General features: G+C 46.2%; 2 protein-coding genes across 6 annotated transcripts in view; one reads left to right on the top strand and one right to left on the bottom strand.

Annotated features, from left to right (window-relative positions):
- The window catches only part of SLC35E2B (solute carrier family 35 member E2B), a 52,871-nt gene extending 6,787 nt beyond the window's left edge, over window positions 1-46,084 (bottom strand). Inside the window, exons 1-8 of one of the 4 annotated variants that reach the window (XM_073656818.1) lie at window positions 45,957-46,084; window positions 23,039-23,487; window positions 14,556-14,691; window positions 13,664-13,791; window positions 12,737-12,857; window positions 9,051-9,104; window positions 1,319-1,391; window positions 1-95 (exon numbers count right to left, since the gene is read on the bottom strand). The exon at window positions 1-95 is cut by the window's left edge and continues 51 nt beyond it. In XM_073656818.1, the coding sequence (XP_073512919.1) occupies window positions 1-95; window positions 1,319-1,391; window positions 9,051-9,104; window positions 12,737-12,857; window positions 13,664-13,791; window positions 14,556-14,691; window positions 23,039-23,360 (929 nt within the window). In that variant the 5' untranslated portion in view covers window positions 23,361-23,487; window positions 45,957-46,084. Of the gene's footprint in view, window positions 96-1,318; window positions 1,392-9,050; window positions 9,105-12,736; window positions 12,858-13,663; window positions 13,792-14,555; window positions 14,692-23,038; window positions 23,488-25,215; window positions 25,349-25,552; window positions 25,708-40,718; window positions 40,868-45,956 lie in introns of those variants that run through there. The other 3 variants (XM_073656820.1, XM_073656819.1, XM_073656821.1) reach the window with 3 other exon arrangements.
- A 35,114-nt stretch (window positions 46,085-81,198) lies between these two features.
- Window positions 81,199-137,680, top strand: SDF4 (stromal cell derived factor 4). 2 transcript variants are annotated; one of them, XM_073656816.1, is made up of 7 exons: window positions 81,199-81,352; window positions 97,539-97,896; window positions 108,123-108,259; window positions 114,260-114,373; window positions 125,735-125,893; window positions 131,062-131,237; window positions 133,706-137,680. In XM_073656816.1, the coding sequence occupies exons 2-7, from the start codon at window positions 97,589-97,591 to the stop codon at window positions 133,880-133,882; spliced, it is 1,071 nt and encodes a 356-aa protein (XP_073512917.1). In that variant the 5' UTR covers window positions 81,199-81,352; window positions 97,539-97,588; the 3' UTR covers window positions 133,883-137,680. The 2 variants fall into 2 exon arrangements, with proteins under 2 accessions (XP_073512917.1, XP_073512918.1); XM_073656817.1 differs by lacking the exon at window positions 81,199-81,352 and adding an exon at window positions 97,253-97,368.
- Window positions 137,681-144,179: the final 6,499 nt, after the last annotated feature.

The raw sequence follows: 144,179 nt of genomic DNA, 5'->3' as shown, positions 1-144,179 counted from the left end.
TGTAAGTGGAATAAGACCCCGTCGATGAGAAGTAACACAATGATGTCCCAGGTGTAGCTGAATCTTCTCCCGTTTCTCCCAATCAGTGGCATGTCCTACGGCAAGCAGATACAAAGCCAATAAGACCTGAATGTCTGGACTGTCTACACCTATCTACATAAATTGTAGAGAAAACAACAATGAATTACCCTTATAGATTCCATCACTTTTAAGGGAGTATGTCAGTACAAAATGACTGTTCAAACCAAGCACAGGCTGCTCGTGTGGTCGAACAGTTCAGCACCCCTTTCATCTACTTATTTCCCATCATTCTTCGCCCTCCTCTTTCTCCTATAAAGCCAAAGCTGACAGTCCAACTAGAGCGGGGTGTAGACAGAAAAAAATAAAATCTTGCAATTTTAACACTAATCACTAGGCTAACTTCCTGCAGTAATCGACTGACCCTACTGAAGTATTTAATGAGCGTGTATGAGTTAGGGCAAAGGTGATTATGAAAGGAGGGGGAGGAGGTGAGCTGTGATATCACCTTTTATGAATGGTGGATCCTGTGTTATCTAATGTCTATAAAAATGTTATATGTCTTATATAAAAAAAAAAAATGTCTTCAACATAAAAACCTGATTTAAACAATAGGGCAGTGTTACCTTTTCTTCTTAGTTTATAAACAATAGGCTATCTCGTCTTTACGACACTACCTAGTTTTTTATAAAGGATGCCAACAATATCCATCTCCATATTCTTGTGTGACAACACCCAGTCTTGCAAAATAATGATGGGTATCATCCTTCCTAATCATGTGATCCATCCCTTCCTATTGGTAATTACTGCATCAGGCACAACGAAAATCTCGCTCTTTTCATGGTCATTGAGTGTGAGGGTTTATATCGCATTATTTTGTATATGTTGATCTTCTGCTTGGAACGCTCCTCTGATGAAGGGCTTTGACTTGTGCCCCTTTATAGACAGTCTTTTGGATGACTACCCGGTGTATAGGTAAATGGGGTCTGTATTTTGCTCCTATACCTTCACACTTTACCCCAACAGAGGCCATAAGACGCTCTTTTAGCCTTTGTCAAGTTATTGGGGGGCCCAAGGATCAGTCAGTAAACGTGTTGAGCTAAAAGACTGCAGCAACAACCTCTGATAGCAATGAACAGGCTGAACCCTGATACTCATAATTCTGCTATGTGCATTACACCTAATGGTGCACGGCTTTACGACACTATGGCGTGACACTGCAGCAAATGTTGTAAAAGCGGAATTCGGGTGAGATTTTACTGCTGTGACAGTTCATTTGTTTCCACAGTCCATTACTTACCATCAGGAAAATCCACGTTGGGACTAATAAGATCACAGCTGCTGCACTGGTGTAAAACTGCAGTTCAGGCGGTCTGCAAAAAAAAAATAATAAAACTTCTTAATTTTCAAAACACGGAAAAAAGGAGATTTTTGTGTACTCACCGTAAAATCTCTTTCTCTTAGCCTCTAATTGGGGGACACAGGACCATGGGTGTTATGCTGCTGTCCACTAGGAGGCGACACTATGCATAATCTGAAAAAGATTAAGCGTGGCTCCTCCTCTGCAGTGTACACCCCTGGACGGATCAGCCTTCTCCAGTTTTGTGCAAAAGCATTAGGAGGAACGTAACATGGATAACATAACCATTAACCATGCCTATAAGAAGGCAACTATGTACGAGCTCAAACAAAGACAATATGAGAACTTAACATAACAACGGCCTGGAACAGGCGACAGGGTGGGAGCTGTGTCCCCCAATTAGAGGCTAAGAGAAAGATTTTACGGCGAGTACACAAAAATCTCCTTTACTCTGTCGCCTCATTGAAGGACACAGGACCATGGGACGTCCCAAAGCAGTCCCTGGGTGGGAAGCAATGGACGAATATTGTGTAGACGGGTCCCTACAATTGGGGTACCGCCGCCTGCAGAACACGTCTGCCCAGGCTCGCGTCTGCTCAGGATTGGGTATGAACCCTGTAGTGATTGGTAAATGTGTGTAGACTAGTCCAGGTGGCGGCCTTACACACTTGTTGTGCCGAGGCCTGATGGCGAATGGCCCAGGAGGCCCCTACCGCATGTGTAGAGTGTGCCGTAATACCTGCTGGAAGAGGAGAATTTTTGAGGTGGTAAGCCTCTTGTATGGTGGATTTGATCACCTGGCAAGGGTAGCTTTGGAAGCTGGCAGACCCTGGCGCCGCCTTCCAGAAGAAGGAAAAGAGAAACAGACTTCCGGAAGGGCGCAGTCCTAGACACATAGATACGCAGTGCCCTGACAAGGTCAAGCGTATGCAGAGCCTTCTGTACTCTATGAACCGGGACCGGACAGAGGGATGGCAGTGAAATTTCCTCATTGAGGTGGAAGTTGGACACAACCTTAGGAAGGAAGGATGGGACCGTACGGAGAACAACCTTGTCCTGGTAAAAAAAATAAAAAAAACAGGAAGGGCCGTCTGCAGGAGAGTGCTGTGAGTTCAGACACCCTGCGTAGCGAGGTGATTGCCACTAGGAAAAACCACTTTCTGGGATAGAAGGTGGAGTGGGACTTCACTAATGTTTCCTGCAATGTTGTCAGCACCAGGTTGAGGTCCCACGTTTCTAGTGGCCGTCTGTAGGGGGGAACCAATCGGGAAACCCCCTGAAGAAATGTCCTTACTTGCGGCTTGTTAGCAATGCACTTCTGAAAAAGCACTGAGAGAGCTGACACCTGGCTCTTAAGGGAGGCCAGGGACAGTCTGGCCTCCAGACCCGGTTGGAGAAACCCAAGTACCCTGGGGAGGGAATAAGGGAATGGGTCTGTCCACGAGATTCGCATCAGGTAAAGAAGGCTTTCCAGGTACGGTAATAAATATTAGCAGAGGTTGGCTTCCGTGCCCTGACTATGGTTGCAATGACGTGCGGCGAGAACCCTGACTGGGTTAGAACCCAAGTCTCAATGGCCACGCCGTCAAATTGAGGGCCCCTGAGTTCTGGTGGTAGAACGGGCCTTGTGACCGAAGATTCGGGCGGTCGGGGAGAGGCCAGGGGACGTCTGCTGTGAGCTGTACGATGTCAGCGTACCATGTACGTCTGGGCCAGTCCGGTGTGATTAGGATGGTTGGAACTCCCTCTTGCTTGATCTTCCTCACCACTCTGGATATCAGGGGGAGAGGTGGAAAAAAATGTACAGGAGCTGGAAATGGGTCCAGTCCTGAACCAGGGGGTCCGATCCTAGCGCCCGCGGGTCATGTGTTCTGGCCATGAAGTTGTAGACCTTTGTATTGAAGTGGGATGCCATTAGGTCCACGTCCGGAGTCCCCCAGCGATGGCAGATCTGGCGAAAAATTTCGGGATGGAGAGACCGCTCTCCCGAACCCATTGCTTGCCGACTGAGGAAGTCTGCTTCCCAGTTGTCCACACCCGGAATGTGGACCACAGAGAGAACCAAACCTGTGTCTTCCGCCCAGTGGAGAATGTGTGTCACTTCTCGCATCGCCTGGGCACTGCGGGTCCCCCCATAGTGATTCACATCACATTGTCCGACTGTACTCTGATGTGAGAGGCTGCCAGTAAGTGATGGAAGGCTCTCAACGCCAGGAGGATGGCATGAATTTCCAAGATGTTGATGGGCATGGTCGCTTCCGCTGGGGACCACTTGCCCTGTGCTCTGTGGTGTAAGTGCAATGCACCCCAACCCGTCAGGCTCACGTCGGTGGTCAGAACCTTCCATTGACCCGTGAGAAAGGATTTCCCCTTTGTTAGTGAGGTTGGCTTGAGCCACCAGTGCAGGGACTTCCTGGTTGACGACGTCAGCTGTAACTCCCTGTCGAGAGAAAAAGGGGTTCCTGTCCCACGACTTGAGGATGGGTAGTTAGAGAGGCCTGAGGTGAAGCTGGGCAAATGGGACCGCTTCTATTGCCATCATCCTGTCGAGGACTCTCATGGGAAACCGGAGAGATCGAGGGGGTTTGCTGAGGAGGGTGTAAACTCCTAGACGGAAAGGCAGTGCCTTGTCCTTGGGAAGGAGCACTACACCTCTGAAGGTGTTGAATAGCATTCCCAGGAAGGTCAGAGATCGACTCGGGGTTGGTGATGACCTTTGTAGGTTGACTAACCAGCCCAGGCGACTCAGAGAGTGTCGATTGTGATTGAGACGCTGAGTTCGTAGTCCTTGAAAGTAGGAGCCTTGATAAGGAGATCGTCCAGGTATGGAACGACTACTATGCCTCTGGAGTGCAGGACGTCCATGGTGGCTGCCATGACTTTGGTAAACCCTCTGGGAGCCGCGGCAAGTCCGAACGGGAGAGCCACTAACAGGTAGTGGTCCTGGTCGATTGCGAACCTGAGAAATCTCAGATGGGTGGGTGCAATTGATATATGCTGGTATGCGTCTTGTAGGTCTATGGAGGCGAGAAATTCTCCCTTCTCCATGGACGCAATGATGGACCGAAGGGACTCCATGCGGAAGTGAGGTACCCGTACATATTTGTTGAGCTGTTTTAGGTCCAGTATGAGCCGTACGCCGCCTCCTTTCTTGGGGACTGCGAATAGATTGGAGTAGAACCCTCGGAAGCGCTCGGCCGCGGGGACCGGTACTATGACTCCTGCTTGAAGAAGCGAGGAGACCGCTTGGCGGAAGGCACGAGCCTTGGCTTGCGGCTTTGGGGGAACAGAAAGAAAGAGTCTGTTTGGTGGGTTGGAAGTGAACTCTATCTTGTATCCCGAAGACACTAGTTCCCTGACCCACCTGTCTTCTGTAATAGGGAGCCAGACTTAATGAAAGAGCAAAAGACGTCCGCCTACGGGTGGGGTGTCTTCCGGAGTCCGTGAGTCATGATGAGGAAGAAATCTGAGATTTTCCTCCTTTGGACTTTGACTGGCCTGCTTTTGACTGCCAGGTCTTGTCCGACTTTTGCGTCGACCGCGAGTTGTCCCTGCGTGGGGAGCGGTTGCTATTTTGTGCTGGACGCGAGACGGACCAGTCCGAAGAGTTCCGAAAGGATCGTAATCGAGTTTGGTTACGCTTCCTGTAAGTGCATTTGGGTTTCAGTTGGGGGAGAGAGTACTCATACCCCCCGGTGGCGTTGGATATCATCATGTCCAACTGTTCGCCAAAAAGTCGACCACGGAGGTACGGGAGGTGCGCGAGGGACTTCCTTGAGGCTGCGTCTGTTTCCATTCCCGCAGCCAGAGGATACGCCGAATCGTGATGGCGTTTGATGCTATCCCCGCTGCACCCCTTGCTGAATGCAGAGCTGCATGAAGCATGTAATCTGCTACAACTGCTATTTGAACCGCTTGGTCCGACAGCTAAGGAGCAGATGCTTGGAGTCCAGCTTGTAAATTTTTGGAGCTAAGCCAGGATGGTCTTGGCAGCCCAAACTGAAGCCAACGCGGGAGCCAGGGAGCCCCTGCGGCCTCGAAGATTGAACGAGCCTTGCGTTCCACCTGCCGGTCTGCTGCATCCCTGAGGGTTGAGCTACCTGGCAGTGAAAGGAGTGACTGTGGTGCTAGCCTAGAGACTGGGGGATCCCCTTTGGGTGGATCTGTCCATTTCTTGGTGACCTCCTGTGGGAAGGGGTACCGCGCCTCCAGATATTTGCGATTTAAGGATCGATTTAAACTCTGGGTGGTCAAAGAGATCTTAGGCTGCTTCAGAGCTCCTTCAAAGGAAATGTTCTGGTGCCTCCGGGGGCGGATCAGAAAAGTCCAGACCCGATGGATGGGCGAGATTACGTCCTCAACTAGTGCTGTATTGCTAGGGGGGATTGGGATCAGGGACCCTTCAGTTTCCTTGTCAGAGTCGGAATCACAGATGTCTTCCGAATCCTGTGTATCGCTAAGGCGTCTCCTGCTGGATGAACCGGGGCGGAGGCCTTCTCTGGTCGGGGATCGCTGCGGACATCTGCATTGTCTGTCCCTGGCAGGGGACGGTCTAAATGACCTGTAATTACGGTGTCTCTCCCTAGAAGGGGATGACCGTGTGCTATGGGATGACGCAGTTGAGCGTGACCTGTGGGTCCGCTTGCGTCCTGACCTAGACGTGGATGTGCCCGGGTCGTCATGTCCCTGAGTCGAGCTCTCCCTTTGCTGGTTAGCGTTCATAGCCGAGGCATGACGCTGCAGAGCTTGAAGCAATGTGAAGGTTAGGTTATTGATAGACTGCGTCATAGATTGCGACATCTGAGTGTCCATTCCTGCGTGGCATTAGACCCGAAGCATTGGGGCTCTGGCACACTAGTCTGGATGCAGTACAGGTAGTGCAGGTACGTGCTGCCACTGGGGAGAGTATTACTGCAGTCTGTACAGAGTGCATAATAGCAGTCCTGTCTGGTTCTCTTGGACCTTGAGTTCTGCATAGTGCACAGGGGTGGCTATGCAGAGTGCAGAGGAGCTTATGAGAAATAATGGATTCAAAGCTGAGGAGGAACTCCAGCTGTGATCTTACCCCACCAGTGTGCCTCTAGGTCCTGCGCCGAAGATCCACAGTCGTGTGCCTCCCCGGAGACTGGCAGGCCTGGTCTGTATCTGCCGACCGGTAGCTGCAGGGTTAATCTTTTTCCTGCAGCAGATAATGGCCACCGGAGTAAATGTTTGAGGAAGAAGGGGGACGAAGAGCTGAAAAAGGGCGGCAGTTTGCTGTGAAATCGCGCCCTTTCAGTCTGGATCCGCCCCTTCTATGACACTGTAGAGTGTCATATTTGTCATCCGGGGGGGGCGGCGGCTTTGGCTAGGCCGGAGCCACGGTCTACATAAGAAGTCTTAAGAAGTCTGATGCCTAAAGGGGCTCCAGGCCGGCGCGGAAGTCTGGGAGGGGTCTGGATCTGAACTGGACCCCCCCGGATTTGAAGGCAGGATAGCGGTGGGGGTATAAGCGGAAGAGGGGCCCTGTGAGGAGTCCCCCTGAGACACCATAGAGCTGGTGCTGCCGCAGAGACAGGGCGCAGGGAGGCCAGTGCCTGTGTTGTGCCATGCCTGCCTGCACTCCCCCCGGCCCCAACAGGAGCCCGCAGCAGGGCTGGGGTCCCTGGATTCGGCTGCAGCGTGCTGGTTACTGGGAGCTGCAGAGTGCTGCTGGAACAGGCCCTACCTGAGGCGTCTCAACCTAATGCCCCCAGAGGGGGATTAGGGAGGGTGCTGCTGTCACCATCAGGGGGCTTTATCCTCGCCTCGACCTCAACCCAGAAACCAAAAGGAATTGGGGAAGGAGGGGGTGTCTCGACTTCGAACCAGCACCCGAGGGGCTGGGGAAGGAGCGACATGGGGAAAAGCCATCTCAACTTCAACTGTGCACCCCATAATAGGGGGCAGAGGAAGGAGCAATGCCGGGAGTCTCGCAGGAGACCTACTTTTCTTCATCTGTAATCCCGTCGGAGAAAACGGAGTAAAAGTTTTAGGTGAGCCTCCTATGCGACACTAAGCAAAAACTGGAGAAGGCCGACGCCGTCCAGGGGTGTATACTGCAGAGGAGGAGCTGTTAAAGATAAGATTCTAAAATCTACTAAAAAAACATTATATGAAACTCTGATGTATACTAAATATCTATACTTATACTTCGTTATAGGTTATGAATCTTGTTTTGCATATATCTGTTATATTGGATATCATTTAGTCATATACACCCTCACTTTAATATATTATGAAAACCTTGATATATATGTATTAGATATCTGCACTCGTGTGTCACTAATATATATATATATCCTGGAAGAACTAGTTGGAACTGGTTATAGAAGTGGACTTTCAAATTGTTTACAAGAAGAAGACAAAGGATTCAACATGACACCTCCCAAGAGAATATCCTGGCGAATGAGGAGAATATCTGGGGGAGGGGGGGGACTTAACCCCATAGGGCAACATAATGAGACTTATCTATACCATGGGCCAGAGACTACTGTGATTGCTCAATTGCCTCAGGGTGACACCCTATTGGGACCTTCCTTTACACTGAATAGATATATATGTTTTGCTGGAATAATAAACACACAAGGGTTGGGGTCCTTTGAACCTCACTTCCGCAGAGCCACGGTTAATCTTTTTCAGATTATGCATAGTGTCGCCTCCTAGTGGACAGCAGCATAACACCCATGGTCCTGTGTCCCCCAATGAGGCGACAGCGTAAATGTGATATTTTAAAAAACCATAAGGCTTTGTTGCATTACCCAGAATAGAACGGTATTCCGTATTCATATACTCAGGCGAGAGAAATAGAAAAACATAACTGTATATTCCATCGCTTTTAGGAGCCCCTGCATGTTCTTACTTTACCTCCATTATGCTGTAAGCCTTCACATGACACTAGAAGGGATGAGCGGACCTGTGCAAGTTCGGGTTCATCCGGTACGAACACCAAACTTCACATTTAGGGATTGCTCATCTCTAGACATTAGCCATCCTGACACATGTCCAAAAATTGCTGCATGTCTGACTTAGATACAATATTCGGATCGCACTTGGCCATGCAAGTCAGTGAGTTTCTGGAAAATATTAGACTGCACTCGGATGACATCTGATTGCAGTCTGATTTCCGCGTGCACTCACAGAACGAAGAAGATGGGTGAAATTTTTTTCACTATCTAGTACTCATCCAAGGAAATATGACCACACTCCGACCAGCATAACGGTTCCAATTCTGTTAGATCTATGGCAGTCTGCACCGAGCGTAGTAATCAGATCTGCCCTGACTAAAGAAACTGTATTACTAACCCTGCCTCCCTTCCTTGCCTCAATTCTCTAATCTATTGTATCTCATTCATGTGAAAGGAAAGCAGGAACTTTCTGCTAGAGAAACCAGAGAAAAAAAATGGAGTACTGGAGGGGAGTACTGGAGATTTACATAGAAGGAATGACAACGCCTGAAGCCTTTTCTGCATAGCTGCTTTTTAGAAGAGGCCTCCGGAGTGTTTAGCTAGTCCCAGCACTGAACTAGTAGGGGATACTGAGAGAACTGCAAAGTTTGGCCGTCCTGTATATAATTTAACTCAAAAAATGGTGGACATACCCTATTCCTTTGGCTCTTGGGCAGCTAAAATAACTAAGGGTACAAAATACTTACGAAAATTTGTATTTATCTCCACTGAGGAGTTTCTTGGAGAAGACATTCTGCAAGCTGAAATGAGAGGTAGAGTATAATCATTATATTAAAGAAAATACCAGGAACATAATACTTTTATAGGCTGAAGAAGACGCAGGCACATCACAATCAACCTTTCCTGGTTAATTATACAATCTTCTTCAAGAGGATCTTCCAAAATTGGATTCAGACAGGTTTCCTCAATTCAGGTACGAGATTTGAATCGCATCTAATAAATTCAAGGCAAAGTAAATCTGCCAGGAAGAGGGTAAAAAAATATACTCTTATGCTCACCTTGGCCCACCCCAAACCTGTCCTGCTGCTCCTCCTATCAGCTCCACTTCCTTCTCCTATCAGCTCCACTTCCTTCTCCTATCAGCTCCACTTCCTTCTCCCTTTGGTCTTCCGGAAGGAGCTGCCACCCATTAAACCCCTGGCTGTTATGTAGGGCACAACACATATCATTTATGTAAATGACATGCGTTGTACTCCACAGTCATTGTGCCTCACGTGACAGCGTGGGGAATAGTCAGTGGCGGCGCCCAATAGAAGTCCGGTGACAGAAGAGGGAGGAGGAGCGACGGCTGCAAGAAAAGTGTGGAGGGCCAAGGTGAGGCAAGTACAAGAGTTTGTTCCACACCATCAGAATCCAACAAAATGGCAGTCCCGATAGCTGTGCAAATCGTATCTTCAAAAATTGGAATTAGTTACGAGTCTGAATTTTTGGGGAAATTCATAGTGAATTTAATTAGTATACAACTGATTTGCTCATCTCTACTGGATATCATTTATTATGAGTTACGCATCCAGGCATTGATCCTGTATCTGCCGTTACTTCTTGTGCCGTTTTATTCCCCAGTCTGATGCCCCTTTCCTATATTAATGTGTGAATCGCTTCCCTTCAGACATACTGAGCATTCACTAGTCCTTTGGATTGGGAACACGAACATAGAGATCACCTTAGAAGAGTGTACGTGTGCGGTCCGTGATTACCAGATAACACACAGACTGCATACTGACCAATGTTACTGGATTGGGCCGTTTAGATGAGAGTTTTTTTACACTGACCCATAAAAAAATATGGGTCATAAAAAAAAAAATAACAATAATAAAAAAAAATTGCGGCATGCACCAGCCTCTTCCGCTTTTCGGATGAGACTCACCCATTCAAGATCCCATACATATCATCTGTTTTTAATAAAATACATTGCAAAATTATTAATGGGAAACTGTATTTGGTCTTGTATAAAACCGCATGCGATACAAATGTCATACAGATGAGAAAAAATGGACACACGGATGGAATATAAATATCAAAACGGATGAAAATTGGACGATTACTCAAACGCTCATCTAAACTTTGCCTCTGGCGTCTTTTTTCAAAGCTGAACAAGCCTGGTTTTTTTTTGTTCTAGCCTTTCATTGTAAGGCTAGGTTCACACGACCGCTTTCTCTTCCCCAGAGAAAATCGGACCAATTAAAGTAATCAAAGTTTGATCGGAGTGTTATCTGATTTTCTCAAAGCTGGAGAAAAAAAAAAAAACAAGTTTCTCCACCTTAGCCATTACGTCAGTCCGTGAAAAATCGGACTTCACGCAGATGTCATCAGAGTGCGGTCTGATTTTTTTCACGGACCCACAGAAATGAATGGTCGACTCGTCCGATTTAATAGGTCGGCATGAGCCCCAAGAGAGACCTCAATCCCATTTTATGATCTAGTCACTTGCGTTTGAGCCGCCCTACTACTCCGCCAAACCATTACAATGTGGAATCCAAAACTGAATCCAATCTCCAAAAATGTTGCCCCAAAAGGGAATAATAGAGGGGTTATATTACACGGAGATCCCTCTTTTTTTCTAGATCCTCAAATCATTTTTTTGCAGCTGCCCGGTCGATATGAATATTGCAGATACGTCTTTTTCTTGACTGATCTTCCTGTAAAACCAGTCTGTTTCCATGAAACTCAGGAATACCATAAAAAACTAATCATTTTAGAAATTATCAGATGTAATATAAACTGATTATGGACATTACTGACATTGTAACCTTTTGACTATTTTTTATTTATTTTTTTTACATAAATTGCCTTTTATTATCAGCATTTGTACCATTAAACCGCAGGATAAAATGTCTTGGTGCACACATGCGATTACGTGATTACAAGCTGCAGAGACTAGAGCAAAGGGGGACCGGGGTAGAGGTATTTTATTTTTTAACATGGGGCCCATTATTCTGTATGGAGGACTATGTGGGGCCCATTATTCTGTATGGAGGACTATGTGGGGCCCATTATTCCGTATGGAGCACTATGTGGGGCCCATTATTCCGTATGGAGCACTATGTGGGGCCCATTATTCCGTATGGAGGACTATGTGGGGCCCATTATTCCGTATGGAGCACTATGTGGGGCCCATTATTCCGTATGGAGGACTATGTGGGGCCCATTATTCCGTATGGAGGACAATGTGGGGCCCATTATTCCGTATGGAGCACTATGTGGGGCCCATTATTCCGTATGGAGCACTATGTGGGGCCCATTATTCCGTATGGAGCACTATGTGGGGCCCATTATTCCGTATGGAGCACTATGTGGGGCCCATTATTCCGTATGGAGCACTATGTGGGGCCCATTATTCCGTATGGAGCACTATGTGGGGCCCATTATTCCGTATGGAGGACTATGTGGGGCCCATTATTCTGTATGGAGGACAATGTGGGGCCCATTATTCCGTATGGAGCACTATGTGGGGCCCATTATTCCGTATGGAGGACTATGTGGGGCCCATTATTCCGTATGGAGGACTATGTGGGGCCCATTATTCCGTATGGAGGACTATGTGGGGGCCATTATTCCATATGGAGGACTATGTGGGGCCCATTATTCTGTATGGAGCACTATGTGGGGCCTATTATTCTGTATGGAGCATTATGTGGGACCCATTACTCTGTATGGAGGACTATGTGGGGCCCATTATTCCGTATGGAGGACTATGTGGGGCCCATTATTCCGTATGGAGGACTATGTGGGGGCCATTATTCCGTATGGAGCACTATGTGGGGGCCATTATTCTGTATAGAGGACTATGTGGGGCCCCATTATTCTGTAGAGAGGACTACGTGGGGCCCATTATTCTGTATAGAGGACTACGTGGGGCCCATTATTCAGTATAGAGGACTACATGGGGCCCATTATTCTGCATGAAGGACTATGTGGGGCCCATTATACTGTATGGAGGACTATGTTGGTCCAATTTTTCTGTAATTAATGAGAAGGACAAACTTTCTCAATTGTAGACATTTTTTTAATCATTATCAAGGTTGGCCCGCAACTTTGTCCAAGTTTTTAATTTTAGCCCTCTGTGTATTTGAGTTTGACATCACTGCCCTAAATGATTGTAGTTAAAAAAAAAAAAATAATAATAATAATAATAATAATAATAATAATAATAATACAAATGCATCTTATTCACCCTCCCAGGTCCAGCGCCGAGTCTCCGCCACTGCTCCTGATGCCTGCTGTTGTGCAGTGCTAATGTCACGTCGACAGTACTGCAGCCAATCATTGAGCTCAGCCCATGTAGATGGATAAATATACAACTTTCCTGAAAACGTAAAACCCATTTAATGGCGTCTCTCACAATCTAGGACGAGGCACAACGTTATCTTACCAGTCCATGATATTTGTGGATAATGCTGCAGTGAATCCAAGCACATTGAAACTGATTTCCGTTGCAGTACAAAGGGCGAGCCCCGCCATGACCGGCAGGAGGGACAGATTCACCATCATTCCTGAAAGAGACCAAAGGCATCAGGAACTACCAGAAGTCACAACTAACACACAACCCCTACAATAAGGAACATATAACTACACTGCAGCCCAAGCTGCGGTCTATAGGGATTTGGGGAGACTTCCATGGCTACCTAAAAAGTATAAAGGGGCCTAATTTATCTACTGAATGGGAGAAGAGCACTGCGGCAACCAAAGGCTCTAATGTGACTACTAGGGGGAAGACACAACCTCAAATGAACCAGCAAGCAAGGCGCAAAATATTGATTTGAACCATACAGCTAAGCGCATACGGAGTTTTTTCAGATTTTGGAGCAAGTACGCACTAAAAAAAAGTGCTTGAAGGACTCTTCACATTTATTTCTATTGTAAAACAACTTCCTGTTCATACATTCAGTTTTTTAATTGATTTTAATTCTTCAGGTTTTCAAAAATGCTAAGAGCTTATAGAAATAAAAAATGACTGATCAATTTTTATTGGCGGTTTTCGCTAAGAAGCCGCTCCTTACTTTATAACAGAAGCTAATGTTGAGGCTACAAAAAGCCCACAAGGAAGCTTGGGGGTCGTTTTGAGCGTTTTTGAAGCTTATTTGTTACTTAAAGAATTTTAAAAAGAGGGAGGAAATTGTCTAAAAAAAAAAAAGAACTTAAAAAAAAAACATTTACAAAAAGCACTTAAAAAGAAAACCAAAAACCTACAAAATACCAAATAGATGGAGCTTTTTCTGAACGTTTCCACTTGAAATGTCTCACTAAAATGCAATGTGCACAAAGCCTAAGAGGCTGATTGTGAGCAGTGGACACTCACCAGTGTACTCTCCTAAAATCAGCCTGGACATTATGACGGTGAAGATGGGGGCAGAGCTTTTAACCGTTTCTGCAAACGAGACGGCTACATTCTTCAGGCTGACCAGCCCCAGGACCACAGTGGAGAACCTGGAACATGAGGAGTGATTATAGTTCAGAAAGCAGATGCATATTATAAGGCTTTACTATCCCAGCATAATGTTTTTTTGGTGATGTACATGGAGGCACACACCACTTGTAAGATGCACCCAACTCATTAAGTGACATGCGCCTCTTAATAAATCAGGTGCTTCTTACTCCACCACCATGCCAGTTTTAATGAATCAGGTCTTAAGTTTTCTCTGAAACACCGGAGCTTTTCATTGAAAAACCTACCTGGCTGCAATCACTTACTCCTCTAATTCGTGCTGCCTATGGTTTGGCCAGCATGAATTGATTGACAAGTGCCCTTTAAAATGCTTAAAAAAAAAAAAATTCCTTGTGGAAACTTGACATGCATTGAGTGCATCCTTCAAGTCTGCAGCATGGCAATACTTCCTGCAACATTTTGCTGCAAATTTCACCCTTTGCAATGGCTAAGGGGAAATCAAAGACAAGATTTCCAAGTAACACATGCAGTATTTTTCTAGATGAATAGAATCACAATTTTCAAAGGATTTGTTTTCTTCCCCTGTGTGGACAAAGTCTGAAGACAATAAATCAAAAAACTAAAGTGAACCCCTGAAATGGCCATCCTTGTGACAGATTCCCATCAAAGCATATTCTGATATCAGAAGATAACTTTGGTGGCCTCGGTCTTGTAGAGGTGGACGCTCCCTGTGGCTGCGGTAATGCTGATCCTGAATAGTCACAAATACTCGGGTGTTTCACAATATCTTCACGTGGATATTTACCTCATAATCCCCACAAACAGCATTATCATCAGGAAGTTTGAGGGGTAACTGAGCCGAGTCTTGTGTTGATACAAGCAGCAGGGAATGAACATCTTGATGCAGCCGATGAAGGTAGTGGTCAACATTTGGATGGCACCTGCAGAATAGAAGAACAAGAACAGACGTGAATATCGTAGAAGGGGATGTCAATAATGAACAATTCTTTTTTTATTGTCTATGAAGGTAAAAAGTGAGTCTACAATACATCAGCAAAATATCGATGTACGGCAATGAGCAGATGTCTAGTGTTAGCCCAGAGTAGAGCACAAAATAAAGAAAATGTATACTTTCATCCCAGTTTGGCGCTGCTCCTCCACTCCGAGTCCTGTGTCTCAAGACAAACAATGTTCTGTGACCGCTGCAGCCAATCACCTTTCCATCAGCCTTCACAATCCCACCCAGAGTAAAGGGGTTGTGCAAGTCCGCTAGGTACATATACATTTTTTTTTTTATCTTGTGAAGCCCTTTGGAGCCATTCATAAGGGGCTGTTCAGTACTGGATAATCCCCTTAAATACCTTAAGTAAAGGCCCCCTGAATTCTTCAGACACTACGTACACATGGCTGTCGGCCTAAAGATTGTGCGGTTGACAGCCATCTTTGCTGACTCTCCCACAAACAGGAACGATCGTTTGGCCAAACGCTCCTCTGCTCTCTATGAGAAAGCTGCCAACTGACATGTCGGCCGGCGACTTATATCAGGGAGAACAATGCAACCGGAAGCCTGCGATCAGACATGTCTGATCGACATCACTCCCGATCATCATTTGGTGGGTGCTTCCATGTACATTAGACAGTCAGCGGAAGCTGTATATATCAGCTGAGTCAGTCTACATAAGTCTAATGCATACGTGCCAAATCTGGCCCACACGGGGGTTTTATTTGACCCGCAACACCAGAATCACCACCCCTATGTGAGGCCTATTATTCTGCATGGAGGACTATGTGGGGCCCATTATACTGTATGGAGGACTATGTGGGGCCCATTATTCTGTATGGAGGACTATGTGGGGCCCATTATTCTGTATGGAGGACTATGTGGGGCCCATTATTCTGTATGGAGGACTATGTGGGGCCCATTATTCTGTATGGAGGACTATGTGGGGCCCATTATTCTGTATGGAGGACTATGTGGGGCCCATTATTCTGTATGGAGGACTATGTGGGGCCCATTATTCTGTATGGAGGACTATGTGGGGCCCATTATTCTGTATGGAGGACTATGTGGGGCCCATTATTCTGTATGGAGGACTATGTGGGGCCCATTATTCTGTATGGAGGACTATGTGGGGCCCATTATACTGTTTGGAGGACTATGTGGGGCCCATTATTCTGTATGGAGGACTATGTGGGGCCCATTATTCTGTATGGAGGACTATGTGGGGCCCATTATTCTGTATGGAGGACTATGTGGGGCCCATTATTCTGTATGGAGGACTATGTGGGGCCATTATTCTGTTTGGAGGACTATGTGGGGCCCATTATACTGTATGGAGGATTTTGTGGGGCCCATTATACTGTATGGAGGATTTTGTGGGGCCCATTATACTGTATGGAGGACTATGTGGGCCCATTATACTGTATGGAGGACTATGTGGGGCCCATTATACTGTATAGAGGACTATGTGGGGCCCATTATACTGTATGGAGGACTATGTGGGGCCCATTATACTGTATGGAGGACTATGTGGGGCCCATTATTCTGTATGGAGGACTATGTGGGCCCATTATACTGTATGGAGGACTATGTGGGGCCCATTATACTGTATGGAGGACTATGTGGGGCCCATTATACTGTATGGAGGGTGTAGCGTCGGCGTCCCTGCCTAGCAGGGACGCCGTTCCCCTCACCTCTCCGCTCTGTGCCCAGCGGCTTCCCCCCGCTCTGCTGGCAGCGCGCGCTGCTTCCCGGCCTCTGTGCTTAGGGTGCGCGCGCTCCCTCTCTTTTAAAGGGGCCGCGCGCGCAGTCCGAAGGAGTCCCCGGCCAATGGCCGGAGGACCTCACCATATATAAGGCACCTCCTCCAAAATGGAGGTGCCCGAGCAATGTTGTTGCAAAGCCTTTCAACTCTGCTTCAGCCCTCAGGTCCCGTTACCAGTTACCTGCCAGTCACCTGCCAGATTCCTGCCTGTTACTTATCTATCTGCGGTCCGACAGTCTGCCTACCAGCCCTGCCAGTCTGTCTATGGATCAGTCTGCCCGCTCACCTGGGTGCGCTCACCTACTACCTGCCTGTTAGCCTACCTGGAGGCTCCGCCGTCACGTGCTGTGACCACCTGCCTGTCCAGAGACTCTTGCCCGCTCACCTGCTACCTGCCTGTTAGCCTACCTGGAGGCTTTGCAGTCACGTACAGTGACCTCCTGCCTGTCCAGAGACTCTTGCTCGCTCACCTGGGAGCGCTTCTCTGCTACCTGCCTGCTAGCCTACCTGGAGTCGTCACTTGCTGTGACCACCGGCCAATCCAGAGACTCTTGCCCGCTCACCTGGGAGCGTCCACCTGTTACCTGCCTGCTAGCCTACCTGGAGGCTCTGCCGTCACTTGCCGTGACCACCCGCCTGTCAAGAGACTGTCCCCGTCACTTGCCGTGACCTCCAGCCCTTCTACCCAGAGACTGTCCCCGTCACTTGCCGTGACCTCCTGCCCTTCTACCCAAAAACTGTCCCCTTCATCTGCCGTGTCCTCCTGCCCTTCTACCCAGAGACTGTCCCCGTCACTAGCCGTGACTACCTGCCCGCCTTCCCTGGGAGCCACCCGCTTCCTTACAAGGACTGCCCCCTTGTATAGTTGCTCAGAGGTTCCACCTCCCAGACCCGTTACAGAGGGCTATGTGGGGCCATTATTCTGCATGGAGGACTATGTGGGGCACATTATACTGTATGGAGGACTATGTGGGGTCCATTATTTTGCATGGAGGACTATGTGGGGCCATTATTCTGTATGGAGGACTATGTGGGGCCATTATACTGTATGGAGGACTATGTGGGGCCATTATACTGTATGGAGGACTATGTGGGGCCATTATACTGTATGGAGGACTATGTGGGGCCATTATACTGTATGGAGGACTATGTGGGGCCATTATACTGTATGGAGGACTATGTGGGGCCATTATACTGTATGGAGGACTATGTGGGGCCATTATACTGTATGGAGGACTATGTGGGGCCATTATTCTGTATGGAGGACTATGTGGGGCCATTATTCTGTATGGAGGACTATGTAGGGCCATTATTCTGTATGGAGGACTATGTGGGACCCATTATTCTGTATGGAGGACTATGTGGGGCCCATTATTCTGTATGGAGGACTATGTTGGGCCCATTATACTATACGGCAGAGTATGTGGGGCCTATTATACTGTATATTGGTTGGCCCGCAACTTTGTTTAAGTTTTTCATTTTGGCTATCTGTGTGTTTGAGTTTGACATCCCTGGTCTAATATGTATGGCCAGCTTACTTAATATTCTGTTGTCTGGTGGTGACAGCTATAAACTAGCTACCAGCAGAACTGTTCAACAAGAAGGGTTGTTACGGTGAGCAAACCCTATAAGAAAAATGGATAAAATGTTATATAGTGGTTATCCACATGGCTTGGGACCCTCCTCCATTGGCAGCAGGCGAAGTTAGGTCATCCATGTATTAGTAGCCACCAGCAATTTATCAAAGGGGAAAAAAACTATTTGCAGGAATCGGATGAGCCAGAACCGAGCGATCAGTCATCGGGTCTCCCCATTTCCCAGCTATATTACTGCTCACCCAGAAAGGCATTGGGATTATTGGAATCAATGAACGACCAAAGCTGCAGTCATCACCAAAGAAAAAAAACACACACACTACCACCTAGTACAGTTAAAAAAGAGATCTACAAGCCCATATTTTCTTTGGCAAGAAATAATGTTTTCGTGGTACTCAGTCTTCAAGATACAGGTAAACAACCCGAGGGGCCATCTTTCCGGTTAGTCTGGTTGGGAGTGAAGGCGAGGCAATCATTCTGTTTGGTTATTGTACTCACTTCCTGAGTATACAGGGACGGTGACATAATCTCACAAGGCAGAAGTCACCGCTCAAAGGTATCTCACACCTAAACCTCATGCAAAAACTCCAGGATATCTCTAGTATAGATATGACCTCTTGTCGCTGCCGTCCAATAATGCACAATAGTGACATAGTGCTCCTTGGTTCCTTGTGCATGATTTATACCAATGTCACAAAAAAACAAGTTGCAGAGAGCCCCATCATAGGTCCGCATCCAGAGGCTGCACTACTGGGAGTGTCTGATGGGCAAATGCATCAATGCCCCCTATACACAGACACCTGAACTATGTATATACTGATGCATCTGATGGTTCGCCTCTATCCAGCTCCCCAGGATACTGCAGCTGACAGGAGTCAGGAACAGGATTTTGCTTAAGGAGGGTTTTTCATTTCTTGTCTCAGAAATCAAATTTCTTTTTTTTTCTCTTCTTTTAAAATCAGCATTTTAACTTATCTTCCATAGGCCTGACAACCATAGAAATTGGGGACTGAACCATCGAGGCCAGCCTTTTGCATGCAAGTCCTAATGAACGGGCTGGCTGGAGTACAATGCGTGTACAAGGCGTGCAACACTAAATGACAACTGGCATGAACCTCTGCCAGAAATGTCCTTCTGTGAGGGACCGGAGTACATTAATGGTGTAAACTGTATTGAATTAGACCGACAAGCTCTGCCAATTTTGGAAAAGCTGGCCAAGATTGGGATGAAAACGCAGAATGTGGCAAACTTTTTGTGCAATTTCCAAACAAATGAAGGTGTTTTACCCCATCAAACTGGCATGGATGTTCATGTGTCGGGGACTCGGTTTACAAGACTAGGCAGTGTGGCCAATGGTGAAGGCACTTTTTGTCCAGTCCTTCTCTTCTTGACAGTAGGATACATCAGTCCTCTAACGGTGTCCCAACTGTACTTAGCTCTCTGGTCAGGACTACAACAAGCAGGGTGTCCAGAACTTGATTGTCTCTGCTCCCATCTGTCATCCTTGCACATAACTGCCTTCTCCTGTCTCCTTTTTCTATTAAAACTCTTTAGACGAGTTTGTAAATGGAGTCAGTGACGATACAGCGTAAAATCTTAACTATGCCAGACAAACTTTCTGATGGCAAGAGCAGTATATCTTTATTTTTATGTTCACTTTTTAACCTGTGATCTTCTTTGGTTGATTAACACAGGCTATTGTTTGTATAACCCTGAATGCTGACCTCTATTCCTTTGGAAACAATGATATTTACTATGCTAATGACATATTGTACTAAAAAGCCAACTAGATGTGTATTTACAAGAGACCCCTGTGATACCAACTATGTAAATTGAATAGCTCAAACAATGAGACTTGTGAGAGCCCTTTCCCTCAACCTGTGACTGATGATTTTACACAGATGTAAATATAAACAGGGATGTCCATAGTGCTGCAAGCAGAATCAAGGAGCATCAGAAAGACTTTACAAAGAGAAAGAGTGACATCCTTCAGGACAGTAGACGGATTGCATGGCATTACCCAAAGAGACACAGATTTGGATTTTATATGATTCTAGCCTAAGGGTATCAGCCCTGACTGGAAAGATTCGGATCTGCTCCTCTGACCATCATAGAGACATGGATACATTTTGGGGAGAACAGGGTGGGACGAGGAAGTCACCGGACCCCATGGATATGTTGTTTGGAGTTGTCAGGAGGGACCCTTCGGTCGCCTACAACCCATGGAGACATTTGGAGAAGCCTGATTGTGACCCGCTGGTCATCTGGCCTCATGGAAACTCTCGGAGAGGCCAAGGTGGGACCCTCGGGTCTCCTGGCCTTGTAACTCGATGGACTGCTAGCTTCCTAAGCTTGCCGCTACCTTCTCTCTGTGGGGGCCCACCAAAAGCAGGGGGGCCACTGGTTGAGGTAGTCGGCCCTGGAAGTATCCAAAGTCGCAGCTGTTCGATCCCAGGAGGGAAAAGAGAGGGAAAGGAGAGACTGTGTAATGCTGTACCATCTTGGGTATTTTCTAGCAATGTTCTGTGTGTTTATTGTCCTGTTTTGTGGTTCAATAAAGTATTGCCACGCTGTTTTACGCTCACCCTGTGTTGTCTGAGTGGTGTTACGCCCAGGGAAGACTCCGGATCTTCACAGAGCCATACACAAAAGATGAACATCTGGCAATCTAACAGACTTTGGCAGAAACAGACCATCTAATAAGTTAAAAATTCTCCAATTAAAATCAGATATCAAGGAGAGCGGATACCATGCCTAATCCTTTGTTATTATGGTAGGTAACCCGCCATAGGTGTCTAGCAGCAAGTTGCAACCCCTCTTTCTACTAATGGCACGTGCACTCAGTTACTTGTTCATGTGTACAGGAGTAATAGTGGTAGGCCGAATGATCGTTCAACCGACTCCTATTTGAAGTGTACAGACACCTTAATACTACGTTCTAGATTGTCCTAAATATTAGACCACTGGACATCTAGCACCCAAAACGATCAGCTGGTTTCCCTATGTGCTATGGGTGCTTCTCCGTACCCTGTGTAAGGGCTGTTTTTGGGCTAAGCAGCTCTCTTCTAAGCCACTTTAGTAGGCGCTGAGCCACAATATCCAAAAACTGCCAGTACATAGTGCAGAAGGCTGTGCAGTTCTGGCTGTGCACAAAGTGGACTTCTTGCAACTGCAAGACCCCATGACGGATTGTTGGAGGTTCTGGATGTCAGATTCCCACCAATACAATATTGATGAGACCCATCTTAAAAAATAGATCATCAATATCCTTGTGCTGGACAACCCCTTTAACTCAACTTTAATACCTGAAACTGCTGTAAAGCCAGAGCCCTAATGCACAAAATAAAAGGAGAAAATATCAAGTCAAATGGCTTTTGCACATTGTGAAAATATCCCCAGAATTTGAAGACATGATTAAACAAAATATATAGTATTAGGCTATATCCACACGTTGCGTTTTTGCCGCATTTTTTTTGTGCAGGAAAAACCTGCTCTCTTGGCAGTAAAAGACGCTGCTTACAAAAAGCAGGTTTTGCTGCATTTTTGTCAGGTTCATTAGTCTTTTCTGCATGCTGATAAGGTTTAGTGTATAAAAAAAAAAAAACATGATTCCACTTCCTCAGGTTTTTTGCACCAAACACAGCAAAACCTGATACCTGCGTTTCTGCACCACCCATTGCTTTCTATGGGTGAAAAAACGCTGCAAAAATGCTGAAGTGGCATGCTGTAGTTTGCAAAAACACAATAGTTTCCAAATGAGTCAGGAAAAAAAAGTGTGTGTGCATGAGATTTCTGAAATCGCATAGCCTTTGCTGGTACTGCTTAAAATTTGCATATAAAAAAAAAAAACGCAACGTGTGAACATAGCCTTAAAGGGGGTCTGACAGCACAAAATGACTTCTCAAACACTCGGTGTCCCCTTGTTGTGGCCAAACAGATGAGTGCCCCTTCCCAACTCCTTTATTTCCATCCATGTCGGCCATTCTCTGGGTCCTGTAAAGCCAAAGCTGTCAATCAAGGAATAAGAGGGTGGAGCGCCTGTGCTTTATTACAACACTTTATGCTGACAGACTCCCTTTAAACCAAATGAATCAAATGCAAGACACGGCTAAATAGCCACTTGCAGGGATAGAAAATTTCCTATAGATACTGTAAATCCCTTGAGTCCTTATAAAAGGGTTGGGGGTAAAGTTATAGGGTGGAAAAAATGTCTGCTTTTTCTGCTAAAACAGCATCACTCTTGCCCATAAAATGTGGCCGGTATTACAGCGAAGCCCTATTCACTTTAAAGAGGAGTCTACTTTAGTACACATTTGTATTGCCCATGTAATAATGACATAGCGTCTTTCTTTTCTTAGACCTCTGCATGGTGCATTCCTCTGTTATTCTTCCTAAAAATAAATGTATGTTTAACGACTATTGCCATTTTATTGCCAAATGCAGTGTCCCTCGCAGTCTGCCTATTTTGCCACCGATAGGGGTGTCCTCACTATGTCCAAACTGTTAATATCCGTCTGTCAATTTATACATTTCCAGGAGGAACAACAGAGTAATGGAACATTGCAGAGATTTAAAAAGATCTTGTAGAACGAGGTTTTTATTGTTTACTGGGAAACCAAGTATTTTCAAGAAAAGAAGACTGACAACTAAAATTATAGACAAAGGATTGAGCTGCAATACTAGACAAAGCCCATGGACACCAGTGGCGCTGTTTGTAAAAGCAAATCTGTTTTTTTAGGAATCTTTCTCTATGAATTTATCGCAACCGTAAATCATGTGTGAACTAGGAGCCAACTTTCCTTTTCTGTAGCGTGCTAGGGGGAAAAAGAACAAAACTTTTATAGACTTCAAAAAAATTTTGACACACAGCAAATTTCTAGATACAGATTGCCCAAAAGTAAAGGCAAGAGAAATGTAAAGAAACCTACCGAGCATGCTTGGCTCTCCTTCCAGTAATGTGAGAATGTATTTATTCAGGAAAAGTGTACAGAAGCTGAAGAAAAACCATAGTGAGAGGTAGACGAGCGCCCGGGAATTGCAGACCCCTAGGTCGGACTCTATGACCGTAGTCTCTGTGATGGTGATCTGCAGTACGTGCTCCTCGGGAACACTATCACTGCGGGTGATTATAATCTTCTCGGCCCGGTGAGGGAACAGAGGTCCATGGTGGTACGGCACCTTCCCCTTCGTTTTATCCTGAGATAAGACATTCTTAGAGTCATCTGGTGCTTGTGAATTACCAGACGGCATCTTGGTGGTTATAGCCAAGTCAAGAGGATCATCTGTCTGACCAGCGATGCAACTCCGCTCAATTCAATGTCAACCCAAAGGCTCCCATTGCTGGTCTCATTTTCTTTGCTGGTGGCCTCACGAAGTCCTACGGAGGTGGCAAAAACAAGATTACATTATACATAAACATATATGTACGTATATGGTTTATAAACCAAATACTATTATAAGCAGCAATATAAAAAACACCACAAACCAGTTTACAGCATTTTGTCACAGCAGTAAAAAGATAATAATAGAACCCAGGACAATATATTCCTCATAAATAGAGTATGAAGCAAGCTTTTTCTCTCCGGTCATGGATGAGCTAGATAGTATGTTTACAGGGTGAAGGTCAGGCGTACGCCACAAAAACCCAACAAAAAGTTAAGAGGTTGTCTGGTCAGAATATATTGATGACCTATCCGTAGGACATCCAAAACCGCCACTGATCAGCTGTTCTAAGCTCCAGAGGATCGATGTAAACGTACTTAATGGAGCTGCATTCAATGTGTAGCTGCCACCGTCGAGTGCTAGAGAACAGCTGTTATGCAGTACCCACTATACAATGAATGCAGCTCCACTAAGTACGTTTATATCCGGCATCATAATCTGCACCTCTCTTACACATGGTGTACTTACATCCACACTTATGCCCTCTTATTTGCTTTTTTTCAGCCTTCATCTTCATTCCCAAATTTCACCCTCTATGATCAGCTACAAAACCCTATGATGCTTCAGCACAGCATCCCCAATGGGCAGCTAGTGCTAGTTCCAGCCCGGCCAGCAAGGTGGACTGTCATTTCCTCTATATTCTCCCAAGTAAGCCATTAAATTGTAAATATCCCTTCCCACCATCATTCACATTATTTTTTTGTTTACTTTAAAAAAAAATTATTGGGTTTTAACGACATTGAGATGAAAACAGAACATTCCAATTACATTCAATAATAATAAAAAAGTTAACGGTTGTTATCATTCACATTGTGATTAAGTGATAGGAGCCGTCTAATCATCATCACTAACTGTGATAGGAAATTCCGTCCCCCTGTTAAGAACTTTAGTGGTACAGTCCACGCCACTGTTTTGTTTTTTTTATTATACAGGATGTTCTGGTTACTGAAGGGGATCACTATTTCAATCAACATAAAGACATTTAATTGAGTGACTGCGTGAAAAAAAAAGTAGTATGCGTAGGGGTTTTTTTTTTTTTGTTTTTTGTTTTTTAAAATGAGCCAAATCAATATAACTTAATTTAAAATAAAAAAAACAACTATCACCTGCAAAGATTACATTGAAAACTGAATTGGGCCTTTTATTATGTTTCAATTGCCGATGTAAAAAAAAAACAGATGTAAAAATGGATGTACAAAACACCATATAGACAAAAAATAATATTTTTTTTCTGCACGATTTTGCATATGCTCCTCTGAATCTGGCCTTCCAGAGGCATTAGGGTACTGCAGCTCAGTTGTTGCCAACCTAAGTACACGGTTGCTCATTCACTTGAATGGATGCTGTCCCCGGCAGGGGTTTCATCATCCAAATCCTCAGCAATCTGTTGATTTCACTGCAATTTGCAAGGGACCCCAATCTTAAAAGCAAAGTTTAAAAACCTGACAAATTTCCCTAATAATTTATGGATATATAATGAGTGCATTTAACCCTTCTGATCAACAATCATCAATGGCCAGCCTCATTTATTGACTAGCAGACTAACTTGTACTGTCCGAGCGTACAAAACAAGTGGAAAGAAAATCATGAAAGGCAACGTGTTTTTCCAAAACAGTTGTCATTGGCGGTAAACATGAAAGGATAAAGGAGTAAGAAAACTTGCCTTAAAAGAAGCCTCCTAAGGACAATGGACGTGAGCTGCTGCTACTACTCTGCTTCATCTGTTTGCTGACTTAAACGTGGCAGTCGAGCAAGGAACAGCCCTTGCCAAGACGGCAATGTATTCTGTAAAATGTTAGCTGGAAGCAATAGATGAAGCCTGACAGATCTCAGCCTCTAATCTTCCCTGCAGGCAATCGAGCCCACACATACTCCTCTCTGTGGTCACCAGCTGCCGGCTGCTTATGTCTGATCTGACATATGGAGACAAAGCCGAAAGTCTTCCTTATGGCTACTAAACCCAAATTATTAATTTTCAGAAACTTCATTGTGATACTTACTCATAAAACCAGCCGTATCCACCTCCTGCCGCGCTCACCTGACGATAGACGGGTAGCCAAGAAGCAACTTCCTCACGACAGCGCACAGATCACAGCAATGTTTACAAGGAAAGCCAGACTGGCATGTCATGAGTGCCGTGATCACTCCCACAAAGGCTGCGACACATGAAACTCCCAGCTACATACACACAAGTAATCACAGAGGAACGAATCACTCCTGCTAAAGCAGGACATCAAAGTTTGTTCTGAGTGTTATTATATTGTGCTCCGACACTCTCAAATGAGAAGAAGGAGAAATAAAAGTCTCCATCTTCTCCATTGTGTCAATGTGTAGAAATCAGACTGCACTCAGATGTCATCCGAGTGCAGTCCGATGGTTTCCACAGACTCATTGACTTACATCAAAATATCAAATCAAACTTGGGCATGCAGCATTTTCTTCCTCTGACATCGCGGCACATGTGCATGGCACCACTGAATAACATTGGGTCTAGCGCGATCTGATGTGTTTTCGGACTGAAAATACGGCCATGTGCACGAGCCCTCAAACTATGTTTACACGACCGTATTTTCGAAACAGGTGATGTCTGAGGAAAAAAAAAAAAAAAACTGACAACACTCATTGGGACTGTTCAGATAACTTATTTTCATGGCCTGAATTGTTGCACTAAAAATAAAAAAAGCACAGTATGCACAAGTTTTGACAATAAAAAAAGAAAAAAAAATGTAGCCCATACGGATCTTCTGACTTTTACAGAAAATATGCAATTCTTTAATGTAGGAAATTGTATTCGGTCTTGTAAATGTTAACTGCTGATGTATAAAAATGGATGCCTTTCAGGTGACAATACAGATGAAAAAAACTTAAATTTTAACGGCTCGTGTGAACTTAGTCTTAGGATGAGGTTTTGAGACTGAGCTCTTGCAGAAATATTTCTGTGGATCGGACCAGACAGGAGGTTACATGGGCATTGTGATCTATATCTGCAATATCCTAACATTTATCATGAAGAATCAGGACACTTATTTGAAGTCCTGAAAGCCAAAGAAAAAGCCACACTTTATTAAAAAAAATAAATCTCTGCGTGTGTAGTGAAGGTTACAAAACGCTGGACTTTAAGTTAACATCCAAAATAGCTAAAATGCCTTGAAGCTAAAGGGCGGATTTACTAAAAGCGTGTTATAAATTACACAGAGTAAAATTATTCCCCTGTAGAAGGGCTGCAGGGAAATTTAAAGGGTTTGTCCCAAAACCAGCTGATTTTCAGAAACTCCTGTGCCCTCCTTACTTAGAAAACATGGTAACTTGTCACAGTAAACATACTCCGTGTCTTGCTTATATACTTTTGACCTCGGTTTTTATCGTTCTTCTTGTATTCACAACATGCTGGAAATCTATAACCAGGTTTTTGCCACCTAATCTGATAGTAGCATGATGAAAGGGCAGAGACCCTGATTCCAGCAAAGTGTCAATTACTGGGCTGCTTGAAGTAGTTTGTAATTTTTTATCAGCAGGAGATTATCAATAGAGGACTAGTAAACCTGCTGCCATTGTAGCCATCCCTAGTAATGAGCTGTGTATAATTCCTTCCCATCACTGATTGGCAGCTTCCTGCCTATGCACAGTGTACATAAATAAACATTGTGTCATTCCTACTGTTCATACCATTCGGAATAACACAATGTTTAGTTACTAGTGGCTAGAGTTATTGTATGGGAAGCTTTCTTTTGTATTTATGATCTTTTCTGGTACATCTTTGTGCATCTCCATGTGTTTGTATCTTTATTTGCTTGATTACTTAGTTAGATTTCACCTGTTCTGGTAATAGTCTGTTTTTATACATGTGTGGTTACACCCCTCTGGAATTACTCTATGACTAACGGCACACTGAGCCAGAAACCCATCAGAATGACTATGCCTTCACCAATTCACAGTTTTTAATGAAATGGACTTCTACGTTTTAATTAAGCCTGGATGTGCCTTCCACCCTTCCTTTCATTTGTTACTGATTCTGTACGGATCCTGAGTTACATCCTGTATTATACTCCAGAGCTGCACTCACTATTCTGCTGGTGCTGTCACTGTGTACATACATTACATTACTGATCCTGAGTTATATCCTGTATTATACTCCAGAGCTGCTCTCACTATTCTGCTGGTGCAGTCACTGTGTACATACATTATATTACTGATCCTGAGTTACATCCTGTATTATACTCCGGAGCTGCACTCACTATTCTGCTGGTGCAGTCACTGTGTACATACATTATATTACTGATCCTGTACTGATCCTGAGTTACATCCTGTATTATACTCCACAGCTGCACTCACTATTCTGCTGGTGGAGTCACTACTGTGTACATACATTATATTACTGATCCTGTACTGATCCTGAGTTACATCCTGTATTATACCCCAGAGCTGCACTCTATTCTGCTGGTGGAGTCACTGTGTACATACATTATATTACTGATCCTGTACTGATCCTGAGTTACATCCTGTATTATACTCCAGAGCTGCACTCACTATTCTGCTGGTGGAGTCACTGTGTACATACATTACATTACTGATCCTGAGTTACATCCTGTATTATACTCCAGAGCTGCACTCACTATTCTGCTGGTGCAGTCACTGTGTACATACATTACTGATCCTGTACTGATCCTGAGTTACATCCTGTATTATACTCCAGAGCTGCACTCACTATTCTGCTGGTACAGTCACTGTGTACATAAATTACTGATCCTGTACTGATCCTGAGTTACATCCTGTATTATACTCCAGAGCTGCACTCACTATTCTGCTGGTGCAGTCACTGTGTACATACATTACATTACTGATCCTGAGTTACATCCTGTATTATACTCCAGAGCTGCACTCCCTATTCTGCTGGTGGAGTCACTGTGTACATACATTACATTACTGATCCTGTACTGATCCTGAGTTACATCCTGTATTATACTCCAGAGCTGCACTCATTATTCTGCTGGTGCAGTCACTGTGTACATACATTACATTACTGATCCTGAGTTACATCCTGTATTATACTCCAGAGCTGCACTCACTATTCTGCTGGTGCAGTCACTGTGTACATACATTACATTACTGATCCTGAGTTACATCCTGTATTATCCTCCAGAGCTGCACTCACTATTCTGCTGGTGCAGTCACTGTGTACATACATTACATTACTGATCCTGAGTTACATCCTGTATTATACTCCAGAGCTGCACTCACTATTCTGCTGGTGCAGTCACTGTGTACATACATTACATTACTGATCCTGAGTTACATCCTGTATTATACTCCAGAGCTGCACTCACTATTCTGCTGGTGCAGTCACTGTGTACATTACATTACTTATCCTGTACTGATCCTGAGTTACATCCTGTATTATACTCCAGAGCTGCACTCACTATTCTGCTGGTGCAGTCACTGTGTACATAAATTACTGATCCTGTACTGATCCTGAGTTACATCCTGTATTATACTGCAGAGCTGCACTCACTATTCTGCTGGTGCAGTCACTGTGTACATACATTACATTACTGATCCTGAGTTATATCCTGTATTATACTCCAGAGCTGCACTCATTATTCTGCTGGTGCAGTCACTGTGTACATACATTACATTACTTATCCTGTACTGATCCTGAGTTACATCCTGTATTATACTGCAGAGCTGCACTCACTATTCTGCTGGTGCAGTCACTGTGTACATACATTACATTACTGATCCTGAGTTATATCCTGTATTATACTCCAGAGCTGCACTCACTATTCTGCTGGTGCAGTCACTGTGCACATATATTACTTATCCTGAACTGATCCTGAGTTACATCCTGTATTATACTCCTGAGCTGCACTCACTATTCTGCTGGTGCAGTCACTGTGTACATACATTACATTACTTTATCCTGAACTGATCCCGAGTTACATCCTGTATTATACCCCAGAGCTGCACTCACTATTCCGCTGGTGCAGTCACGGTGTACATACATTATACACTGCTCAAAAAAAATAAAGGGAACACTTAAACAACAGAATATAACTCCAAGTAAATCAAACTTCTGTGAAATTAAACTGTCCACTTAGTAAGCAACACTGATTGACAACCAATTTCACATGCTGTTGTGCAAATGGAATAGACAATAGATGGAAATTATTGGCAATTATCAAGACACCCTCAATAAAGGAGTGGTTCTGCAGGTGGGGACCACAGACCACATCTCAGTACCAATGCTTTCTGGCTGATGTTTCGGTCACTTTTGAATGTTGGTTGTGCTTTCACACCCGTGGTAGCATGAGACGGACTCTACAACCCTCAGAAGTTGCTCAGATAGTGCAGCTCATCCAGGAAGGTACATCAATGCGAGCTGTGGCAAGAAGGTTTGCTGTGTCTGTCAGCGTAGTGTCCAGAGACTGGAGGCGCTACCAGGAGACAGGCCAGTACACCAGGAGACAGGCCAGTACACCTAGAGATGTGGAGAGCAACAACCCAGCAGCAGGACCGCTACCTCCGCCTTTGTGCAAGGAGGAACAGGAGGAGCACTGCCAGAGCCCTGCAAAATGACCTCCAGCAGGCCACAAATGTGCATGTGTCTGCACAAATGGTTAGAAACTGACTCCATGAGGGTGGCATGAGGGCCCGACATCCACAGATGGGGGTTGTGCTCACAGCCCAACACCGTGCAGGACGCTTGGCATTTGCCACAGAACACCAGGATTGGCAAAGTCGCCACTGGGGCCCTGTGCTCTTCACAGATGAAAGCAGGTTCACACTGAGCACATGTGACAGACGTGACAGAGTCTGGAGACGTCGTGGAGAGCGATCAGCTGTCTGCAACATCCTTCAGCATGACCGGTTTGGCAGTAGGTCAGTAATGGTGTGGGGTGGCATTTCTTTGGAGGGCCGCACAGCCCTCCCTCCCTGTGCTCGCCAGAGGTAGCCTGACTGCCATTAGGTACTGAGATGAGACCCTCAGACCCCTTGTGAGACCATATGCTGGTGCGGTTGGCCCTGGGTTCCTCCTAATGCAGGACAATGCGAGACCTCATGTGGCTGGAGTGGGTCAGCATTTCCTGCAAGATGAAGGCATTGAAGCTATGGACGGGCCCACCCGTTCCCCAGACCTGAATCCGATTGAGCACATCTGGGACATCATGTCTCGCTCCATCCACCAATGTCATGTTGCACCACAGACTGTCCAGGAGTTGGTGGATGCTTTAGTCCAGGTCTGGCAGGAGATCCCACAGGAGACCATCCACAACCTCATCAGGAGCATGACCAGGCATTGTAGGGAGGTCATACAAGCACATGGAGGCCACACACAATACTGAGCCTCATTGTGACTTGTTTTAAGGACATTACATCAAAGTTGGATCAGCCTGTAGTGTGTTTTTCCACTTTAATTTTGGGGGTGACTCCAAATCCAGGCCTCCATTGGTTAATAAATTTGATTTCCATTGATGATTTTTGTGTGATTTTGTGGTCAGCACATTCAACTTTGTACAGAACAAAGTATTCAATGAGAATATTTCATTCATTCAGATCTAGGATGTGTTATTTGAGTGTTCCCTTTATTTTTTGAGCAGTGTATTACTTACCCTGTACTGATCCTGAGTTACATCCTGTATTACACTCCAGAGCTGCACTCACTTTTCTGCTGGTGCAGTCACTGTGTACATACATTACATTACTTATCCTGAGGTTACATCCTGTATTATACTCCAGAGCTGCACTCATTATTCTGCTGGTGCAGTCACTGTGTACATACATTACATTACTGATCCTGAGTTACATCCTGTATTATCCTCCAGAGCTGCACTCACTATTCTGCTGGTGCAGTCACTGTGTACATACATTACATTACTGATCCTGAGTTACATCCTGTATTATACTCCAGAGCTGCACTCACTATTCTGCTGGTGCAGTCACTGTGTACATACATTACATTACTGATCCTGAGTTACATCCTGTATTATCCTCCAGAGCTGCACTCACTATTCTGCTGGTGCAGTCACTGTGTACATACATTACATTACTGATCCTGAGTTACATCCTGTATTATACTCCAGAGCTGCACTCACTATTCTGCTGGTGCAGTCACTGTGTACATAAATTACTGATCCTGTACTGATCCTGAGTTACATCCTGTATTATACTCCAGAGCTGCACTCACTATTCTGCTGGTGCAGTCACTGTGTACATACATTACATTACTTATCCTGTACTGATCCTGAGTTACATCCTGTATTATACTCCAGAGCTGCACTCACTATTCTGCTGGTGCAGTCACTGTGTACATAAATTACTGATCCTGTACTGATCCTGAGTTACATCCTGTATTATACTCCAGAGCTGCACTCACTATTCTGCTGGTGCAGTCACTGTGTACATACATTACATTACTGATCCTGTACTGATCCTGAGTTACATCCTGTATTATACTCCAGAGCTGCACTCATTATTCTGCTGGTGCAGTCACTGTGTACATACATTACATTACTTATCCTGTACTGATCCTGAGTTACATCCTGTATTATACTGCAGAGCTGCACTCACTATTCTGCTGGTGCAGTCACTGTGTACATACATTACATTACTGATCCTGAGTTATATCCTGTATTATACTCCAGAGCTGCACTCACTATTCTGCTGGTGCAGTCACTGTGTACATATATTACTTATCCTGAACTGATCCTGAGTTACATCCTGTATTATACTCCTGAGCTGCACTCACTATTCTGCTGGTACAGTCACTGTGTACAAATATTATATTACTTATCCTGTACCGGTCCTGAGCTACATCCTGTATTATACCCCAGAGCTGCACTCACTATTCTGCTGGTGCAGTCACTGTGTACATACATTACATTACTTTATCCTGAACTGATCCCGAGTTACATCCTGTATTATACCCCAGAGCTGCACTCACTATTCCGCTGGTGCAGTCACGGTGTACATACATTATACACTGCTCAAAAAAAATAAAGGGAACACTTAAACAACAGAATATAACTCCAAGTAAATCAAACTTCTGTGAAATTAAACTGTCCACTTAGTAAGCAACACTGATTGACAACCAATTTCACATGCTGTTGTGCAAATGGAATAGACAATAGATGGAAATTATTGGCAATTATCAAGACACCCTCAATAAAGGAGTGGTTCTGCAGGTGGGGACCACAGACCACATCTCAGTACCAATGCTTTCTGGCTGATGTTTCGGTCACTTTTGAATGTTGGTTGTGCTTTCACACCCGTGGTAGCATGAGACGGACTCTACAACCCTCAGAAGTTGCTCAGATAGTGCAGCTCATCCAGGAAGGTACATCAATGCGAGCTGTGGCAAGAAGGTTTGCTGTGTCTGTCAGCGTAGTGTCCAGAGACTGGAGGCGCTACCAGGAGACAGGCCAGTACACCAGGAGACAGGCCAGTACACCTAGAGATGTGGAGAGCAACAACCCAGCAGCAGGACCGCTACCTCCGCCTTTGTGCAAGGAGGAACAGGAGGAGCACTGCCAGAGCCCTGCAAAATGACCTCCAGCAGGCCACAAATGTGCATGTGTCTGCACAAATGGTTAGAAACTGACTCCATGAGGGTGGCATGAGGGCCCGACATCCACAGATGGGGGTTGTGCTCACAGCCCAACACCGTGCAGGACGCTTGGCATTTGCCACAGAACACCAGGATTGGCAAAGTCGCCACTGGGGCCCTGTGCTCTTCACAGATGAAAGCAGGTTCACACTGAGCACATGTGACAGACGTGACAGAGTCTGGAGACGTCGTGGAGAGCGATCAGCTGTCTGCAACATCCTTCAGCATGACCGGTTTGGCAGTAGGTCAGTAATGGTGTGGGGTGGCATTTCTTTGGAGGGCCGCACAGCCCTCCCTCCCTGTGCTCGCCAGAGGTAGCCTGACTGCCATTAGGTACTGAGATGAGACCCTCAGACCCCTTGTGAGACCATATGCTGGTGCGGTTGGCCCTGGGTTCCTCCTAATGCAGGACAATGCGAGACCTCATGTGGCTGGAGTGGGTCAGCATTTCCTGCAAGATGAAGGCATTGAAGCTATGGACGGGCCCACCCGTTCCCCAGACCTGAATCCGATTGAGCACATCTGGGACATCATGTCTCGCTCCATCCACCAATGTCATGTTGCACCACAGACTGTCCAGGAGTTGGTGGATGCTTTAGTCCAGGTCTGGCAGGAGATCCCACAGGAGACCATCCACAACCTCATCAGGAGCATGACCAGGCGTTGTAGGGAGGTCATACAAGCACATGGAGGCCACACACAATACTGAGCCTCATTGTGACTTGTTTTAAGGACATTACATCAAAGTTGGATCAGCCTGTAGTGTGTTTTTCCACTTTAATTTTGGGGGTGACTCCAAATCCAGGCCTCCATTGGTTAATAAATTTGATTTCCATTGATGATTTTTGTGTGATTTTGTGGTCAGCACATTCAACTTTGTACAGAACAAAGTATTCAATGAGAATATTTCATTCATTCAGATCTAGGATGTGTTATTTGAGTGTTCCCTTTATTTTTTGAGCAGTGTATTACTTACCCTGTCCTGATCCTGAGTTACATCCTGTATTATACTGCAGAGCTGCACTCACTATTCTGCTGGTGTAGTCACTGTGTACATACATTACATTACTGATCCTGAGTTACCTCCTGTATTACACTCCAGAGCTGCACTCACTTTTCTGCTGGTGCAGTCACTGTGTACATACATTACATTACTTATCCTGAGGTTACATCCTGTATTATACTCCAGAGCTGCATTCATAATTCTGCAGGCTTCAGAGCAGAGTCCCTCTCATTTTTAAAAGCACACAGCCAAGAAGAAGCTCTGCATGTTACTGTCATCATGAAACTTTTCCAAATAGTGTTATTTTATTAATTCTAAAAAAATGTAGCTATTGCATTTTAAAACAAAAAAGGGGTATTCCATCTCCAGTTTTAATATTGTATCCCCCAAATTTAATCCAATTAAAAAAAACTGTCACCAGGTAAAAAGTGGTCAGTTTGGGCTCTTTTTTATGCCTGCTTGAGAAGATCACAAACAAATTTCTTTAGTAGAACAATCCTGAGCTTAGGGCTGCATCAATCATCTAATTCTCTCCCGAAAAAAAATGTCTAAGCTACCGTGCAAAATCAATAATTACACAGAGATGTTTATGCCTTTTTTTGGCACAGTAAAGTTTCCAGCAAAAGCTTAGTTCAGACTATTGACCTATTAGAAGAGTAGTCATTATAAATGAGTTTGGGGTGGTTTTTTTATGTCACCATCATCATCATCATCCTTTAGTATGGGCTCTAACATTCTTTATCACCTCCAATCCTCTGCAGTCCTTCCCACATCTCCCTTTCAAAATCCATAGTTATTGCTAAGTACAGTTCACCCCTTTAAATGTAGGTGGGTCCCAAAAACCTCTGGGAAGAAAGAATTCCGCTCCGACTGCAACCGCTCATATTTTTTTGATCACCCCCCCTTCCATTCCCACCATTCAGCTTTGGGCCAAAAAATTATATATATACACATACATACATCTCACATAAACGATGAGCAACTTTTTTGTTGCTTGATTTGGTTTTCACCAATCCGCAGACACCTTGAGAAAAACAAAATTGTCAGCGTGTCTCCAAACTCTTTACTACCAGCCACGCCATTAAGTGACTTGTTTTGTCCCTTGGCCAGTGAACTATAAATGGTTCCTGAATGCTATTATTCTGCACCTACGGTCAAACACTGAGGGCCGAGTGGAGACCTTTATGTGACTCCGGAGATGAGCTGGACAGGAGCCATAATGAACAGGTTGTTTGCTTACAGTCAGCGATGTGCAATGAATCAGATAGGAGAACGTCTTAGCTAAATTGAATCTATTGTCTGAAGAAATTTTTGGCGCCGGGTGATCGGGAGCCAAAACAATTAAGACATTTATATTCCTCTGGTACTAAAAGCCGACTGTCACTTGAAGTTCACGGACATGTGAGATTGGACTGAGCTCTCTCTTTATGGAACAGGTAAATATCAGGAGGTAATTCTCTATGTATTAGGTGCTGTGTAAGAGCACTGTGTACATTATAAAAAGAAGGAGGTCTTCAGCTTCATTATTCCCAAACATCTGCACATGGCACTTCTGTCTAAGCTGGAATTGTGGAGGTATGGTCAGTCCTAGGCATCCTACCTGCAGTAAAGCAACTGTCTGACAGAGTGACCAAAGTGATGAAAGTAGATGTGCCATATAGAAAAACCATATTAATTGGGCTGCCAGGGAAGTCTTAGTGAATGCAGGGGGGTTGCCTACTCAGGGTCCTCATCTTTGAGCCCGAGTACAACAGTGTCCATTGCTTTGAAGGATCAGCCATGTCCAAACATAGGGAAAAAAATACAACTAATGCTTCATTTTGTCTGTGGTGGACATGGAAACTTGAAGCAGCTTTTCCCAAAAATTTGCTTCCCCTACCTTCAAAAATTCGTACCTTTACTTTTGAAAACATACTCAACCATTCCATACTGAACATGCTAAGGCAAGCCCGCTCCACATACGACCCGTCAGAGGATGTTGTGTGGTCCGCAGAGCAGTCTGGGATGCACCAGCTCCTTCTTCCCATATTCAAATGTATTCGCATCTTTCAGACGGGTGCTCCTCTGCCCCACTGTAGCGCCAGGACTGGGGCAGAGGAGCACCCGTCAGTACCGGCGCCAACGTGCAGCAACGTGAGGAGGTCAGCATGGTGCTGACATCATCATACTGCTTCCGGGGCCGCACAGGCAGAGGAGACGTCGGGTATCGGTAAGCGCTCCATGGAGGAGCCACAGATTACATGTCATGTTATTTTAAAGGAGGTGGAGATCGTGTTACTACAATGGCATTTTGGGGGAGATTGTGAAAGGGTCATAGCATAGTGAGGAGCAGTGGGTTGGGGGGAGAATTTAGAAAAAGGCATTTTTGGGGAGATATGGAGAGAGGCTGTGTGGGGGATATAGAAAGGGGCAGTATGGAGGATTTTATGGAAAAGGACAGTGTAGGGCAGGGGTCTCAAACTTGGCTGGGCATATGTGCCGCACACGGAAAAAAATTAAATTTGGGGGGCCGCATTCTTTGCATGACAAAGTGATATTTTTAGATATAATACCATTTTTTTTTCTATACATCTTTTGGACTGGTCCTCATCTTGTAGCAATGCCCCATCCAGGTCCCCACATTGCACACATGTCGCCATCCAGGTCCCCACATTGCACACATGTCGCCATCCAGGTCCCCACATTGCACACATGTCGCCATCCAGGTCCCCACATTGCACACATGTCGCCATCCAGGTCCCCACATTGCACACATGTCGCCATCCAGGTCCCCACATTGCACACATGTCGCCATCCAGGTCCCCACATTGCACACATGTCGCCATCCAGGTCCCCACATTGCACACATGTCGCCATCCAGGTCCCCACATTGCACACATGTCGCCATCCAGGTCCCCACATTGCACACATGTTGCCATCCAGGTCCCCACAATGCAGATATGTCCCCATCCAGGTCCCCATATTGTAGCTATGTCCCCATCCAGGTCCCCATATTGCAGCTAAGTCCCCATCCAGATCCCCATACTGTGGATATGTCCCTATTCAGGTCCCCATATTGTAGCTATGTCCCTAAGCAGCTCCCCATATTGTGGATATGTCCCGTGTCATTCTTCACATACACATAATAACAGAGAAAAAAAAAAAAAAGAAAAAAAGATTCTTCTCACCTGTCCTCCATTCCCTCGTCCTTTCTGCACATGCGGCCCGCAAGCACCATAGACCCCGTATCGATCGTGGCCCGGTCCAGGAGCCGCGGACATCAGCGCTTTCATTCAGTGTATTGCCGCACAGAGACCGGCTCTCTGCACAGCAATACCAATGCCAGCCGCCGGTCAATCAGAGGCGAGCAGCTGACATCAGCGCATGGCAGTGACGTCATACGCCGCTGCGCTGGGACGCAGGTGTCAGCTGCTGGCCTCTGATAAGCCGGTGGCTGGCATTGGTATTGCTGTGCAGAGAGCCGGTCTCTGTGCGGCAATACACTGAATGAAAGCGCTGATGTCCGCGGCTCCTGGACCGGGCCACGATCGATACGGGGTCTATGGTGCCTACGGGCCGCATGAAGGAGCCGGAGGGGCCACATACAGCCCACGTGTTGGAGACCCCTGGTGTAGGGGGTACATTATACAGAGGGGCAGTGTGGGGGATATTTTGGAGAAGGGTAGTGTGTTTGAGGGGGTATATTGAGCATGAAGCACAGTAAAGGTCAATTATTTATTCATGGGCAGAGCATAGGAGATATTTTGTATTTATGGGATAGCAAAATGATACTTTTATTTTTAAGGGCACCAAGTATGGAAGTGCTGCTGAAGACAGAGAAGAGGGAAGTATGGAGAGAAGAGCTGTGGGAATAAAAATCTCATCCTGGCGTCTGTGCTACATGACAAAAGGGATCGGAACGACTTCAATCAGAGAAGATGTCACCTATAAGGTTTATACTGTAAGTGATCTTGCCTGAATCTCAGCAATACTGTGGTTCTTGTGTGTTACGTAGTCTGATCATGGCTGGTAACAACAATCTCCTTACCACTGTTAATGACATACTCTGAATTGCAGGTTCATGCAATACAAATATATATGGGGCTGACCAGATATTACAATTAATCACTTGGCGCTGCACTCGTGCACCGACGGTCATTGCAGCGCTGCACTCGTGCACCGACGGTCATTGCAGCGCTGCACTCGTGCACCGACGGTCATTGCAGCGCTGCACTCGTGCACCGACGGTCATTGCAGCGCTGCACTCGTGCACCGACGGTCATTGCAGCGCTGCACTCGTGCACCGACGGTCATTGCAGCGCTGCACTCGTGCACCGACGGTCATTGCAGCGCTGCACTCGTGCACCGACGGTCATTGCAGCGCTGCACTCGTGCACCGACGGTCATTGCAGCGCTGCACTCGTGCACCGACGGTCATTGCAGCGCTGCACTCGCGCACCGACGGTCATTGCAGCGCTGCACTCGCGCACCGACGGTCATTGCAGCGCTGCACTCGCGCACCGACGGTCATTGCAGCGCTGCACTCGCGCACCGACGGTCATTGCAGCGCTGCACTCGCGCACCGACGGTCATTGCAGCGCTGCACTCGCGCACCGACGGTCATTGCAGCGCTGCACTCGCGCACCGACGGTCATTGCAGCGCTGCACTCGCGCACCGACGGTCATTGCAGCGCTGCACTCGCGCACCGACGGTCATTGCAGCGCTGCACTCGCGCACCGACGGTCATTGCAGCGCTGCACTCGCGCACCGACGGTCATTGCAGCGCTGCACTCGCGCACCGACGGTCATTGCAGCGCTGCACTCGCGCGGGCAGTGGACCATATTTTGCACACATGAAGCAATCCATAACGTGTTTCATGGCTATGTTAAAACTTAAATCTATCAAAAATTAGAGATCTGAGATTATGAACAAAATTTGGCGAGTTTATGCTACAAAAAAAGCTCGGTTCAAGTTAGAGTGTGTTCACACTTTTTTTTTTTTTGTGAGCAGAAACTCTCAAAATCCTTCTCAAATACTCAATATTTGGTTCCGGTGATGTATTAGTCTACTGATGGTGGTTCTGGGGATGTATTCATGCAACTACTCCTTTCAATAAAAATTTGCAGCCCTTAGGATTAGTTCAGTATGGCAATGTGGCCCTTGGACCAAAAAATGTTATGAACCCCTGTACTAAGGCCTCAGTTCATCATCCATAGTGTACTTTTATATTTATGCTTAGTAAACGTGTGTTTAGACATTTTTGCACCAAAATCAAAATTTGATTTTCATTATACTTCATTTCATTGGCCTTCATTATTCAGATGTTTTCTGCCAATTTGTCTTTTGTGACTGTTCAAAATGTTCCTAAGTTTTTGTGCTCAAGCAGATGATCGGAAATTCACATTGCTCTAGACCGTCAATAACTTGGCTGCTGGACAAGGATCCTGTGAATGGTGTCGCCCAACTCTGACTATAATAATTGCAAAATAAGAGAACACCCAGGTACGGTACTGCTGGAGGCCAAGAACTGTGCAACAAAACCAGAATTTGTTTACTGCGAAAGTTGCCCGTGATTTCCTGTGCTTCGCTTCTATCTGACGCAAAATGTGTGAATTTCCAAAACAATTTAGGTTACAATTCTGGCGTAATTGCTCTGATGGATCGGGGCCATAATGCCTAATCACCTCTTAACAGAGCTGCAAGAACATATATTAGTATAGTCTCACTGCACTACACATATCCTTGAGGAAGCGACAGCGAAACGATTTAAGCACTTGGCACCTACATTTCTATGTATGTTTTCTCATGGATTATACGATTGTTAATAATTTGCATGTATGCATCTAAACTGTATTTACATCACTCATGTACCACTGAGGAAGATCTATAGCAACATTGCCAACAAACGTATGTGTGAACTGTATCATCACGTATGATTATGTGTACTCCCCTTTGATTTCAGGTAACATGTCAATTCTTCGTATTTTTTATTGGTTTTACCCATGTAACTGATACAAATAATCAGTCTTTATTATAGTATTACATTATCTTTGTGGTGTCATTTTTATAGGTTTATACAAGCACATAATGCCTGCCCACCGAGCAGAGTTTTGCGGGAAAGAAACTTCTAGGTTTGTAAACCTAAGTTTTCAGGTGTTAATGTGAACTAAGCTTTATGTTCTGTTCAACAAAAAGACAAATAGCGGAAACTGAACAGCAATGGGGCCCTTCTGCATGTGACGGATACTTTAGGTTAGGTGCACAGTTACAGAGAGGGCAGTGAACTTGGCCTATGGCCGGGTTCAGATTGCCATTCTCTCCATGCGCGGTCTGTGGAGCACATGTAATAATGTATATTACAATAATGTATAATACGCTTGTCTTGACGAACTCTAAAAAGGAGTTCTATAGGTTTCTATTCCATGTAATAATCCAGATTATTGTATAACCAAGGTCCTTTTGATAATTAGTTGCAACTGGAAAAAAAATCAACAATAAAACCAGCAAAACAAAGAAAAATGCACATGCAAACAACCACAGTAACACAGGATGATAGCAAATATGCCTATTAAATGTCTAACCTTCTGCAGCACATGACTGAAGAGATCCGGCCGTGAGGAGGAATGGCGGAGGGAGCATGAAGGAGGAATAGCATTCAGAACAATTTGCTAATATTTGTCAAGAACTTGCCAGTAGATACAACAACTAGCAATACGCTGTGTGCAATGTAATGTCTACCAGAGCAAAGTACAAGAAGTCTAAAGGCCAAACGGGATTGATAACAGCCCAAAAGAAATGTCACAGACTGACAGAATGGAGAAATGTTGTTCCCCATCTTCTCCTCACCAGTGCTAAGATTCTCTCATCCGAAAGAATCGGATCACACTCTGATCAAACTCGGATAAGAGTGTCATCGCTGTAATAGATCCGATTCTCTTGAAGGAGAGAATCTACGCTCGTGTGACCCAGTTTTGCATTGAGTGTTCCTCTAAAGGGTTATGCTCAAGTTGTAAAATGCTTAAAAAACAAGCAACTTAATAAAAATCCACAATACTGTTATTGAACTTCGACCCTAGAAAAATGATACTAGCTCTGTGCCTACTACTGGTAGTGCCTGTGAAAATGACAACTTGTATGCACGCGAGGGGCTTCGGTGCACCCTTGGAGTGGCCAAGAATTTGCTGCATCATTACACCCCCTAATTTTAAGTGTTGGCGCTTCCCCCTCTTCTGATTAACAATGCTTGCTTTCCCAGAGTGAGTGCGCGAATACGCACTAACAGTGCCTGAGCCCAGCTGCGTGCACACAGGTGCAACATTATGCCGGTGTGCCATCGGCTTACAAATTAGAAAGGAAACTGGGAATACCAGCACGCAGGAGGATATTCATAGGGCTCCCGTCCAGCGGATATGGATTAGTGAAATGTCAGCTGGACCAGGGACCTGTGTATCAATTCGCTAATCTCTAAGGGGCAGATTCGGTAGCGGACCTGCCACCCTTCCTGGAACATCTTTCTTTGTATTGGCTGATTCATTATTTTAGAAATCTGTGCACTTTAGATGGGGATAAACTGTCATAAGGGAGAGAAGGTGTCTGCTTAAGGTCGGCTGCAGACGAGTGTAGGAAAACTCTGGCCAGTCACTTCTGCAAATGGCAGACATGACCAGCTCCGAGTGCAGCTCCGTGTGTTCTACCGAATACTGAAGGAGTGCAGGAGCTGACAGCCATTTACATGCACTATTCTGGACCGTAAATTGGGCCAGTGTAGTGCACGCTGTGATTTTTCTTCTTATGGACAGGCCACCTGTATAGCCAGGGAAGAAGAAAATGTCTAGATAGTGCTCAGCCAAGCAGAGGTTAATTAGTGCTTAAACGTCAAGGTGTTATCTATATGGATAGGAAAATGGATCACCTATTGACCTATGTAAGGTAACGGTGTTGTTCACATTACCATTTTTTTTTTTTTTTTTTTTTTAAATACACAGACCGATAGTCTGCAAGGAGAAAAAAAATAGTTGCAGATTGTGCTACATTTAAGCGTTTTCCAGATCAATCGGTGAGTAAAAAATGAATCCGATATGTGTAGCCATCCGCAAGATATGCATTTTTCACAAACCCACTGCAAGTATTAACATAGGAAACTGTATTTGGCCTATTTTATTTTCATTTGTTAATGTATAAAATGGATTTCATACAGAAGTAAAACACTAACATGCGGAAAACCTACTGATGGCATATATGGATGACAATACGGATTAAAATATGGACGATTTTACAAAGGTAGTCCTACCATATACATCTGATCTATAAAGAAGGCTCATGTAAACTGCAGACCTAGCAGCTGCCAAACACAGTACATACATTGGAATTGGTTCAAATTGATTTGCAAGTCGGTCCATCGGCCACGTGAGTAATCAGTCGCCATCGGCGGGAGTCCCGAGAACATCCTCCTGGTAAATGTAGATCTTTTTTTGAGTAGCCAGGCTGGTTAATCCATAAAAAAATCCGGGGATGTCGGCAGGTAAGAAGTGGTTCTCTGGGCTCTCTGTCTAGTGGCCACAGAAATTACCGACGTGGCCGATGTACCGGGTCCTGCGAATTGAATTGCACCAAGTCTTACTAATTATAAACACACACATTATATTTACAGTACAGACCAAAAGTTTGGACACACCATCTCATTTAAAGATTTTTCTGCATTTTCATGACTATGAAAATTGTACATTCACACTGAAGGCATCAAAACTATGAATTAACACATGTGGAATTATATACTTAACAAAAAAGTGTGAAACAACTGAAAATATGTCTTATATTCTAGGTTCTTCAAAGTAGCCACCTTTTGCTTTGATGACTGCTTTGCACACTCTTGGCATTCTCTTGATCAGCTTCAAGAGGTAGTCACCGGAAATGGTTTTCACTTCACAGGTGTGCCCTGTCAGGTTTAATAAGTGGGATTTCTTGCCTTATAAATGGGGTTGGGACCATCAGTTGTGTTGTGCAGAAGTCAGGTGGATACACATCTGATAGTCCTACTGAATAGACTGTTAGAATTTGTATTATGGCAAGAAAAAAGCAGCTAAGTAAAGAAAAACAAGTGGCCATCATTACTTTAAGAAATGAAGGTCAGTCAGTCCGAAAAATTGGGAAAACTTTGAAAGTGTCCCCAAGTGCAGTTGCAAAAACCATCAAGCGCTACAAAGAAACTGGCTCACATGAGGACCACCACAGGAAAGGAAGACCAAGAGTCACCTCTGCTTCTGAGGATAAGTTTATCCGAGTCACCAACCTCAGAAATCGCAGGTTAACAGCAGCTCAGATTAGAGACCAGGTCAATGCCACACAGAGTTCTAGCAGCAGACACATCTCTACAACAACTGTTAAGAGGAGACTTTGTGCAGCAGGCCTTCATGGTAAAATAGCTGCTAGGAAACCACTGCTAAGGACAGGCAACAAGCAGAAGAGACTTGTTTGGGCTAAAGAACACAAGGAATGGACATTAGACCAGTGGAAATCTGTGCTTTGGTCTGATGAGTCCAAATTTGAGATCTTTGGTTCCAACCACCGTGTCTTTGTGCGACACAGAAAAGGTGAACGGATGGACTCTACATGCCTGGTTCCCACCGTGAAGCATGGAGGAGGAGGTGTGATGGTGTGGGGGTGCTTTGCTGGTGACACTGTTGGGGATTTATTCAAAATTGAAGGCATACTGAACCAGCATGGCTACCACAGCATCTTGCAGCGGCATGCTATAACATCCGGTTTGCGTTTAGTTGGACCATCATTTATTTTTCAACAGGACAATGACCCCCAACACACCTCCAGGCTGTGTAAGGGCTATTTGACCAAGAAGGAGAGTGATGGGGTGCTACGCCAGATGACCTGGCCTCCACAGTCACCAGACCTGAACCCAATCAAGATGGTTTGGGGTGAGCTGGACCGCAGAGTGAAGGCAAAAGGGCCAACAAGTGCTAAGCATCTCTGGGAACTCCTTCAAGATTGTTGGAAGACCATTTCCAGTGACTACCTCTTGAAGCTCATCAAGAGAATGCCAAGAGTGTGCAAAGCAGTCATCAAAGCAAAAGGTGGCTACTTTGAAGAACCTAGAATATAAGACATATTTTCAGTTGTTTCACACTTTTTTGTTAAGTATATAATTCCACATGTGATAATTCATAGTTTTGATGCCTTCAGTGTGAATGTACAATTTTCATAGTCATGAAAATACAGAAAAAGCTTTAAATGAGGCGTGTCCAAACTTTTGGTCTGTACTGTACATAGTCATATACTGTAACTCCTCGATAAACTACCCTTAACTCTATATCGCTCTACTGATATAAGACAACAAGCAGGTACAGCCAGTCACTACCTAACCTGAGAGCAAACATGGAAATATGGCTTAAAAGCATGTCTATATTTACCTCCAATGACAAAGACCAGTCTCCTCCTAGAAAGTACAGTGAACAATGTAAAATCCTCCACGAGTGCAGCGACTGCATTCACCAAAATATTCCAGTTTGGGCCACACCACTGTAACCATCAATCCAGGGGGTTCAGTCCCTTTGAGAAGCCAAGAACTCAACAAAATTTACTGATCTTGTTGTCAAAAGATCCTCCACTAGGAACACTGAAAAGAGGTGTCCTTGTATCTGTTCCCTTCTCTGGCTCTATGGAGCCAGAGCCGTCAATCAAAGAAGAAGGTGGATGGAGATAGAGGGAAACCAAGTAGGTGGGAAGTTGTAATTAAATGATTGGCGCCAGTTCTTGGTTTGAACAGTCATTCTGTGCTGACAGTGTCCCTTTAAAGAAGTTGTCCGCTACCTTTTGATCGGCAGGGGTCCCGCACTCGGCACCCCCGCCGATCAGCTGTTATCAGTGCCGCCGGCCGGAAGTGCTTCCCTGCGGTGCTTGGCCGTCCATCTATAGTGCCCGCTGCGGGGTACTGCACATAAGCCTCCCATTGAATTGAATAGGATTGTTCCTCACCTGGTTTTGGCTCCCACTCCTGAGAAAAAATACTGACCAAATACTGATAGTGGGTCTGTGGCCTTAAGAGGTATTTCTCAGGTCTCCTGTCCAGCGGTCACAGATTACTGACGCAGCCACTGGACTGGGTCATAAGAATTAATTCACATCAACTTGAATCTCATCTTTTCTTCTTTCATCAGCATAGCTCCCCACTGTGAATTGCCATCACTACGAGCGCCGGCCCCTCCAGGCAGGCCCCGCCGGGGGGAGACGGCCCCTCCAGTACCAATGCCTCCCAACAGTCCAAAATGTGGAAGGGTTATTTTCCTTCTAATATGACGTGCTTGTTATCAGTGTATGCCCTTAAGGATATGTTCACATTGGAGGTTTTTTTTTTAATGGATTTTGCAACAGATTCACATTAAAATAATAAAAAAAAAAACTGACAAACCCCAATCATTTGGGGAAATGTGGGCGCCATGAAGATGCGGTGCATTACTTCTGTGAGGGGTACAGGGCCATGTGGTGGTCGCACACAGCTAGCATGTTAGCAGCACACAGAGCCCAGACAAAGGGGCAGCTCCTGTCTGCAGCTTGTAGAGGACAGGAAAGGGTTACACTTCACGACATTTACCGTAAAGCTTCTTCCCAGCCACAGAAGGTGCCCTGTAAGTGCCAGGCCCGGCTGTATAGGGCCCGGACTCCTGTACACAGCGGAGCGGGCGGCGGCCTGCCACTTCCGGGGACCGTCCTCATCACAAGCCCCCTAAACTCGCACCCAACTGCGGCTGTGAATGGTACATGCAGGGTGTTGTGCCGCTATCACCGGTCCATTCCCGGGGGGTACTCACCGCACAGTCCGCCGGGCTGCCCTCACTGTGCCCTCCTCCATAGCAACGCCGTAACCAAGCGCCAGCGAGCAAGAGAGACTCAGAGCGGCGGAGAGGACTGAGCGCCGCGGCTACACTGACACCTAGCGGTGACTGACGGAACTGCGCCATCACTGACTGCTCAGGTTACTCCTCCTAGCAGCCAATCACATCACTGCTGGAATATTATAAGGCAGGTTGGAAACTGCAGTCCCCTCCTGCTGATATCTAGGTCTGCACTATTGTTTTTCTGAGTTGTCATTGAGATAAAAAAATAATAAAATGACGGTTACTCATCGCAGTGTTAGGACAAAGGTTACTATAATTTCTCAATAATTTACATAATTAGAAATAAAAACCTACAACACGACTACACTTCATTTATAAAAAAAATGACATCGTTATTTAATATTAAATAAATTCAAACTTTATAAAGTGGAGAAAATCATCAAAATAATGTGATAACAGAGAAGTAACCAATATCAATAATGTAGGATGTATTACAGATATCTATCAAATGTAATACATAATAATAATAAAAAGTGCAAATATGATAATAAATCAATAATACCGGGCAAACAATTGATCTCTTACATTCATACGAGTCTGGTCTGCAATATTCAGGCAAATGAGTCCATAATAAAGTGCAGAAAAGTCGGTTTTCTCCCAATACTGATGAAGGGAACATGTCCAGTGCATATAAAGCGTAGAGATGGGAAGCGTTCGGGACACGTCGTTATACCAAGGCACGATCAATAAAAAGAACACATAGACCCTCCATTTTTTTAAAGTTTGATTTTATTGTATTTGTTTAATATTAAATATTTAATTTGTATAATCTGAGTTTAGTCATGTAGTATCTGATATAGGGTCACACTGAGGTTTGTTTTTTTTTAATAATAATAGTAAAGTTTTTTAACATTTTTCCATTTTTCCTAGCAAAACGTGTGCTTTTTGGAGACTTTCTTCTCCAAAAACTCCTGTAAAAAAAATTATATATATATATATATATATATATATATATATATATATATATATATATATATATACACTGCTCAAAAAAATAAAGGGAACACAAATAACACATCCTAGATCTGAATGAATGAAATATTCTCATTGAATACTTTGTTCTGTACAAAGTTGAATGTGCTGACAACAAAATCACACAAAAATCATCAATGGAAATCAAATTTATTAACCAATGGAGGCCTGGATTTGGAGTCACCCCCAAAATTAAAGTGGAAAAACACACTACAGGCTGATCCAACTTTGATGTAATGTTCTTAAAACAGGTCAAAATGAGGCTCAGTATTGTGTGTAGCCTCCACGTGCCTGTATGACCTCCCTACAACGCCTGGGCATGCTCCTGATGAGGTTGTGGATGGTCTCCTGTGGGATCTCCTCCCAGACCTGGACTAAAGCATCCGCCAACTCCTGGACAGTCTGTGGTGCAACGTGACGTTGGTGCATGGAGCGAGACATGATGTCCCAGATGTGCTCAATCGGATTCAGGTCTGGGGAACGGGCGGGCCAGTCCATAGCTTCAATAACTTCAATGCCTTCATCTTGCAGAAACTGCTGACACACTCCAGCCACATGAGGTCTGGCATTGTCCTGCATTAAGAGGAACCCAGGGCCAACCGCACTAGCATATGGTCTCACAAGGGGTCTGAGGATCTCATCTCGGTACCTAATGGCAGTCAGGCTACTTCTGGCGAGCACATGGAGGGCTATGCAGCCCTCCAAAGAAATGCCACCCCACACCGTTACTGACCCACTGTTAAACCGGTCATGCTGAAGGATGTTGCAGGCAGCAGATCGCTCTCCACGGTGTCTCCAGACTCAGTCACGTCTGTCACATGTGCTCAGTGTGAACCTGCTTTCATCTGTGAAGAGCACAGGGCACCAGTGGCGACTTTGACAATCCTGGTGTTCTGTGGCAAATGCCAAGCATCCTGCACGGTTTTGGGCTGTGAGCACAACCCCCATCTGTGTACATCGGGCCCTCATACCACCCTCATGGAGTCGGTTTCTAACCGTTTGTGCAGACACATGCACATTTGTGGCCTGCTGGAGGTCATTTTGCAGGGCTCTGGCAGTGCTCCTCCTGTTCCTCCTTGCACAAAGGCGGAGGTAGCGGTCCTGCTGCTGGGTTGTTGCCCTCCTACGGCCCCCTCCACGTCTCCTGGTGTACTGGCCTGTCTCCTGGTAGCGCCTTCAGCCTCTGGACACTACGCTAATGTGGCACCCTGCTACTACAGGTACCACAGGACCCAAAAGGGTGCATGGACGGACTTCTCCACAAGAGGCCCTCACTTCAAACAGACACCTCCACCCTTCCACTTCATACCACCAGAGGGAGCCCTGTTAGGGATATAATACTAGAGGGTGGAGTTAGAGTCAGAGTGTGCTGGCACAGAGATCAGTGAAGAAGCAGCATGTGAGCTGCTGTGCTGAGGGCCAGCCAGGGCCTAAAGCACATGCTGAAGCCTCAGGGCCTAGAGTGTGGCTGGAGGCAAGGAGAAGAGTGAGAGGAGTTATGGGGGCAGAGGAGCATCTTAGGCTCACCCCAGAACACAAGTCGGACACCGGGTCCGTGCCTACGTTGTCCTCTACGCCCAGTAGGAATAACCAGTATACCAGGAGGATTCTAAACCCCTGGTCAACCTGAAGCTACAATCATTTAAAGAACTAGGAACCACGAAGGCCCCAGCGTCCAGGGATAGTGGTAGCCAGAAGAAAGTTCTTACCACCAAGCATACAGGTTAGGAGAGTGAAAGAGTACAGAAGCTAGGCCTAGTTTCAGGCTGGTCAGAAGCTTCAGAGTGAGAGGAAGAAACAGATCAGGAGGCCTTATGCCCGCTCAATGGGGAGAGTCCAGAAGTGCACCCTTCCTATGAAGTACCCTGGACCGTACCTGCCGTCTACACCAGTAAAGGTACTGAAGCGAACCCCCTGTGTGCGTGTCTGTTATTCTCCCCTGGCCCGGCTGGGCCACCTCTCACCTGCATCCCTTCCATCAACCATGCCCCAGGGGCCCGCTCCGCCTGTGGGGAGCAGAAACATCCCAGCTGTCATCCCATCACCCCCGGAGGTCTGCAGCAGCGCTGGTACCCATTACCAGGAGCCACAGGTGGCGTCACGAGACAAAACTGTTAACAAAACCCCTTTTAAAGAGTGACCCCAGGGTACGGGCCCGGGAGCCGACTGCCGTGACATCCCAAGAAGGTAAAGGCCCGGGTACCGAGTCTCCCCCATATCCCCCTGGGCGAGTCATCCTCTTCCTGGGGTCACGAACAGGATTTCGTGCCCGTTGCCACGGGGTACTGTGTGCCGTATTTGAACTGTGGTGAACATCGCCGCCATTACCGCGTTGCCGCGCGGGAAGAAGAGGGGCGTAACCGCGGGAACCAGAGAGGCGTGACCGTTAGTAGCGTGCAAAGCTCAAGCCCCGCCTCGCGCTCTGATGCAGCATCATGAAGCGTCAGGTCCTGGAAGGAGACCGCGATCTGCGGAGCTGCGGCCTACCTGATAAAAGTAAAGAAGGTAGGCTACGGTTTACTAGGGGGGCGCAACCATGGCCAACGACCAGCAAAACGCCGGAGCACCGGTTAATGCTCCCGATGCTCAACTCGTGCCCGGCGAGGCTCAGGCCGGAGCGACCACCCCACCAGCAGGGGTCGTGGCTCCAGTGATACCCATGGCCCTGCCGTATGTCCACAGGGTGGTGGAGGAGAGCAAACCCTCGCCACCTAGAGCTGATGACCCGGCTGGGCCAGCCTATTGTGGACAGGTGCTTCCCCGGAGGGAGCACCATTATTGAACTGCTGAAAAGTACTGTACATAGTTACTCGTAAGGCTACAAAAATTTGTTTTTGTGAGAACTAAAAATAATGTGTGCATTTAGTTACCTGTGAGGGTATAAAGACTTGTAGGTTATGGACGGTGAATAACCGAAAAAATGTCCGTTGTAAATAGCTGCACTTATTAAAGTGCCCCCAATTGGTTTTGAATTAAGAGACCACTGAACAAAAACCCGTTTGGCGTGGCCGAAGACATGGTCCAACTCCTGAATCACTTATGCCCTGTAGCCACGCCCAGGGCCTACGTTGAGGGTTTTCAGATGGGTCCCTCATGCTGCTCATGTTGCACCTTCACCGGTGAAATGGACACCTGGTTATGGGACTCACTGTAATTTTGATATGTGTTATTGTTATTGTAATTGTTGTTGTTACTTGTTACAAAAATACTTCAGTCCAGTGTTATTGTTATTGTAATTGTTGTTGTTACTTGTTACAAAAATGCTTCAGTCCAGGAGTACTGAGTTGTACTAGGGGGGAATGTGGCACCCTGCTACTACAGGTACCACAGGACCCAAAAGGGTGCATGGACGGACTTCTCCACAAGAGGCCCTCACTTCAAACAGACACCTCCACCCTTCCACCTCATACCACCAGAGGGAGCCCTGTTAGGGATATATATACTAGAGGGTGGAGTTAGAGTCAGAGAGATCAGTGAAGAAGCAGCATGTGAGCTGCTGTGCTGAGGGCCAGCCAGGGCCTAAAGCACGTGCTGAAGCCTCAGGGCCTAGAGAGTGGCCGGAGGCAAGGAGAAGAGTGAGAGGAGTTATGGGGGAAGAGGAGCATCTTAGGCTTACCCCAGAAGACAAGCCGGACACCGGGTCCGCACCAGTAGGAATAACCGGTATACCAGGAGGATTCTAAACCCCTGGTCAACCTGAAGCTACAATCATTTAAAGAACTAGGAACCACGAAGGCCCCAGCGTCCAGGGATAGTGGTAGCCAGAAGAAAGTTCTTACCACCAAGCATACAGGTTAGGAGAGTGAAAGAGTACAGAAGCCAGGCCTAGTTTCAGGCTGGTCAGAAGCTTCAGAGTGAGAGGAAGAAACGGATCAGGAGGTCTTATACCCGCTCACTGGGGAGAGTCCAGAAGTGAACCCTTCCTATGAAGTACCCTGGACCGTACCTGCCGTCTACACCAGTAAAGGTGTAGCATCGGCGTCTCTGCCCCTTGCCAGGCAGAGACACCATCCCTCTCACCGCCACGCTCCCCGCTCGGTGTCCTCCAGCGCTCCTCTTCCTGCTGCTGCCGGCGCGCGCAGCTTCCCGGGCACTGTGCTTAGGGCGTGCGCGCTCCCTCCCTCTTAGAGGGGCCGCGCGCGCCGTCCTAAGGAGTCCCCGGCCAATAGCCGGAGGTCCTCCCATATATAAGGCACCTCCTCCAAAATGGAGGTGCCCGAGCAATAGTTGTTGCACAGTGTACTTACCTCTGCTTCAGCCCTCAGGTCCCGCTGCTAGCCTGACTACTAGTCCTGCCCGTCAGCCTGACTACCAGTCCAGTCCGCCAGCCTGACTACTCTTCAGCCCGACAGTCTGTCTTCCGTTCAGTCCGCCAGTCTGTCTATGGGCTCTGCCCGCCTGCTTACCTGGAAGCACCTGCCTGCTACCTGCCGTGCCTACCTGGAGGCTCCTGCTTGCTACCTGCCGTGCCTACCTAGAGGCTCCTGCTTGCTACCTGCCGTGCCTACCTGGAGGCTCCTGCTTGCTACCTGCCGTGCCTACCTGGAGGCTCCTGCTTGCTACCTGCCGTGCCTACCTGGAGGCTCCTGATTGTTACCTGCCGTGCCTACCTGGAGGCTCCTGCTATCACTTGCCGTGACCACCTGTCAGCCTACCTGGAGGCTCCTGCCTGTCACTTGCCGTGACCACCTGACAGCCTACCTAGAGGCTCCTGCCTGTCACTTGCCGTGACCACCTGTCAGCCTACCTGAAGGCTCCTGCCCGTCACTTGTCGTGACAGCCTGTCAGCCTACCTGGAGGCTCCTGCCCGTCACTTGCCGTGACCACCTGACAGCCTACCTAGAGGCTCCTGCCTGTCACCTGCCGTGACCACCTCACAGCCTACCTAGAGGCTCCCGCCTGTCGCCTGCCGTGTTTGCCAGTCCATCTACCCGGATAACTCGTCAGCCTGCCTGCTGTGCCCATTTGCAATACCTGTCAGTCCCTGCCATCTGTACCGTGGGCGTCACATGCTCCCTTACAAGGTCGTCCCCAGAGTAGCACCTGGTCCCTCTGCTCGGACTCTCCCTGGTCACGGAGTCGACTGAGCCGCCGTACGACCTTGGTCGCTCCGAGTTGATACCTAGTTACGCCCCTCTGGGTCCCTCCTTGCACCGCAGCACAGAGGTTCCACCACCCGGATCCATAACAGTTTGCTCGGGCCATGGAACCCGGTGGCCCCCCAAGCTCCTTCGCTCTCTGACCTGTACCAGGAGGTTTCTCGTCAGAGATCCCAACAGGAAACCATCCTGAACTTCCTGCGGAATGTTAACTCCTGCCTGGACACGCTGTTTGTCCCACCTGTGTCCGCCCCGAGTCGTGCGACTCCCGCTCCGGCAGCGCCGCTGCCCACCAATACCACGGCAATCAACCCAGGTCCCCTGCTTTCTGCACCTCCTCGTTTTGGAGGTGACCCCGTCTCATTTCGGGGCTTTCTGAACCAGTGCACGCTGCACTTTGAACTTTTGGCACATCAGTTTCCCTGCGACCGGGCCAAGCTGGCGTTCATCATGTCTCACCTCACCGGAGAAGCACTGGCATGGCTAAATCCCCTGTGGGAGAGAGGGGATCCCCTGGTGTCCGATCTATCGTCTTTCCTCGCTGCTTTCCGGAAAGTCTTCGACGAACCAGGACGAAAATCCTCTTCTGCCTCCTCTCTGCTACCTCTCCGCCAAGGGAGTCTCACCGTAGGCCAATATGCCATACGGTTCTGTACCCTCGCTTCTGAGCTTGCCTGGGATAAGGAGGCTCTGGTGTCCGTCTTCTGGGAGGGTCTTTCCGGTCGGATTAAGGACGAGTTAGCCGGCCGGGACATTCCTACCTCCCTGGATGACCTGGTGTCACTAGCTACCCGGATTGACATCCGTTTCCAAGAACGTACCAAGGAGATTGCCGGGAGAGAAGATTTCCTCGTCTTGCTCCTGTTTTTCAGAAACCGGCTTCACAACCAGCAATTCCCTGGGCACGCTCGCCCGAACCTATGCAGATCGACCAGACTAAGATGGTCAAATCTCGCCAAGAGTCACGCCGAGCCGAGGGGAGCTGTTTCTACTGTGGCAGTAAGGAGCACTTCATCTGTTCCTGCCCAGTGAAGCCGGGAAACTCCAGTGTCTAGGACCCCTTGGAGAGGTCGTCCTAGGCAAAAGTAAACCCTCTCCTTCCCTGACTTTGTCTGTCTCTATCTCCTGGGGAGAGAACCGCTACTTTGAAGTTGCACACCTGGATTCCGGAGCTGCTGGGAACCTCATTTCCCAGTCCCTGGTAGAGAAATATCACATTCCCACCAAACCTCTGGCTGAACCATTGGCAGTCGCCTCCATGGATGGAAGACTCCTTCCGGTGACCATCCTGCTCGTCACAGAACCTATAACCCTGCAGGTGGGAATGCTGCACTCTGAGAGGATCTCTTTCCATGTGCTTTCCGGACTCTCTCACTCCTTATTGCTAGGTCTACCCTGGCTTCAGAGACATGAACCCGTGCTGAATTGGCAATCCAGTGAAGTACTCCGTTGGGGGCAGGATTGCCATAAGACCTGCCTGGTCCCGGTCCGCCCGGTTCGTCCTCCACCCACCCTGGCTAATCTACCTGGTTTACCGGCACCTTACTGGTCCTATGCAGATGTCTTCGACAAAAAGGAAGCAGAGACACTGCCACCTCATAGGCCATATGATTGCCCGATCGACCTGGTACCCGGTGCCACTCCACCCCGTGGACGTATCTACCCGCTGTCGTCGGCCGAAACCCGGGCCATGTCGGAGTACATCAAGGAGAATCTGGCCAGGGGATTCATCCAGAAATCCAACTCCCCGGCTGGAGACGGATTTTTCTTCGTTAAAAAGAAGGATGGTTCACTACGCCCCTGTATTGACTATAGAGGACTCAACCAAATCACGGTCAAAAACAAATACCCCCTGCCGCTCATCTCTGAGTTGTTTGACCGCCTTAAGGGCGCTAGGATCTTTACCAAACTGGATCTACGTGGGGCGTATAACCTGGTTCGGATCCGTCAAGGAGACAAGTGGAAGACGGCATTCAATACCTGGGACGGTCACTATGAATACCGTGTGATGCCCTTCGGTCTCTGCAATGCTCCAGCTGTCTTGCAAGAATTAGTCAATGACATCTTCCATGACCTTCTATATTCCTGCGTGGTGGTGTACCTGGACGACATCTTGGTCTTCTCTCCGGACCTTCCCACACACCGGAGGAATGTTCGTCAGGTCCTGCTTAGGCTCAGGCAGAATCACCTCTATGCCAAATTTGAGAAGTGCCTCTTCGAGCTGACCTCTCTTCCATTCCTGGGCTATATTATCTCCTAGACAGGTCTACGAATGGACCCCGAGAAGCTCTCTGCTGTCTTAAAGTGGCCCCGTCCGGACGGGTTGAAGGCGGTTCAGCGATTCCTGGGCTTCACCAACTACTACCGTCTCTTCATCCCGCATTTCTCTTCCCGGACTGCTCCCATCTCTGCGCTCACCCGTAAGGGAGCAAATCCCAAGGAATGGCCGCCCAAAGCTGAGGAGGCCTTCCTTTCCTTAAAGCAAGCCTTCTCCTCTGCCCCTGTGCTGCACCGTCCGGACTGCAACAAACAGTTGTTCCTGGAGGTTGATGCTTCCTCCTCCGGAGCCGGAGCGGTGCTCACCCAAAACTCTTCATCCGGGAGAATGGTAACCTGCGGCTTTTTCTCCAAACTCTTCTCCTCGTCTGAGCACAAGTTCTCCATAGGAGACCGAGAACTGCTAGCCATCAAATTGGCACTGGAGGAGTGGCGTTACCTGCTTGAAGGGGCTCCATACCCAGAGATAATCTATACTGATCACAAAAACCTAGCATATCTCCAGAATGCCCAAAGACTCAATCCGCGTCAGGCCCGGTGGTCTTTGTTCTTCGCTCGCTTTGACTTTATCCTACATTACCGCCCGGCGGACAAGAATGTTAAAGCTGACGCCTTGTCCCGATCCTTCCTGTCCTCCGATCAAGAGGAGGAGCCTATGCACATCATCGACCCCTCCAAAGTGATGAGTGTGGCCCCCTTGGATCTGACTCGTCTCCCACCCGGTAAGACGTTCGAAGGCGGTTCCAGATCGGGAGAAGATTCTTCACTGCAGTCATTCATCTAAACTTGCCGGCCATGCCGGTCAGAAGAAGACTTTCCAGCTCATTACCCGGCATTACTGGTGGCCTACCCTGCGCAAGGATGTGGTAGACTTCGTCTCGGCCTGTTCGTCCTGTGCCCGCAACAAGGTTCCCAGACATCTTCCAGCCGGTCATCTCCTGCCTCTTCCAGTACCTGCTGCCCCGTGGCAGCACATTGCTATGGACTTTATCACAGATCTCCCTGTTTCTGCCGCTTGTACAGTCATTTGGGTGGTTGCCGACCGCTTTTCTAAAATGGCCCACTTCATCCCTCTGCCTGGTCTCCCGTCTGCATCGGAGCTGGCTAAGGACTTCATCCTTCACATCTTCCGTCTCCATGGCCTACCCCTCCACATTATGTCGGATCGAGGGGTTCAGTTCACCTCTGGAGAGCTACATGTAAGCTGCTGGATGACACCCTGGATTTCTCCTCCGTGTCACGCTGTCTCTGTGTACTGGAGGTAGGGGGCCTAAGCTGACCCTGAGCTGGGGCCCTGACTAATCCCTCTACCTGGAGGTACTGTTAAAGGTACAGAGGTCCAGACCGCCAGCGTAACCCCTACCTCCTGAGGATCCCTGCACCTAAGTAATCTAGTCCTGAGAAGGACCCCGATCACAACAAAAGGGGACAGGTAATAATATGCCAACACTCAGTACTTAGACGAACGAGACAGTACAAGGGTAAAACCAAAACCACCTTGCATACAAAAACTACACAACTACAACAGAGGGAACACCAACAGGAAAGGAGATAAATGATAAAGCGAGGAAGGGAAAAAACACTCCGAATACACTTAGCTCTGAAACTCCAAATACCACGATCCGCTCTGTTAGTCTGCATGAAATGCTTTCACCGACACTTCCCTAACAGACCGGCAGGCATTTGAAGGAGTCTCACTACAGCAGCATTGATTGCAGCTGGGCGAGGCTGGACCTTGTCTAGCACAGAGAGAGAGAGAGAGAGTTAACTCCCTCACTGCCGAAAAACACAAAGCACCAAAAACTCAGCTGCGAGAAGTCAGGCTGTGTAATCGTGACGATCTTCGTGGCGACACACCCGTGACAGTACCCCCCCTTCTACGAGGGGCCTCCGGAGCCTCAGGGCCAGGTTTATCCGAGTGAGTCGTGTGGAAGGTCCGAACTAATCGGTCTGCGTTAATATCCGACGCAGGAACCCACATCCTCTCCTCAGGACCATACCCCTTCCAATGAACCAGGTACTGAAGGGACCGGCGATTAAAGCGTGAATCGATGACCCTCGATACCTGGAACTCCAAGTTACCATTGACCACCACTGGAGGGGGAGGTAAAGGTGACGGTACCACCGGCGCCACATACCTCTTAAGCAACGATCTGTGGAACACGTTGTGAATTTTAAACGTAGGGGGGAGGTCAAGACGGAATGCCACCGGATTAATTATAGAACTGATCCTGTACGGCCCGATGAACCTGGGACCCAGTTTCCAGGAGGGAACCTTAAGTTTTATATTCCTGGTAGACAACCATACCCGATCGTTCACACTTAGGTCCGGACCAGACACTCTCCTCCTATCAGCCATACGTTTGTATCGGTTCCCCATAGTATTCAGATTCTTCAGCACCCCTCTCCATACTGAAGCGAGTGATGAGGAAAATCGTTCCTCCTCAGGAACCCCCGAAGAGCCCCCCCTACTGAAAGTACAAAACTGGGGGTGAAAACCATATGCCCCAAAAAACGGGGACTTACCAGTGGACTCGCTCTGCCTATTATTAAGAGCAAACTCTGCCAGAGGTAAGAAAGAAGCCCAGTCCTCCTGGTTCTCTGACACAAAACACCGGAGATATGTCTCCAAGCTCTGGTTCATATGTTCCGTCTGACCATTGGTCTGTGGATGAAAAGCCGATGAGAACGATAAATGCATCCCCCGCCGTGTACAAAACGCCTTCCAGAATTTGGACACAAACTGAGACCCCCGATCTGACACCACCTCGGAGGGTACCCCGTGAAGCCTCACAATCTCCCCAATGAACACCTGTGCAAGAGTTTTAGCATTAGGAAGAGCAGGAAGAGCGATAAAATGTGCCATCTTGCTGAACCTGTCCACTACAACGAGTATGACCGTTTTACCCGAAGACGGAGGGAGGTCCGTAATAAAGTCCATAGACAGATGAGTCCAAGGACGCTCCGGGATCTTCAAAGGTAAGAGGGCCCCAGACGGACGGGTATGTGAGGTCTTAGAGCGCGCACAAACCCCACAGGACGCGACAAAAGTTACCACCTCCTTATGTAAGTTAGGCCACCAAAACCGACGCGAGAGGAGATCCACAGTTGCTTTACTCCCTGGGTGTCCTGCAAAAACTGAGTTATGGTGTGCCTCGATCACCTTTTGTCGCAACTGATCTGGAACAAACAGTCTCCCCGGAGGTCCAACAGGGGCGTCCCCCTGAGCCTCCAATACCTCCTCCTCCAGCTCAGAGCATACTGCCGAAACCACCACCCCCTCCTGAAGGATAGGAATCGGGTCGTCCGTATTCCCGGCCCCAGGGAAACTACGAGATAAGGCATCCGCCTTTACATTTTTTGACCCAGGACGATATGTAACGACAAAATTAAACCTGGTAAAAAACAATGACCACCTAGCTTGTCTGGGATTCAGACGTTTCGCAGACTCCAGATATAGCAGGTTCTTGTGATCGGTGATGACGGTGACCGGATGGACTGGCCCCTCTAAAAAATGGCGCCACTCCTCAAAAGCTAACTTAATGGCCAAGAGTTCCCTATTGCTGACATCGTAATTCCTCTCAGCGGACGACAATTTTTTAGAGAAAAAGGCGCACGGATGCCACTTACCAGGGGACGAACCTTGTGACAATACTGCTCCCACCCCTACCTCGGAAGCGTCTACCTCTACAATGAATGGCTGTGACGCATCAGGTTGAATGAGTATGGGTGCCGAGGCAAAACATTTTTTCAAGGAGGAGAATGCTTGACAAGCCTTGTCAGACCACCTAGAAAAATCCGTCCCCTTTTTAGTCATGTCTGTGAGAGGCTTAACCATGGACGAGAAATTACGAATGAACTTCCGGTAATAATTAGCAAACCCCAGGAAACGTTGTAGTGCCTTAAGATTCTCTGGCCGATCCCACTCAAGAACTGCCCGCACTTTCCCAGGGTCCATACGAAAACCGGACGCTGAAACCAGGAAGCCTAAAAACTGGAGTTCCTGTACGGCGAACACACACTTTTCCCATTTGGCATACAGTTTATTATCCTGCAAGATCTGTAACACCTGCCTAACGTGCTCCTGATGAGACACCAGATCCGGCGAGTAAATTAAGATATCATCCAGATATATGACAACAAACTGTCCCACCAGGCGGCGAAAAATGTCATTAACAAAGTGTTGGAACACCGCCGGGGCATTAGTCAGACCGAATGGCATGACAAGGTTCTCATAATTCCCCTCCGGAGTGTTAAACGCCGTCTTCCACTCATCCCCCTCCTTCATCCTAATCAGATTGTACGCCCCCCTGAGATCCAACTTAGAGAACCATTTGGCGCCCACGATCTGATTAAAGAGATCGGGAATAAGTGGGAGCGGATACGGATCTCGGACCGTAATCCGATTAAGTTCACGGAAATCCAGGCAAGGGCGTAGGCCTCCATCTTTCTTCTTAACAAAGAAGAACCCCGCAGCCACCGGTGAAGATGAAGGTCTAATATGCCCCTTAGCCAGACTTTCTGAAATATAATCCTTCATGGCCTGCCTATCAGGACCAGAAAGGTTATACAACCTAGCTTTAGGTAACTTGGCCTCAGGGAGCAGTTTTACAGAACAGTCATACTCGCGATGAGGAGGTAGTTCCTGACACCCTTTTTCCGAGAATACATCCTCAAAGTCCGCCAGAAATGGAGGTAAGACCCTAGGAGTAACCGCACCGATGACCGTGTTCATGCAGTTTTTATTACAGAATTTACTCCATTGGCTTATCTCTCTGGATTGCCAATTAATAACCGGGTTATGCTTAGTTAACCAAGGAAGGCCCAACACTATAGGAGTGGGAAGACCCTCCAACACGTAGCAAGACAACAGTTCTTTATGTATCGCCCCCACTTGAAGTTTTACGTTATGCACAGCTTGCAAAAAACTTCCCTGACCGAGAGGCCTGGCATCGATCGAGAATATGGGGATGGGTTTAGCCAACTCACTCAATCGCATACCTTGAACCCGGGCAAACCGAGCGTCCACCAGATTAGCCCCGGCCCCACTATCCAGAAGAACAGATATCCTCTCAGTTCTCGTACCCACCACCACCTCCGCCGGTACGAGAAACAGACGAACCTAGGGACGAAATACCTACTCCCAGATTGCCGTCCACCACACAACCTGGGATCAACAGTTTTCCGACGACTCTTCACTCTGCAAGGGACGGGATGGACACCCCCCAATAAAATGTCCCTTTCTCCCGCAGAAGAAACACCTTCCTGTCTTATGGCACACCACCGGTCCCCTCCCCCGAAATGATGTCCCTCCTAATTGCATAGGCTCCTCTGGACTGACCAGGGGAACCACCATATGAGGGGACCTTGTAGGAGGTGGAGTCATCACAGGGGGTGGAGTTATCCCGCACCTCTCCCGAAGCCGTCTGTCAATGCGAATAGCAAGGGCCATAGCGGCTTACAGTGACGCGGGAAAGTCATACTGTGCCAACACATCCTGTAATTTGTCGGATAAACCTTGACAAAACTGGCTCCTAAGAGCCGGGTCATTCCACTGGGTGTCAGTGGCCCACCTACGGAACTCCGAACAGAATTCCTCCGCCGGACGATCTCCCTGCTGGATCCTACGTAACTTAGATTCAGCAAGGGAGATCCGATCCGGGTCATCATATACGAGTCACAGAGCAGCGAAAAACCTATCCACTGACTGGAGAGCCGGGGAGCCCGGGGGAAGAGAGAACGCCCAAGATTGTGGGTCCCCTTGTAGGAGCGAGATGACAATTCCCACCCTTTGTTCTTCACTCCCCGATGACCGAGGCCGCAGCCGAAAGTACAACTTGCATGCCTCCCGGAAAACAAAAAACTTGTCCTGCCCCCCAGTGAACCTGTCAGGGAGAGCTACCTTAGGTTCTGGTCCGGCTTGCTCCTGAGGATACAAAACCTTGGACCTAACGTCCGCCAGCTCCATGGACAAACTCTGCAACTGCCGAGCTAGACCGGCTACTGGATCCATGGTAGCTGGAGAAAATCTAAGGGGTCGGTGAAAATGTCACGCTGTCTCTGTGTACTGGAGGTAGGGGGCCTAAGCTGACCCTGAGCTGGGGCCCTGACTAATCCCTCTACCTGGAGGTACTGTTAAAGGTACAGAGGTCCAGACCGCCAGCGTAACCCCTACCTCCTGAGGATCCCTGCACCTAAGTAATCTAGTCCTGAGAAGGACCCCGATCACAACAAAAGGGGACAGGTAATAATATGCCAACACTCAGTACTTAGACGAACGAGACAGTACAAGGGTAAAACCAAAACCACCTTGCATACAAAAACTACACAACTACAACAGAGGGAACACCAACAGGAAAGGAGATAAATGATAAAGCGAGGAAGGGAAAAAACACTCCGACACTTAGCTCTGAAACTCCAAATACCACGATCCGCTCTGTTAGTCTGCATGAAATGCTTTCACCGACACTTCCCTAACAGACCGGCAGGCATTTGAAGGTGTCTCACTACAGCAGCATTGATTGCAGCTGGGCGAGGCTGGACCTTGTCTAGCACAGAGAGAGAGAGTTAACTCCCTCACTGCCGAAAAACACAAAGCACCAAAAACTCAGCTGCGAGTCAGACTGTGTAATCGTGACGATCTTCGTGGCGACACACCCGTGACACTCCGCTTACCATCCACAGTCCAATGGCCAAGTGGAGTGTATTAACCAGATCCTTACCAGCTACCTCTGGCACTTTGTTAACGCTCACCATACCGATTGGGTGGAGCTCCTACCATGGGCCGAGTTCTCCTATAACAACCATGAGAGCGAATCTACTTCCAAGTCCCCATTCTTTGTGGTCTACGGTCAACATCCCCGGATTCCGTTTCCCATCTCCTCTTCTGTGGACAACCTTGCCGCAGAGTCTCTGGTCAGCGAATTCTCCACCATTTGGGAAAATACTAGGTCCGCACTTCTTCAGTCCTCTGAGCGGATGAAGAAACATGCTGACAATAGACGTCTGGATCCGCCTCAATTCCGTCCGGGAGACAAGGTTTGGCTCTCCTCCAAACATGTTCGACTCAAAATACCCTCCTACAAGTTGGGTCTTCGGTTCATCGGTCCATTTGAAGTCCTCAAACAAATCAACCCAGTGGCCTACAAGTTAAAACTCCAGGCCACCTTGCGGATTCCCAACTCCTTCCACGTATCTCTCCTCAAACCAGTTGTGTTTAATTATTTTTCCAACAATCCAGGTACTCCCCCTGCTCCGGTTTCCGCTGAGGACGTTTTTGAGGTAGAGAACATTCTGGCCACCAAGAGGGTAAGAGGAAAAAAAATTTTCTGGTGGATTGGAAGGGGTTTGGCCCAGAGGAGAGAACTTGGGAACCCAGGGAGAACATTCATGCCCCTCTTCTCCTTAAAAAATTTCTTTCTGGGCTAAAAAAGAGGGGACATAAAGGGGGGGGGGGTACTGTAGCATCGGCGTCTCTGCCCCTTGCCAGGCAGAGACGCCGTCCCTCTCACCGCTGCGCTCCCCGCTCGGCGTCCTCCAGCGCTCCTCTTCCTGCTGCTGCCGGCGCGTGCAGCTTCCCGGGCACTGTGCTTAGAGCGCGCGCACGCACGCTCCCTCCCTCTTAAAGGGGCCGCGCGCGCCGTCCTAAGGAGTACCCGGCCAATAGCTGGAGGTCCTCCCATATATAAGGCACCTCCTCCAAAATGGAGGTGCCCGAGCAATAGTTGTTGCACAGTGTACTTACCTCTGCTCCAGCCCTCAGGTCCCGCTGCTAGCCTGACTACTAGTCCTGCCCGCCAGCCTGACTACCAGTCCAGTCCGCCAGCCTGACTATTCTTCAGCCCGACAGTCTGTCTTCTGTTCAGTCCGCCAGTCTGTCTATGGGCTCTGCCCGCCTGCTTATCTGGAAGCACCTGCCCACTACCTGCTGTGCCTACCTGGAGGCTCCTGCTTGTTACCTGCCGTGCCTACCTGGAGGCTCCTGCTTGCTACCTGCCGCACCTACCTGGAGGCTCCTGCTTGTTACCTGCCGTGCCTACCTGGAGGCTCCTGCTTGCTACCTGCCGTGCCTACCTGGAGGCTCCTGCTATCACTTGCCGTGACCACCTGTCAGCCTACCTGGAGGCTCCTGCCCGTCACTTGCCGTGACCACCTGACAGCCTACCTAGAGGCTCCTGCCTGTCACTTGCCGTGACCACCTGTCAGCCTACCTGGAGGCTCCTGCTCGTCACTTGCCGTGACCACCTGTCAGCCTACCTGGAGGCTCCTGCCCGTCACTTGCCGTGACCACCTGACAGCCTACCTAGAGGCTCCTGCCTGTCACCTGCCGTGACCACCTGACAGCCTACCTAGAGGCTCCCGCCTGTCGCCTGCCGTGTCTGCCAGTCCATCTACCCGGATCACTCGTCAGGCTGCCTGCTGTGCCCATCTGCAATACCGGTCAGTCCCTGCCATCTGTACCGTGGGAGTCACCTGCTCCCTTACAAGGTCGTCGCCAGAGTAGCACCTGGTCCCTTTGCTCGGACCCTCCCTGGTCACGGAGTCGATTGAGCCGCCGTACTACCTTGGTCGCTCCGAGTTGATACCTAGTTATGCCCCTATGGGTCCCTCCTTGCACCGCAGCACAGAGGTTCCACCACCCGGATCCGTAACAAAAGCTACTGAAGCGAACTCCCTGTGTGCGTGTCTGTTATTCTCCCCTGGCCAGGCTGGGCCACCTCTCACCTGCATCCTTTCCATCAACCCTGCCCCGGGGGCCCGCTCCGCCTGTGGGGAGCAGAAACATCCCAGCTGCCATCACATCACCCCCGGAGGTCTGCAGCAGCGCTGGTACCCAATACCAGGAGCCACAGGTGGCGTCACGAGACAAAACTGTTAACAAAACCCCTTTTAAAGAGTGACCCCAGGGTACGGGCCCGGGAGCCGACTGCCGTGACATCCCAAGAAGGTAAAGGGCCGGGTACCGAGTCTCCCCCATATCCCCCTGGGCGAGTCACTGACAGACACAGCAAACCTTCTTGCCACAGCTCGCATTGATGTGCCATCCTGGATGAGCTGCACTACCTGAGCAACTTCTGTGGGTTGTAGAGTCCGTATCATGCAACCACGAATGTGAAAGCACCACCAACATTCAAAAGTGACCAAAACATCAGCCAGAAAGCATTGGTACTGAGATGTGGTCTGTGGTCCCCACCTGCAGAACCACTCCTTTATTGAGGGTGTCTTGATAATTGCCAATAATTTCCATCTATTGTCTATTCCATTTGCACAACAGCATGTGAAATTGATTGTCAATCAGTGTTGCTTCCTAAGTGGACAATTTAATTTCACAGAAGTTTGATTTACTTGGAGTTATATTCTGTTGTTTAAGTGTTCCCTTTATTTTTTTGACCTTAAGGCCTTCTTCACATGTCCATATAAATCACAAAGGTGAAAAACTGCTACTGATGTCATTAGTGTTTTCCATCAGTGTGTCATCAGTGTACAGTCCCTGTGTCATCTGTGTCCCTTTTTACCATCAGTGTCATCAGTGTTTTTCCAGTATGGATAAACAAAGAAATTACAATTACAACACCTGAACCAACATCTATCAGACATTTATGGGACGCACATACTATTAAGGTGCCAGGTGTTTCAGGTGGCAGTACTCTCTTGGGTTCATTGTGGCCCCCTATAGCTGGTTCAAAAGGACAATGTGGTCCTTAGACCGAAAATTGTTGTGCGCCCCTGCTCAGGAAGAAGATAAATCTTGAATATACAGCATCATATCCTGTAACATCACTCATATATTTCCAAGCCACCTTATGGCCACAAAAGGAAAGTGGCGCCTAACTGAACCAAGAGAAAGTCTTTCACTTAGGCTGGGGTTACACAGCCGTATGTTCTCTCTTGCGAGAGAATCGGGCCGATTGGGAGTTTGATCTGAGTGTCACCTTAGTGTGATCCAATTCTCTTGCATGGGAGGTGCCGGGAAGATGGAGAACTTAATTGCTCCATCTTCTCCATTGCCTGTGTCCGCATATATCTGACTGCACTCGGTTGGCATCCGAGTGCAGCCCGTTGTTTTACATGCACTCATAGACTTGTATGGGTGCGCGTGATCTGATTTGCTGAGCTATCCGCAGCATGCTGCAATTTTAATCTCATGCTGAATTGGTAGGAAAAAAAAACACAAATCTGCACTGCTCCATAGTATAACATTGGGCTGAGTGCTATCCAATAAAGCATCACATAGCACTCATCGGATGAGCGATTCCTTAGCATGATCACTGGAAAATGACAGAGTTTACTACGATGGAACCCTACAGTCATCCTAATATAAATTGAGCACTTAAAAGGAAAATGAAGACATTTAAGATTATTATTATGAACATTAAAGGGCGTGATGGGCAGGAATTAGATGCATCTGTTACTTGTAAAATCACTACAGCTCAATGCAATCAATGCAGTCACACCAGTTTTTGGCATAATTAAATTATCTATCCCCTTCCTCACTTTTTACACCATACAGTATTTGTAATTACAGGGATGAATGTAGCTTTAAAGCAGTGTTTCCCAAACTACAGTCCTCAGGGCCCCCAACAAATCATCTTTTCAGGATTTCCCTAGCATTGCACAGGTGATGGAATTATGATCAAGTCATCAGAAACTGCCACAGGTTCTCTCACCTGAGCAATAAGGGAATCCTGAAAACATGATGTTTTGGGGGTCCGTGAGGACTGGAGTTTGGGAAACACTGCTTTAAAGTCACAGCCACTGATTTACCAAGCCTTTCAGTCATGTAGAGAAGTGGTGTTGAGCTACACCTGGCTGTACCTGTGCCGTATTCTGTACATAGCAGGGCCGGCTCCAGGTTTTTGTGGGCCCCGGGCAAAAGAGTCTCAGTGGGCCCCTTTAACACATACCACGATTCATGATGCACAGATACTGCAGAGAAATATATATATAGTACAATGCAAAGATTTCGCTTCTTACATTACATGACCGATATCTATAGTAAATTCTACAATAGCTCAGAAACCAGCGAATCCACGCAGCGCACAGTGCAGACCGGACAGTATAGTCCTCCATACAGTATTATGGGCCCCACATAGTCCTCTTTTTAGTATAATGGGCCCTATATAATGCTCCATACAGAATAATGGGCCCCATATAATGCTCCATACAGAATAATGGACTCCATATAATGCTCCATACAGAATACTGGCCCCGATATAATGCTCCATGCAAGCTGTGCCCCATATAATGCCCCATGCAGGCTGGCCCCCATATAACGCTCCATACAGAATACTGGCCCCCATATAATGCTTCATACAGAACACTGGCCCGCATATAATGCTCCATACAAAATACTGGCCCCCATATAATGCTCCATGCAGGCTGGGACCCATATAATGCCCCATGCAGGCTGGGCCCCATATAATGCTCCATGCTGGCTGGGCCCCATATAATGCACCATGCAGGTGCCCCATATAATGCCCCATGCAGGCTGGGCCCCATATAATGCCCCATGCAGGCTGGGCCCCATATAATGCCCCATGCAGGCTGGGCCCCATATAATGCCCCATGCCTCCTGGGCCCCATATAATGTCCCTTCCCTCCTGAGCCCCCATATAATGCCCCATGCCTCCATACATAAAAAAAATAAAAAAAATCTAATCCTCATCTCACCTGCTGCTGCTCTCATTGTTGCCGCTGCTCCGGACTCCTCAGCATCGCCGTCTTCCCGCTCTCTGCTGCACTGTGACGGCTTAGTAGAGGGCGCGGTGGAAAGACGTCATCGCGCCATCTGACCTGAGACGTCACAGTCAGGAGACGCGGAAGACACAGGACCTGCGGAGGCACGGGGAGAGGTAAGTATTGTGCTGGGGCCCTGAGCAAGCAGGGGCCCATTCGGGGGCATTGGCATCGGACTCCTCTGCTCATGGGCCCCATAGCGCACCGGGGTGCCCGACAGCGAGTGGGCCCCAAGCCTGCTCAGGGACCCGGCACTTGCCCGGGTGCTGCCGCCGGGTCTGGAACATAGAATCGTAGAATCATAGAATGTTAGAGTTGGAGGGGACCTCTGGGGTCATCGTGTCCAACCTCTCTGCTCAATGCAGGATTCACTAAACCATCTCAGACATAGAATCATAGAATGTTAGAGTTGGAGGGGACCTCCAGGGTCATCATGTCCAACCCCCTGCTCAAGGCAGGATTCACTAAACTATCTCAGACATAGAATCATAGAATGTTAGAGTTGGACGGGACCTCCAGGGTCATCGTGTCCAACCCCTCTGCTCAATGCAGGATTCACTAAACCATCTCAGATATAGAATCATAGAATGTTAGAGTTGGAGGGGACCTCCAGGGTCATCATGTCCAACCCCCTGCTCAATGCAGGATTCACTAAACCATCTCAGACATAGAATCATAGAATGTTAGAGTTGGAGGGGACCTCTGGGGTCATCGTGTCCAACCTCTCTGCTCAATGCAGGATTCACTAAACCATCTCAGATATAGAATCATAGAATGTTAGAGTTGGACGGGACCTCCGGGGTCATCGTGTCCAACCCCCCTGCTCAATGCAGGATTCACTAAACATTTACTGCCAGCACTTTATAGCAGATCTGTCAACATATTTCACAATACAAATTGCACACATCACTAAGTAGATCTCTAAATCTCTAACATCTGATGAGGCAGGTGTACTTACGTTGATAATCTGTATCAGTATGGCTGTATAATCTTTTGTGAAAGTTTTAACTCAGTGTCCCCTCACCTAGCCTTATTGATAGCTTGTCAGTGTCCCTCCTCCCTAATGAGATCTCACACTGCTCAGTACAAGCTGTAACTGTCAGTCAGGCTGGGTTGGCAGAGACTGAATGCACTTGGGCTCATGAGCTATTTTATTTTATAGCTGGACTCAAATGATACTCATTTTATCATCAGGATTATACAGCTATTCCGATGTGTTTAAAGTAAGAGCAACGGGCTCATCTGGTCTAAGATATCTATTTAATAACGTATGCAATTTGTAATGTGAAATGTGGTGATAGATCCGCTTTAAGTACACAACCTTGAATAAATGCGTAATTATGTATCCGCTTGCATATGGCTATGGCCAAATGGCGATTTTGGACACAACACAGGTTGCATTTTGTTGCTGCTACTTTGCAGCATAATGCAAGTTAATACCATAAACATCCGATTTATTGACTACAGATACAATCTAGACATGATGCACCAGATGCTGTTGCAACAGGATATCTTGGGAGTATTTATGGAGGTGGGCTCAGATTTGTGGTTCAGGTGATGGAATTATCAAGCATGTAACTAAACTTGTTTGCATGTCGGCATCAAAGAGGTCTCCCTTCTGGGGCAGTCCAAGGGAGCAAGGTGGGCACTCTGGCATTGTTATAGGGGCACCCTGACTCTCACTCTGTTGAGTTTTATGGATAAAACTATTTTCCACACCATCTTGGATCTCCTTAACCTTTTCATGCCCCATAACATATTATTATGTCATGGAGCGGGGCAGGTGTATGGAGCGGGCTCAGAGGTTGAGCCCGATCTACACAGGGCAGGTGCCGGCTGTTTTATACTAGCTATCTGTGATCTCTGCTAATTAGCCACTTAAATGCAGTTAACGTCATTTAAGAGGCGCGATCCTGACAAGATATTCGTTCCAGCACTCATTGAACCACTTTGCGTTGTGATCACTGGGTGCCTATGACTTACCATGGCAGCCATGGGCCTGCTGCCATTTTAGTAGTCCTGTGAATCCCACCCCAGCATACTGAAGTATTGCGTTATATAGTACAAGGGAGAAAACGAACGTAGGTTCAATATATTAAATAATTTAACCCATAACGTAAATGACAAAAAGAAAACAAATTGAAATGCTAGAATTGCCATTTTTCGTTTGCCGCACCCCTAACCCCCAAAAATGTAATAAAAAACTATCAAAATGTTGTACATAACCCAAATTTATATAAATTAAAACTATAGTGTTTTGAGTACGTGTGGTGTCCGTTTCCACACGCACTGGAGACACTGACACACGTAGACCCATTCAAATGATTGGGTCTGTGCACATGTTTCCACAGACTGTGTGTCCATGGGCAAAACACGCTGACATGTCCGTTTTTTTCTCGCAGCACGCAAAACGTCCTGCACACTGGTGACATTCATCAGTGTGACACGTATCGGCGCCTGGGAATCAGCGGTACAGTTCACGCTGTTCCCAAGCGCCTGGTGCTGAACGGTGCCCTCATCATTGTCCCCTGCTTGTGCTGCAATCAGCGCTATCAAGGGACAATGATGAGAGTAGTATTCTGCTCCAGCTGTGTCCTGGTGTATAATGAGAATAAAATAAAAAAATCCGTAAACTCACCTGTCCTAAGGTGAAATAAGTGCCCCCGGCTGTAATCCACCTGACCGCTCACGCAGAGGAGCCGGGAAGAATGACTCGCTGCAGCGAGCGGGACCCAGAGCTCCGCTCAGTGAGTATTAGAAACACACTGCTCGCTGCAGCGAGTCATTCTTCCCGGCTCCTCGGTGTGAGCGGTCAGATGGATTACAGCGGGGGACACCTTCGGACAGGTTAGTATAAGGATTTTTTTATTTTATTCTTATTTTTACACCTGGACACAGCGGAAGCAGAATACTATTTTAATCATTGTCCCTTGCTAGCGCTGATCGCAGCGCTGGCAGGGGACAATGATGAGGGCAGCATTCAGCACCCAGCGCTTGGGAACAGCGCTAACTGTACCTCTGGTTCCCAAGCGCCGGTACATGTCACATGGATGCAGCACACGTATCACACACAAATAGCTCTACCAGCCCATACATTGTAGGTTAAAAACCCAAGCAGAGACATATTGTCCATACAGGCTTACAGCCCAAGAGTGGCATATCCAGTGGTAGCGTAGCGTAGTTTCCCATCATACGAAGGTGACCTTGTCGTGGTTGATGGGCACACATAAATTGGCCAAATTATGCGCAAAAAACCTTCATTTTTCAAAGTGACATTAGTCTAGATACAATATTTCTTATATATTCATGTATGGAGTGCCGAAGTTCTTTTTGCAATTGAGATTACTCTTTTCTTCAGAGCACCCGAATAGACCAGTGAGCGACCCCTCTCTTTTTTCTATTAAATTCAGCCCTGACATTTGAGAGCACACAGGCCCACTTGCTATGAAGTGAATGTGATATATGTTTGTCGATTTTTGCGGTTCGCTCGAGATATTTATCACATTTACAGAATACAAACAGCTGTGAAGCCAGAATAACACTGTGAAATTTAAAGGGAACCTATCAGGTCAGATAGCTATTTACTTGCAGATAAAGGGTTGATTTGCAGGTTAATTGCATTATGAAGGTGCCCTGATGCTGTACTAAAAGTGTGACACCTGGGCCAAAATACATTTTATTTCTCCCAGGAGCCACCGGCTTTCAGTCATGCAGGCGTGCCCGGAGTAATTGCAGTCACTGCACACAGCAGTGAAAGCAGCATCTGTAAGCACGCCCTGGCACTTTGACTGACAGCCAGCTGTGCACTGATGCACAGCTGGCTGTCAGTCAAGAAAAGATTGCAGCAAACAGGAACCAGGCCCACCCATGAAAGTGACTTCACTATCGGGGGCAAGGCTGGTCTCTCCCCTCCCCGTTTGCTCCTTTCAATGTGCACTAACAGTGCCCTCTCTTTCCGGCTCATCACTTCTCATTAGAGCCGGCGAGGTTGTGCACTGTCACTGCACTGAGAAGAATATTGCACAGTGGCAAGGAAGGTCCTACTGAGCATACATCGAAATTCACCATTAATAATAATAATAATGTTTTTATTTATATAGCGCCAACATATTCCGTAGCGCTTTACAATTCAGACAATTTACAGACATCATCATCACTGTCCCCATTGGGGCTCACAATCTACATTCCCTATCAGTGTGTCTTTGGAGTGTGGGAGAAAACCGGAGAACCCAGAGGAAGCCCACACACAAACACAGGGAAAACATACAAACTCCTTGCAGATGTTGTCCTTGGTGGGATTTGAACCCAAGACCCCAGAGCTGCAAGGCTGCAGTGCTAACCACTGAGCCAACGTGCAACTGACACATGCTCAGTAGAGCAGGGACTAGCCCAGACCCTGAAATGTATGTCACTGATAATGCCATTGGCAGACACAAACAGAAAAGGGCCCCTGTGCAAGAACAGTATATGGGCCCTTTGCAGTCCAATAGCTCATCATAATGCACAATTCCACCTGTTTCAGAGGTGGAAATGGGCCCCCTGACCTCTTGGGTCCCTGTGCGGCACCACAGGTTACATCAATGATATGTCCGCCCCTGGATGACATTTCGTTTCAGGGTGGGGACAGAGGTTGTGGCACTGACTGCAGCCTCTGCCTCCTGATGACAACTTGTTTGAGTATCCCAGCATGCAATGGGGATTTTCAAACAGAACATCATCAAAGAAGAAATAGATAAAAGAAATATCTAAAGCAGTTAGATTAGAGAGGAAATAATTAAGACTTTTCAATTAAAGTATGCTAGAAATGCTATTCAATTATTAAAATAGTAATTTAGGATGAAAATCATTATTGACATTGGACCACCCCTTTAAAGTGCATTGACTGCACCTAAATGTACCATTAAAAGGAACCTGTCAGCTGACCTAACTCCTTAAACTGCCACCATGACTGTATTGCACCCTTTTTCTACATTTTCATTAACATCTTTTTGTTGCTTAGTGATTGATGGTAAATGTAAAATTAAAGGGCTTGTCCACTACTCGGACAACCCCTTCTAAATCACTATTGTTTTATTCCTCCCAGTAAAAAATATAACACTTTTACTCACCTCAGGTGACCCCTGTAGCAATTCAGCGGCTTCTTCACTCTCCCCTCCTTTGGACGTAACTTACATCCAAAGGAGGAAAGAAACCAAACGCAGTTCTCACTTTCTCTGCATGTCTGGATTTGTCCAAAAGCAAGGAAGCGAGGAGAGTCTTCATTTTAGACCCCTTTAAGCTGACTGGCTGCATCGGCGTCATGCCCTACTTCCTCCTTTATGTATTGAATGCGGCTAGGAAGAAGCAGAGGTCAGATCACCACTGTATTTAATCCCTGCGCAGTGCAGAATTTTAATAGAACAAATGGGGCATCAGGGGGAAGGTTTATATGACTCGCCCCCTGGGCCTGTGTTGTGCGTGCACGTGTGTGCGGGGAATGCCCGGAGCCGGATCGCTGGGGGTTGTAGTCTCCGTGGCGATGACCCGGTCCGTGCCCAGGGTGGTCAAATCAGTGGCAGGGTTATTGGTATGATGATGGTCCGACTACGCCACCCGTGGATTGCGGTAAGTGGGGACTGCTGCTGCAAGGCAGACCGCTGAGGCCGGTGTTGTGTGTGCAGCTAAGAATGGGATGACTCCCCACGGGAGAAGTATAGCCTCAGGACAGTTGGTATGGATGATGGGAGTGATGGTGCATGAGCGCAGCAAGAACAACTCAGAGTCTGTGCAGTGCAGTTCAGGGTCTTTACTGGTGTTATAAAGCAGACCCTCCAGGGAGTACTGGCTAGCAGTAGAGGCCTGGTCAGTCTGTGAGAAAGCAGGATCTCCCCTGGCCAGGTGGAGTTGTAGGCCTACCCGTCTATCTGCACTCTTCCTGGCTACTTTGCTGTATGCGGGTAGAAGTAGCCCACGTCCCTGAGTGTACCGTGTGGTGCTCACCCGTATGGCCGGTGACTTGGGGCCTTCTGTTAGCCTCCGCTCCACGATGGCGGTGCTGGTCCCTTGCTTGTGACCGTGCCTCCGGGCTTCTATGGCCAGAGGACCTGGAATCCCCTGCCGGTTGGATTCTGCTGCTGGACCTGGATGTCCCCACAGCCTCGGACTCCGTGTCCGGTCTTAGTGTCTTCAGCCAGGGCGAGATATCTGGCTTCCAGCCCCTGGCACTCGCTCCTGCTCCTACAGAGCTCCTAGTTCTTGCTTTCCCTCTCCAGGCTCTGACTGACCTAATCCCGCCCCAGACCCAGTTTATAAGGGCAGATTCCTCCCCTCCCAGGTCTGGGCGGGCGGTGTTGCATGCTTAGGGCTCCTGACCAGAGAAACCTCCCACTTGCTCTCAGACGTAATCCACATTCCCCCCTAGTAAAATTTAGTACTCCGGGACTAAACATATTTTAAAGAAACATAAATGCAGGGTATAACAATAACAAGACAACATGAAAAAGTACATTTTGTGGTCACGGCGTTTCCGTAACCGGGTGTCCATATCACCCAAGGTGAAGTTTTAAGCGAGGTAGGGGACCTGTCCAAAGAAAACCCCTTGCGTTGGCCTTGGGCGTGGCTGCAAGGCTAAAGCTAGCTACTTTGGGCCGCAAGGAGGCCACGCCAGACAGGTTTTCTCTTCCGCGGCCGTCTTCGCAAGAGGCACAATGTGCAACTATCTGCAAAATTGTTCCGGTTATCCAGCGTCCATAACCTGATAGTCCAAAGAACCCTGCAGGGTAACTGAGAAACATAATTAATAACAGGCAACAACAAAAACCATAAACATTTTCAAGAAACAGGTAAATTTACAGTGCATTACTTTATATTCTCCAGCGGGCGGGCATCTGACCTCTAGTGACTCTAGTGGACCTACGGAGCTCACTAACTGGTTCTGCACTAGGAGGTGTTATGGGTAAGCTGGGCAGCTGTCTGCGTACTCTTTGGCTCACTAGGGGCACGGCAGGCTCACTACTAGCAGAGGGTTGATCCTCCTGCGCTGCTGGTGTGGACTCTTCTGCCTCCTGGGCCGGCTGCTCTTCCAGCTCTACCTGGTCTTCTGTAGGCACTTGAGGGGCTGGCTGGAGAAAGGTGAGGACGGGCACCACGATAGCGTTGTTTACTTGTGTCCAGGATCGGGGAAAGTCTCCGAGTACGGTGCTGATCATTTCCTCCTTTTCCTCTACGGGTTGAGGGTTTTCCTGATCTTCATCCGTGCTTTGCAACTTCTCGGGGCACTTTTTCAGGTGGTCTCTGGAGACAGTGGCTGTGGTCTCTCCTCCATCCCTGCTGATGACGTACACCTTTGGATTATTGTGGCTTGAGGGCAGTACGGTGTACGGGTCCTTTTCCCATTGGTCGTCCAACTTATGGAGCCGCCTTTTTCTTTTCAAGACCTGCTCTCCAGGTACCAGGGGAACAGCGGGAGCATGTTGGTTATAAGTCCTCTCCTGTCTTTCTCTTGATTGACAGAGACTTCGCTCGACGCTCTCCTGTACTTTCCGGTACCGCTGCTGCCGTTCTGTATCCCAGTCTGCCTCTGGCGAGGTGTCCTCGGGTGTCAGGACTCCCATATCCAGGTCAACAGGCAGCTTACCAGGTCTTGCTCGCATTAGGTAAGCCGGGGTACAGTTGGTGGAACCTACCGGGATGTGGTTATACAGGTCCACCAGATCAGTCAGTTTCTCAGGCCACAGGCTGCGTTCTTCCAGGGGCAATATTTTTAGCAGATCTATCACCACTTGGTTCTTCATCTCGCAGAGTCCATTGGTTTGGGGGTGATAGGGCGTTGTTCTTATCTTCCGGCAGCCGTACAGGTTGCAGAACTCCTGGAAGACCTCCGCTTTGAAGGCTGGTCCTTGGTCTGTCAACACCTGTTCCGGATACCCGTGTGGGCGGCAGAAATGCTGCTGGAAGGCCCTAGCTGCTGTTTGAGCTGTTAAGTCTTTGACGGGGACCATCACTAGGAACCGGGAGTAGTGATCCACGATGGTTAGGGCGTAGACATACCCGCTTCTGCTTGGAGCCAGTTTAACATGGTCGAGGGCGACCAGTTCCAGCGGCTGCCTGGTGATGATGGGCTGCAGGGGAGTCCTCTGGCTGGCACGGTCCCTTCTTCTTAGATTGCACGGGCCACAGTCTCTACACCACCTCTCAATGGCTCCTCTCATGCCTATCCAGTAGAACCGTTCACGCAGCAGGAACTCCAGCTTCTTCCATCCGAAGTGCCCTGCCCCATTGTGGTAGGCCTCCAGCACCATAGCTGCGTCCCGTCTCGGTAGCACAACCTGCCAGATCAGTTCATGTGTCCGGGAATTGACCATTCTGCGGCACAACTTCTCCTTGTAGAGAAACAGTCTGCTTTTTTCCGTCCACAGTTGCTTGGTCTCTTCCGGAGAGTCTGGGTCCAGGCGGGCGTCAGCCTGGATCAGCATCTCCTTCACCAGACGGACTGCGGGGTCACTGTCTTGCGTCTCTGCCCAGTTGTAGTGGGGTAAGGGGTTGAACGTAGCGGATCGCTGGCCCCTCACACGGTGGGAATACTGGGTAATCCCATGACGGTGGAACGCAGGGAGTTCGACCTCTTCCAGTTCTTCTGGATCTTCCCCTCCGTCCGGTAGGTTTGGCATCCTGGACAGGGCATCCGCGTTGGTATTGGAGCGTCCTGCCCGGTATTTGATCGTGAACTTATAATTGGACAGGCGGGCCATCCATCTCTGCTCCAGGGCACCCAGTCTTGCAGTGTCCAGGTGTGTCAACGGGTTGTTGTCTGTGTACACGGTGAACCTGGAAGAGGCAAGGTAATGCTTAAAAAGTTCGGTTACCGCCCACACCGCTGCCAGGAACTCTAGCTTGAATGAGCTGTAATTCTCAGGGTTTCTTTCCGTGGGTCGCAGTTTTCGGCTGGCATAAGCAATTACCCGTTCTCTCCCTTGCTGGATCTGGGACAGTATGGCTCCTAGCCCGATGTTGCTTGCGTCCGTGTGGAGGATAAAGGGCTGGCCGTAATCAGGGTACGCCAGGATTTCATCCCCCGTGAGGGCCATCTTCAGCTGGCGGAATGACTCCTCTTCCAGCTTTTCCCATCTGAAGGGTGGCTTCTGGTTTTTGGCCTTCCTAGACTGGCCTATCAGGAGGTCCTGCATAGGAGCGGCCTTCTTGGTAAAACCGGGAATGAATCTTCGGTAGTAGCCTACCAACCCGAGGAACTGCCGCACTTCCTTTATGCTCGATGGTCTTGGCCAGTCCTTAATCACGGTGATCTTGTCAGGGTCGGGAGCCACTCCGTCAGCACTCACCACGTGTCCCAGGTACTGTACCTTTGGCTTCAGTAGATGACACTTTGAGGGTTTTACCTTTAGGCCATAGTTTGCCAGGGCTTCAAACACTTCTGCCAGGTGTTCCAGATGGTCCTCATAGGTCTTGGAATAGACGATGACATCGTCCAGGTATAATAGGACCGTCTCGAAGTTCCGGTGTCCCAGACAGCATTCCATCAACCGTTGGAAGGTTCCTGGTGCATTGCAGAGCCCGAACGGCATACAGTTAAATTCGCTGAGTCCCATCGGGGTGGTGAATGCGGTCTTTTCCCGGTCCGCCTCTGCTACAGGAACCTGCCAGTACCCGCTAGTGAGATCCAAAGTAGAGAAGAAGTTAGCTGATTTTAATGCAGCTAAGGACTCTTCTATCCTTGGTAACGGGTACGCATCTTTGTGTGTGATACGGTTGACCTTCCTGTAGTCTACACACATTCTCATGGTGTTGTCTTTCTTTTTCACTAAGACTAGTGGAGCTGCCCAGGGGCTACAGCTGTCCCTGATTACCCCAGCCTCCTTCATGTCTTTTAGCATCCCCTTGGCGTGCTGATAGTGTGCAGGGGGTACGGGTCGGTATCTCTCCTTTATGGGAGGATGGTCTCCTGTGGGGATGTGATGTTCTACCCCCTTTTCTCGCCCAAAGTTTAGCGGGTGTTTACTAAACACTCTCTCGTACTCCTGAACCACCCGATAGACTCCCCGTTTTTGGTGTGAGGGAGTGGAGTCAGTACCCAAATGCAGTTGCTGACATCAGTCCCCCATTGGTTTCTTAGAGCCCTTACCTTCCTCTGGTTGAGATGGAGGCAAGGGTTCCACGGCCTTTACAGAGTTCTGGTTGATGGTGAACAATTTGGCTAGCGTGGCATACCGGGGCAGGTGTACTTCTCTCTCCCCGATGTTTATGATGCGAACGGGCACCCTCCCATGGCGTACATCGACCACCCCCCGTGCTGTCAAAATGGTGGGCCTACTGTCTGAGTAGACGGGTTCTACCATCGCTTGGTAGTCTCTACCCTTTAGACCAGTAGCTGCCCGGCACCAAATCATCATCTCACTTTTCGGGGGCATGGCGATAGGGAACGGGTCACACATTCTCACGCTACCAATCTCACCACCAGATAGTTCCACCTGTTGCCGTTTTATCAGTGCCCGGATCTCTTTTTGGAGGACACGCTGCTGGCTGGAACTGGCGTTCTTGGCAACCTGTTGCAAAATAAGAATCACCTCTGCAAGACAGTTTTCGATTACGTTAGTACCTAGGGTTATTTTTGGGTGACTCTCGCGACGGTCAATGTCCACAATGATCAGTCCTTGTGCCGGCAGTTCAACTTTACCGACCTTGATGGTCACCTCTTTAAATCCTATCTGTGGCACGGGCTGACTATTGCTGGCGATAATGCTCAGGTCGTCATCTGGGTAGCGGGTTATGTCCGAGTCATTCCAGTACCGCTTGAAGAGCACGCACGGGATGGTAGTCACCTGTGACCCAGTGTCTAGTAGGGCACTCATAGGAATGCCATCCAGTACCACAGGCAAGACCGGACGTCCCCCTAAGTATTTATCACGCCAGTTCGATGGGCCTAATGATCTTATGCCTGGGGGTTGGCCCTCTACCCCAGGTTGTGCCGTTTAAATGACAGTACCTTGCCATGTGTCCGGGTTGATTGCAGCGGCGGCAGATGGGTTGTCCGTCCTCGTTGTTTCTGTCGCTGGGTCTTCCTCTGGACATTGGGATCCTCCTCTGTCGGCGCCACGGGACGTCCTCCGGTCCGGATGCCAGCTGGATCTTTCCTGGAGAAGAGACCTGTAAAGACTGCACAGTTTTGGTTAGGGCGGCAACGCTCTTAGTCAGCTCTTGGACCTGGTGGTGCAGGTCTGTAGCCGGGTTATTGTTCAAAGCCTGCGCATCAGCTCCCACAGGCCCTGCAGACAAGGGCGCCGCGTCCTGGTGATAAGTGATAGCAGGGCGCCTGTGGGTCACAGCGCCACCTGGTGCCGGTTCTCGGAGCACCTGGATGGCTCTGTCCTTGAACTGTGCAAAGTCCAGGTCAGGGTCCTGTAAGGCCATTGCCCGCAACTGGGTTCGGTGGGCATTGCACAGTAGACCCTCAATAAATTGTTCGGTCAACAGCTTGTCTTCATTCCCCACGCTGTCAGGGTCTGCCTGCTTAATGGCTCTCAGGGCCTCTTGTAGGTTTAGAGCATAGTCTCTTATACTTTCGTGTGCCCGTTGTTTGCACCCGTAAAATCTGAGCTTTATTTCGGCTGAGGTTCGGGTATCAAATGTGTCTTTCAGCCGGGCTAGTATTTCTCTGACAGTCCTCTTCTTCCTAGGTGGCCAGGACTTTACCTCCCTTTGGGCTGCCCCGATTAACTGGGCCACCAGGATGCTCACTTTTTGCTCTTCCGTGAGGGGGTATACCTGGAAGAGGCTATCCAGTCTTTCCCTAAAGTCACTTAGGGTATGTGACTCCCCTGAGTACTGGGGTAGCCAGGTTGCCCCCGGGATATAGGGCATGGTGAATGGCATGACCGCAGCAGCGGTTGCGCTGGCGGCAGCTGTGGCGGTGGAGCTTCCCTCTGTATCCGACATCCTCCTTCCCCCCTAGTGGACCGTGGCCTACCTTGCGATGATCCTCTTCCGTAGGCTGCGGCTCCGCAGTCGATCGTCGGGGTTGAGGACCTTGCATCGCGCTCCTGTGACGTCAGCGTCGCTCTCTCTCCCTTCCAGGACCTTGCGCAGCGTCAAGACGCAAGGCGGGGCTTCAGTTCTCGCGCGCTTTCGATGTCCACGTCCCTGTTCTTCCCGCGCGGCGTCCTGAAGATGGCGTCCGATGGCGGGAACCGACTCCGGATGGCAGGAACCAACTGAAGATGGCAGGAAACGGCTCCGGATGGCGGGAAGACGGCTGCAGATGGCGGGAAGCTTCTCTCAGGTAAGTGCAAAAGTCTTTTTCAGGCACGCAATACCCGTTGGTGGCGGGTTGGTTTGAATCCTGCCGACTACGCCACAGTTGACTCGCCCCCTGGGCCTGTGTTGTGCGTGCACGTGTGTGCAGGGAATACCCGGAGCCGGATTGCTGGGGGTTGTAGTCTCCGTGGCGATGACCCGGTCCGTGCCCTGGGTGGTCAAATCAGTGGCAGGATTATTGGTATGATGATGGTCCGACTTCGCCACCCGTGGATTGCGGTCAGTGGGGACTGCTGCTGCAAGGCAGACCGCTGAGGCCAGTGTTGTGTGTGCAGCTAAGAATGGGATGACTCCCCACGGGAGAAGTATAGCCTCAGGGCAGTTGGTATGGATGATGGGAGTGATGGTGCACGAGCGCAGCAGGAACAACTCAGAGTCTGTGCAGTGCAGTTCAGGGTCTTTACTGGTGTTATAAAGCAGACCCTCCCGGGAGTACTGGTTAGCACTAGAGGCCTGGTCAGTCTGTGAGCAAGCAGGATCTCCCCTGGCCAGGTGGAGTTGTAGGCTTACCCGTCTATCTGCACTCTTCCTGGCTACCTTGCTGTATGCGGGTAGAAGTAGCCCACGTCCCTGAGTGTACCGTGTGGTGCTCACCCGTATGGCCGGTGACTTGGGGCCTTCTGTTAGCCTCCGCTCCACGATGGCGGTGCTGGTCCCTTGCTTGTGACCGTGCCTCCGGGCTTCTATGGCCAGAGGACCTGGAATCCCCTGCCGGTTGGATTCTGCTGCTGGACCTGGATGTCCCCACAGCCTCGGACTCCGTGTCCGGTCTTAGTGTCTTCAGCCAGGGCGAGCTATCTGGCTTCCAGCCCCTGGCACTCGCTCCTGCTCCTACAGAGGTCCTAGTTCTTGCTTTCCCTCTCCAGGCTCTGACTGACCTAATCCCGCCCCAGACCCAGTTTATAAGGGCAGATTCCTCGCCTCCCTCCCCTCCCAGGTCTGGGCAGGCGGTGTTGCATGCTTAGGGCTCCTGACCAGAGAAACCTCCCACTTGCTCTCAGACATAATATTTCTATTACTGTGGTAACCAGACCCCTGGGGTGCCACATATATGTACGTTCCTGGTATGAAGGAGAGGCCCAAAGCTGACACCAGCCCATCTGGTATTTGCCAGAATTTCCAGATGGCCAGTCCGGCCCTGTATGGAGCCCTATAGCCTCAGCTTAAAGGGATAGTTGACCTAGCCCCCATAAACTGCCACCAGGGCTGTATTGCACCCTTCTCCTACATTCTAATGCGTTCCATTTTGCTGCTTAGTGATTGTAAAATAAACGTAAAATTAATTTTAAACTCTGCGCTCGCACTATATAAATCGGTGACTGACTAGTCGAGAGTTGGGAAACCTTGATTTCCCCGGACTAATCCTTCTTCTCATTCTGTAAGAACGCCCCCCGTGGACATGAATGACATGATTTGCATCACCGCCAGCTCTTTCTAAATCTTGTAGCTGGCTGAGTCCTGCATCTCTACTGTGGGCATGCGCAGTGAGCCGATTAAGCTGCGGAGCATACACCTAAGGTCACAGCCCCACTTTGAGTATTTGGTCAGTATTTTTTCTCAGGAGTGGGAGCCAAAACCAGGTGAGGAACAATCAGAGAAAAGGTATAATAGAAACAAGTCACCAATTCTGCATTTATCACCCACTCCTGGTTTTGTCTCCCACTCCTGAGAAAAAATACTGACCAAATACTGATAGCGGGGCCGTGGCCTAACTGTGTTGTGCATTAATAGGGAGGGATAACATTGCACGCATGTGTGAGAATTGCAAAAAGCCATAGGTAACGCTCTTGCAAATCATGTCACTCATGCCCAGAGGGGCGTGCTTGTATGATAAGTCAAGAGAAATCAACACCCCCCCCTCCCCCCCGACTAGTAGTAGTCACCTACTGATTTACATAGCACAGGGTTTAAACGAAATGTTACTTTAGCAATTGTAAGCCACATAAAGGGGCTTGTTATAATCTAGGCAAAGGGTACAATAAAGTCATGGTGGCGGCTAAGGGCAGCTGGTAGATTCCCTATAAGTTTGTTACTTATTTTGTGTGTATTTTGTTTGGAAAAGATCTGGAACTGCTCAATTAATCCAATTAATACTGGGGCTACATCCGCCATTCGACCAAGATTTGCTCGCAATACAGGTCAATGGGATGGCATTGTGACCAAGAGGTTACTGTAACCGCAACAAGCAAGTCCCAAGGAGTCCAACCTTGCCGGATTTTTTTGTGACTTGTTTGTCGCACTCACAGTACATTTGGGGTCACAATATGACACCATTTACTTGTATTGTGCTGTGATGTAGTGAATGAACCTTGGTGTAGTGAGCAGTCGCCATGTAGCTCCAGCCTTATAAGGCCATAGCCCCACTATCAGTATTTGGTCAGTATTTTTTCTCAGGAGTGGGTGATAAATGCAATATTGGCGAGTTGTTTCTATTATACCTTTTCTCTGATTGTTTCTCACCTGGTTTTGGCTCCCACTCCTGAGAAAAAATACTGGTGTTAAAAGCCTTTTCTATGCAATTATACCTAGATGTGGATTATAAAGAAAAGACGTAGCCGTCTACCATTGTGCAATATGATTGTATATTGTTCTATCACTTTATTTTCCACTGTTTGTGCAGGAATTGCAGCTCTTCCCATCTGCAGGTTGCAGTTTCCATCTTCCAGGCGCTCCTCCTGCTTCCTGCTGCACTGGTCATACAGCTGTAGTGCAGTATAATGACCCAGCACCGCACTGCACCAAACCAGCAGCATCCCCCTCCCCCTCAGCACCGGCGGCCAGGTGGAGGCGGAACCTTGGAGCTAGCGCAGGCGTGTCCTCTATTCCACCTTCCCCCAGATCTTGTCACTTCCGACTTCCGGTTTGTGGCTGAGCAGTGCAAAACACAGCGGTCAGGATCGGTGAAGACGTATGCAGCAGGTACAGGGTTACATATACGTAATATACCGGTGTGTGGGTGTTTGTGCTCCTTTGTCTCAGCTCTGCGCACACACGTGCTTCTGTCATCTCACTTTCGGTTCCATTGTAAGAGATGACTGCTTCATATTGTTTTGTACTGTTCATGTTTTTCTAGTATGGTGAGTAATGAGTGTAGTAGGTAAAGATTGTGTAAGGGAATCCTGCCCCCCTTTAATTCATTGACATCCTGCTAAGCCTGTGAAGCAGCCAGTATGAGCAGAGCTGCAGTGTAAAGCAAGGTGGTAGGACTCCACTATAAATGAATGAGCCTTGAGGTTATGTTCACACTTCTCAGATTTGTATGTTGCAGATCCTATATGAAAGGACTATGATCCACACAGAGAGCTAACCCTCTGCTTCTTTTATTTTTTTTTGTGAAAGTTGCGGAAATAAGGAATCTGCTCCCATGTAAAATACGTGTGGAATTTTTTTGTTCTCACTCAACTTGTAGATGGGGCAGAACTTGCATTTCTTGTATAACTTCTTTATGGTTCAATAATTTTTATTGATAACATACATTTTGTTTAACAATGCCACCAAAGACCAATATGAAACAATATCCAGTGTCTGTCTGTCAACAAGACATCTGGAGGAGATAGCGTTAGCCGATACACGCATACAGTCATGTTGTACAGATATAGGCCACAGCCTCACTATCAGTATTTGGTCAGTATTTTTTCTCAGGAGTGGGTGATAAATGCAGAATTGGTGTCTTGTTTCTATTATCCCTTTTCTCTGATTGTTCCTCACCTGGTTTTGGCTCCCACTCCTGAGAAAAAATACTGACTGAATACTGACCAAATACTGACCAAATACTGGTAGTGGGCCGTGGCCTTAATGTGAGAATGGGCTCAGTCTATCTGAGGAAAAGATAGAAACATACAGGGCTATGGAGTTGGTATAAAATGGACCAACTCAGACTCCTAAAATATATAATAAATTGGGTACAGTAGTTCAATGTAGTTTGTGGGGAATATTTTTTTTCCTAAGAATTTGGGAAAGTTATGAAATGTCTGTCCTATTCCTGATCTAAGGGTGTAGACTTTTAGCTGAGATGAATCTGTGCTACAGCAAATTTATCACTTAAACATGAGCCGTGTATGAGGGAGTCGGAGGTTTGGCTTACCAACTCCACAGCCCTGATTGTAAACAGTCCTATAGACTATAATGGGTACAGGTTCTATCCATGTGAAACACGGACATGTGAATGGGGCTTCATACAATACAAGCTGAGTAGTTGAGACAGTAATAAATCTCATTCACATGTTGAAAAATTTTGCACAGAAAAATTATATGCAGTGTGGATTTTAAAGGGATTCTGTCACCCCCTGGTAGTTATCAGACCTCTAATATGGGCATACAGGTTATAGAAATGTAACTCTATACCTACCTGTATGTCCTATATTAGCGGTCTGATTGCAGAGAAATGTCTTTTTATAAAATCCGTTTTTCATATGCTTGGTGTCCGGCGGACGCCAAGAAATCTCCGCCTATCTGCTTAATTTCCATATTCCTCCCCGCCCCTGCACGTCACCCTGTGGGCGCGCACTCTTCTCGTTCACATCCCACGCATGCGCAAAGCGCCTCTAACGTCAGGCGCACTTTTTTTTTTTTTTTTTTTTTCTCCTGGCCCAATTTTTCCCTGCAGTGGTCTAGTGCGCAGTTGTGTAATCTGCAGCGTGTTAAATTTTTGTGTGGATTTCCACCCCTTGAGATAGATCGGGCATGTTGGGTGTTAACATGCCCTACCCTTTTGTTATTATGTGAGATGATGTTGGAGGATCCCTGCCAACAGTTTGCTCCATTCTCCCTATTAGGCCACGGCCCCACTATCACTATTTGGTCTGTATTTTTTTCTCAGGAGTGGGAGCGAAAACCAGGAGTGGGTGATAAATGCAGAATTGGTGACTTGTTTCTATTATACTTTTTCTCTGATTGTTCCTCACCTGGTTCTGGCTACCACTCCTGAGAAAAAATACTGACCAAATACTGATAGTGGGGCCGTGGCCTTAAGACCACTTGCTTGTTTAGCCGAGCTGAGAAGAGAGCATATGATGAGAACATTGTTCTTCCTCTGTATAAAGCGCTGGTAAGGCCGCACTTAGAATATTGTGCACAATTCTGGGCTCCGGTGCTCAGGAAAGACATATTGGAGCTAGAGAGGGTACAAAGGAGGGCGACTAAGGTAATAAAGGGAATGGAGGGACTAGAATACCCAGAGAGGTTGTCAAAATTAGGCCTATTTACGTTGGAAAAGAGAAGGCTTAGGGGAGACCTCATAAACATGTATAAATACATCAGGGGGCAGTACAGAGATCTCTCCCATGACCTGTTTATACCAAGGATGGTGACAAAGACGAGGGGGCACACTATGCGTCTGGAGGAAAGGAGGTTCCTGCACCAGCATAGAAGGGGATTCTTTACGGTCAGAGCCGTGAGACTCTGGAACTCTCTGGGAGAGGAAGTGGTGATGTCCAACTCACTTAATGAGTTCAAGAGAGGCCTGGACGCCTTTTTTGAGAACAATAAAATTACATCTTATGCTTAGTGATGGTTAATTAATCCAGGGATTTAATCTGACTGCCAGATTGGAGTCGGGAAGTGATTTTTTTTCCTCAATGATGTAAATTGGCCTATACCGCATGTTTTTTTTTTTTTTTTGCCTTCCCCTGGATCAACGCTGCGGAATAGCTGCAGTGCACAAGAAATAGGCTGAACTCGATGGACGCTTGTCTTTTTTCGGCCTTATAAACTATGTAACTATGTAAGAAGACCGTATGTTTGGGGAGGCTGAGGGTAGTAGTTGTTTGCCAACTGCTGTCTATGGCATATGCCGCCATGGCTCTGCTGTAGGGAGGATGTGTGGCCAACTGCAGCTTTGCCATAATAGCCTGGCTACTGAAACCTTCAGCAATTGTTAAATGTTGGGTGCCTTATGTATGATTCACAGGGTCAGCAGCTGGTAGATTGTTGTCTGTACTTTGATCACTGTCTGGTCTACAAACCTAGATAACAGTGCTCTGACACATTGATTACTTCTGGTTGTACTAACACCATTGACGTAAAATCCACATGTCTATCCATGAGACTATAAACTGCATATCTTCTATATTTCATTCATTTCATAGTCTGTAGAATATTTAGGCTCTGTTTGCATGAAGGTAACTATTTCTGTTCATTGCGGAGCCATGACAGATACGTTGTTGTGGAAAAGTGTTTGCCCCCTTCCTGATTTCTTATTCTTTTGCATGTTTGTCACACTGAAATATTTCAGATCACAAAACAAATTTAAATATTGGACAAAGATAACACAAGTAAACACAAAATGCAGTTTTTAAATGAAGGTCTTTATTATTAAGAGAAAAAGAAATCCAAACCTAGAGGGCCTGACGCGACTACCCAATCAACCATCCGCCCCCGGTTGTATCAATAGTTTCCCGGTGCGAATCAGATGCCCGCAGCTATGGCAGATCACGAATAAGGTCCAGGAAATGGGCGCCCTCCAGCTCCATGTCTGGAGCCCATTCGCCTTCTACATCATCCAGGATTGCTTACATGTCTCGCTCCTCTTCCCCATAGACAGCCCCGAGGTTGGACTTCCCCCTCCGTGTCAGACTCCGATCTAGACTCGGACCAGACTTCCAAGCTACAGTACATGATGGACAGCTTGATAACAGCTGTTAATCAGGCTCTGAGTCAAGGAAGACGAGCCTCCCCTCACGGAGCCCTCTGTCTCCTTATAGAAGACCAAATGCCCCCCCCCTCGGGCTTTTTCCAACCAGAAAGAATTTGATAGTCTTCTCTGCAAAGTGGGAACACCCAGAAATACGTTTCCAGAGCCGGAAAAGTTCGGAGATCTTGTATCCCTTAGTCACTGATCTCCTTAAAAAATGGTTGGAGATTCCTGCTGTAGACCCCCCTGTTTCCAGGCTGTACCTCTCTGAAAGATCACACAGACAGGCACGTTGAATCTCTAGTGCATCCCTTTGCCCCACTTTTGCCTCCATGTGGGTTGCCAAGGCAGTTTCTGCCTGGGCGAAGCTCCTGCATCAGGGCATACTATCTGAGACATAACATTCATTCATCTCCATTTTCTCAATATGCCTTCCACGACAGCATTGGAGGATGTTGTCCACACCCTATCGGGGGACAGGAACACAGAGAGGTTAAAAGCCCCTCCCCACCATCAATTCCCAGTATTTTCCTGTCCCCCTTGGGGGCATGGAGAGGTGCTGCAGTGCTGTCGGGCCGGCAGGCAGCATTGTGTCAAATTATACTTGCCGAGCAGTGGTCGGTCGGGGCGCTCCCTCCTCCCTCCATGCTGCTACCATTGGGACCATCCTGGCTCCCTTTTCCCCATAGAGGGTAAAGCAAGCCGGGTGAGTTTCATGCCGGGGGCCTGCTTCAGCTCCCCGGCATCTCCTCCTTCCTCCAGCGTTCTGGGCACGCGCACACCGGAAGTGACGTCAGCGCAGGTCCTGTCTCTTCTGGCCTGTGTGTTCCACACTGGGACGCACAGTATGGGTGCTCCCAGAGCCGGCAGGCACGGACTGGGCGCGCGCACACCAGGGTGACGTCACCGCAGGTCCTGCTTCCAGCCTGTGTGCTCCACGCCGGGACGCTGATGTTTGAGCACGTCCCAGGGCCGGCAAGGCCCATATCGAAACGGATTGGCCCTCAAAGTGACGGGAAGGGGGCGGGGACTGAGGTTCCTTGCTGGGAGGCACGTTTTTTTCCTATAAAAACCCGCCTGAAGACGCCAAAGGTAAGGCTATCTCCACCATGGAGGGTGACAGATCCAGTATCCCTGCATCTGCAGAGCCCAGCACGCCCTTGGCTACAGTGAGTAGTACCTGAGTGGTCACTAAGGGGTTATCTTAGCCTCTCCTTTAGATGACACTAGCTCTCCCCTCCTTCTAGTTACATGGGTCCCCTTCTCTTCCCCTTTCTTAGGAAGACAAGGCCCCCACTTCTAAGAAGGATAAAGACCAGCCCCGTAGATGTGGCATATGCGCTAAAAAATTGTCCTCCTCCTATAAGAAGTTGTGCCGGCCCTGTACAGATAAAATAATTAAAGAAGAAAATCCCTCTCTAATTGAGGAGCTTAGATCTCGTTAAACAGGAGGTCCAGGTAGTTAGACAGGAGGTCCAAGCTTCTTTTACTGCGCTGCCTGACTACTCCTCCTCCAGGCCCTCTCCCCCTAAGAAGAGGAAGATCCAAGAGTTAGACTTAAATGTCTCTATTGACGTTAGTAGCTCTACCTCTGATGATTTGGATGAAATAGCATCCTTAGGGCCTGCCAAAAAAGTTGAAACCGGAAGATACTATTTTTCCTCGGACAACTTAGAAAAATTACTGGACGCAGATAGAGGCACTATGGGGCTGGAGGAAGTCGAGGTCCCCTATTCCGTTCAAGATGAAATGTTTAGGGGCCTTAGATCAAAAAAGCAGACTGGGTTTCCTGTTCATGAGGTCATTAGAGATCTCATCCGACAGGAATGGCCATCCCCGGAAAATAGTCTCAGCACCCCTTCGGAATTAAAGCATAGATTTTCATTGGAAGGTGAAGAATTTGATTGGGACGTCCCTAAGGTGGACATCCAGGTGGCAAGGGTAGTGAGAAAAGCCTCACTTCCCTTTGAGGATTGATCCATTAGACCGAAAAATGGAAAGTGTCCTTAAAAAATCACAGGAAACCTCTTCTGCCTCTCTCAAGATGAATATTTCATTGACTTATGTGGCCAGATCCCTCTTCAAGTGGCTGGCCCAACTAGAGGAACATCTGTCTCAGGGCACCTCCAGGGCAGACCTGCTAGACTCCACCCCTCTCCTTCAAAAAGCCACGGGCCTCTTTTTTTTTCTTTTAAACAATGTGTTTATTGAATTTTGCACAAAAATCGGAACATACAATCTATAGGGCCAACAGATACCCAAAACTGTGCCCCAACCTCTGGACTTACAAGGTGTACAAAATAAACAGTATAAAAATAAAATAAAAGGAAAATACATATACATAAAAAAACAAAAGAAAAAGAAAAAAGAATGGATTAATTACATTAATTTCCCCATATATTAGATGGTTGTGAGAAATAATTTATATCCGTAAGTGCTGTGAATGTCGCATGGCTCATATTTATACTATTGCAAGATCGGAGGTGCAAGGTAGTGAGAGGGGCCCAGAATCGTCCTGCACGTCACCCAAACTGAGAACAGCACACAAAATATCCCGCTTCTTCAACGTTCCCCATGTATAGACAATGAGCTGTTTAACCAAGGTTCCCATATTTTATCAGTTTTCTTCTTTGCCTTGAGTGTGTGTGCCAGAGCCCTTTCATATTGACAGTTCGTGTTCAGTCTGGTCACTCTCTCCCCCACCGTAGGGATGCCCACTCCTTTCCATTTAGCCGCGATAGCGGATCTAACTGCGATCAGAATATGTGACAAAATTCCTCTAATTTCCCAGGGGACATCCAATAATCCTATATGAAGTATTCCAATACTAGGTGTTATCTCTAGGTGAGTCCCCAGTACATCCCATATCAAACTATCCAGTGCCCCCCATAGTGATTGAAGTTTTGGACAAAACCACCACATGTGGCCCAACGAGCCTTCCCCATTGCATCCTCTCAAACATAAAGATGATGATTCAGATCCGAAGTGTACCATCTGTGCTGGGTAGTAGTACCATCTCATGTGCGTCTTTTTAAGCTGCTCTAGGTGGTTTAAACACGACGAAACTCGCTGGACCTCATCCAAACCATCCCGCCAGTCCTGAGGGTCCGTCGAAATTCTTAGATCCCGTTCCCAACGAGTCATATACGTCAATTTATCGTCCAGATCTGGGTCGTTTAGAGCCCTATAAAGTATAGAAACCCCCTTAGAACCGGTCTTAGTGTGGAGAAAGTAACCCATAGCTCTTTTATCCTTAGGTAGAATAAAAAAGGGGGATGTCTGTGTAGAGTGGAGTAAATGCCTTTTTTGCAAATACTGGTAAAACAAGGGCCGTATGTCCAGGAATCTCATAACTAGTTTATCAAAAGGAATTATTACATTATCCTCCAACAGGTCTGCTAGCGATTGAACTCCAGCTGTCACCCAACGTTGAAGGTTAATATATGGAATATGATATTCTAGAGCTCGTAAAGAAGCCACGGGCTTCTTAGCGGACGCCTTGGCTGAGTCAGTCTGGATCGCGGCTAGAGCTGCTGTTCTATCCAATACTGCTCGCCATGCACTGTGGCTCAAAACATGGAGTGGGGATGTCACCTCTAAGATTAAACTCTGTTCCATTCCATTTCAAGGGAAATATGTATTCGGACCAGCACTGGATGATATCCTGGAGAAGGCCTCGGACAGGAAGAAAACCCTTCCTGAACAGAAACAACCTAAAAAACGTCCCTTTCGACCTTCCCAGAGTCACCCGTCACAATATAGGGGAAAGGGAAAGTCTAGGCGCTGGAGCTATCCTAAGGGTGGCAGGGGTCGTAACATCCTTGTTCCCCAGCAACAACACCAGCAGCAGGACAAGCAATGACTTGGGCCATGTAGGGGGGCGTATCTCGGATTTCTTTACCCAGTGGCAGGCAATTTCTTCCTACCAGTGGATCCTCAATGCTATCAAGGGGGGTCTTCTATTGGAATTTGAGTTGCCCCCCCCCCCCTCGGGTCCTGAGGGTCACTTCCCTTCCCTCTCGGGGGGGCTTGGGAACTGCTATCAGTTGGTTTACAAAACCTGCTGAAGTCCAGAGTGGTGTCTCCGGTCCCCCCTGGCCAGGAGGGTACAGGTCACTACTCAAAAATTTTCCTAATACGGAAACCGTCAGGGACCCCACGCATCATAATCAACCTGAAATCCCTAAACCATCACATCAAATACAGTCGATTCAAGATGGAGCCCATAAGTTCAACTATTCCCTTAATAAGGAAGGATTATGTCATGGCAACCATAGACCTAAAAGATGCATACTTCCACGTGCTGATTCATCCGACCCACAGGAAGTTCCTGCGCTTTGCGATTTGCAGGGACAACATAACAGAACACTACCAGTACAACGTACTGCCCTTCGGCATCTCTAAAGCACCTCGGGTATTTACAAAGATTATGGCGGAAGTCATTGCACTCATCCGAAAACAAGGTGTCTGCATAATTCGATACCTGGACGACATGCTGATGGTCGCCCCTTAGGTGAAGATTCTCAATCTTCATGTCTCTATAACCTTAAAAACTCTCCGCTCATTAGGTTGGGTTCTGAACCTGGAAAAGTTGGAACTCCTTCCTTCGTCGAGGAGGAAATTCCTTGGTGTCTTACTGGACTCCAACAGACAAATGTCCTTTCTTCTATTGGAGCATCAAACAGCTCTCAAAACCAAGATCTCAATTTTCAGACACCAGAGGGATCCAACATTGAGACTGGCTATGTCTGTATTGGGGTCGATGACTGCCTGTATCCAGTCAGTATCATGGGCTCAGGCCCACTCAAGGTCCTTCCAGGATCATATCCTAAAATCATGGGACAGACAAAAGGACTCACTAAACAAACGGACCAGGACTCCTGGCCGGGTAAAAGCTTCCCTTTCTTGGTGGTTAAGCACCCAAAATCTTCAGAAGGGGGGGTTTTCTTGGACCCAGGACCCTCTAATCACAGTCGTATACCGACGCCAGTATACGAGGATGGAGAGCCATGGTGGCCCAGACTCCTTTTCAAGGCAGATGGCGTCCCGAGATCAGTGCCAGATCCTCCAACGTCAGGGAGCTAATCCAGGGTACTCACATCAAGATACTCTCGGACAATGTGACTACAGTCGCCTTCCTTCGTCATCAAGGAGGTACGAGGGTAGATAGCCTGAAACAAATCGCAGGTCGAATATTTTCCTGGGCAGAACAACATCTCCTGTCAATTTCAGCAATTCACCTGAAAGGCTCAAACAACATTCAAGCAGACTTTCTAAGCAGGGAAGACATTCAGCCAGGAGAATGGAGCTTGAATCCTCAAATATTCTAGTCACTGGTAGCAAAATGGGGTCTCCCTGAAGTAGATCTCTTTGCTAGTTGCCTAAATGCAAAACTTCCCCTCCTTTCATTGGACAGAAGAGATCCATGAATTTGGATTCGTTAGCCCATCCCTGGCATTTCAAACTGGGCTATGCTTTTCCTCCAATTCCACTGATGGCAAGAACTATCCAGAAAGTCAGGTTAGAGAGAGTGGCAACAATTCTAGTGGTCCCTCTGTGGCCCAAAAGACCTTGGTTCGGCGCCATCACAGAACTTTGCCTGGACGGTCCAGTGATACTTGAACTGGTCAACAACCTTCTCTCACAAGGTCCCCTATTTTACTCAAATCCTCAGTGGCTAAACCTTGCAGCCTGGTTACTGAAGCCGAGATCTTAAAATCCAAAGGTCTCTCTGAAGAAGTTATAAGAACTCTTAAAGTAGGAAACCAGTAACCAATGCTATATACTTCAAAATATGGAAAAAATTCCTATCATGGTATGCCCCGGATATTTGGCACCTCACACCCCAACATTGCTCGGATCCTTGATTTTTTACAGAATGGATTGGAGTTGGGTCTCAAACCTAGTACACTCAAGGTGCAGATTTCAGCCCTAAGTTCCGTATTCGACCAAGATTTGGCCTTTCACAGATGGATGAAAAGATTCATAACTTCGGCACTCAGACTTCACCCAAAAATTCGGTCTCATGTCCCATCTTGGGATCTTAATGTGGTGCTCCGGGGTCTAACCCTCTCTCCCTTCGAGCCTCTATCCTCCAGCACAATACAGACTCTCTCTCATAAAAGACTGCCTTTTTAGTAGCCATCACTTCAGCACGGAGAGTAGGAGAACTGCAGGCTCTCTCCATCAGAGAACCTTACATGACTGTGACTGAAGATAGAATTACGCTTCGTTTGGACCCTTCCTTTCTCCCAAAGATTGTTACGAATTTTCATCATTCCCAGGAGGTCATCCTTCCTTCTGCCAGAAGCCTTCTAATTCAAAGGAAGCAGAGTTCCATCTCTTAGATGTCCGCCGAGTTGTTCTTTATTATCTGCAACAGACTGAGTCTTGGAGATAGGATGAAAATCTATTCATACAACACTCAGGGCAGAACAGAAGAAGGAAGGCGGCTAAATCCACTATAGCAAACTGGATTAAAAAGGCTATTGAGGAAGCCTACATCAACCAACAGTTGGATCCACCGATCGCCTTAAAAGCTCACTCTACCAGATCCACATCAACTTCTTGGGCCGAAAGAGCGGGCACTTCTATGGAGCAGATTTGCAGGGCAGCTCAATGGTCTTCCCTTCACACATTTTCTAAACATTATAGATTCGACTTATCGTCCATTAGGGATTTAGCCTTTGGTAGGAAAGTCCTACAAGCTATTGTCCCTCCCTAATAAAATATCGTTGGTATTCCTCCAATGCTGTCGTGGAAGGAGTATTGAGAAAATAGAATTAGTCCTTACCGGTAATTCGGTTTCTAGAAGCCTTCCACGACAGCACGAATTTCCCTCCCTTTGGATTCCATATAACTGTCAGGTAACTATTTTTTCCAGGTGAACTTGGTAAACACTGGGGGTTGATGGTGGGGAGGGGCTTTTAACCTCTGTGTTCCTGTCCCCCGATAGGGCGTGGTCAACATCCTCCAATGCTGTCGTGGAAGGCTTCTAGAAAGCGAATTACCGGTAAGGACTAATTGTATTATCTGGATGTAAGATACGTATGAATTATACAATTTGGTATATATAGTTGAAACCAGAAGTTTACATACACTATATAAAGACACATATGCATGTTTTTCTCAATATCTGACATGCAATCAGAATAAACCTTTCCCGTTTTAGGTCAATTAGGATTACCATATTTTTTAAAATTTGCCAAATGCCAGAATAATGAGAGAGAGAGGATGCTTTAAGGCATTTTTATTACTGCAAAGTCAAAAGTTTACATACGCTAAGATTACTATGCCTTTAAACAATTCTGGACTGCCCATATGACGTCATGTGTTTTGAAGCTTCTGATAGTTTTTTTGGCAACATCTGAGTTAGAGACACACCTGTGGATGTATTTTAATGCACACCTGAAACACACTGGTTCTTTGTTTAGCATCCTCGGAAAGTCTAAAGAAATCAGCCAAGATATCAGAAAGAGAATTGTGAACTTGCACAAGTCTGGCTCATCCTTGGGTACAATTTCAAGATACCTGAAGGTGCCTCGTTCATCTGTACAATTAATTATACGCAAGTACAAACAAGGTGAGAGTGTCCAGCCATCATACCGCTCAGGAAGGAGACTGGTTCTGTTTCCCAGATATGAGTGTGGTTTGGTCTGACATGTGCATGTCAACGCAAGGACAAAAGCAAAAGACCTTGCGAGGATGATGGTGGAAGATGATTACTTGTGTCAATATCCACAGTGAAACGAGTACTGTATCAACATAGGCTGAAAGGCCACTCTTCCAGGAAGAAGCCATTACTCCAAAAGAAACATAAAAATGCCATTTTAATGTTTACAAATGCACACAGGGACAAACACCTTAATTTTTTGGAGACATGTCCTGTGGTCTGATGAAACTAAAATGTAACTTTTTGGGCATATTAACCATCTTTACTTTTGGAGGAAAAAGGGAGAAGCTTGGAAGCCTTAAACACCATCCCAACTGTGAAACACGGGGGTGGCAGCAGCATGTTATGGGGTTGTTTTGCTGCTGGAGGGACTAGTACACTTCATAAAATAGATGGCATCTTGAGAAAAGAAGATTATGTGGTAATACTGAAGTAACATCTCAAGACATTAGCCAGGAAGTTAAAGCTTGGTTGGAAATGGGTCTTCCAAATGGATAATGACCCGAAGCAAAATGGTAACAAAGTGGCTTAAGGATGACAAAGTCAATGTTTCGGGCCATCACAAAGCCTTCATCTCAATCCTATTGAAAATTTATGGGCAGAGCTGAAAAGGTTGCGGGCAAGGCGACCTACAAACCTGGATCAGTTACACCTTTTTTGTCAGGAGAAATAGGCCCAAATTCTGACCAACTATTGTGAGAAGCTTGTGGAAGGATATCCCAAACGTTTGACCCAAGTCATTCAGTTTAAGGGCAATGGTACCAAATACTAATGAAATGTATGGAAACTTTTGACTTTGCAGTAAGTAATAAAAATGCTTTAAAACATTCTCTCTCTCTCATTATTCTGGCATTTGGCAAATATTAAAAATGATGGTAATCCTAATTGACCTAAAAAGGGAAAGGTTTATTCTGGTTTTATATCAGATATTGAGAAAAACATGCATATGTGTCTCTTTATATAGTGTATGGAAACTTCTGGTTACAACTGTAGAATGTATAACACAATGGGGTTTTCTGTAGTGAAAAGGTCTGAATCCAGTTTTCGTAATCAGTGGAGATATCGCTGGGGCCGTCCCTAAAGGCCCCGTCACACTAAGCGATGCAGCAGCGATCCCGACAACGATACGACCTGTCAGGGATCGTTGCTGCATCGCTAATACATCGCTGGTGAGCTGTCAAACAGGCAGGCTCACCAGCGATCAGGGGAGCAGCGATATCGTGGAAAGAATCGTTCCACGATGTCCTGCTCCAGTTACCAGCCTGCTGCAAGCAGGAGCAGGCTGGTAACTATGGTAAACATCGGGTTACTAAGTGCGCGTGTGCCCCTAGTAACCCGCTGTTTACCATGGATACCACTCTGCTACGGTGCGCGGGAGCCTCCGAGCACCGTAGCAGAGTGGTATCCATGGTAAACAGCGGGTTACTAAGTGCGCGCGTGCCCCTAGTAACCCGATATTTACCATGGTGACCAGCCAGATCGTTGGTCCCGCTGGTCACACACAGCGATGTGTGCTGGCCAGCGGGAGGGCAATGACCAAAAAATGGTCCAGGACACTTTGCAGCGATCAGCGACCTCACAGCAGGGGCCTGATCGTTGCAAAGTGTCACACACAGCGACATCGCTGGTGAGGTCGCTGTTGCGTCACCAAAACCGTGACTCAGCAGCGATATCGCTAGCGATATCGCTATGTGAGACGGGGGCTTAAGGCGGTGGGCTGATGAAGGACCCTTTGTGTGCATATTAGAGGTAAAGAGCTTACAGCTTCAAGCACTTCTTTGATCACAAGGTGAGACATATTGTCTCCAGGTTAGAGGGGGGGTGCATAGAAAGGGAATAAAAGACGAAGCATAGCCCAGACTGGGGAGCGAGGAAGGAAAGACATTAAGAGAAGAGTCCCTGGAGAAGGAAGAAAGGATTCAGGTAGGGCACCTTGGAGGAGAGGGGAGTATTCAGGAAGTCATCTCTTGGAAAAAGGGGGTCCAGGGAGCGATGAAGAGAGCCCGGCCAATGACTGGATGGTCCAAGATGATGAGGGATAAGGTGGCATAATAAGGAGGCACAAAAAGAGAAGAATAGAGAGCTGAGTATTGGACGGGTTCTTTCCTGATAATTATGAAATGATTGTGAGCGATATTATGTGTTTTTTGGGGTAACGATCGCTGTAGGATTCTCGAAGGGCTGGGTAATTGTAGGCAAGGCAGGTTCATATCTGTGTTTTAGAGGCTCTGTCCCATCATAATGCACAAATCTGACGGATCCCAGCGCCATCCGTCATGTATTATTTATCCTATTTAGTATATCAAGACTGCATTATATAATATATATGTACATTTTATCTTTTGTGTCTCCCCTATTTCCTCATAGACTGTAAGTTTGTAAGCAGGGCCCTCACTCCTTTTGATATGAGATATACTTATTCTGTATTGATTGTATAAGTCCCACTTAAAATTGTAAAGTGCTGCGGAATATGTTGGCGCTATAAAAATAAAAATTATTAAGTATCACAACCGTTCCTGGCATAAATTCAATCTTTATACATTCAATTCTAGTCTGACTACAGCCCCCTGACTGAAAGCTGATGATCTGACCCGAAAAAAGAGCCCTGTATATGCCTAGGAGACTGTTCGTTCAGGTCAGGAGACCTCCAGTTGGTCTGGACTTTGTGGTCCAGACACAGAAGTGTGAATTCAGCCTAATAATATTGAATACCGGACTTCATTTCTGTATCTGGCCTATAATTAATAAGCATGCCAGATCTATTTTCACCCATTATATATACAGTACAGACCAAAAGTTTGGACACACCTTCTCATTTAAAGATTTTTCTGTATTTTCATGACTATGAAAATTGTACATTCACACTGAAGGCATCAAAACTATGAATTAACACATGTGGAATTATATACTTAACAAAAAAGTGTGAAACAACTGAAAATATGTCTTATATTCTAGGTTCTTCAAAGTAGCCACCTTTTGCTTTGATGACTGCTTTGCACACTCTTGGCATTCTCTTGATGAGCTTCAAGAGGTAGTCACCGGAAATGGTTTTCACTTCACAGGTGTGCCCTGTCAGGTTTAATAAGTGGGATTTCTTGCCTTATAAATGGGGTTGGGACCATCAGTTGTGTTGTGCAGAAGTCTGGTGGATACACAGCTGATAGTCCTACTGAATAGACTGTTAGCTGCTTTTTTCTTGCCATAATACAAATTCTAAGTAAAGAAAAACGAGTGGCCATCTTTACTTTAAGAAATGCACTAAGTCCAAAAAATTGGGCAAACTTTGAAAGTGTCCCCAAGTGCAGTTGCAAAAACCATCAAGCGCTACAAAGAAACTGGCTCACATGAGGACCGCCCCAGGAAAGGAAGACCAAGAGTCACCTCTGCTTCTGAGGATAAGTTTATCCGAGTCACCAGCGTCAGAAATCTCAGGTTAACAGCAGCTCAGATTAGAGACCAGGTCAATGCCACACAGAGTTCTAGCAGCAGACACATCTCTACAACAACTGTTAAGAGGAGACTTTGTGCAGCAGGCCTTCATGGTAAAATAGCTGCTAGGAAACAACTGCTAAGGACAGGCAACAAGCAGAAGAGACTTGTTTGGGCTAAAGAACGCAAGGAATGGACATTAGACCAGTGGAAATCTGTACTTTGGTCTGATGAGTGCAAATTTGAGATCTTTGGTTCCAACCACCGTGTCTTTGTGCGACTCAGAAAAGGTGAACGGATGGACTCTACATGCCTGGTTCCCACCGTGAAGCATGGAGGAGGAGGTGTGATGGTGTGGGGGTGCTTTGCTGGTGACACTGTTGGGGATTTATTTAAAATTGAAGGCATACTGAACCAGCATGGCTACCACAGCATCTTGCAGCAGCATGCTATTCCTTCCGGTTTGCATTTAGTTGGACCATCATTTATTTTTCAACAGGACAATGACCCCAAACACACCTCCAGGCTGTGTAAGGACTATTTGACCAAGAAGGAGAGTGATGGGGTGCTACGTCAGATGACCTAGCCTCCACAGTCACCAGACCTGAACCCAATCAAGATGGTTTGGGGTGAGCTGGACCGCAGAGTGAAGGCAAAAGAGCCAACAAGTGCTAAGCATCTCTGGGAACTCCTTCAAGATTGTTGGAAGACCATTTCCGGTGACTACCTCTTGAAGCTCATCAAGAGAATGCCAAGAGTGTGCAAAGCAGTCATCGAAGCAAAAGGTGGCTACTTTGAAGAACCTAGAATATAAGACATGTGTCCAAACTTTTGGTGTGTATATATATAATATATATATATATATATATATATATGGGAAGAGTCTGCTGCCGGGATCCCATTGCTTGTTCTGCAGTATTTGCCTGCCCGGAGTGTGTGCTGTGACCTTACCTTCCTCCGTCCTTGATGTTGTGTTGTCGCAGCCGGTTTATTTATATCGTACATTTTCTATTATTACGTTGTTTCGCACTTTGCTCATTCAGGGGAACGAGCTGCAGCTGCTCCAGTAGCCCGGACATTGGCACAGTAAATATTTGCATGGCATTGTGTTACCCATAGAGCCATATTTGCTTATATACAGTGTCCTCTACCTTGTGCTTCACCATAGGGGGTTCACAGGAAAAGTGGAGCAGTTGCCAACTGGTACGTGGCTGCTTTCTGCCAGAAACAGTGCGACCCTTATACATAGGCTGTTTCTAGTATTGCACGTATTGGATCTAGACATGAACTTTCTCCAATGATTGTGACATATTGGAAAAGTCAAATGGCGAACAATCCTGGTTCCTTATCAGCTTTTTTTTTATCTTTTTCAGGAAGGAAATCTCTTCACAGCTACGTTGTCTTGCCCGATCTATGAAGGATCATGGTGTCTAAGCAGGCTTTCCTTTTCAGCTTAGGTTCCCTCTACCTATCCCTCCTATTTATATTTCTCCTTATGGATGTTTACGCCAGGCCGGCAAATAATTCAGCATTAAAGGATAAACCGGTGGACAATAAGGAAGAGAATGAAATCTTGCCCCCAGACCACCTTAATGGGCTGAAGATGGAAATGGACGGTCACCTCAACAAGGAGTTCCACCAAGAGGTTTTCTTAGGCAAAGAGATGGAAGAATTTGATGAGGATTCAGAGCCGAGAAAGAACAGGAGGAAGCTGACTGCCATCTTTTCAAAGTAAGTCAACGTTGGAGCTTTGATAGTAGTAGTAATAATAATCTTTTTATTTATATAGCGCCAACATATTCCGCAGCACCTTACAATTCAGACAATTTACAGACATCATCATCGCTGTCCCCATTGGGGCTCACAATCTACATTCTCTATCAGTATGTCTTTGGAGTGTGGGAGGAAACCGGAGAACCCAGAGGAAACCCACACAAACACGGGGAGAACATACAAACTCCTTGCAGATATTGTCCTTGGTGGGATTTGAATCCAGGACCCCAGCGCTGCAAGGATGCAGTGCTAACTACTGAGCCATCATGCTGCCCCATAGTAGTACCAGGCATGCGGTCAGATGTACCAGTGTCAGGGCGCTGGCATAAACTGCTACTAAAAGGATCATACAGACAAGTCAGACCTTGTTTTTAGCCCTTTTCACGGCCAAAAAGTGTGTGGACCTCTAGATTATATGGGACTAAAAAACACAAACTATTGCTGCTGTCGTATCCACCCACATAAGAAAGGTAACACATTGCTTAACCTGCATAAAAACATGTATAGCACCCAGAAATTTACCTTTTTTTTTTATTATTTTTATTCCCTAAAAGGCGAATGTATTCCTCATTAGCGGGTACTTTTTTCTGCACCATGACTGACCTATCGGTCTTGATGATTACGTGAGTACTGACAGGCCGACGTTTAACAATGGCCCGCGGGAATGCTGTTACGATCTGCTTATGGGCAGCATGGTGGCTCAGTGATTAGCACTGCAGCTTTGCAACTTTGGGGTCCTGGGCTCAAATCCCACCAAGGACAACATCTGCAAGGAGTTTGTTCTCCCCGTGTTTGCGTGGGTTTCCTCCAGGTTCTCCGGTTTCCTCCCACACTGCAAAGACATACTGATAGGGAATCTAGATTGTGAGCCCCAATGGGGACAGTGCCAATATCTGTAAAGCGCTGTGGAATTAATGGCGCTATTTAAGTGAGTAAAATAAATAAATTAGGCCATGCCAGAGATGTGGTCTTTTAGGGGGCCTGTCCGTCTGTCCTTCCAACACTCATAGGCTATAATGCTTTGGTATATTTTGCACGCCAAAGTGTTATACCACCAATCTAATGATCGCTGGTTCAAGCTCCAGACCAAAAAAAAAAAAAAAAAAGTATAATAGTTTCATAACTCACAATAAAGAAAACTTTTTTTTTTTTTTTTTATTCAATATTATTAATTTTTTTAAAAATGGTTTGTCATTACATGTAAACATATTTGTTACTGCCACAATCTGTCAAAGATAAATTATTATTTACACAACACATTACATGTAGTATGTTTAAAAAAAAGTTGGACTTTTTAATAATTTATTTTTACTCTCATTGAATGAAGATAAAGGATTTGTCCCCATGCAGAAAAGTTTTCCCCTAAATGCACTAACTGTACATGTAGGGCAAAGTTTTCTAATTGGGGACAAATCCTTTATCTTCATTCAATGAGAGTATAAATAAAATATTACGTACCTGATTCGGATTCACCTCTGCGTTTCTACTGCTGACCTGGACTTTGTTTGACTGCAGCGATATTGACATGTGACCGCTGCAACCAATCACTGAGCTAGGTGGCTTTTCCAGTCTACATTAGAAGAGCCGCTTAGCTCAATGACTGGCTGCAGGGATGTTGGCTTCCGGCGCTGCCACCAATCATTGACAATGGGAGATTAACAGCGGCACTCTGTAACGACCTCTCAGCATTTCTTGAGCCTGCTGCATTTTGCCTCCCAAAATTTTTTACTACTTGTCTGTTCACCCCATCCAAAATCCTAGCACATTTTCTCATTAAAAGAACTGGGCACGTACGCTGTGTGCCGCCACCGCCAGACTCGTCTCGGTGATGTCTAAATCCATTTACCACATATTCTAAGCCCCAGCCACGTAGCCACAAGGTGACGGAGCAGTGGCCCCGACACTAATGACAGGTGACACATTACTCTAATATAGGCTGTAATCTTTGTTCCTTTTAGTAGCCGTTTGTGTTGTTTCTTAGACTTTCATCCGCCGCGGTGACTGATGAATGAGCTGTCGGTCTGATTAGTCGCTGACTAATGTGATGTGCTAGACTGATGTGACCCGTCACCGGGGTGGAAATGACGGCTCACTTACTGCAGATTTTTATCCGTTCATGTTAAACCTCTCTTCTTATATGATTTACCATAATAGTCTTCCGTTACGATATACTTCCTGTCAGCGGATTCTCACAGGGTGGTTGTATGATTGCGGCTCCTTGTCAAGACTTTTAACCCTTTTAAAGGGAATCTGTCAGCAGGTTTTTGTTATGTAATCTGAGAGCAACATATTGTAGGGGCAGAGACCCTGATTCCAGCGATGTCACTTAGTTTACTGAGTGATATAATCAAAGTGTTTCTCTGCAGAATGAATGCTGAGCCATGTATAACCCACACCACTGATTGGCTGCTTTCTATGTACCGTGTCTATTGACTGCCAATCAGTGGTGGGGGCACTGTTGGTCTAGGAGGCACGAGACACCTAGTCCTGTAGTGATAATCTCCTGCTGATAAAACACAGCCCAGCAAGTGACGCATTGCTGGAATTAGGGTCTCAGCCCTTACATCATGCTGCTCTCAGATTACATAGCAAAAACCTGATTACAGATACCCATTAACGACGTGTGATTTATATTTTCGGCAGGTATCAAGTGGCAAGACATGGCATGGGTGAGGAGCTGAGCCCTCCCCACATGGCAGGTGCTGGTTGTGATATACAGCTGACAGTTATTAAAAGCACATCCAATTGAAAGAGTGTTTTCAGTGGGGAAGCACAAGGCTCTGTCCTGGCCCCAGTGTTGTTCAACATTTTTATAAATTATCTAGATAAGGGAACTAATCAAATTTGCAAATGATGCAAAGCTAGGAGGAATAACTAAAGCCCCCGTCTCACATAGCGATATCGCTGCTGAGTCACGGTTTTGGTGACTCACCAGCGACCTCACCAGCGATGTCGCTATGTGTGACACTTTGCAACGATCAGGCCCCTGCTGTGAGGTCGCTGATCGCTGCAAAGTGTCCTGGACCATTTTTTGGTCGTTGGCCTCCCGCTGGCCAGCACACCTCGCTGTGTGTGACCAGCGGGACCAACGATCTGGCTGGTAACTATGGTAAACATCGGGTTACTAGGGGCACGCGCGCACTTAGTAACCCGCTGTTTACCATGGATACCACTCTGCTACGGTGCTCGGAGGCTCCCGCGCACCGTAGCAGAGTGGTATCCATGGTAAACAGCGGGTTACTAGGGGCACACGCGCACTTAGTAACCCGATGTTTACCATAGTTACCAGCCTGCTCCTGCTTGCAGCAGGCTGGTAACTGGAGCAGGACATCGTGGAACGATTCTTTCCACGATATCGCTGCTCCCCTGATCGCTGGTGAGCCTGCCTGTTTGACAGCTCACCAGCGATGTATTAGCGATGCAGCAACGATCCCTGACAGGTCGTATCGTTGTCGGGATCGCTGCTGCATCGCTTAGTGTGACGGGGCCTTAACACTAGAGAAGATAAAGGATTCAGAAGGATCTAGATAAGCTTGAACAATGGGCAGCGACTAAGAGAATGGTATTTAACAGGGAGAAATGCAAGATTCTGCATCTGAGCAAGAAAAAAGATAATGCCATCTATGGAAGGAATAGAACTAAGCAACAGCAGGTGTGAAAAAGACTTGGGTATAGTAATAGATCACAGACTGCACATGAGTCAACAGTGTGATGCAGCAGCAAAAAAGGCAAACACAGTTCTGGGATGTATTAAGAGAAGCAAAGAGTCTAGATCACGTGAAGTAATTCTCCCCCTCTACTCCTCCTTGGTCAGATCTCATCTGGTATACTGTGTCCAGTTCTGGGCACCACATTTTAAAAAAGATATAGAAAAACTGGAGCAAGTTCAGAGAAGAGCTACCAGGATGGTGAGCAGACTGAAAACTATGTCCTATGAGGAACGGTTAAAGGATCTGGGAATGTTTAGTTTGCAAGAAAGAAGGCTAAGAGGAGACTTAATATCTGAAGGGCTGTCACAGTGTAGAGGGATCATCCTTATTCTCATTTGCACATGGAAATACAAGAAGCAATGGGATGAAACTGAAAGGGAGAAGATACAGATTAGATATTAGAAAAATCTTTTTGACGGTGAGGGCGATCAATGAGTGGAACAGGCGGCCACGAGAGGTGGTGAGTTCTCCTTCAATGGAAGCCTTCAAACAGAGATTGGACAGACATCTGTCTGAAATGGTTTAGTGAATCCTGCATTGAGCAGGGGGTTGGACACGATGACCTTGAAGGTCCCCTCCAACTCTGACATTCTATCATTCTATGAAGCGACCAGAGCAAGCTCCGATCACTTCTGTTTAATCACTGACAGTAGCGTTTAAACGGTGCAGTCCCATGTGGGTCGTCCACTTGATTGCTTATGGGTTCACCTATATTGGTAATGTCGCAATCCCCAGCCTGCGGGCTAAGCTTATAGGGGATGATAATTTGTGCTATATACTGCAATACTACGGTATCCCAGTCTATAGTGGAAATGATCGCAGGTTCTAGTACCCTACGGGGACTGACAAATACTGTAAAAAGTAAGAAAAAGATATATAGAAGTTTTAACAATGATACCTGACCATCATGCATGTGCCCCAGCACATACTCAGTCCTATACCAATGTGTCCCCACATGATGCCTGGATCATCAAGTGAAAAAGGAGCGAGGAGGACATCTTCACGTGCCCCCTAGTCACCCAGCAGCACCACCATTGTTATCACACAGAGCTCAGCGATCAGTGAGAAATCTCCGCCGCATCCAAGGTACTGAGAATCTTTTAGTAGAATTGCCAACAGGTAAAACCCCGACAATTGATTATTGACTGTACGATAACCTCCTCGTACAGAAAGTGTCGTCATTCTGAGAAATCCAAGCCTACATAGTCGGTAATGATGGCTTACTTCAGTCTTCCTGTTGGATTTGACATTTCTTGTGGCTCTTTTACAAGAAATCTTTTTTTTTTTTTTCTTTTTTCTTTTTTTTTTTTATCATCGAGGCAGCCTAAAAACATGAAACGTGACTGGTTATTGTGGTTACTGAAAAGTCGCCCACGCGATTCGTGAAGGTGCAGATCTGTTACCGTATGTGCTGAGCCCTGCATAGAGTCCTGATGGGAACACAGCCATGTCTATGGGAAAGGTCCACTACCGCTGAGCATGCAAAAGGCAAGCACTCAATTGAAGAAAAATGAAAAAAAAAAAAATTATGGATCTTTGAAAATGGTGACACACACTTTTCTATACATATTTTTTTCACTTATTTAATTAAATGATACAAATTATACTAGTTTTATATCACTGTGACCTAAAGACTTATATTGCCAGGTAACTTTTACCATTTTGCCCACTTCAAATTTTTTTTCTTCCCCGAGTTTAAGTACATAACATAGTAAACCGAACGGTGTCTTTCCTAATTACAGCTTGTCAAGCAACAAAAACAAGCCCTCTTTGGCTCATGTTGAAGGAAAAAAAATAAAGCTTTGGCTCTTGAAAGAAGGTGTCTAAGGGGTAAATTTTCTCCTTGTGTAGAGTGACAAGCCAGGCTTGGCATGCCGGAGTGAAGAGACTTAAAGGCCATACATGCTCATCTGGGAATTTAAATATGTAAATTGAGATTCTGTTTTTTTTTTTTTTCCCAAAGTCATATGGACAAAAAGGGTCGATATTGACTTTTAGATTTGCTGCTTCCAATAGGTGGCTCTTGGAAGAAAAAAGCAAATATGTAAAAATGAGTATTTGTTGGTCAGGAAATGGTTTATAAATATTTTATTTAAAGTGTTGTCTTCTCTGATAATGATGAGATGAACTCCCTGGCGATCGGTGGTAATTACAAGAGGCGGTCACCTGCGGTGTATGGTATGGTGGCTCCCAGTGTAGCGACACATGGAAGGTTGAGGAGTGTTTGCAGTAGGACTCATCTGTGTTCAATTTTGCATGACATTTACTTCAAATAAAAATGAAAACATTTTTCCCCAAAAAAATAAATGAATAAAATGACAGCAGATATAATGTTTATCTGGTAAACCAGTACTATGTTACAGAAGCAGACATGCCGGCAGCTTAGGTGGGAGGAACATGTGTCCTTCTGACTTTCACGCAGCGCTCTACTGCTGCTCACCATGTCTGTCGGGGGTGATATCTGGTTTTGTCATAAAAAGGGGTCAGCGCGTTACATGTGGTTTCCTGGAGAGAGCACACCTTCATTACCGCACGTGAAGCCGGCAGGACATGTGGTTTTCACTGATTCTTCAGACTCTTTACAGTAAAGTGAGACCGAAACAGAACAAACGCTGTGAGGTGCGTCGCTCACTTTACTCAATGTGCTGAAATCTTTTATCAAACTTGTAGATTAGAAGCGAAGTTTTAGTCGCTAATAATGTGACCGTTCCATGAGAATTGGGAGTGGTAGCGTCTGTGACCACCGCTCCGTTCACTCCTACGGGAGTGGCAGCGTCTGTGACCACCGCTCCGTTCACTCCTACGGGAGTGGTAGCGTCTGTGACCACTGCTCCGTTCACTCCTGCGGGAGTGGTAGCGGCTGTGACCACTGCTCCGTTCACTCCTGCGGGAGTGGTAGCGGCTGTGACCACCGCTCCGTTCACTCCTGCGGGAGTGGTAGCGGCTGTGACCATCGCTCCGTTCACTCCTACGCGAGTGTGACAACTGTCCCCATAGATGTTGTGCAAGTGTGACCATGCTTTATTACTACAGCTCCATTCATTGGACCATTTTTATGATTGGTGAGGGTCACAGACTCAGACTGATCGTACATTTAACATCAAGGTGATAGTGCTATCGCTCCCCAAAAATATGGCATAGCTTACTGATTGATGGCGGTCTGACCGTTGGGACAATTAGTGATTCCGGGATCGTTCCTCTGAAGCTCCGTCTTGGGCAGAGATGAGCATGCTCGGCCTCTGCTTCATTCATTGACTGCCTTGAAAGTACAGTACATCGATCCGCTATTTCCATCAATAAATGTAGTAAAGGCTGAGCGTGCGCAGCACTTCAAGCTCCATTCATAGCCCCGTGCTCGGGGCTCCTGAACCCTGATCTCTGAGAGTCCCAGCTGTTGGACCCCCATCGGTAAGCAATCAATCTTTTATCCTAAGGGTGTAATAATCGACTTCTATCAATAGCGTTGAGTGAATCTCCATGTCATGCACTGCCCCGTCATGCCTTGTGCTAGGTAGTGTTTCTTAAAGGGGTTGTCCCAACCTTACTTTGCAATGTGCTAGGAATAACCAGAATTTATTCAACACAGTGGACTTCTAATTCTATTGCCCAGAGCTTGTTGCTTAGGTTTGTGCAGCCTACTGTCCTTTGCAAGGAGAACAGCGCTTGCAAGTTCTTTTCTATAGAGCTGGCAAGCGCTGTTCTGAACCTGGCGGAATCACACTCCTCCAATTGCTGAAGAGACATAGCTGTCCCTGCTTCCGGCATGGAAGAGCGCACAGTTCGGGACAGTGGCACCGCCATCCCACGGGTCAGAACGGTCAATCATCATTTTCCTTGTCGAACAGGGGAGCAGTGAACATGAGAACAACCCTTTAAATTGTCTCGTTCGCAAAATCTTCCCTGTATTTCATTTGTTAGCCCAGCTGTTGGGGCACCAGAACTTCTCCTCGTATTTTACTTGGTGTCAGACAAAGCTATGGAGGACTGTCTCCTTACATCGGGGGATTGGACACAATGACTCTGGAGGTCTTTCAAACCCTCACGTTCTATGGTTCCTCGTCTCACCAGTTCTTTGCACACTTTTGTGTTCTCTCTTCGCTGTCACTCTGATCTATCTATTTGGAAGGTACCGATACTGTGAAGTAGCACCCCTCACATTCCAATGTCCATCCTTTCAAGGAGATTTCCACTACTTTGGAAAAGATGGGGGAAGATGTAATACTTTCACTGTAATTCACTGGTCCTGGTAGAGACCACCGATTGATCGCTTCCTGACCACCAGTCATCAGACCCTGCAGTCAATCGGTTGTCCTGAGAAGTCAGATGGCTGATGATTGGAACATTATCCCTTTCGGGCCTGGCAGCGCTGGAGCAGAGGTGGTAAGTATTACTTCTATCTAAGGGTCCCAATCCTTGGTTTTGTTTTTTTTTTCTAAAACTGTGGAAAGCCCTTTTAAGACCTCCATTCACTTCAATGTATCCTATCATCGATAAGTGAATGTAACCATAATTATAACTTTATTGTAAACAATACAAATTTAATTTTAGTACAAAAATAATTCAAAGAAATTAAGCGACAGTTCTTCTTTTGCCGCGTTTGCATCCTGCTGAGCCGATATCAGATTTGGGGAAAGAACAGTGTGCGTAACGGGTGCCCACACAACCCCACTGTCTATTCTGGGAGGCAAAAGCTTCCACCACCAGCAAATGTCAGAGAATGTCACCTGCTGTGCGGAGACTGAGCGCTGAGAGCTTCCGCTGTGCAGGGCGCGGACCGTACAGACTGATCAGAGGAAGAGCATTCACATGTTAATCTGCTGTGAAGCTCTTGTCTAACCTCAAGAATTTGGTTTATTTTGTGTGTGGGAACCGTAGTGGGGTCTGTGATAGTCGTGTTCTACAAATTGATGACGCCGTCTTTTTTAGCACAGTAAATATTTACATAAAAATCTTCATTCTTCTTGCACTTTTTCCCCTGTGACTATTGTGAAGAGTTTCTACTGTACGTCCTAGATCAGGACGGCCATCAAGTTCTGCTCCCGGGGACGCTGGTAGTGCAGATGTACCAGTCACATATCAGAAGACTGCAGGCGGCTCATTGTCGGGGTGTGTTACCTTGTATGTCTACCTTCATAGATGATACAGCCATGGTCACTGGGCTGTTATAGTTATGCCCTATCCACAGGGAAGATGAAAGTGACTAGATCAGTGACCACTGAGACCCCCACTGGTCTCCAGTATGAACGGAAATGCGGCAGTGCCCGTGCTCTTCAACTTCATTAGTGCAAGATATTCGAGCACTGCACTCCGGGGTCTCTGCCAATCAGTGGGGGTTAAGAAGTCAGATCCCTGCCAATCTAATAATCATTACCTATTCTGTGGAACACCCCTGTAATTTCACCAATAATTAGCCTGAAATACCTTTTCAAAGGGGTCTTCCACTGTTATGATATTGATGACTTGTGCTTCGAATAGGTTATCGGTATCAGACTGGTGGAGGCCCAACACCTGTTCTCAGCTCCCATGGTGGCCAGATGTAAAACTGTGAGGGGCGGTCTCCTGCCAGGCTCCAGAGGGGCGGTCTCCTGCCAGGCTCCTGACATTTCTGTTTTAGTTACTACCCCATAAAATAACAACGTTTGGGCATTTTTTCTTAGGACTTTGCATTGTGCTGTGCTTTCATTATTCCTCCTGGAAATAAATAAATTGAGAATTCTTCTCATCCCTCTTGTCAATGTGTGTCCCTGAGACTGTTACCAAGGGACTGATTACTCCAATTTGACTGTGAAATGCTGGACAATGTCTTATTAAAGGCGTTGACCACTACTAGGACAACCCCATCTCAATCTGAATCTTTGCCTCCTTTAAAAATTACACTTACAGTATATTCGCCTCAGCTGCCATTCCAGGGGTGGCTGCACTCGCGGTCCCTGGGCTCACATCACATTGTCACGTAAGCCCTGCACCCAATAAGCGCTGGCATCACTGTCCTCACCTTCAGACAAATCGAGCATTAAGAGGAAGTCAGAGAGAAGCCGCGGCCCTGACTTCCTGTTGATGTCCAATACATCCAAAGTCGGGAAGAGTGAAGCCGACGCTAATGGGGCGCAGGGCTCGTGTGACGTCACAACCTCACGTGAGTCCCGGGAACACAAGTATCAAAACCGCTGGAACGACGCCGGCACCGGAGGCGAGTATAGGTGTTTTTATTTTAACGGGGGACAAACTTTCAGATTGAGATGGGGTTGTCCTAGCAGTGGACAACTCCTTTTAATAGCACCAACTTGCTGCACAAAATAATAATAAAAATGCGTAATTGCCTCCCGGACTGGCACAACTCCCCCGATCTCTCTGTTGTCACAAAACATTATTTCACGTGACAGCTGCAGCCAATCTGTCCAACTCATCTGGTGCTAAGGAGCCCTCTTCTAATACAGTGTATGGTAGTTCTCATATTTTCTTCTTCCTTTAAAGGGTGGACATGAATAAGGACAAACAGATCAGCGCTCCGGAAATGCAGCGGTGGATCATGGAGAAGACCGAAGAACATTTTCAAGAGGCCGTAAAGGAGAATAAACTTCATTTCCGGGCTGTGGACCCAGATGGTGACGGTAAGTAATGACCTTCTCATGGCGAAAGCTGCATCCCTTTTCAGTAAAGTCATTATGGAAGGTAACCTGTAAAATCTCATAATTAGTGGCGTCGCCATAATATAGCACTGAGGTGCGGCTAGACTATTAAGGCCAAGATAATTAGAAAGATAGCCCAAGTACTACAAGTTGAGTGTGGGTAAGGGAACAAAATCCCCCCCGACACTCTCAAATACCGACTCCAAGGCAACATTTTTTTACTAAGAGAAAAACAGAGTCATCCTGGTTTAAAAAAGAACACATATTTTATTAACAATTAGTTAAGACAAGTGTCGTAATCAAAAAAGAGAAATTAGTAAAGAGCAAGTAGAAAGCAAGGTGAACAATGAGATATCCAAATAAGCCCAAAACAGACCTGCCTCAATATTAGATGCTCAGAGAATAGACACAACTCTTATGACTGAAAAAAAGGGTTTTTCCATCAAAGTAGAAAAACCGCTGCACCTAAAATTCTCAACCAATACAGTGAAAATTGTATGAATAATGAGCTTATAATTTATCTCAATGAAATATCAAAATTGGTGAGCTGTCATTAAGTAGAGCACCTAGTGGCGCACTGTGGTATATTGAGAAGAGAGCACAAGCATCAAAGACAAGCCCATCAATTAAAGTGCAGCGTGCATATTAATATAAAATATAGATTTGGACAAATGGACGAGCATCTCCATACATTCCCTCCTTTCCCCCGATCCCCCACTCCTACAGAATGAAAGGAGAGGAGAGTAACCTCTCAAGCATATTGAGATAAAGTGCCAGAAGGGGCATGTCACTCAAGATGGCAGTGGGGGGGATATCGTTCTTACCAGGGGTGGTGGTGGGCAGTCAGTGGGCTTAAAGGACAAACCACATGCGTCCCCGACGCGCGTTTCGCGGCAGCTGAGGCCGCTTTCTCAAGGGGCGGTAACAGTAATGGGAAGCAAATACCCTTTTTGAATCATTAGCGCCGGTCACGTGGCCAATCACGTGACCGGTCTCATGTGTGATGGAGGCGTGCACTGGTGCCCTAGCGACGCGAAGCTGGCGCATGCGCCCGCCACAACCCGCGCCAGACCACGCCCCCAAGCCGTCAGGACACCACCGCGCACGCGCGGGCACGCCGCTCAAAGAGCGGAGGTGCCCGACCGCGCGCGGACGCCACACAGACAGCCGGAGGCGCGCCCAACAGGAGAGAGGCCGGCGCATGCGCACCACGTCCCAGGGCAGCAGTGCACGCATAAAAGGTACATATACACAGAGGCTGAGGAGGACAGAGCAGGAATTAAACAGGGAATATCATATTATGACAGCATATCCATGACAATTTGTCCATCAGGCCCTTTTCTTTGTCTTTTTCCATATTTCTGTCTTCCCATCCTTAATTACTATGGAACATCTGCATCGCACAATCATTTTGAGTAAATAAAGATTGATCCAATAAGGTGCAAAGAAAGGAGTTATGTTATTGTCTGAAAAAAAGCTGAAAAATATATACAGTTAAAAACAAGAATTAAATTAAAACCAAAACAAAAAAACACCACAAAAATAACCCCAGACTACGCATATATGTCCCTCGAACACAGTGAGGGTAACAAGGAGAGGGTCATTGTATGAATTAAAGTTAACCAAAAATAACCCAACATCACAAAAAGGAGGAAAAAGAGAGGGACTCGTTTAGTCCACGGGGCGACAATGTCCCAAGTGTCACTATCCACTTAGCTTCAACCTGCGCCAAAACCTTTTTGACATTGCCGCCCCGTGCACCCAACCGTATCACGTCTATCCCCCGCACTTTGAAACAGCGGGGGTCGCAATTGTGGACAGTCCTAAAGTGCCTAGGAATACTTTTAAGTTCATTAACATTGGTCGCCGTCCTGGCCGCACCAATGTCGCGCACATGCTCACGCACACGTATTCTCAGTTCCCTAGATGTAAGTCCAATATAGATTAAAGGGCAATCGCACATGGCATAATAGATGACATTGCTAGTGCCACATGAAATGTAGTGTCTTATTTTAAAGAGTCTGTTGCCATCTGAGGACGTGAACGTGTTGCAGCGCGCGACATTGGTGCAGGCAAGACAACGACCGCAGGGAAAAGTTCCAAGGGTCGGTCCACGAGAGCCAAAAAGATTTGGTTGTGTCGGAACGTAGTGGCTCGACACTAAAAGGTCTTTAAGATTTTTGGCCCGTCTCGGTGTCATGAGGGGACGATCCCCAAGAATTGGTCCCAGGGAGGGGTCGGTTGCCAAAATGCCCCAATGCTTGGTCATAATCCTCCTCATATTTTCCCACTCATGGTTGTAATTAGAAATATACCGAATTTTTACTTGTCCGGTCTCCGATTCTTTAATAACGTTTGAATATAATAAGTTGTTACGTGGGGTCCGTCTGGCCCTATCATATCCATGCTTGATACATCTGTTGCTGTACCCTCGTTGTTTAAATCTGAGCCTCAGGTCAACGGCCTGACGCTCAAATCTAAGGTCAGAGGAGCAGATCCGCCTCGCCCTCAGGAACTGCCCGACGGGGACGGCCCTTATAGTGGTAGGATGGTGTGCCGTATCGGCGTGTATTAGGGCATTAACTGACGTAGACTTCCTAAAAATGTCGGTCTGGAGGCACCTCCCACCATCAACCTCCAGCTCGACATCCAGGAAGTCAATTTTAGTGGTGTGATATCTGTATGTCAGTTTGATGCCCCATGTATTCTGGTTCAATTGAGCCATAAATTCATCGAGCTGTTGCACCGTCCCTCGCCAGAAAAACAAAATATCATCAATATAGCGGAGCCAGCATAAAATTTGGTCCGTGGCCCCCGCGCCCTCATCGCTGAAAATGTATCTCTCCCATGCCCCTAGGAAAAGGTTAGCGTACGAGGGCGCGCAGGCCGCCCCCATCGCTGTGCCCCGCCTTTGCAGATATACTGCATCTTTAAACAAAAAATAATTATGGGTCAGGACAAATTGCAAGAGCTCGATGATAAACCCACACAAAGGGCCGCCCAGGTCGGACGCCCCGAGGAAAAGGCGGACCGACTCCAGACCAGTGGTATGCTCAATGCTGGTGTACAGACTTTCCACATCTGCTGTAACAAGCAATATCCCACTATCCAAAAGGACGCCATCGACCCGCGTAAGGACGTCCGCCGTGTCCCTGATATATGAGGGCAGGGTCTCAACAATTGGCTTCAAATAAAAGTCGATAAATCTGCATATAGGTTCACATAGGCCACCCAGACCTGACACGATCGGACGTCCCGGCGGGTCGACAGGGTCCTTATGAATCTTTGGTAAAAGGTAAAAGGTCGGTGTTTTTGGAAAACGGACAGTCAAGGCCTCCACCGTTTTCTTATCTATAATCCCACCCTCACAGGCATTGGCCAAAATCATCTGGAGTGCTGCGGAGAAGGAGGTGGTAGGATTGTAACAGAGTTTAGAGTAGGTATTAGCATTCTTTAGTTGTCGGAATGCTTCTTTCTCATATTTCGTGCAAGGCCAAATCACAATATTTCCCCCTTTGTCTGCTGCCTTGATTACAATGTCACTATAAGACTGCAAAGTACTAATTGCTTTCCGTTGAGATGCTGTAAGGTTATCAAATCTCCTGGAGGTAGACAACCTTCCAAAGTCCTCAGATACAAGCCTAGAAAAGATTTCCACAGCCGGGCACAAAGACAAAGGGGGAAAGCGTGTAGATTTAGGTCTTGCACATGGGGGTAACCCACCTCGTTGGAAAGATCCTTGCTCCTGCAACAGTTCCTCCAAATTTGAAATTGCCTCCTGCTCCGCAGGACTCCAGGATTCACAGGGTGCCATGCTCCTAGAGTGTAATTTATGGAGGATGAGTTTGCGTGTAAAAAGGTGAAGGTCCTTCAAAGCTGTAAAATAATTAAAGCCATTAGTGGGGGAGAAAGACAATCCCTTGCTCAAAACCTCCAACTGCTCTGCAGAGAGAACATGAGAGGACAAATTGACAACCTGTAGCTCTCCCCGGGACCCACTCACCCGTTGTTGCGATGGACCTTTGTTTTTACTAGTCTGTCGAGTCTGGACCCTTCTAGGATTTTGTCCCAGAGCATTCGCACTGTCCACAAATTGCGTTTTTTCGTGAGGGTCCTCCACAGACGTAGTGGATGACATAGACGTTGATCTTGATCTGGAAAAAGAGCCTCCTCTCTGTTGAGGGCGAGACCGTCTATTTGAATGTCCCCATTTGTACATACATTGTAATTGTTTGTCTTGTAAGTCACGTGAAAATTTCTTGGATTTAAACGTCTGGACCTCATTAGCCAATTCCTGAGCTAGAATTTCAATGTCTTCATTGAATTTTTTTAAAGACTCATTGGACATCTCCTTCTTCAGTATGAGCTGTAATTGCTCAATTTCGGTCTCAATCGATGTTAGAGATTTCAAAGACAGAAATATGGAAAAAGACAAAGAAAAGGGCCTGATGGACAAATTGTCATGGATATGCTGTCATAATATGATATTCCCTGTTTAATTCCTGCTCTGTCCTCCTCAGCCTCTGTGTATATGTACCTTTTATGCGTGCACTGCTGCCCTGGGACGTGGTGCGCATGCGCCGGCCTCTCTCCTGTTGGGCGCGCCTCCGGCTGTCTGTGTGGCGTCCGCGCGCGGTCGGGCACCTCCGCTCTTTGAGCGGCGTGCCCGCGCGTGCGCGGTGGTGTCCTGACGGCTTGGGGGCGTGGTCTGGCGCGGGTTGTGGCGGGCGCATGCGCCAGCTTCGCGTCGCTAGGGCACCAGTGCACGCCTCCATCACACATGAGACCGGTCACGTGATTGGCCACGTGACCGGCGCTAATGATTCAAAAAGGGTGTTTGCTTCCCATTACTGTTACCGCCCCTTGAGAAAGCGGCCTCAGCTGCCGCGAAACGCGCGTCGGGGACGCATGTGGTTTGTCCTTTAAGCCCACTGACTGCCCACCACCACCCCTGGTAAGAACGATATCCCCCCCACTGCCATCTTGAGTGACATGCCCCTTCTGGCACTTTATCTCAATATGCTTGAGAGGTTACTCTCCTCTCCTTTCATTCTGTAGGAGTGGGGGATCGGGGGAAAGGAGGGAATGTATGGAGATGCTCGTCCATTTGTCCAAATCTATATTTTATATTAATATGCACGCTGCACTTTAATTGATGGGCTTGTCTTTGATGCTTGTGCTCTCTTCTCAATATACCACAGTGCGCCACTAGGTGCTCTACTTAATGACAGCTCACCAATTTTGATATTTCATTGAGATAAATTATAAGCTCATTATTCATACAATTTTCACTGTATTGGTTGAGAATTTTAGGTGCAGCGGTTTTTCTACTTTGATGGAAAAACCCTTTTTTTCAGTCATAAGAGTTGTGTCTATTCTCTGAGCATCTAATATTGAGGCAGGTCTGTTTTGGGCTTATTTGGATATCTCATTGTTCACCTTGCTTTCTACTTGCTCTTTACTAATTTCTCTTTTTTGATTACGACACTTGTCTTAACTAATTGTTAATAAAATATGTGTTCTTTTTTAAACCAGGATGACTCTGTTTTTCTCTTAGTAAAAAAATATTAAGGCCAAGATGTTTGTATCGAAATTTCCATATTCAGGTAGTAAGCTTCTGACAGGAGAGTGCACCAGAGCGTAAAGCACTCCGACGTTCTCCCACATCCTTCCTCTACATCCTGATTTACGGACATTGTGCCTAAATCTGGCACATAATCTTGTTTTCTATTTTCTTAGATGATCACATTGATGACTACCATGATCTTACCCCATTCTGGTGGCTGTTTGTGTCCTCTTTAGACGTATATCCTAAATGGACAATGTTCTATAGTGCCATGGATGTCCTCGATGAAGGCATCTTGAGCTGAACCACATAGGTTTTAGTGCCTTGGAGAGGATCTAACACTAATCCCGTCTTTTTTATAAACTTTTGACATTTACAGTTCTTAATGTAGGATTTAATGTGTTTCCTTAATGCAGGACATGTGTCATGGGACGAGTACAAGATCAAGTTCTTGGCCAGCAAGGGCTTCAATGAAAAGGAGGTGGCAGAGAAAGTGAAGAACAATGAGGAGCTGAAGGTTGATGAAGAAAGTAAGTTTCACATCAAGTTTACACTTTTTATCATGTATGATCACTTCAACAGACCATTGTGCAGCACTACACTTGATGTCTGTTTTTACATATACGCCATTTGTTTGTTTTTCAAGGGAAAAAGTCTTTATTTTGTACTTTTCCATTTTTTATTATTTTTTTAATGAAGATTATGCTTGAAGAAAACAAAAGATCAACATATTCTAAAAAAAAAAGAAAAAAAAAAAAAATTAAATGAAAAATGCTTGACATTTCTGCCATTAATGTAAAAAAAAGTAAGTTTTAAGTAAACATAAAGTAATTATCAAACTTCAGATCGTCTCATACTTCACGTTACAGATGAATTCTTCATCTCCACCCAAATCTTTTTCAAGCTGTTGCTTGTTTTCAAAGTCCATTGACAAAAGATTGATCGGGGGAATTTTTCTTATTTTTGGAAACTAGCTGTCACCCAAAGAAGCTTCCTTTCCCTGTGCAGGACTCTCACTATAAACGAGTTGGCGTCGGCTCTGTTTCATTCTCAGTCACTTTGACATGAGGGTAACAACTAAGGTACCAGCCAAAATCTTTACAGCTGCAGGTTAAAAGGAAAGAAAAAATAATAATTCACCCTGTGTTCAAAGTAGAGGGGGACCAGAGGGGCACATGCACTGGGCGTATGAGAAGGAGCTGTCCCTATGTAGCTTTAAATGGGGGGGGGGGTGTAACAACTTTTTTTTATATATTGAATTTACGGGTTGGCCATAAAAAAAAAAAAAAAAAATTCTTTGAAGTGGAGGGTGCACTTCAATATTACTATATATTTTTATATTGCTGATGACCTGCCAACTCCAGTTACAGGGGAAATTCAGCTTCCTGCCTGCAGAGATGATCTGGGTCTGTTTGGGGCCCATTGGGTCTGTTTAGGGCCCATTGGGTCTGTTTGAGGCCCATTGGCTCCTGCACCTTCACAGAATCCAGCGATCATAGGATGGGTAATATTGCTTCCTGAACTATGTACACAGCACTCTTTCAGGATTATGGGGCCAATGCATTAAGGCTGGCATTGCACACTCCAGTCTTAATGAAGGGCTCGCTGGAGTACGGTGCACCAAATTCATTAAACACCTTTTAATGAATTTGGCACACCTTCTTAGTGGTGTGCACCTTGCTAGAAATGCTGCTTCAGTCAGAACTGTAGTAGCATTTCTGGTGTCCAAAACTCCAACACTTCTGCTGAATTTGATGGGCAGGCGTGTCCACGCCCCATCTCAGCCTTGCTCCTTCCCAACCTTGCCAAAATGGCTGCTTCAAACTGCATTGCTCACAAAATTTGAAACTTTTCAATGTGTTTTACACTCTGGCAAAAACAATTTTGATAAATCAGTCCCTATGTATACAGCAATCTGGAAGGAAAAGACTATGATCAGCTATCTCTGCCTTCTCACTATTTGTCTCTAAAGCTACGTTCCCATGATGAATTTTTGGTTAGTTTTCTATGCTGCATATTTTTGAAAAAATGCAAGTAACCGCTTTTAATTAGTGGGTGCAGAAATGGTACAGAAAATCTGCAACGACAAAAGCTTATCGTGGGAATGTAGCCTAACAGCAGCCGGACAATCTCCGTTCAGCTGCTGACTCTGCACTGATGATCTATAACTTGCTTGCAGAGTCAAATGTGGACCGGCCCAATGTCTTAAGATGTTTTGTGGTTGGCAAGTAATTCAACTGAATTTCTAAGAGAGTAACTGCTTTTTTTATTTATTTATTTTTATATACAAGTTATAGTGACTCGTCAGAAATTTGAACAGGGGAGATCCCGTTGCTAAGACCCCCACTGATAAATGTGATCATCTCTACTCTGCAGATGGGGTAATTGTGTACCAGCTCGTCCTCCGCCCCGCGCCCCCCCCCCCACCCCCTCCTATCGCGGCCTCTCTAAGGAGGGCCAAGTAGAGATGAACAGTGTAAGTAGCATGACGTTCCCCCTGAGCGCTACTCCGCCTTGATTTCAGTGATTAGTTGGGAGCCGCCACATCCAGATCTTCACCCATAATAACTTCGGCCTTGCTAAAAGTTTTATGTATTGCAAAAAAAATCTTTTTTTTTTTTTTTTTTTTTTTCCCTTTTTTTTTTTTTTTTTTTTTAAGAGGAGGACTTGATCAGGCCTCTTTACACACAGGATGTGGGGAGATGATGATACCAGCAGCAATATTCTCTGAACCCTGCGCTTCTGACATGTTACTGGTAGCGAGTTCATTTCTTTCTTTCTGTTTTTTATTTTTTTTGGTAATTGATACGACTATTCTGTTTTTACTCAGCCTACATGACTGTTAGATTAGTCAGCTCTGTAATAACAGGTGTAATGTCTGATCAGCGCCATATTAACCCCAGGTCATCTGTACTGAACTGTCCAGGATTATGGCCACACTGCTGCTGACCACCAAACGTAACCACCAACTCTGGAAGAAAGCAGCCATGTTCTTGTAAACCCGGACAATCCCGGGTCATAACGTGACCAGGACAGATTCTCATATTATGTCATCTTCTAAGAATTCACGCCGTAGTCTATGAAACCAAGAAAAGATCACGAGGCCACAAAGAATTGATACAGAAAGTAGATGAGGAGAATTTTACGGGTTTTCATAACACAATGAATAGAAACCTCCATTCTAAAATTATTAGTTGGTTCTTGAAGGGGACATTTGAGGACATAAGTTAATATTAATAAAGTGTTACACATATACAGGGTGGTCCAAAAGTTGGTGGACAGAAAGTGTAATAAGGTTATGAAGGGGGGAGATTTATCAAACATGGTGTAAAGTGAAACTGGCTCAGTTGCCCTTAGCAACCAATCAGATTCCACTTTTTATTCCGCACAGACTCTTTGGAAAATGAAAGGTGGAATCTGATTGGTTGCTAAGGGCAACTGAGCCAGTTTCACAGATCTAGTTTTCACAGATAGATCTCCCCCAATCTGTTAACTTTTCAGATAATTCAGATAACACATAATGGCAAATAATTTAAATACAGATCAAAGAAAATGGATTTTAACAGAGTATTGGAAATCTCAAAATGCTGAAACCGTTAGAGCTAATTGGGTTGAAACATTTGGTACTCAAGCCCCAAAGAGACAAACCATTTGTGACAAATTCAATGCCACTGGCTCAATCCTTAATGCTCCAAAAACTGGTCGACCCAAAACAGTCTGTGCAGAAGATAATAAACAACTTGTTGCTGAAACATTTGTCCAAAAAAGTCCCCCAGAAGAGCCTCTTTGGAATTGGGAATTTCACGAGCTTCTATCATGCGAATCCTGAAATCTATTGGGTGGAAAGCTTATCGTCCACGTCTAATTCATGGTTTATGGAGGATGATCCAGACAGGCGGCTGCAATTTAGTGAGATTATGCTTAACGAAATTGAAGAAAATCCAGTAATTTTAGATAACATTATGTGGAGTGATGAAGCTTCTTTCAAATTATCCGGCCGTATTAACAGACATAATTGTATTTACTGGTATAATGAGAACATGCATTTAACATTAGAGCAACAACTAAATGAGCCTGGTGTCAATGTTTGGGGTGGTATTTCAAGTTTTGGTGTTTTAAGACCAATATTTTTTGATGCAACAGTCACTGGAGATAAGTATCTCGAAATTCTAATGAATCAAATTGTTCCCCAGTTACAGCAACAGCCTAATTCAAATTACCTTTATTTCCAACAAGATGGGGCCCCTCCACATTATTCAATAGTAGTCCGCCTTTTGCTTTGATGACTGCTTTGCACACTCTTGGCATTCTCTTGATGAGCTTCAAGAGGTAGTCACCGCAAATGGTTTTCACTTCACAGGTGTGCCCTGTCAGGTTTAATAAGTGGGATTTCTTGCCTTATAAATGGGGTTGGGACCATCAGTTGTGTTGTGCAGAAGTCAGGTGGATACACAGCTGATAGTCCTACTGAATAGACTGTTAGAATTTGTATTGTTGGAAGACCATTTCCGGTGACTACCTCTTGAAGCTCATCAAGAGAATGCCAAGAGTATGCAAAGCAGTCATCAAAGCAAAAAGTGGCTACTTTGAAGAACCTAGAATATAAGACATATTTTCAGTTGTTTCACACTTTTTTGTTAAGTATATAATTCCACATGTGGTAATTCATAGTTTTGATGCCTTCAGTGTGAATGTACAATTTTCACAGTCATGAAAATACAGAAAAATCTTTAAATGACAAGGTGTGTCCAAACTTTTGGTCTGTACTATATAGATAGATAGCTAAAAATCAATTTAGCTGGTTTTATTTTTTAAAAATGTGGTTTTATTAAAAAAACATATACATTATATATACACACATACATTATATTATATATGTTTTTTTTGTTTTTTTTACTAAAACCACATTTTTAAAAAAATAAAAAAAATAAAGCCAGCTAATTTGATTTTTAGCACAAAAAAAACAAGTAAAATATATATTCGTGTATTAAAAAAATATATCCAATATACGCATATATATTCTATTTTGTATACTTGTGTTTTGGACTAAAAATTAATTTAGCTGGTTTTTATTTTTCTTAAAAAAAAAAAAAATAAACACTTTTTTGTTAATACCAGCTAAATTGATTTGTAGCCCAAAATACGAGACTAAATAAAAAAAAAAAATATATATATATATAGATATATATATATATATAGATATACATAGATATATATCTTTCTATATATATAATATATATTGGGATTTACTCTGTCGCCTCATTGGGAGACACAGGACCATGGGTGTTATGCTGCTGTCCACTAGGAGGCGACACTATGCATAATCTGAAAAAGATTAACCGTGGCTCCTCCTCTGCAGTATACACCCCTAGACGGCGCCGGCCTTCTCCAGTTTTTGCTTAGTGTCGCATAGGAGGCTCACCTAAAACTTTTACTCCTTTTTCTCAGACTGGATTACAGATGAAGAAAAGTAGGTCTCCTGCGAGACTCCCGGCATGGCTCCTTCCTCTGCCCGCTATTACAGGGTGCACAGTTAAAGTTGAGATGGCTTTTCCCCATGTCGCTCCTTCCCCAGCCCCTCGGGTGCTGGTTCGAAGTCGAGACACCCCCTCCTCCCCCAATTCCTTTTGGTTTCTGGGTTGAGGTCGAGGCGAGGATAAAGCCCCCTGATGGTGACAGCAGCACCCTCCCTAATCCCCCTCTGGGGGGATTAGGTTGAAACGCCTCAGTTAAGGCTTGTACAGGCAGCACTCTGCAGCTCCCAGTAGCCAGCACGCTGCAGCCGAATCCAGGGACCCCAGCCCTGCTGCAGGCTCCTGTCGGGGCCGGGGGGAGTGCAGGCAGGCATGGCACAACACAGGCACAGGTCCCTGCGCCCTGTCTCTGCGGCAGCACCAGCTCTATGGTGCCTCAGGGACTCTTCACAGGGCCCCCCCTTCCGCTTATACTCCCACCGCTATCCTGCCTTTAAATCCGGGGGGGGGGGGGGTCCAGTTCAGATCCGGCCCCCTCCCGGACTTCCGCGCCAGCCTGGAGCCCCTTTGGGCATCAGGCATCTAATTTAGACCGCGGCTCCGGCCTAGCCAAAGCCGCCACCCCCTCTCCGCCCCCCGGATGACAAATATGACACTCTACAGTGTCATAGAAGGGGCGGATCCAGACTGAAAGGGCACGATTTCACAGTAAACTGCCGCCCTTTTCAGGTCTCCGCCCCCCTTCCTTAAACTTTAATCCGGCGGCCATTATCTGCTGCAGGAAAAAGAATTAACCCTGCAGCTACCGGTTGGCAGATACAGACCAGGCCTGCCAGTCTCCGGGGAGGCACAGGACTGTGGATGTTCGGCGCTGGACCTAGAGGCACACTGGTGGGGTAAGATCACAGCTGGAGTTTTTTCCCTCGGCTGTGAATCCTATAAGCTCCTCTGCATAGCCACCCCTGTGCACTATGCCGGGCTCAAGGTCCAAGAGAACCAGGCAGGACTGCTATTATGCACTCTGTACAGCCTGCAGTAATACTCTCCCCGCACTGCCAAGACTGCATCCAGACTGCTGTGCCAAAGCCCCAAGAAGCCCCAGCCAATGCTTCGGTATCTAATGCCACTCCGGAATGGGCCACTCAGATGTCGCAATCTATGACGCAGTCTATAGATAACCTCACCTCCACATTGCTTCAGGCTCTGCAGAGTCATGCCTCGGCTATGAACGCTACCCAGCGCAAACGGAGAGCTCCACTCAGGGACATGACGACACTGGCACATCCACGTCTAGGTCAGGACGCAAGCGGACCCACAGGTCACGTTCATCTGCATCATCCCGTACCACACGGTCATCCCCTTCTAGGGAGAGACACCATAGTCCCAGGTCATCTAGACCATCCCCTGGCAGGGACAGACAATGCAGATCTCCACAGCCATCCCCGACCAGAGAAGGCCTCCGCCCCGGTTCACCCAGCAGGAGACGGCTTAGCGATACACAGGATTCGGAAGACATCTGTGATTCCGACTCAGACAAGGAAACTGAAGGGTCCCTAATCCCAATCCCCCCTAGCAATACAGCGCTAGTTGAGGATGTAATCTGATCCATCCATTCGGTGCTGGACATTTCCGATCCGCCCCCGGAGTCACCAGGACACATCATTTCCTTTTGAAGGAGTTCAGAAGCCGCCTAAGGTCTTCTTTGACCACCCAAAGTTTAAGGCGATCCTTAAAAAGCAGTTCTCACAGCCTGAGAAGTTTACCAATCGCAAATATCTGCAGGCGCGGTACCCCTTCCCACAGGAGGTCACCAAACAATGGACAGATCCACCTGAAGTGGATCCCCCAGTCTCTAGACTAGCAGCACAGTCACTCCTTTCACTGCCAGATATCTCAACCCTTAGGGACGCAGCAGACCGGCAGGTGGAACGCATGGCTCGTTCAACTTTCGAGGCCGCAGGGGCCTCCCTGGCTCCAGCGTTCGCTTCAGTTTGGGCTGCGCAGGCCATCCTAGCTTGGGCCAAAAATTTACAAGCTGGCCTCCAAGTATCTGCTCCTGAGCTGTCGGACCAAGCGGTTCAAATAGCAGTTGTAGCAGATTACATGTTTCATGCAGCTCTGGATTCTGCAAGGGGTGCAGCAGGGATAGTTTCAAACGCCATCACGATTCGGTGTATCCTCTGGCTGCGGGAATTTAAAGCAGACGCAGCCTCAAAGAAGTCCCTCACGCACCTCCTGTACCTCAGTGGTTGTCTCTTTGGTGAACAGTTGGACACGATGATATCCAACGCCACCGGGGGTAAGAGTACCTCTCTCCCCCAAGTGAAGCCCAAACACACTTAAAAGAAGCGTAACCAAACTCTATTCCGATCCTTTCGGAACTCTTCGGGCTGGTCCGTCTCGCGACTAACACAAAATAGCAACCGTGCCCCACGCAGGGACAACTCGCGGTCGTCGCAAAAGTCAGACAAGACCTGGCAGTCAAGAGCAGGCCAGTCAAAGTCCAAAGGAGGAAAATCTCAGATTTCTTCCTCATCATGACTCGCGGACTCCGGAAGACACCCCACCTGTAGGCAGACGTCTTTTGCTCTTTCATCAAGTCTGGCTGCCTATTACAGAAGACAGGTGGGTCAGGGAACTAGTGTCTTCGGGATACAAGATAGAGTTCACTTCCAACCCACCAAACAGACTCTTTCTTTGTGTTCCCCCAAAACCGCCAGCCAAGGCTCATGCCTTCCACCAAGCGGTCTCCTCGCTTCTTCAAGCAGGAGTCATAGTACCGGTCCCCGCGGCCGAGCGCTTCCGAGGGTTCTACTCAAAATGTATTCGTAGTCCCCAAGAAAGGAGGTGGCGTACGGCCCATATTGGACCTAAAACAGCTCAACAAATATGTATGGGTACATCACTTCCGCATGGAGTCCCTTCGGTCCATCATTGCGTCCATGGAGAAGGGAGAATTTCTCGCCTCCAGAGACATACAAGACGCATACCTGCATATACCAATTGCACCCGCCCATCTGAGATTTCTCAGGTTCGCAATCGACCAGGACCACTACCAGTTCGTGGCTCTCCCGTTCGGACTTGCCGCGGCTCCCAGAGGGTTTACCAAAGTCATGGCAGCCACCATGGACGTCCTGCACTCCAGAGGCATAGTAGTCGTTCCATACCTGGACGATCTCCTTATCAAGGCTCCCACCTTCAAGGACTGCAACCTCAGCGTCTCAATCACAATCGACACTCTGAGTCGTCTGGGCTGGTTAGTCAACCTACAAAAGTCATCACCAACCCCGAGTCAGTCTCTGACCTTCCTGGGAATGTTATTCAACACCTTCAGGGGTCTAGTGCTCCTTCCCAAGGATGAGGCACTGCCTCTCCATCTAGGAGTTCGCACCCTCCTCAGCAAACCCCCTCGATCTCTCCGGTTTGCCATGAGAGTACTTGGCAGGAGGGTGGCGGCAATAGAAGCGGTCCCATTTGCCCAGCTTCACCTCAGGCCTCTCCAACTAGCCATCCTCAAGTCATGGGACAGGAACCCTTTTTCTCTCGACAGGGAGTTCCAGCTGACGTTGTCAACCAGGAGGTCCCTGCACTGGTGGCTCAAGCCAACCTCACTAACAAAGGGGAAATCCTTTCTCACGGGTCAATGGAAGGTTCTGACCACCGACGCAAGCCTGACAGGTTGGGGTGCGGTACACCTACACCACAGAGCACAGGGCAAGTGGTCCCCAGCGGAAGCGACCATGCCCATCAACATCTTGGAGATTCGTGCCATCCTCCTGGCGTTGAGAGCCTTCCATCACTTACTGGCAGCCTCTCACATCAGAGTACAGTCGGACAATGCCACGGCTGTGGCATATGTGAATCACCAAGGGGGAACCCGCAGTGCCCAGGTGATGCGAGAAGTGACACACCTTCTCCACTTGGCGGAAGACACAAGTTCGGTTCTCTCTGCGGTCCACATTCCGGGTGTGGACAACTGGGAAGCAACTTCCTCAGCCGGCAAGGAATGGACTCGGGAGAGTGGTCTCTCCATCCCGAAGTTTTTCGCTAGATCTGCCATCACTGGGGGTCTTCGGACGTGGACCTAATGGCATGCCACTTCAATGCTAAGGTCTCCAACTTCATGGCCAGAACACACGACCCGCGGGCGCTAGGAGCGGACGCACTGGTTCAGGACTGGACCCAGTTCCAGCTCCTGTACATTTTTCCACCTCTCCCCCTGATATCCAGAGTGGTGAGGAAGATCAAGCAAGAGGGAGTTCCAACCATCCTAATCGCACCGGACTGGCCCAGACATACATGGTACGCCGACATCATACAGCTCACAGCAGACGTCCTCTGGCGTCTCCCAGACTGCCCGGATCTTCTGTCACAAGGCCCGTTCTACCACCAGAACTCGGGGACCCTCAATTTGATGGCGTGGCCATTGAGACCTGGGTTTTAACCCAGTCAGGCTTCTCGCCGGTCGTCATTGGAACCATGATCAGGGCACGGAAGCCAACCTCTGCTAAGATTTATTTCCGTACCTGGAAAGCTTTCTTTACCTGGTGCGAACATCGTGGCCAGACCACACTCCCTTATTCCTTCCCCAGGGTACTTGGGTTTCTCTTAAGAGCCAGGTGTCAGCTCTCTCAGTGCTTTTTCAGAGGTGCATTGCTAACAAGCCGTAAGTAAGGACATTTCTTCAGGGGTTTTCCCGATTGGTTTCCCACTACAGACGACCACTAGAAACTTGGGACCTCAACCTGGTGCTGACTGCATTGCAGGAAACACCTTTTGAACCCCTTAGGGAAGTCCCACTCCGCCTTCTATCCCAGAAAATGGTTTTCTTTGTGGCAGTCACCTCGCTACGCAGGGTGTCTGAACTGACAGCATTCTCCTGCAGACGACCCTTCCTGGATTTTTACCAGGACAAGTTAGTTCTCTGTAGGCCCCATACTTCCTTCTGAAGGTTGTGTCCAACTTCCACCTCAATGAGGAAATTTCACTGCCATCCCTCTGTCCGGTCCCGGTTCATAGAATACAGAAGGCTCTGCATACGCTTGACCTTGTCAGGGCATTACGTATCTATGTGTCTAGGACTGCGCCCTTCCAGAAGTCTGATTCTCTTTTCCTTCTTCTGGAAGGCGGCCGCAAGGGTATACCAGCTTCCAAAGCTACCCTTGCCAGGTGGATCAAATCCACCATACAAGAGGCCTACCGCCTCAAAAATTCTCCTCTTCCAGCAGGTATTACGGCACACTCTACATGTGCGGTAGGGGCCTCCTGGGCCATTCGGCACCAGGCCTCGGTACAACAAGTGTGTAAGGCCGCCACCTGGACTAGCCTACACACGTTTACCAAACACTACAGGGTTCATACCCAATCCTGAGCAGACGCGAGCCTGGGTAGATGTATCCTGCAGGCGGCAGTGCCCCAATTGTAGGGACCCGTCTACACAATATTTGTCCATTGCTTTCCACCCAGGGACTGCTTTGGGACGTCCCATGGTCCTGTGTCCCTCAATGAGGCGACAGAGTAAAGGAGATTTTTGTGTACTCGCCGTAAAATCTCTTTCTCTTAGCCTCTAATTGGAGGACACCGTTCCGGGCCGTTATTATGTTGAGTTCTCATATTGTTTGAGCTCGTACATAGTTGCCTTCTTATAGGCATGGTTAATGGTTATGTTATCCATGTTACGTTCCTCCTAATGCTTTTGCACAAAACTGGAGAAGGCTGATCCGTCCAGGGGTGTACACTGCAGAGGAGGAGCCACGCTTAATCTTTTTCAGATTATGCATAGTGTCGCCTCCTAGTGGACAGCAGCATAACACCCATGGTCCTGTGTCCCCCAATTAGAGGCTAAGAGAAAGAGATTTTACGGTGAGTACACAAAAATCTCCTTTTTTCTTACGGACATGACCAATTCTTGTACGTTTCTGCATGCGTGTTTGCCTATACAATGTGTTGGAAAAACACATGGCAAATACGCATGCAAAAACGCATGTAAAAACCGCATGCGTTTTTCTGCCAAGGAGATGCAGAAATGCTCAGGAAAATTTCTGCTTCATTTCTGCATTGTGGGCACTAAGTCTCAAAGTTGACCTCTGTGTATAAGGGCAGACTGAGGCCTTGGTCCCAAACTGGGAACACCAGCCAAGGGAAGGAAAATATTTAACTTCAAATTTTTGTAGTGCTGCCTGTTTTTTCTATATCTATATCTATATAGAGAGAGATACACACATACACAACTTGCTACCAGAAACCCTACAGCGGTGCCTAAAGGATTCGATAGGTTGAAGCCAGCATGCCCGATCATTGATTTACCCAACCTCTGTTGTCGGAAGAGTCTAAACACCCCACTAATCATTTTTTATGGCATTTTATCTAATGTGTGAACATCTAAAGTGGCTATATAATTTTTTTCATTTCTTACAGCACAGGAAGTATTAGAAAACCTAAAAGACCGCTGGTTTCAAGCTGACAACCCACCAGCTGACCATTTCCTGAACGAAGAGGAGTTCCTGTCTTTCCTGCACCCAGAACACAGCCGGGGGATGCTCAAGTTCATGGTGAAAGAGATCATTCGTGACCTAGGTGAGTACATGACTATATATGAATAATTTGTGAACAATTATATGGTGTACAAGAGGTATATATATTCAGCTGTCGCTCAGCCTGTGCAATGATACATCTAATATATGATCTGTGGTTGCAGTCAGCAGCCGCTGTAACTCGCAGCGGCCATTATATTACACGGGCTATGAACACATGGACTGATCAGATCTACTCCACCGTGGCTCATACAAGCCAGTGTGGTCTTACCTCGAATAAGTCATCCAAGGTGCTTGGGGGCCGGTCGGCTGCTCAAAGTATGTTTTTCCTGAATATGCGGAGTATAATATACTCTGCTGCAATAATAGAGCTGGTGTCTGATTCCTGCTGCCCCGGTTTGGGGAACATGAATCCGCTGTCTGGTTCCTTTTAAGTGTAATTTACAGCCCCATAGAAGCATGAATATTGGAAAACCAGTCACTAGGATCTACAACGATCCTTTTGAATTAAGAGTCCTGGCCCCTGTTTTCAGTGAAGATGTAATTGAGTATACAGTGCCTATCTGTCACGGGGATACCTCGATAGAGAGGGTCCAGAAGACCGCGGCATTTGGTTTCACAAACTCCTGCACTGGTTAGAAGTGCTATACCATCTTATTAGACAGTGCAGGTTTTTTCCTTGCTAGCAGTGCAAGGGTTAATCTGTTGTGTTGAAGCTCCTGGAGTTTTCCTACTTGAATTGTCTCAGCTGTTCAATGTTGGCCACTCCCCTCTGCTAAATATGGTCGCCTCTGGCACTTAGGGATTGCCAGTGTTAGTTCTTACTGCCTGGTCCTGGAGTTGAAGGTGTAGTTCGTGGTTGGAGGTGGCCTTTGGAGATTTGTCAGGAGATTGTTGCTTGGAGTTTTGTTTGTGTGCACTTCCTCATCCTCTCCTATTTGGTTTCTCCTTCCTTTACCTCCCCTGTGTCCCACTATGTTGTTTTTTCGTGTGTGTATTTTGTATGGTTGGTATTTTTATTGCTCTCGGTCCATCTTCCCTGGTTTGTCTGGTTAGTGTGTTCCTAAACAGCCTCCCACTACCATGGGTGGGAGAGAGGACAGATCAGGGTAGATATAGGAGCATAGGAAGGAACGAGAATCCGGCGTCTCCACCTTCAGGAGTAATCCAGGGGTCAGGGATAGACTAGTTCTAGGGACCCGGTTAGCACCCTAAGTCTATAAATATATAGATATAGACTTTGGGTGCTAACCAGGTCCCTAGAACTAGCCTATCCCAGTCCCCCTGGATTACTCCTGAAGGTGGAGACGTAGGGGAGAGAATCCGGAAACTTAAAAAAAAAAAAAAAAAAAAAAAAAAGGTATAAAGTCTCCTGATTTGATATTCTTTCCCCTACTGTAAGGCTGAGTTCACACGATGCGTATTTAATGCGTTTCCGCGGCGTTTTTGCAGTTGCGGAAACGCATTAAAAACGCATGGTAGAAGGGCAGCAATGTTCCCCAATTGAAATCCGCATGTGCTGTGCCCATGATGCGGATTTTTCCGCAGCGTAAACGCTGCGCTCAAAAATCCGCAGCATGTCAATTAATTTTGCGTAAACGCGTTTTCGCCGCCATTGACTTGCATTAGAACGCGCCAATTCCACAAGACTGCATCTGTACTTGCGTTATTGGCGCGTTCTAATGTGCGGATGGTACCCGGGTGTGGAGGAGAGGAGAGTCTCATCCACACCCAGGTACCATTAAAAAAGCTGTAAAACAAGAATAAAATAAAAAATAAATGTATACTTACCATCTGTCGGCCCGTGCAGCGCTCCTGCTTGGTTCCCAGCACTTGGCAGTGAGTTGAATGACCTGCGCTGACATCAGAGTCATGTGACTGGTCACGTGACGCTGACGTCGGCAGGTCTTTCAATTCAAAGTTGCCGGCGAGGGAGAACGGATTGAGCAGGACAGCGTGGGCCATCGGAGGTAAGTATATACACTCTGTCGGGTCACACTATATAAATCCATGCCTTTTGCATGGATTTATATAGTGTGACCTAGTTTTCAAGCACTTTCCAAGTGATGCTAAAATCACCTGGAAAGCGCTTGTCAATCCACATGCGGAAACGCATGTGAATCCGCATGTATTCCGCAGGAAAAACGCATGCACAATCTGCATGTGTTTTTTCTGCCAGGGAGATGCAGAAATGATGCAGAAATTTTCTGCTTCATTTCTGCATCGTGTGCTCATACCCTAAGGCATACTTATCTGTCCTGCCATATAAAACTACTTAGATGGAAAACCCCTTAAGATCTTTTAATGTTTGCTGCGTATTTCTGTTTCATACATGTACGAGCGTCATGTATGTGACTCTGCAGGCAACAGAGACTGGAAAATGTGGCTCACCACACGTGCCTACCTTCTTCAGGACAGGTACGGATTAGTCAGAATCGTCTTACCGCACGGCTCTGCTCATAGTGATGCGGTTACGAATGCAGAGTGTTAGTTTTTTTTTTTGTAGAGGCGGAGATGGTTCATCTTTTGGGGGGTGAAGGGTACAGCTTATGTGATGTGTAGTATCATTGTGCCCTACTTTTATTCTTGCACTGCAAGAATAGAAATAGGCATGCACAATGTATTTATGGCAAAAAGAGAAACTCACTTGGACTGGCTAGCGTGTCTGGAGTGCTAACCAGTCATCTAACTACTGGCTGGCTGCCCACCGTCTTTATGCATTGGACTGGTCTGCATATAACTGCAGAAAACTTTCTAAATGTCTTCTCCAGCTAAATTAATTTTCAAAGTAAGTACACTTGCCTCTTGAGGTCTATTTGACAATGCATACAGATTTTATTGGTACATTTGGTAAAATATTTATTTGCATTTTTATGAAGTTAGCAAGCACAAAGCCACAATTCTAGATATCTTGCATCCTAGCAGACCCAGATCAGCTCTACAGTCCATAAGAAGGTTGTATTTCCCTTGTAACTTAGGTATAAGTTAGCCTCAGTAACAGGGGAAATCTGTAATAGAAGAAAATTATTTAGCTTTTTTTTTTTTTTGTAACCTTAATTTCCTATAATGAATCTATCTTGGGGGAGGTGGCACAATGTGCAAAATATGACAATAAAAAATAATTTCCACTGTTGCTAGAGGTGGAGCATCCCAAAACTGCATTCCCTATATAAAAATGACCATAATGGGAAAAAAAAAACAAAATTCTAACTTCTTGTATATTGCATTATCAATCAGCCTTTGGTGTAATATATATTACCATATTTGCTTCCCCTCAACACCATAACAGTGCTGTATTAACGTCCTACTTCATGCTCTTTTAGAAGATGCTTTGACCTGCTGCTCTTGCAAGAATCTGTACTCGACAATGTTTACAAACACACTCATGCTGTCTGAGGATCGGGGTAAAGGAGCAGAGAAGCTCACAGGGAAATGTTTGTAAATAGTGATGGAGTACCGATTCTAGCTGAGCAGCAGTTCAAAGCAGCTTCTAAAGGTGCATGAACTAGACAGTTACAACAGCCCTTCCAGCATGGTGATTAGGAGAGAAGGAAGCAAAATAATGGATGATATTACTAAAAATTCATTACTTCACAAACGCTGATCAATAATTAATAAGAAAATTAATAATAATTTTATTTATATAGGGCCAACATATTCTGCAGCACTTTACAACTAAAAAATAATTGAATAAATAAAAGTTACTGTTTAAAAGATGTGCTTTAGTGGCAATTTTTGCTAGTAATAAGATTAAAAAAAAAAAAAAAAAAATCTTAAATTTTTTACTAAAAATACTAATGGCTAGCACTCCTCCTCCCAACTTACTCTAGAACTAGGAGTCCTCTTCCATAACTGCTTCATAAGTGGCGCTGTCCCGAACTGATCTCTACTAGGCTCCTACCTGGATTATTCGGTGACCACCACAGTTGGGTCTTTTTGAAGATGTGACCGGAAGTGTTGTCACTTGATTGACAGATGCAGATGGGGAGGGGGGTGTAATTTGGGGAAAAACAAGGGCATCACAGAAGGATGACTGCGGTCATGTTACTTGTCATCTGTCCCATGTTGTGTCATTAGTGAGGGAATTCCAGGACTGTATGTGGAAAAGTCACTTCTCACGGTGACACATACATTTTGCTTAAAGGGTTTTCCCAGCATAGATCAGTATATCAACTTCTGATGAGCAGATGACCGACCGACTGCCAGGAGCCACAAAGTGCTTAGCATTTTTTTTATTTATTTATTGGCACTCCATATAAGTAACACTGGGCAGTTTAGTAAATTCCTATTATATATATATATATATATATATATATATATATATATATATATATATATATATATATATATATATATATATATATATATATATATATTTATATATATATTTATTATTATTATTATTATTATTATTATTATTATTATTATTATTATTTTTTTATTTATTTTATTTTTTTTTTATATTAAGGTATATATTTTTACTTTTAGGGTAAGCAACTTTCTGTTCGTAATAACAAAGGGATGAGCAGCTCTGGAGCACAAACTTCTGCTCCGAGACATTAAGTGCTTCTCTACACAAGCAAATATGTATGATTTAAATGGGTATTCCCATCACCATGATCCTATCCCAATATGTTGTAGGTGCAATAATGATAATATTAGCAAATACCTCCAATTAGAAATGTAGAATAGTTCTTCTGATTTGCTATGTTGCTTATTCCATGTGCAAGGCATCGCATTAGTTTAGGTGTCCATGGTTACAACCTCTAACAGCTAACTAACTGTCACTATATGAGTGGTCGTAACTATGGATACCTAAGCTACTGCAATGCCCTGAACATGTAAGCGACATAGCGAATCAGAAGAACTATACTACATTTATAATTAGAGGTATTTCCTAATATTATTATTACACCTACTGCATATTGGGGATAGGATCTTGGAGATGGGGATACCCCTTTAGTCATACTAATTTTCTTGTGTAGAGAAGCACTTTTAATCTGTCGTTATACTACTGGAAATAGAAAACTGTTGCTACTTCCAGAAACGGCACCTATCCGGTCATCGGGTCGTGTCTGCTCAGCTCCATTGAGGTGAATGAGGGTGGCGCCGTTATTGTAAGAAGGCAGACATGCTTTTCTCTTCCTGTAGAACCCCTTTAAGATGTGGTCTGATAATAAAAGAACTATTGCTGTTCTGTCTCCTACACAGACCAGGATGGTGACAAGAAGCTGACTTTGTCGGAGTTCATCTCTCTTCCCATGGGCACAGTAGAGAACAAGCAGGCGCAGGATATCGATGACGAATGGGTCCGAGACCGAAAGAAAGAGTTTGAAGAAGTGATCGATGCCAACCACGATGGCATTGTCACCATGGAAGAGCTGGAGGTAAGTAAAGAAATGGCGGCATGTTCTTAGAAATCCAACCATCTGCATCCAGCGTGAGCAATGAGAGTTCATGACGTCATACAGGAGTAGAAAAACAGCGCCACAGTTGTCCACAGGTTGCTTGCGGTATTACGGTTTTACAGTCACTTCAGAACTATTCTGGACAGGAATGCCACTAATGTAATGTAGAGCCATCCTGCATGCTCCATCAACTGCGGGGCTGAAACTTGAGAGCTGGCCGGGTCCTGTACCCCTTACATACAGCTGCCCTGATGGTGAATGGATCTATGGCCCCAGCAGGAGCAGACCCTGCGAAACACTGCACCTTCACTCTGCTTATACCACTGATGCCTGACATGGTGATATAATGACTTGTGACCATATAATGACTTGTCAGCGTGTGTGGTTCTCATGTTAGATTTGCATTTTTTTCTAAAATCCTGGAGAACCCCTAAATCATTAACTCTCGAGACGCTGGCGCTTTTACGTGCCAGTTGCTGCAGCAATGTAGTTTCATTTCCTAGAGGGACAGTGACAGGGCGTTTACTGGAAACTGAAAACCATCGGTCTTGTCTTCAAAAATCACCTTTTTGTGGTTTCCATCTGTTTTGGTCCAGTAATACAAATGCCTCCTAATATTTGCAGCACCGGCAGTTTTTTACCATCACCAATATTTAATGAAAGTTTTCACTGACATACTTAAGCACACGCCCTCTTCTGCGATATATATTCTATGTTTATAGTGACCTGGGTGTGGTTTAAGACCAATATTGTGCCAGCAGTATTAGACAGGAGTGGTCACCTAAGAAGAGGGCCAAAGCTGTTACTTTAAGAGAAGAAGGGTACAGTTACCGGGAAGTTGCAGCACGAATTGGAAAAGGGATCTCACCGGCCAGCGTTCTCAAAGTGTGTAAGCGGTTTAAAGAGACTGGTTCAATAAAGAATAAACCAGGTAGAGGACGGAAGAAGACTACAAATCCTCAGACTGATAGGAGAATTGTTAGAATCGCCCTAATAACAGGAAATCAACTGCTGGTGACATCAACAAGGAGCTTGTCAACACCGGAGTGACAGCGTCCGATCGGACCGTTCGACGACGACTGGTAAACGCGGGGTTAAGAGCCAGAATACCACTTAAAAAGCCATTTTTTATTGCCTCACAGCATCAGAAACTTCTGCAGTGGCCAAAGAACAGTCTAAATGGACAATTGAACAATGGAGAAATGTTTTATGGAGCGATGAGACGCGCATATCCATCTCTGGCAGCAACGGTGTTCGTTACGTTCGACTACGACCTGGAGAGGATTGATTGCTTGTGTATATATATTGCACCACAGACTGTCCAGGAGTTGGCGGATGCTTTAGTCCAGGTTTGGGAGGAGATCCCACAGGAGACCATCCGCAACCTCATCAGGAGCATGCCCAGGCGTTGTAGGGAGGTCATACAGGCACGTGGAGGCCACACACAATACTGAGCCTCATTTTGACTTGTTTTAAGGACATTACATCAAAGTTGGATCACCCTGTAGTGTGTTTTTCCACTTTAATTTTGGGGGTGACTCCAAATCCAGGCCTCCATTGGTTAATAAATTTGATTTTCATTGATGATTTTTGTGTGATTTTGTGGTCAGCACATTCAACTTTGTACAGAACAAAGTATTCAATGAGAATATTTCATTCATTCAGATCTAGGATATGTTATTTGAGTGCTCCCTTTATTTTTTTGAGCAGTGTGTGTGTGTGTGTGTATATATATATATATAATCTCTCTCCACACATATGTGGATGGTATAAAAAATATATAATGTATGTGTGTGCACATATATAATATAATTTTAATTTTATTTGTTTTTTGGGTGGGAGTGATGTATTCTTTTTTTTTTCTTACAAAAGCAAAGACTATTAAAATGTAAGTTTTTTTTTTATATGTATAATGTTTGTGACATATTGTTCTTGCCATTATAGGGGTGGATGCCTTTTAAATATGGCGATTGCTTTTAAAGAACTCTATTTTTAGTCATTTTCCATATGGTCTTTTAGTGCCTTTACGTGGGTAGGCTCCTTTAGGTCGCTACACCCACTGGGGCATTAGGTTTAACCACATAATTTGGTTGACCGTTCATTTACTTCCCCCTAAAAAAGGGTGTGACTTCACAATAGCGGCAGATTGCAGCCGGTTACAACAGCCAGACCTAGATCAGTTGTGCCTTACGTGGGTAGGCTCTTTTATGTCACTCCACCCACTGGGGGACTTGGTTTAACCACATATAATTTGGTCGACCATTCATTTACTTCCCCCTAAAAAAGGGTGTGACTTCACAATAGCGGCAGATTGCAGCCGGTTACAACAGCCAGACCTAGATCAGTCACATAACTGGTTTAAAGGGATACTCCAAGCAAATAGATGAGATTATCTATTTATGGAATGAAGTTTTACTTAATGTGATTTGCGTGTTTTTTTTTTTCAGGAATACATGGACCCCATGAATGAGTACAACGCACTAAACGAAGCCAAACAGATGATTGCTGTGGCGGACGAAAACCAAGATTATCATTTAGGTCTAGAAGAAATCCTGAAATACAGTGAATACTTCACCGGCAGCAAACTGATGGACTACGCCCGCAACGTTCACGAGGAGTTTTAAGCTGTCTTCCCAGGTCAACCAGAAGATCGTTTCTGACCCCTTAGCTGGAGAAAGTCATTGTGTGGATGAAGACCTTTTCCTCTAGTTTAATGGGAGGACTTACACCAGTTTTGCTGCTACTCTTCCTGTGTATTCTTAGTGTGCAGTATTGCATGGGGGGCCGTCGCCTTTTGCCCCTCCCCCACCATTTGCGATCTTCACGGCAGAATTTTGCACATAGGTTACGGCTTTTATTTGCTTAGGTGATTGTCCTTCATCCTGTTCATAAACCAACTTAAATCACCTGCAAGGGGCGCTCTTCGCAGATGTCAATAATTATGCGGCGACACAAAAATAAAAAGGGAGGACTTGATCATGGTAAATGGTGATCCGTCCGTGTAAAGTGTATTATATTATAGATCTTTCGTTTCTATGAAAATTTACCTATTTATATACATTCTGTCTTTAATTGTTTTCATCCATGTACGTTCTTCCATGTCTATGCTTCGTCAATGGTATCTAGGAAAAAAAAAAAAAAAAAACGCAAAATTTTTCATTCTGAATGCACGATTAAATGCTGTATATGTAATTAAAATTAAATTATACTTTATTTTATTATTTTTATTTTCCCTCCCCAGCACACTTGACGACAGCGCTAAGTTATAAGCCGATCAATAGAGAGGTAGAAGCTTTTTCCATAAATATAGCAGGACCCTATTACAGCCCTATATACTCCAACTGAACCGAGCTGAAATAGGATATTCGTCGACTTTGGGGCTGCGCTGTACCTCTCTTTATACCCCCAACTACAACTTTGGGATAGAAAAATAATTGTTGCATGCGCCATCGAGATGCTGTATAAAAAGAGATAATCCTATAATGCTGCCGAATACCTACGGCTCTGTAATAGCAGCAAGATGTAGGGGCTGAGACCCTGATTCCAGCAATGTATCAGTTATATTAGGCTGGGTGTTGTAGTTTCAATACAATCTGTGTTTTATCAGCAGGAGATTATCACTGCAGGACTAAGTCTCACGTGCAGACCAGTCCAACTAACCCCGCCCCCAGCACTGATTGGCAGCTTACTAACAGTGTACACAGGAAGCTGCCAATCAGAGGTGTGGGCGAGGTTATACGGAGCTCAGCATTCTAAGCACTGCTACAGTAAAGAAAACAGTGATTCTATCAAAACTACAGCAAGCAGCCCAATAAGTTACACTTCGCTGGAATCAGGGTCTCTGCCCCTACATCATACTGCTCTCAAATTACATTGCAAAAACCTGCTCACAGATTCTCTTTAATTTGCTCAAATCTACTATGACCTCAGCATTTAACCAAATTTAGAAGCAAGTTGTTTTATCTTTATTCTTGCTTTTGGCATTTTATCTAATTGGTTGATTTTTTTTTACTTAAAAAGTTTGTCCGCCTGTTTGAAAATTGATTGTTTTGTGTCTGCCGCTATTGTACATGTATATCTACATGTCTTCGTGGGTGCAGACTACAATCTGTCCCCTACTTCTTGATCACATGCTGAATGTTTGTAGCAGACAGATTAGAATATCACTTTTTTTTGGGTCTGACTACAAAGTTTGTAGTCTGTAACCATGGAGACACAAGTCTGTATAGGAGTTGTGGACCCAAAAGAGTGACAAACTATATGGAAAGTTTCTTATATTGTACATGGTTTCCATCCACGTATGTTCTCTCGAAGGCTTATCTGTCAATAATGTTCAACGTATATAATCAGTATCCATGTTTTTTTAAGCCGTCCCTTGTGGGTATTCAGTTGAATGTTTCCTTTTTAACAATTATTCTGTCTCTTAAAAGCCTCTTTCAATAACTTTGAAGGGTCAGAGTCCACACAAGGGAGAGACAACGAAGGTATATGAGGTCATGGGAGTGACCGATCAAGCTGTTCACATGGCAGTGATGTGTCTGCATGAGATCCACAGCCCTGACCCCAACTAAAGAGACATTTTCATTTTTATTTCATAAATCAATAGTACACATGAAAATAAGAAACTGTAATATATCTCATCAGAGGAATCTTCTTCTTTCTCCTCCTGGACTGATCATTCACTCTCAATTTATGGGTAAAATCTCTATTAAGTGAATACAGACTTTCCCATTACTGAGAGGAAATGGCAGTTTGTGCTTTTAAAGGGAATCCGTCGCTGTGTTTTTGCTATGTAATCTGAGATCAGCATGATATAGGGGCAGAGAGCCTGATTCCAGCGATGTATCACTTACTGGGCTGCTTGGAGCAGTTTTGATATAATCCCTGTTTTCTCTGCTGCAGAGCTCTGAATGCAGAGCTGTGTATAACCCCGCCCACACCACTGGATTGGCCACTTCCTGTGTACACTGTGCATTGCCAGCAAGCTGAGGGGGCGGGGTTACACTGGTTAGCTGGACACCTAGTCCTGTAGTGATAATCTCCTGATAAAACACTAATTGTATTGAAACTAAAACATACAGCCTAGTAAGCGATACATCCCTGGAATCAGGATCTCAGCCCCTACATCATGCTGCTTTCAGATTAAATAGCAAAAAACTGCTGACAGATTCCCTTTAAATTTCGATGGAGGCGCAAGAGGAAGACAGTCTGCTACATATTCTCCATAGAACTTTACGAGCACCAACTGTCATCTACGTAGTAAAATTCTCTGTAAATAAGGGAGGGTTCTTCAAGTAGAGATGGTAGGTGGGGTATAATGGTGTATATCCCCCTTTAGACGTAGCAAGCGAGGCATTAGGTAATCTATCCCAAGCATCCATACTGACCTAACAGTCATGGCCTGATAGATCAGGCTGCTCGGTTTGTTAGGGAGATAGGAAATATATCTTCAGGTCAGGGCTCAATTGGCAGTGAACAGAGGGCACAAAAGGGGTCAGATATTTTTGTAATTTGTTTTGGCAGTAATTACAGTACATATATAGTTTTGTTTTTTTTTTCTTGTTTTTTTTTTTTAAGGTTTGGTGAACTTAATTATTTTTTTTTCCGTACACTTCTTTAAAAAAAGAAAAAACATGTCATCCAGGTCGTGTGACTAAGCAAGTTACTGATGAGGAGATAAACCCTCTACGTGTTATTTTGCAGCACGTACATGGCCCTAGATTAAGAAGCAAAAGTCATTGATGCCAATGCAATACTCAAGAAAACGCCTTCAGAACCATCATGATTTCACTTTGTTGATCAATTATTATTTTTTTAATACCTGTATTATGTTCATGTCGACAGATACAAATTTGATGGTAGATGGTGAGTTTTTAGTATTTAAAAAAAAAAAAAAAAATCAGAAACATGTCCTTTGCATTGTGTTTTTATGTGTATGGTCTTGTATTATTGTAGTTGGGTCTGTGTCTTTATCATTTGATACAATATGTGTTTGATGGGCAGATGTAGCCGAGCTGGTTTTGTCATTGGATTCATGGCCATCTGTTCCTTTTAGATATTGCATGGAGCAGTATTTGGCAGCACCGTATAATAAATGGGTCCAATGCAGGTGCTGTAGGTTTATCTGTAGTCCTATGTAAAATACAGATTAATGCAGTAGCCACAATGCAAGGAGCACACAGCTTCTTTCCAAAAGAATGCGCTCAGCTCTGCTACATTTGTACGCAGATCATTAGACCCAATGGGGTTGGTTGGGTAATTGGAGGGAAATGTGGACGTGATGGCGATCATCACTTAGATGCGTGTAATTTATTTTTATACATCGGTTAATAACAACCTATTTTCTATAGATAACATTTGTGCACCAAAGTCATCTGTTTTATTCTGCTTCTGAAGAAATAAAGGAATCTGTGTGTCATGAATGTATCAGTGTTTTCTATAGTGATTGCATGGGATACCGGGAGAGTTGGTCATTCGACCACATGGCTGTGATTGGGCTACGCAGCGACAAAGCAGAAAAATAAATGACAAAGCTTCTAGAAAAGTATTAAGATTTGAGAGTCCTCAGTGGTTGATACCTTTTAATGGCGAACTGAAAATATGGTGGTAAATTGCAAACTTTCGAGGCTACTCAGGCATCTTAATCAGTCATAGAATAACTCAAAATCTGAAAAATCACATTTATTTATGCACAGCAAGACACAGAAATAATGCAATAGATGAGACAAGTGACGTAAAGCAGAACTAGGAGTATGGGAGAGGGATAAACAGTTGTGGCCGTAAATATTGGAGTAGTTCAAAGAAAAGGAGTGGGAAAGTTTTATTGTCCTGTGATTGAGGTTTGGTCCAGTGTTCTGATGAGCACATTCCTAAGTTGATGTAGAATGACAAAATATATTTGGATTTGAGAGTCCTCAGTGGTTGATACCTTTTAATGGCTAACTGAAAAGATGGTAACAAGTTGCAAGATTTCGCGACTACTCAGGTCTCTTCATCAGGCATAGTATAACATACATACTATGCCTGATGAAGAGACTTGAGTAGTCTCGAAAGCTTGCAACTTGTTACTATCTATTCTGTTAGCCATTAAAAGCTATCAACCACTGAGAACGCTCCAATCCAAATATATTTTGCTATCCACTGGCTAACACGGTACAAAAAATTTACATTTTCCCTATGTAGAATGACATAAATCCATGCGACCCACTCATTCTTGCACTGAGTGTGTCAAAGGTTGTCATGAGTTTGTATTATGGATTATACGAGAATATACTCATGTGACCCGCTTAGCCTAATGCTGTACCATTGGCATGATAGATGTCCCTGAGGACAGGGAACGTCTTCACAAGCCCAGCCGACATCTTATATGTGAGCAGTGACGCTTGAGTACTCGTCCCCGCTTTACTGTGCACCATGGTCGTGATGATAGGGCAGGATGGGTGCTGATATCTTGACCCTTCTCAGAACGGTCTCCTCCTCCATGACTGCAAAAAGCTCATGGACACAAGGATCATTAAAGTTAATTTTGTATCATACTTAGGCACCTACTTTGGCATACCAAAGACACCATTGGAGAGTAATGGAGCAGGACAGACACAGATGCTTCACTCTTTTAGAACAAGTCAGATGTGTGATTGACAACTCAGCTGCCCAATCTGGCTGGGCCTGCAGAGTCTTCCAGGTGTCACATGTTCTGGGTGATTACCTGGCTATTTAACTGGCTAGCTATTATCAGACCTTGCCAGTTGTAGCTTTGCTCAAGTGGTATGCTTTTGCGCTGTGCTCTAAGTTCCTGTTTTCTGATCTTTGTTGCCCGACCTTGGATTTGCCTTTGATCCTTTTGCTTAGCCCCTTTTGTCTTTCCATCTTTGATGGAATTCTGACCCCGGTCTGTGACCTGACTACACCTTTGCTTTACCCCTTTATGACCAGCTCCTTTCTCCACTTAAGAGCCACTTTTTCCAACCCCTACCTTTAGAACTCATTCCCTTTAAACTAGCATGTCATCAATTTTTTTTCTAGCCCCTTGGCTATAGCTCTATTCTGCACAGTGCATGGATTAATATACTTTGTATTGTCCTCTAGTGACAATATACTGCTGATAAAACTGTGATTTTATCAAAACTACAGCCAGCAGCCCAGTAAGTGACACATCACTGGAATCAGAGTCTCTGCCACTACATCATACTGCTCTCTGATTAGGCAAAAAGCTGTTAACAGATTCCCTTTAAGCCTTTCATATATTCCCTTGTTATATGGAAGGAGAGATAATTTTACATAGTATAAGCTCACAGCATGAATGAAGCTGATCACAGTCACAGGCCCCACATATTTGACTGTACCCTGTCAGATGTTTTTCTACTTGTGGTTACCTTTGTGGTCGATTCTCAGCAGCGGAAGCTACCTGCTTCTCGTGCACATTTTCCACTAGAGCGCCGTTGTTTACATGAAGTCTCTATGAGCGTCTACGCTGCATCCCCACCCCTACGATAATCTGTGTCTCAGCATTTTTAATACTAGATTTTAAGTAGGACCTTTCACTGGAATTTTTTTTTTTTTTTTTTATAATAATCTAAACTCCTTTACTTGCCGCTGATCCACTGATTCTGGAACAGTTTTTCCTTTTCTTCTGTGCCCCTCCATTCCAAAGTTAAGCCCCCTGCAAATTTTCCCTTCAAGCAACTGGGCGTGTACCACACAACTCCTTTGTGGGCGTGGCCATGTTTTGATTGGCTGGCATCAGGGGGGAAAAAAGAGAAGTTCTATGGTACACACCCAGTATTTTGAAGGGAAAATTTGCATATTTGTTACCGGGGGACATAACTTTGGAACAGAGGGGCACAGAAGAAAAATAAAAACTGTTCCAGAATCAGGCAAACAGCAGCAATTGTAGTAGGTACTAAGTTTAAATTTTCAAAAAATCAAATAAAAGGTCCCTTTAAGTGGTTGTAAACTCCTTGGATATTAATGACCCATCCTTGGGCTAGGCCTGACACTTGGCACTCTCACCAATCAGCTTCTTGCAGCTCTGTATATTGTGTATGGCTGCTGTTAAGTAACCTAGCTCTGCTCCTATTCACTTTAATAGACGCTGAGCAGCAGTACCCCAATATACAGTTATGCTGTTCCAGGTCTGTACACTATTTACCTTCAAACAGCCGATCCGTGGGTGTGCCAGTGTGCCATGTGTTGGACCCCCGCTGATCTGATATTGATGATCTATCCTAAGGATCGATCATCATTATCTAAGTAGCGGACAACCCCTTTAAATGCTTTCGTCATAATGTGCCCACTGCAGTCACAGCTAGGATAAATAACCCTAAGGCTATGTTCACACCATGATTTTTTTGGCGTCCATTTTCTGCAGCAAAGCCTGATCTTAAAGGGCATTTTGTTCAGGATTTTTCTTGCAGTTTTGATGCGTTTTTTTTTTTTTTTTTTTTTTCCCCTGTCCTTCTCTCTCTTTTTATGCATGTACATAAAGTTCTGTGAAAACAAGAACCCCATTCTATTTTGGCATCAAAAACGCTGAAACAAATTTTGGTGCTTTTTTTTTTTGTGTGTTTTTTTTCAGTGTTTTTTTTCTCACCACCCATTACTTCCCAAAATCTTGAACAAAAAAAAAATAAAACATGATATGTGAACAGAAAATTCTGGTTTCTCATAGACTTTGCTGGTACTGCAAAAGGCAGCTGAAAATTTCCATAAAAATCTGCATGAAAAAATGCTGAAAAAAACACGACGTGTGAACATAGCCTAAGATGCTATAGGTATGAACTTACAGGTCCCTGTGGATTTTTGCAGCTCCTTGCCTCCTATACCGTGAAGTGCCCCATAGTTGTTGGTGAGGCTGGCACCAAGTTCCGGTTTACTAATATATATTTTTATATATTTATTAGTATATTTTATATTATTCTAATGTCCTGTTGCATGTCGCTCTTAAAGAAAAATTAAAGTTTGTTTTTTAAACTATAGACCATAAATAATTAGGTAAAGGTATCATCCTTTTCTGTCAGTTGTCCTGCCATACCTATCTAGATTCAGAAATAATGGCTTTGAATCATAGCTTTGTCTTTTTGATAGATTCTTAGGGTCAAGTTCCCACATGCGAAAACAATACTTTTTTTTTTTTTTTCTGCTGCGTTTTTTTTTTCTGCATTTTTACGCACTAAAAGACTTAAATAGCAATCTGGGGTTTCATGTGTTTTTGACGCAGATTTGAAACAGAAGATTTTCTTAGTGCAGAGATTCAGCACCTAAAAGCAAAACTGTGTTTTTACATACATTTTTCAGATGTAGGTAAAAAAATACACAAAAAAAAACGCAGTTCCAGAGCATCCATAAGTGCACAGTGTGCATGAGTTTTCATTAAATCACATCCACCTTGCTTGAATTATTAAAGTCAGCATAGTTTCTGCACAATAAACGCAGTATTTATGCTGTGTGTGAACATGGTCTGAAGCCTATCCTGTCTGAATCATTACATGTCAGCTGCTACGTGTCCTCAAAGATGCCAGCCATTGTCGCAATGGGGTCTTTGGCAAACTAGGGAAAATGTTTGAGGGCATCCTCCATCAGTGCAAACCATGTGCCTGTCTACTTGTAATTGAATGGTAATCCTTTATTGTTCTCATTGTACATGCATGACAGATCATTAATAACCTAATAGAGCTGGAGTGACAGAGGTCACATAACCTATTTCCTGTCCAGCGCCACCACCTCCTGCTTGACTGATGGGCTTTATGCTATGCGACTTCAGGCAAAGGGTCCATCAGTCAAGGAGGAGGTGTTGAATAGAGAATAGAGCTGGAGTGATAGAGGCTTCTGCTCTAACATAGACCTTCATCTTTTTTGCATATAAATTAAATACGATTATCTCTAGCGGCAAGTGATTGGTTCCAAAGTCTCCTCCAAACGTAATTCCTTTCTTACCCTTTAAATTTGTTGGCAGTAGAGATGAGTGAATCTTTTTGCAAGACCCTGGTCCAGAGGCTCAGTAGTCCTTGGCTGCTGGACACAAGCCCTGTGAACCTCCTCCTGCCTGACGAAGTGTGGTACGAAACGTGCATCGGGGCGGAGGGACTCAGGACAAACCCGGCTTCACATTGCACCCAGTAAGTAGTATTTCATGGACAATACAATTTGGCACTCATATTGAGTTTACCCTTATACAGCTTATATTTTAGAGTATGCTGCCGTTGTCTTTATGAATATGGTATTTGGATACTGATGCACAACACCTTTGTATCTATGTATTGTAGATAAATAGCCACTACTTATATGCACCTAGGTTACTGGCATTTCTTGCATTATCGAATACACAAGTACCCTCTATAATAGTTTCTTTATTTTTTAATGACTACATTTCACAAAAAGGCAATGACAACCTTTCTTTGCACATGCACTTTAACATACTAAGGGTTTCATTTTTTACTCCTTTCTTTGGAGGGGTATTATTATTATTGTTATAGCGCCATTTATTATACATACAAAAACAATCACCGTAATCTTGAACAAAACGTGACGGCGACTAGTACAGGAGGAGCGAGGACCCTGCCCGCGAGGGCCACAGTCTACAAGGGATGGGCGAAGATACAGTAGGTGAGGATAGAGCTGGTCGTGCAGCGGTATGGTGGAGCGAGGGTTACTGCAGGGTGTAGGCTTGTCAGAAGAGGTGTCTTCATATTGTCATTAGACTTTCACAACCGGTTACAACTTCTTGTCATTTAAGCACATGCACTTTATTTATATCCATTGTTGTAATTTGTATTAAAGAGGGATATCTTGCATTGACGATTCATTTCCGATCTATTTGCGCTATCCGCTAGGGTGACTTTTCCGACTTATATAATGTGTTGGTATAGGGTTGATACATTTCTGTGGCTCTCGTACAAGAGACATCTGTTTTTAATCTTTGATATGTGCGTTTATCATTTTGTGAATCTTTCAAATAAAAATATATTGTTGTTGACACTTCTTTAGTAGTCACTTTGTCTGCTCAGCTCCCTTGTTTTAGGGTTTTCTGAGTGACACTAACTCTTCCTAGTGACGCTTTATATATTTTTTGGACCATCATATTGGATTTAATAGATCTGTTCACAATCTGACGTTGGGAGGCCATTTATTCTGGAACTAATGGCTATATCAAATAAATTTTTCCGCGCACCATAAAAAAATTCTATCGGTCAATGGCGGTGATTATCACCAAAAACCAAGCTTATCACATTGGGTACAAGCAATGAAAAACCACATTATGCAGTCGGAATTAGAAAATGTAATTGAAAGTGTATAAATCCAACCTCAGATCATAGCTCTGATACATTTAGCGCTTCTCATTCACAAATATGTATATACCACCAAGACTCGCCCCCTTCCTTTTCCTAATATGTTCACACAGTGTTAACCACATCAATATGTGAAAATTACAGCGCAGGCAGACACGAGCCCACCCGTATCATTCTATCGTGTATTACCCGGACGTCCAGCGGCTCAGCTGAACCAAATTTCGGGTATGTTCACACATTAAGGATTTGGTGCAGAAATGTCTGCACCATTTCTGCATCTCTTGGCCGGAAAAACGGTGCATAAAATAGACGCATTTTTTACTTGCGTTTTTGGTGCAGATTTTCCCCCACATATTAGTTTGGGTGAAATATGCAGCAAAAATGCTAAAAAGGATTGACATGCTGCAGATTTAAATCTGCAAGGAAAAAATAAGCATGCTGTCTGAACCATCATGAATTAGAGACCGGCTTTTGCTTTAAAAAAAAAAAAATCCATGTTTTTCTTGGAAATGCTGTAGAGTTTCAGAATAAAACAGATGAAAGTGCTGCTGGATACGAGGTGATGAGTCTACCTGGCAGGTTCCCTGCAGTATATAGTAGACCTGCTTCATGGACTAGTCACCTCTCTCCCGACTGC

Source organism: Phyllobates terribilis, unplaced genomic scaffold (genome assembly GCF_046119375.1).
Source record: "Phyllobates terribilis strain yellow unplaced genomic scaffold, ASM4611937v1 Scaffold_12__6_contigs__length_324123572, whole genome shotgun sequence".
In the NCBI taxonomy this organism is placed as follows: Eukaryota; Metazoa; Chordata; class Amphibia; order Anura; family Dendrobatidae; genus Phyllobates; species Phyllobates terribilis.
The sequence above is the reverse complement of the archived record's forward strand: the minus strand, read 5'-3'. Positions and strand labels throughout refer to the sequence as shown.

Excerpts from the sequence above, each read along its gene's own strand:
- SDF4 (XM_073656816.1), top strand. The coding sequence starts at position 97,589 with ATGGTGTCTAAGCAGGCTTTCCTTTTCAGCTTAGGTTCCCTCTACCTA. Across the intron at positions 114,374-125,734 it reads GCTGAAGGTTGATGAAGAAA|CACAGGAAGTATTAGAAAAC; the intron begins GTAAGTTTCACA and ends CATTTCTTACAG. Across the intron at positions 131,238-133,705 it reads TCACCATGGAAGAGCTGGAG|GAATACATGGACCCCATGAA; the intron begins GTAAGTAAAGAA and ends TTTTTTTTTCAG.